Source organism: Colossoma macropomum, unplaced genomic scaffold (assembly GCF_904425465.1).
Source record: "Colossoma macropomum unplaced genomic scaffold, Colossoma_macropomum, whole genome shotgun sequence".
NCBI classification, from domain to species: Eukaryota; Metazoa; Chordata; class Actinopteri; order Characiformes; family Serrasalmidae; genus Colossoma; species Colossoma macropomum.
Window position 1 is genome coordinate 25,236,287 of NW_023494800.1, and position 144,179 is coordinate 25,380,465.

The 144,179-nt window shown below is 40.0% G+C and overlaps 1 protein-coding gene across 1 annotated transcript; it reads left to right on the plus strand.

The window, feature by feature from the left end:
• The first annotated feature begins 4,255 nt into the window (after positions 1-4,255).
• LOC118820605 (gamma-aminobutyric acid receptor subunit alpha-3-like) lies at positions 4,256-118,096 on the plus strand. Its single transcript, XM_036588982.1, has 10 exons — positions 4,256-4,401; positions 24,700-24,806; positions 38,625-38,746; positions 40,733-40,800; positions 55,572-55,792; positions 77,520-77,602; positions 88,828-88,971; positions 99,174-99,326; positions 106,987-107,192; positions 117,752-118,096. The coding sequence occupies exons 2-10, from the start codon at positions 24,721-24,723 to the stop codon at positions 118,094-118,096; spliced, it is 1,428 nt and encodes a 475-aa protein (XP_036444875.1). The 5' UTR covers positions 4,256-4,401; positions 24,700-24,720.
• The last annotated feature ends 26,083 nt before the right edge of the window (positions 118,097-144,179 follow it).

Genomic DNA, 144,179 nt, shown 5'->3' on the forward strand with positions numbered 1-144,179 from the left:
TCTTCTTCTGTGAAGCTGAGATTAATAGACAGACTCTGGCAGGCAAATACATAAGGTCTGTTAAGGAGATGTGAAACATTTGCAGTGACAGAATTTTTCCACCAAGCTTGACGGCTTCTCTAGCAGGCAAAACAACAGATGCCTAGATGAAAATTTCGTTCCAGGTAGGACCGGGCACAGGATGAGCCCATTCTTCATGTTCAACCACAATGACAAATCACTCTCGTTCTGAACAATTACACTGATTTCTTCATGCTTTGCATCCCCTAACCTTTGGCTAATGAACACGTAGATTTATTCCTACTGATTATAGCTTCCAATGAAAGGTTCTCTTCCAGGGAACTAAGCAGAAAACAATTTCAGCTTTGACTACTGTCATTTCTAATATAAGAGCCCTTATGTATCAGACAACATTAAATAATATGTTACTTTCCTTTTATATTACTGGTTATATGTTCTCATAAGATACAGTCTCAATTAAGTGTGACATATCTTTAAGAAAAGCATTTGTTTGGCATCTGGAAGTCAATTTGGCTTGTACTGTAGGCAGTAATGTTGTCACCTTCTGAAATCAACCAGGCTGCCTGCTCAACTCGCAACCTCAATTACAATTCAGGCCACATAGCAATTCAGAGCTGATTCTTTTTCACCAACTTCTTCTCATTATTCAACATTTGCAGTCCAACAGAGTGTATAGTATGACCAGCTTGGCAGAACTGGTCTCATCTTCAGCCAAGCAGCCACTGAATTGTTTAATTTCTCTGTTAGTTTCTAGCTTTCCGAAGCCCATTCTGTTGGGTAGTCTGGTGTGTTGAACACTGGCTTTGCTATATCACGTTTAAACTCACTAACTCACTGCCAGGATCGTTTTGATCCCCTCATGACGTCCCCCTGTCCCCAATCACTCCGTTTTCTTCCTGCATCGTGGGGGGCCCTGCTTGGGAAATCAAAAACGATCTCTCTGAGGCTGTAGTCAAAAGTCTGATTGTGAGTATACATGCAAGCCCAGCTATTTTCATTAAGAACCACCAATCGACAGCAGAAACACAAAATCATTGTAATTAAAACAAGATTCATGATGTCCTTCAGAAAGTTCTACTTCAGACATTTACTTTAAAGAAATCAGCAATGACATATTTGGTGTCCAAACTTTGCTTCTTTAGTTTAGCACTGGAGCTAGAGGCTAATGTTGCTAGCAAACAGTAGACATCAATAGTCATCCATCAACTCGCCCAAAACACAACCAGCTCTTCATTAATCGTTGATGTAGTTTATGACATGGTATGACATACGGTATTACTGCTTGTTTTTATAAGCATGTGTAGTCAGTTCTTCTATCTGCTGTTTTCAGCTACATGGTAAAGTTCTATTCATTTATTATAGTTTACAGTAAGTCATACTGTGCAGTAATCCACATTGACAACTCTGCACAATATTAATAAAGACCTGGATGCAGTTTGAGTGGGCTGAGAGAAGTTTTTGACATGCTTTTGCAGAAACAATTTGGGTGACTATTGACTTCTACTGTTTGTTAGCAACATTAGCCTTATAGCTCTAGTACTAAAGCAAGGAGGCAAATCCTGGACGCCAATCATGTCTTGGCTGATCAACTACATCTAGGATTAGCAGAAAACAGTGTAAGTTTGATTTTTTTGCCAAACTATTCCTTTAAGAACCAGTGAAATGGGCCAAAAGGCACTGTAAGAGTAGCCGCTTCTATCCTTACACCTGCCTTCTTCCTCTGTGAGCACCTGTTCTATTATTCAATAGCTGACAGGCTATGGGCACCTATGCACTTTGTGATGGGAGCAAAAGTGAAGGATGGTTCTTCATGTCTGCTAAGGACATTTCCTTATCATCTGTTGCACAAACAGTGTGCAGGCAAATGCCACGGCATATGAGCTTCCCATGAAGGCAATCTGGCGAGCTAATGGCGTCTTTGCAGATAAATGAGCCCCCATGAACTGACAGATAGAGGTAATACGCCATGAACATATAGCACACATATTCACCCGTCACCATTCATAGCTCTCTCGCCCTATCAGCATACTGCGGACGAGCCAAGGGCATGCAGTTCTTCAGCCTCTGTGAAGCAGATGGCTTTCTTTCTGCCGGACGATTCAAACCTGTCCAGCTCCATCTACTGTGTAACTACTGCGCAACCATGAGTTGACCAGGAGCACAGTGTAGAAATGTGGGTCAAAGGAGAAGCCCCCACTATATCAGGAAAGCCTGGGAGCGATATATCCTTCAAGCTAGCATGGTACAGTAGTACTCAGGCTTTTTTTCCCCCTGTCTTTCCAGAGTAAGCAACACCAGATGTCATAACAAATGTTCATTTTGCAGTTAGGCAACATCTCCGAGGTAATTTCTCACTAATACTAATGGCTAGCTGCTTATAGCCTAGCCTATTCTACAATGGAGTCTTCCAAAAGACTGACACAAGATGCTAGGGGTTGGCGCAAATGCAGTATGCTCAATACATTCTCTCACAAGGGTTCTCCAAGTCAGTCCTGTGCTAGATGAAGGAAAGCAATGTGCAGAGTGTGGGTCCCCAGGACTGGGATTCGTAACCCCTGGTTTACCACATCATGCACAAAAAATTTCCCAAACCCCTCCTGACAAGATATATAAAAGATTCGCCTGGAAATGATTCGCCATGGTAGCCGTGGCCTTCGTTATAACATGGCTATGGACAAAAGATCAAAAAGGCCTTATTAATGCATGAATTTTAGCCCCACTCCATTGAGCACTTTTATCATGTTTTATTCCCTTTGGTTGCACCCTCTACTTGTTGCTGTTGTTGTTTTTGTTTTGTTTTTTTAATATTACATTCCACAATATGAGGTAATACTTCATACGCTCAACTGTAGACTTTAATCATTTTTAAAAGTACAACTATCTACTATATAGTCCCATTTTCAAGATATTACATGTATTGTAGGCTGTTAAAATAATTTTAAAAAGTACAGAGAGCTGCCAATGGGGGAATAAACATTATGCATCCTAAGCCACAATAACCTTAATGAAGCCCTGGATGCGGATTAAATGGGTTCAGAGAAGTTTTGGGATGTATTCATGGAAACTCTTTGGGTGTCTATAGACTTCAAATGTTTGCTGTGTTAGCCTTGTAGCTCCAGTGCTAAACTTAATAAGCAAAATTTGGATGCCAATCATGTCTTGGCTCATAAAGTACATCTGAGGTAAGCGGGAAAAAAAAGTAAATTACATTTTTTGCAATACATTCATTTAAGAAACAATGCAATGAGCTAAGAGACTCCAGAAGAGTAGCCCACTTCTTTATTGGGGGAAGAAAAATTGTGTTGAAGGTGCTCTGTGGAATGGGGTTTAAAATTATGCACAAAATCATAAATTCAATTTAGAAACAGTATCATATCTGATGCATGAGGCCAGTGTTTCCAAATTTGTTTGTTTTCCCTGCTGAAAAAAACAGCACAGACCAGCAAGCATTTCATGCTGGTCTATGCAAGAATATGCTGGTCTAGTGTTGGTGTGGTTTTGGTTTAGCTGGTCACCCCAGCATGGTCACACTGATTGACCAGCAAACCAGCATCAAAACAAAACATGCTAGTTTTGCTGTTTTTTAGCAGGGTTGAATGACTCCTATCACGATAAACAGAACTGTCCTCACTTTTTTGAAATAAAATAGTTCGATGTAACATGTTAGCACTGTTAATGTTTCAAATCGTGTCATTCATGTCCAGGTCCATACAGTCCATATATGCAAATTAAGCTCCAAAAATGTCTGAGTTTTTGTGAACAAATGCCAAAACATTTACATATAACCATCTATTCAGCCTACAACACTTTAGTCCTACACATTCAGACTGAAGTTATAAGGAGTGTTTAAGTCAAGGCTGCGTTTTAGAAAGCCAATCAGAAGACAGGCCATTTACATATAACAAAAACAGCCTGTTTGGATGGAAGGTCATATAAAAACGAACCCTCATAAAGGCTACACCTTTTATTTTTACCTCAGGGGAAAAAAATAAAGGATATGGGACCTTTAAGACTTTGTAAACGACTAGCCTTCGTCCCCCCGGTTTGACTTTAGGGGTTTTAAACCCTCCTCCTCCTCCTCCTCTGAAGGGAAAGGGGGCAGTTTTGCCGCCAACCAGCACCAATCTGCGCGTGCAGGAAGGAGGGGGCGGGAAGGTTAGTTTGTTGAAGAGGGCAGGATTCTCCACGTTAACGGCTCTCCCCCTCACTACCCAGTCCACCGCTTTCCGCCGTCTTTAGCAAAACACTTCCAAAACCCCCTCTGACTGGACGTAAAGAAGATTCGTCCGGGGAAAAACGTGGAGGTGAAAGAAAGAAGTCTCCGAACGACGAGAGGAAAGTCTGAAGGAAACAGGGAGCAGCGGTCTGCTTGTGGTAAAGGTGGGTTTTGCTTCTTCCTTTTTTTTCTGGTCGCGTTCTGGCTCTGTGCTACACAGTATGTTATGATATGTTTTCTGGAAATACCTAGAAACGTCAGGAAAGGGACGCTGACGGGAAATACCGCAGTGTTTCATTCACGGGTAACTGTGTGAGAGTGAGAGGGGCACGTATCTGTGTTGGAAGGTTTAACAGGTCTCCGCTTCTCTCCGCTGAGAAGTGGACGGTGCTGATGTGGAGAGGTGATCACCGCTCAGGCGATGCCGTGCTAACGCGGACGAGGATGTCCGTTTTTAGCCAAGTATTAGAGTACAGAGGTGGTTGTGGAACAGATTAGGAGACTGTTTCTAATTTTTATGCCTTTTTAGTCGCTGGTCATTTACAAAAGAGTCACTTTATCCACTGGTTTTTAACACAACAGATTCTGCTAAAAGGGCAGTGCGACAGAAATCACTCGGACTGTCGTCTACCAAGTTAAAAGTAAACGGAAAACGTCTTTTCTGAGTTGTGGCATAAGAAGGCTAAGAAGGCAGAGTCGTTTCAGAGAATGTGTGAGGAAGAAATCCATGCTCTGACACATTATTACAACGATAACCTTGAGAAACTTATGTTCATTTATATCCCTGTCAAAAAGGAGAACATTGCCTGTCAAATCTTCCAGTTGTCTGCGAAACAGTAACTTTATTGCTGTGTGTTGTCGGTTTTTCGTTCAGACGTGCTAATGTCAATGTTGTCGTATAGATTAAGCCTCAAGCTACTCTACGTGGTGCCAGTGAAATGCACTGTAGTCTGCGTTTCTGCGTTCTGACGATGCTGTCAGTTTCGGTGTCTTTAGATATTTTAAAGAAAAATACAGTAGGTTGTATTTTTCTTACTTTTGCTGTTAATGCTGTGAACTGCGAATGTTGAGTAACTTGAGTTGGCAACAGAATATTTTTATTCGTCGTTAAAGGATAGACGAGAGAGTCTATCTGTGTGCGTACGTGCTGGGGGGGTTGGGGTGGGGGTTCATATTAGATGGATAGAGAGAGAGACAGAGCGAGAGAGAGAGAGAGAGAGAGAGAGAGAGAGAGAGGCTGACTCAGACCACGCTTACGCTGAACATGGTTCCAGTTATCTGTTGCTTTTGTCTGTCACCGTCAGGGATGGGAGATATGCCGAAAATATAATATCATGATTCTCTCAATACATAATATGCATCATGATATTAAGTTTATCTGAGGTTTGAGGTGTCAAAACTGACAAAAATAACCTGTGGTACAGTGTGGCACATTGAAAATATCAACTATCCGTACAATAATTCATATTCAACATTTCACTGTATCCAGTTAAACAGGCTTAATTATGCTGTCCTTGTATTGAAACATGCAGTTGGTCATTATTAAGATCACAACAGCATATTGTGACATAATGTGATGTAATTTATGTAACGATACATGTCATGATCGTGATATTACCCACCCCTAGTTTAATCCACAGTAATCCACTAAGCATCTGTGAATTTACTTCATTCCTCTCAGAGTTTTGCCATTAATACTATGACCGTGCTTATTCAAAGGATGATCTTTTAGCCTCAAAGGCATTGCAAAGGACCTTGAATATGAAAAAAAAACACCCTCTGGAAGAATTCATTTAGCAAAGAAATAAGAGAACATTGTGTCATGTTCTTCCTGGGGACTGTTCTTAACATGGAGCCTATATGAAAGAAGCATGCAGGGGGAAAAAACGCTTGGGAAATGGAGCAGAACATATTGAGAACGTTAAAGATTTGAAGCAACAGTAATGTCTCAGATCTCCAGTCACGGCTGAGGAAATGGAAGCAGTGGCAGGTGAGGAATGAGCCGGGTTAAGTGCTGAAAGTTGGAGGTCTGTAGGCTATGAAAGGGCTGCTCCCTCAGGGGAGGCCAGCCAGCCAGCTCCACTCAGGCCTGTGTTAAAGTGTTACACATAAACCCTCCCTGGGTTTTAGCACCTCCACAAGCGTGTTAGGAGACAGCATCAGTATAGTGAGAGTGAGGAACACACAGCTAGCACAGACCCATTGCCTGAACGGCTTCAGCAGTCTGTTTTGGAAATGCTCAAGGATGGTAACACCGAGGAGACTTTATGAGCTGTCGTCTGCAGCTCAGATCCATTATCAGTACCTTTTTGAAAAAAACTATGTGTCTGAAAAATGTTTATTCTTCCCTATTTGGTGGATTCAAACTCTGAAATCAAGATCTGTTGTATAGTATCTGGCCCTTTAAGTCAAACCTTTCACATTTCCAAACTGGGATATTAAAGATACATTTTGCCATAATGTGATATGATTAGAGATGGCATGATAACACTTTTTCTTTTCTAATACTGATTTTGAAACCTTGAATATCGACCAATATTGCTTCAGATCCGTTTTTTCTTTAAAATAAGAAAAACATATAGCTTTAAAATTTGTTTTTTAATAGTAGGCTATTGTTTTTACTCAAACACTATTACCCCACAAGAAGAAATACACAGCTAACAACATCACATCGCACAGTGTGATGGTGTGCTATTTCACGACAAATTTGTTACAGGATTGGATCAGATTCATTCTTTCTTTTTCTCTTAATTCGATCCAGCATTTTCTGCTGATATCGACTCAATACTGATGCCTTGTATTGGATCATATAATTTCAATATTTTTAGGCAATGATTTGATGTATAGCAATATTTTTAATGATTTTATGATGCTGTGTAATATATTACAGTAATATGCCATCATTATGATTGATCCACTACTAAGTAAATTTTACATTTTGATTTCACAGTAAACTCCACCAACCTTAAGATGATTTCACAGTAAACTCTGCCAACCTTAAGATGAATGCTGCCATCACTTCAAACATGATTTTTGGCTACAGTTTGTAAAGATTTGTACCATAGTTTGTAGTTTGAATCAGTTCACTAATATGTGTTGTTATGGTCCTACTTTTAAGCTGCTAACCTAAAACATAGCTCATAGAAACCTTTGTGCTTGAGTTGAAGTCATAACACTATATTTGATTAATGCTACATTTTATGGAAGGCTGGTGGCTGGTGATTTACTCCAGTAAAAATGGAACCAATTTAGCATCCTTTTAAAATCCGCTTAGTTCCCTCAGCAATCTCTGTGGAGATGAAGTGTCACTGTTGTTCCCCTTTGGCTTTTGCCAGAATTTTGTTCTTGTTTTGTTTTTTGGGTTTGCTACTACAGATAGATTAATTAGTCTTTTGTTTCCCAGCTCTGCCATTGTTGTAGACCTATCATGTGTGGATGTTAACCCTCCTCAGGCTCAAGCAATTGGCTGTGGCAATCTCCAGCCTGAAGAATGGTAACCAAATATATTTGTTTGAACAAATGAAAGATGGCACAACAGTGCTTATCCAATTTTCAGTGAGAAGCATAAAAGCCTTTCATGCCCAAAGCATGCTAAAGGGAATGTAGGACAAAAACGTAATGGCTGTAGCTTTAAACGCTTTGAAATTCAGCTCATCAATCATTTGTGTACCTAAAAGAGGTACGGAACCCATGTTTGGGCTGCATTTTGTACTTGTCTGTGTCGTTCTGGTTCTCTCAATTTGTGCAGTATATGACACAGAGCTCATAACAGGATGACTCCCCCACTGTAACTGTACCTAAATGGACTTTCTGTTGCTATGTCTTCGCACTCAAGGAAGCCAGAGCCTCTTTCACAGTTGACAGGAGTTCCAGACAGAGGTGAAAAATCCAGATTTGCATGTCCGACTGGGATGTGCAAAGGAGAGCCAGGATGTTTTCGGAGGGGGAAAGGTGACGAGAGCTCATTGAAGCTTCGGCAAAAAAAAGCATTCCCAGATGACTCAGCAGTCTTGACACCACTGAATTGGCATAGTTGCCACGTTCCTGGTGGAATTTGCAATCTTTGCTGAGAATGAAGGTGGAACTAACACAGAATAAACTGTCAGTTTGGTAGTTTGACAGTCATGTTTATGCATTTGACTGTGTCAGGTAGGTATTGACCAGGCCATGTCTGGCTCAGAAATGCTAATGTGGACAGAAAAGGCCTCATCATCCTCAGGTTATTTCAGCAGAAAACAAGAAAGAAGACTTCATATCTGTTCCCTGGCAGCAATGCCTTATGAAAGGTTTGGCATACTTGTTTTGACAAGTGTTCCTTTTTTGTTTCACATTTCACAATTATCGAGTGTAACCATTCCCTAGCTTTCATCCTTTGAACATGGAACAGAGACAACTCGTAACCACAGCCATTAGCATACAACAGATAGCTGTCATCTGCGCATTTTCAAGGCAGTCCCTGAGTTGCAGATGTTGTGAACTGCAGTGACTTTTGTCTAAATGAGCATAGCACGTAAGAACATGAACTGGGTGAGCCTTTTCAATGCCAGAAAGCTTCAGTTGGGGTTAGTCAGGAGCTTATCACTCACAAATACAAGTAATGAAAGGACGGGCATATGTGAGAGGGAGAGGGATGAGGCCTCAGGCACTTTTGACTCCCAACCAGAGTGCACTTTGTCCCAATGACCTGTCTTTCAAGGCTGTTCTTTCTCCTGCAACATCACTAGATGTCCTTAGCTGAGCCCTTTCGTGTTTTTGAAAGAAAACCATAAACAAGGTTTTATAGCAGTTTCATAGCAGCGTTCAGAGCTTGCTCTGCTTCTCCCACCCTAGAAATTACAAGTGCCACATTTGGCACAAAAACACACTGTAGCATGCAGCTAATGTTTGTGCATCGTAGCAGCCTTTTTTTCTTCATTTGTTTGTTTCAGCCTGAAGCTGAATTTAGTTTGACACTGCAGAGAACAAAGGAGCTTTATGAATAAAACCTTTTCTAAAATGGTTGTTGATGTGCTTGTTTATACAGTTGATTCATTGCTGTTTGCTCACTACTATAGCTTAACAGTTGCTTTTTGGTGTCCAGACCAAAATGTCCTCTTTCATGCTTTGTAATAAAATTCATGGGTGAACGAACATGGGGTGGGAGGGAAATACAATACGTTCATGAAATCACAGATAAGAATGGCGTTAATTTAAGGTCAAGTAAATTGAGGCCACAGCGTCACGGCTGTCCTGTAGCTTAACTTTATCTTTTTCCAGACTCCTCTGCGGCTGCTAGCTCTCAGGCATTAATGACCTGGATTCGTCCAAGAAAACGCCAGGTCTCTCTCACCCTTTCTGCCACTATCCATGCTGAGCTTAAAGAGCACACCATGTGATGATTAGTCAGATCTCACACATTTCTCCTCTTTTCTGTCTGTTCTGCCCGATGGATGCACCACATCTCATTAGCTTCTGTTGAGTTTTCCATACTCTTTTTCCCCCCGTCAGGGTGAGCTTGTGAGCCAAGTCAAGTTTTTACCTCCCGTTCCTGCTCTATTAATCATCTCCCTACTCATAATTTCAATTAGAGTCAGTTGTGATTGGAGGGGAGCCAGATTGAGAGTGATAATGATCTTATGATTTCAATTGCTGTTAATCAGACTTAGAAATAGGGCCATAAATTGCATTAGTTATTGATCGTTTTTGAAAGAGGGGAGCACATGAAGGTTGTCGATTAAGGGATGGCAGATTATCAAATGGAGACCTCTGGAATTGATGTGGTTGTCACAAGTTTGTCAGCTAGCAGATCATTTACAGATGGAGCGAAGACATCAGAGAACAGGGCTGAGGGCAGAGGGCCGGAAACTACTCGTCACGCTTGTGTCTTAGCATCTGCTGTAATGCACACTGATGCGCCCCGACACTTGATTGATGGTATTGATAAGCCAGAAGTCCCGCCGGAGCCTGAGCACCTTGATGTGTTTTTGTTTACCCTTTTTGGTGACAGTCATCCGTGAGGTGAGATGTAAGAATGGAAAAGCCTTGCTCTCTTCCTCCCTGGCTGCCATACCTGACAGATTCAACTAAGTGTTCCTGTTCTGAGAGGATTTACCAGAAGGAACACTAAAGTCTCTGGATAGAAGGTGGAGAGAGGCAAACTTTTCAGTTACAGGAGTCTTTCAGTCACGTACTTTGCATTTACTGGTCCTGTAATAACATATGATGAGGGCAGTATGTCTTTACCATGTGGGGATTGAAGAAAGTCAACTTTGAAAGCCTTATAAGCAAGTCTATTTTAGGTAAATGTATGCACATGTTTACACTCCTCAATTTCCCACCAAGGCTGCACCACATTGAGGAGATAAATTTCTGCTTTTAGTGTGGGAGATCAGTGTTTGACATGTGTTTGTTTCTTGGCAAAATGCCTGGAATAGATAAATCTCAAGGCATAGAAGAAAAAATGGCTTTGAATGACACATTTACTCTAGATTGTAAGTGAACATGTACAATTTCAGCACATAAAGATGAGGTTGGTTTTTTAAGCACAGAGTACTGACCACCACTTTGTGTAAATATATTATCTTGGAAATGTACAATTCTGGTTTGGCCCTTGATGTCAAACTTCAGTAGCACTAACAAACTACAGGCTTTCATCAGAGATAAAGCTAAAAGCATTGTTCAGGTTTTTTTCAAATCAAATAAGTTTAAAACCCTGTCTGTGCACTACAGTATACATATACAGCATGCAAGGATGAACTTACTGCAGTAATGAGTGCACAGATAGTACCATTTGTCATTGATTCAGATTAGATGCAGAAAGAGCCTATTAATATTGTTTTTCATTTTTTAAACCTGATCTGACTTTTTAACATGCTTGAAGCTCCATTGCTGTTTTGCTTATTAGTGCAGAAATGTTTTTGGAACAAATGCTTATCAGCAGGATAATTGAAGAAGGTTTAATTACATAGGGTTGAATAATAGTAATAAGTGTTCTAGTATGAGTGCATAGTAATTATGCCGTAAAAACATGTTTCAGAGAAGTAGTTGGGATGTATTACATAATTACCTAAGCACTAGCACATAATAGCAAAAAACATCTTAGGCATTAATGTGAAAACACCATTAAAAAGTTTCTAATCACAGCTGGAAGTCTTGGTGTCCACCTTTTGTCACTCAAGAGAAGGTACTGACAGAGGTCACTGCTTTACAGTAAACAACAATTAGCACTCGTAGTACAGCCTGCTTTGTGAATGCTACCCACTAAGGCACTAACATTTTGTGATTGTGATATGCCTTGCAATGACATTGAAGTTAATTTTACTGTAATGGAGGCCTTACCTGGTTGAATCATTACCAGTGACATGCATGAGAGGGCTGGATATCAAGAAAACATACACTCACTAGCTACTTCATTAAGAACACTTTTACTCTTGCTCAGTGATACAAATATCTAACAAATCAGTGTGCCAATATTATTGGCCGATATGAGATAGTTGCAGATAAATTGGTATCAGCGTTTATAACGACTGATAAATGACAGTTTAAAAAGAAACTGCGAGACTTCTATGAGGTTATGAGTGTTGTTGTTGCCTCCTGTTGGCAACCCACATGTTTGGAACACCACAAATCACAACACTCTGACCCAAGCAGACTTGATCAACGTACCCCATGATGGTGATCATGTGTTTATGACGATAATTGTCATGTCAAACACATTACTGAAATAATAAAAAAAAAATCCCCATCAATTCTCCTCTTAGCCTAAATAAGCCTGGCAACATCAATGTCAACCATGCCTGCTTTTGTTGCAGTAACTTGAAAGCTGATAATGTCTGGCAGACATCAAAATTAGCCTACATTTAGTGTTACGGTAGTTGAGTGTTGTAGGCTAAGCTGTTGGCAAACTTGAATATACATTTATTTATGAAACAATGTCTTAATTTTAGCGAGTGAACAAACTGGTCCAACAAAGTGAACAATCTTTTCTCCCTGGATCGTCACTTCTAAACATTCTCTGGCAGCATCGCTTTCAGCATCTTAACACTGTTCACTGCTAAATAAGTTTATCCACAAAGCCAACTTTTGCTGTGTTTATCAGTGGAAAACAAATAATATTAATGAGTGGTTAAACTGTAGTGTTTAACTTATTCTTTCATCTTTCATTCTTCAGTGGACAATATATCTGCAACTTGAATATCTGTAGTTACTGTTGGTGCATTGGAAATTATTAAACCAAAGGAGACATGTAAATAAATGTTCAAAGCACTATTTTTGAGAATAAAACAAGTTTATTTTTAAAGTGCATTATGTCATGTTATCTTTGTGAAGACTCTTAAATAGCTACACATAGCTAATGTTATGACAAATCTTTATGTCATGTATTTCCGAAAAAAAAGAATATTAGCTGATATATCAGATTTTCAAATCCTCAGATATCAAAAATGGTATTGGTCTTAAAATCCTATCCTAAACATCAGTTGGGCTCTAAACACAACATATATAAGCATGCAGACACAGATGAAGAGCTTCAGTTAATGTTTATATAAAGCATCAGAATGGTAAAAAATGTCATATAAGTGACTTTGACTGTGTCATGGCTTTTGGTGCCAGACATGGTAGTTTGAGTATGCAAAACAACCCAGTGAGCAGCAGTAGTGTTCAGAAATGCCTTGTTGATGAGAGATGTCTGAGGAGAATGGCCAGACTTATTTGAGTTGGAATGAAGGTTATCATAGCTCGATTGACCAATCTTTATCAAACAATGATCATCCGAAAAGCATCTCGGAATATGCAACACATTCAACCTTAAGGCGGATGGGCTACAACAGCAGAAGACCATATTAAGTTCCACTCCCGTCAGTGAAGACTATGAGGCTACAGTGGGCAACACACACACATTGGGCCCCCTAATGCCAATCGTGCATTATTTGAGTGTTGTCGCTGACCATGTCCATGACTTGATGGCCACTATTTACAATTTTTTTACAATTTTTTACAATCTTCTTATGGCTAACTCAATAATGATGTACCTTATCACAAAGCACAAGTCTTAAACTGGTTCCATGCAGATGACCCTGAGTTCAGTGTACCTCAGCAGCCTCCCCAGTCATGAGCTCTGAATCTCATAGAGCTCCTTTGGGATGTGGCGGAATGGAAGATTCACAGTGTGAATATGCATGTCAACATGGACCAGAATCAATAAAGAATGTTTCTAGCACCTTATTAAATCCATAACACAAAAAATTCAGGCTGTTCTTAAGGGGGTTCTACCCAGTGTTATAAGGGTATTTCTAAAAAAAAGTGTGAGGTGAGTGTATGTCCAATTAACATTGTAACATTGTTCTCCATGTGCAAGAGATGTAGTCTATGTGCTTGGCACATTTCCTGACCACAGCTGTAGGGCACAATGCAAATTCACATTCGGTTCACTGCAGGGTTCATGCATGGGCAGTGTCTCAGTCAGCTAGAAGAAACTACTAATTGGTGTATGTCTTCAGATGCAGCTCACAGTGCTCTTTTATGCAGGTTCTTAAGACTTGTTAGAATAAACAGACCTCTCATTACTCGTCCAGTTACAATCCTACTGTATTTTCTACAACCCCAATTCCAAAAAAGTTGGGATGCTGTGTAAAATGTAAATAAATGTAAATAAAAACAGAATGCAATGATTTGCAAATCTCATAGACCCATGTTTTATTCACAATAGAACGTAGAACGCATATCAGATGTTGAAAATGAGACATTTTACCATTTCATGAAAAACATTAACTCATTTAGAACTTGATGGCAGCGACGCATCTCAAAAAAGTTGGGACAGGGGCAACAAAAGGCTGGAAAAGTCAGTGGTACTAATAAAAAACAACTAACATGACTGGGCATAAAAAGAATATTTTAGAGAGGCAGAGTCTGTCACAAGCAAAGATGGGCAGAGGTTCACCAACCTGTGAAAAACTGCAAAGACTGTATGTAAAATTATGTAATAAAAATGTATGTAAAAAATGTAAAATTGCAAAGACTTTGGATTCCCACCATTTACAGTACATAATATCATCAAAAGAGTCAGAGAAACTGGAGAAATCCCTGTACGCGAGAGACACAAATGCAAGTGAAAGCTCTATCATGCAAAGACGAAACCACATATAAACAGGATCCAGTTCAATGATGGACAAAGAATCTATTTGGAACATCTGAGGTTGGTCAGGATGATCACAGCACACACACACACACACACACACACACAAAATAGTGTATTACAGCTTTGTGCAGTATCCGCAAAGGCCAGTGTCAACATTGACAACCAATATTCTGGAGTTCTACTATTTAATTCCCAAATTATTCTAAACTTTGCCCCAATATACAAAACTCCTGTCTGTTTCCTATTGAGGCACAAAGGGGTTCATTCGTTGTTTGCAGCCTAAGCTACTTCAACAATAATTGGCACTGTGTCATGCAGAGAAATCAGGAGTCTGAGCTCCTGATTGCCCTTCTGAATGAGTCAATCACCAAAAGGCTTCATTCGTAAAGCGTGTGTAAAAGGAGCGAGCCAATTCTAAACATGCCAGCCAAACCACCAGCTTCCCTTTGAGTTCCACCGGCCTTGTCTGAATGCAGCTACTGCATGGTTCTAGTCCTGGGAGAGGGCTATGATGGAGTGAGTGTTTCATAAATGTGCTTTTTGACATTTGAGGCGCGAAGCCCTAAACCCCCATCCGCCCTCAATCCGTCGGCCTGTCATCTCTCGCAGGCTGCCATGCTTGAAGCTGTGCTGATGCGGCAGTGTTGGCAGGTCGTCTAATGCAGACGCTTTCTATGGGGTGGAAATGTCTTTCTCTCTTTGCAGTGTACATTTGCTTCTGTTTCAGAATTAAAGCGTTGCCCCTTAGAGACCTTTGTCTCTGTTATGTTTTTCCCCCTCTCTTTTTTACGCTCTCTTTATAATGGGATTGCTTTTCTCCCTACTCGCAGCCAGCCTCAGCACATGTGCTCATTGGACTGTCTTTGCCCCCCAGAACAATGATGCGATGTGTGTTTTTAAGACCTTGACATTCAATTACTGAAACTATTCAGTCATAAAAAATGCAAGCAAACAATAAGCAAAGAGGCTCTTGATGTGACTGTAAAACATGGAATTTTGACAGTGAATGTAATGTAGTTTATGTCTGAGATGTTTTAATTCAAGAGGCAGGTCCCCAGTAACAACTATACAGGTTTTAAGAAAAATCTAAATCTATTTGTAGATAGTAAGCGTACATTGATTTTACTATGTTAGGCACATTGGTTTTCACTGTAGGCTCTTAGAATATGTATTTTTTTTTTCTTTTCCATGCTCTGTCCAGCTATCGGAGACTTATGCTGCATTTACATTGCAACGAACCACGAGCAAAACACTTGCCTTACTGACTCTTGGCTGCTTTGTGGGTGTGTTGCCAAAATAGTTTAGCTGTCCAAGCAGAGTTCTAGGCTAGTTGAGCTAATGAAACATAGGTGGGAAAAGGTCTAACATTCTTTTTGAAATATGAACAAATCTCCTGCTGATTTCTCCTCCATCTTCCATCGACACTGACCTCTTCATCTTGTAGTTTGTACGTGGATGTGAGTCATGATGTGATGCACCATAGCACATTTTAAAAATCTGATTGGCCACAGTCAGTGAAACTCTCTTCTTAGTTGAGTCTTCTAAGTTGAGAAAAACTTTTTATCGCTTTCTCCATGTGTTTCACGCTACTACTGCTCCCATAATCCCCCACGGACAACTGCCGCCTGTCTCCATAGAAATTGATGAAATTAATTTATTTATTCACTGTAATGTAAAGGCAGCATTAGTATGTAAACAAAGAGTTTTTTATTTATATTAGCTTAGCATTGGCAAGGTGTGTAACAGCATTATAGCAAACTACAGAGACGCATGTACGACAGAAGTTTAACCAGTTTCCCAAGAGCGCAATGTCTGCTGTCATTAAAGACAGTCGGAAGAATATACCTTGCAAATATACGGGATACATACATCATACAAACTTTCCACTTCTTATAATAAAATTTGTAGTATTCATTACAGATTTTGGACTGTGGACGTTTTAATCACCCAAACGTAAGACTGTGAAATGAAACCAGACTCATCACTTTCACTGATTATGTAAAATGCCGCAACACCTTAATGGTGATACTGTGCCATAATTAATCATATTTAATGAGTTAATGTGCATGTAAAATTTCAATCTCATCCAAGGTAATGACTCATTTCAGAACCTCTCTGTGCCGTCATAAAGCACAGCTCTGGGCTTTGGCATGATGCATGAACCTGAGATTTTTATTAAGTTGTGATATATGTAATGATACATTGATGGAAGTATCATTTGTCTGTGTCAAGAAATATTAATGATGTATGGGCATCATGCTTCATCACATGTAAGATAAAATATCATGCAGACATGGTTTCATCATTCATTATGATTAAAAATTATGGTGGCATGAGAAGAGGCCTAACACAAGCTGACACTTTCAAATATTTGTATTAAAATATGGACCAAAACTACTGAATGTAAAAGTACTTAATGTTGTCTATTAGATTAATACATTCATAATGTAAACTTAATTCACTTAGTATTTTGAATCTTCTCAAAGTTAATCATCCTTAGCAGCTACCTCAAAGAGGCTTTTCTGAAAACCAGCAGGGACGAGACGTCAGTCTTGATCTTTTCTCCGATATGCAATAATGGGCTTCCTCAGCGTCCATTTTCCTAAGCAGTGACAAACCATACCCAATACAATATAACTTCTGAATTTACCAGTGTTATTACTTGTAACATGTCTGAGAGAGTGCTTAGAGTAAACAGCTTTTGCATTAGCTTTGGAGAAAAGCATCATTAGAGAAGAATGAGGCAAGTGGAGAGGATGATGAAGTGTGATTTACTCTGAACCAAAGCACAGACACTACTCACAACAAAATCTTTCCTCTTTTTCCTTGTCTGAAGACAACAAAGATTTCTGTTTTATGATCTGTTCCTCAAGGCGCTTTTTTTGTTATTCCAGTCTCTAGTCACCCCCCCTTCAAGCAAAATGGCTGTTTTCTTCAGAGTGAAGAAGACTGCAGTGTGAACTCTGCATGTAGACATGAGCTATTTGTCTATGTTCTTTCAACTTTTAACCCATGGACACCTTTACATCCTTTTTTAAGTGTTACATGTTAAAACACTGTTGACGTGGGGAAGAAATACATGATGAAAGTTTATTTTTTGTCGCTACAGAATGTGAGCCCTTGGCTTGGTTGTATGGTTCTTTGCAAACATTTAATTATGTGGAGGTTCTTTTAACTTTTTTTAAGGTTTTTCAAACATTTTAATTTAGTTTTTTAATTATTTAGTGGTTCTTCACACTCGCAATTCTCATTTAGAAAATAATTTCTTTGATGATCCATCCATCGAAAGGTGCTTCAGAGAACCAAAAGGGGTTCTTCTAGGTCCTTACAGTTTAAAGCATCTTTGTTTTTAAGAGTGTTAATCTCAGTACCAATGATTTTGTATCTTGACAACCCAACATTATGTAGATTCTAGGGTTGCACGATCATATCAATGTACCAGCAGATGATTGCTTAAACATTGGACAGATATTTAGATTTCATGATATCTCAAACCAGTATTTGATGGTTTATTTATTGTACTTCAGAAGCAGAATGTTTAAGAGATGATGGGCTACTGTGATTAAAATGTCTGCGTTTTATTCATTTTACTACATTTGTAATGTTTGTAGTGCTACATTTCCCTGTAATGCTAATTCAGATGGATTTGGTCTCTTTTTCAACATTTCATAAATGTTTATGAATCTGCATCGGTAGATATGCACATGAAAAATATTGGACAAGATCTCTGGCCCACAATTCCCATGTCAGCGCATCCCTAGCACATACGCTTGCCATATCATTGATCAGCTTTACATTCACCATCCTCAAAACTGCTGTGTACCAGAAATCAGTTCTCTGCATTTATCAGGCCAGTTTGTATCACCACAAACCCCTAACACATATTCTGTGCAAAGGGGGTGACAAATGTGTTGTAATAGAGCATAACATGACATAAGAGGTGCTTAGCATTGAGCACAGGTGTTGGCGGTGTAGTGTAGCATTTTATCTTCAGCACCCAGCCCTAATGTGCTCGGACAGGTTTCACCCATGAGGCACGTTGCCACTATGCAGGCATCTGGTTCGCATTCCAGTGGCCACTGCTTCTGTTTCATTCAGCGCTGTTATTATCTAAGTGTAACCAGCCCCAGCATTATCCTGCAGGTCTTCTGCAATGCTAGCCATACAGCCACACACATTTGCATAATTAATCTCTAAAAGTGTGTTATCTTTCGTCTCCATCTCTGCGTTTATGCCAGTAATGTGATACAAGCAATGAAGATCGTCTCAGCACTGCAAAGCTGTGGTTAGTGTGGTTTCCAAACATGCCATGTTTTCAAAAACACGTATCTCTGGAGGTTTATGTGCTGAGCGTCTGCCAGATACGTTATACGTTGTGCATTTTATCTACAGTACGTTTCCACTTTGCTGCTAAGCCTTGAATTAATTGACAGTGCTGTAGCTTTTCTGTATCACACACCAAATTTGGACTAATTGGGCGTACATCAGCACTAATTACAGATATCTTTGAAAAATCTTTCCACTTCTGTTTATATATATGAAATTATATTAAAGCAGTCCTCTTTGGCAGAGAGCAGGGTGCCCTGTGCAGTGCTAGTTTTTGTTGGACACCTTACAAATTATGATTAATAGATTCCCTGTTTCGGTGTAATGGAATATTTCAGCTTAAACCACCCTGTGGTTCATTTCATAAAAAATCAAATAAAGCTCAAAGTAATAAAGGTTGGAGCTTTTCAGGCTTTTTTGCCTTGTTGGATGCATAGATGGTGTTTAATGTGTGATGTTTAAGGTCCAAAGTACTGCAAACGAATCATGGACAGTGCCTCTCATGATTAATGCAGCCGTCTGACTGGCTAGAGAATTTAGCCATCATTCAATTATGTCACTCTCCACTCTTCTATTCTACTTCAGGTCATCTTTATGTTTGTGCCAGAGGGACTCTGAGGAGCTGCTTTGAAGTGAGCCTAAAGAATGGAGCCAGTAGTTCCCAGAAGCCTTTGAGGCACCAAAATACGCAAACGGCTCATTATGAAAACCAAGGTTGCCCATTCCGTCTGGTTGCATTATTTGTTCTGAAGTGTTCACACCTGGCAGGCCTGAAATGTGTGTGGACTTTGTCACGGCCGCATTAAGTGTTTTATCTTTGTCCTTTGCTGTTCATCTCTGGTGGAAATGTCAACGCAGACAGTGTCAGGTGCTTTGCCTGACCCTATTCCTGTGGGTGTGAATGGGAATGAACACCTCTGCAAAGCTGTCATGGATCAGGAATATCGCTAGTGCTGAGGTGGAGATGGGCCAGTGCCAGTTCAGGAGGTAGAATCTCTACTATTGTAGTGAGCAAATTCAAATTGAGGAATTACTATTTTACTTTTGCACCATACATCCTTGTTACGGATGAAGAAATCTGAATTTAGTGTTGCAAATGCAACTAACGAGCTAGATATTCAGAGCAGTTTATTTTATGGAGTCTGATATACTGTAGTTTTACCGGACTTACTTAATGAGCCAACCGTCTTAATGAGGAATGTATGATAATATCGGGATCATATCTGTATTGCCTGAAATTAGCTTGAAAATTGAAATTGTTGGCATAGGACACATTTGATTGATATTTCAAAATGAAATTTGACAACCCATTTTTTGTATTCTGTAAGAGCAGAATGTAAAGGCAAATAAATGTTTATTTTTCAGTAATTCTTTTACAGGTAGATTTACTCACAATTTCTACCTTTTATAAATATGTAGCGGACATCGGCAGGTGCATGCATGAAAGATATTGGATATTGGTATCAGCACAAAATTCTCATATGGGTTCATTCTTAGTTACAGTTTAACAAAGAACAAAATTTAGACACTTAAATATTAATCCTTTAATATGTGTTTAATTTTGCTCTAAGCTAAGCGAAATCAAAACTATCTTTATTCAAAATTTTGGAAGGTCACTTGTACTTTTATTTGTTTAAGCCTCCATCCCAATATCTTTAACTCAGTAGAAAAGTTATAATACTGTAAGTTTCTGTCTAAATGCTATATTTAACAGTCCTTGGAGTATAAAGTGTTTATTTCGTTTCCCTTGTATTGTGTCTTTTCAGAACTAAAACTGAGTTAACCGTTTTAATGCCAGGCTGTTTCTACTTTTTAATCTTCTCTTCTCCAGTGATGGACAAAGTTCAATACTTCTATGCTTCAGTAAGAGTGGAAAATAAAATATGATAAAAGTAAAATATTACTTGAGTGAATTGACTAATTGAATGATGTACATTATGATTACGAATGCTACCTGCTAGTACAGTCAGACTTATGTGTGTCAGCTGCTGTAAAGAATGTTCTTATGTTTGGCATATCTGACAAGTTTTGATATTTCAGTATACATAATAACTAAAAAAGGGATATTCCATCAACTTCAGGGGAGGAAAAATGGGCTTCGGCTGATATTTATGTATCATAGGTTTTTTTCTCGTAATGCAAAAACAGGGCAAACTGGTGCTGGCAATGTAAATAAGTCATTAGCACAAAGAACAAAATTGTAATCAGAGAAGTACATTTGAAAACATGGTATATTATTTAAAAAATAACAAGAAAAAACTTCTGACCACTGGGGGTTAAACCAGTAGGTTTTTGCATCATATAAGGTGGTGTCATTATCATTATCTTCTACACAAGTCTTTTACTTGTTTTTGGTTCTAGCTAACACCAGCTTTCTCAGTCACGCCGATAACAGTGTATCCTTAGCAACACATCCTAGTCAACACACTGACGGTAAGGCCCTGTTTCATGGTAGCAAAGTATAATGTACTAACTTAGTTGCAAATAGGAGCAAGCTGTGACTTGGTGTAAAACCTCTTTCACTGAATTGATTTCAGGATTCTAGTTTGATCTTAATTACATTTGGAGTGATTCAAGGTAGCATTACATGTTACAACCCAATTAGACTAACTAGCTAAAGAAGAAGCAGATCGGTATGGTCAACATATAGTGTCTGAAATATAGCATGAACTGCAGACCTGATTTTACACACAACATGTATTTTGCCAACTGGAAGATCATGTATGTTTCATCTGCATACTCCTCTGCTTTATGCAGTGCCCTGGAAAAACTGCCAAAGTATCAGAAAATAGGGGCAAAAATGATGAAATGTGTCTTTAAATGTGCCGTTTGCACCTGAGCTTAGATGCAATTTGACCTTTATAGGGAGGATGTCAGGGGCGACCTGACTGGATTCTTAAGTGCTGTTTTTTCATGCTGTGAATTCCATGGTAACTGCATGTTGATATTTAAGACTTGCACATAAAGAGCTGCTTATTTCACATCTGGGCTACTTTCTTCTGGCCTTGACAGTTGCACAGTAATGACAGTTAGAGGTTCAGAAAATGGTTAGTGCAGCCAATAATGTCATAGGTTACATAAAGCTCTTATGACTCATCTATACAGTTAGTGCCCTAGTGAACAGACTCTGCATAATTGTGGCGCAACTCATTTGGTCTGCAAGGGAAGCTATACTCATGACTGTCTTGCTCTTATATCTAATGCATAACTGCCTTTCAGGGCTGTTAGCAAAAGAGAGATTTCATATTACGACTTCCACGCTAGCTGGACAGCTAACTGTGCATTTGGATAGTATGATGTTGGAGATAGCAATTTTCAGCAAGCCATTATAAAGCATGGAAACAGCAGACATCCCACAGCTTTTACTCGTCGCATAAAATCATTAATGCTTAACGATCCAGAATTAGTTTTAATGTAGCATCATTAATATAAAAAGAACATCCTGTGATTAAGCAAAGGTCATTTAAAGATTCACTGGAGTATTCTGGCTTGTGCATTCATGTTTATAGGACAGAGAAAATGATGCACACATGTATTCAGTCTTGCAGCTATAATTCACAAAGTGTTTTGCGCTTATTTTAATGTGAACAGTTTTAAGTTGAAACCCCTGTGTCCTCTCTGCAGTGGGTTCATCATTGATTCCATTGGTTGGTTCCTTATAATTGAGGATATTGAATCCCTTAAAGAGACTCAGTGTTTGATGCCAGATCTCAGAGAGAAATCTCTTCACTGCGCTCTCCCAAGACACAGCTGCTACGCTGAATTAGTGTCACAGTCCACTGATCAGCTAGAAGACCTATCGGGACCAAATTAAGCTTTGCGGATTGGCCTGATGTGGTGGGCTTGCACAAGATAGCATGACTTACAATATATTGCTGAATTGGCGAGGTTGGAAACAAACTCATTTCCAACTCTAATTTGCCTTTCTTTTAGTCTTAAAAAGAAAGCCCTTTCTCTGGAATGGGAATGGGATTAATCTGAATTTGGGTTGCTGGCTTTTTTGATACTGAATTTTAATTGAGGTTTAAAACTCTGTGCGATCAAAAACCCCTGCTTGTTTTTGGCACTGCACATATAGAGGCTTTCAAGTAACAAAGGCAGTGTGTTCTTGTTTCAACAATTCCTGAACGGGATTTTAAATAAATAATAATCATGACAAACATCACTGTTTATCCTGAGATTGTTCTCCCAGAGGTAGGGTAATCAGAGGTTTTAGATAAATGTCGATTATCATTTAGGGACATTACCAGTCAGAATTTGCCATTAAGATGAACTGCTTTTCAATTATTAAATCTCCGCCATGCTGACGTTTCTCCTGGGGCCATGTGTATTTAATGGGCTTCAATTAGCTAGGCGCTCATTGGACTTCCTTCCTTCTCAGTGCCTGTATGTCCAGGACAGTGATGGACAGCCCACCCTGCAGCACTACATTATTGACACACTCTGCTGTAGAGATAAAGTCAGTTGAGGTCTTTGACCTTTCAGATTGATGGTTTGACAGGCCCTGGCGGTGAGCCCCCAGCTCACTTCAATATTGCTGTTTTCACTCATGCTCAGAGCCACTGCATAGGCAAAAAGGAGACAAAGGTTCTTCCTGTGGAAGGAGACCATAAAACCTTTCACATGCATTTTATTGTAAATCTATTTTATGGGAGGCCCATGGCAATATTTGTTTGTTATTTGGTTTTCTCTTTTAATGTACAGTCATGAAAACCTACAACTTGGATGAGAGATGAGGGACTCTTCGGCTGGGTTGTGCATTTGAGAAATATATATAATCTTTTCAGTGAGCCTAACCTTCATGGTACACAAAGCGCTTGCTATGTCCTGGGGATGGGACATGATTTGTAATGGTGCCAAACCCTTAAGGGGAAGAAATTAAAATCCCAGATCAATAGGAGAGATGAAGGACTTATTTACCATGCTTCTCCTGCCTCTACAATCACACAGTATGTTTGGTAGCAGACTGGAAAACAGAGCAAGCCGCTGCAGCACAGCTCACAGACTCCAAGGAGCATAATGTCTTTTCACCTTTTAAATTAAGCTAAGCCACAGAGGCACGCAGACGTAGGCTGCTAGCGTGGGCAATATCTTACTTTTTGTTTGCCTCATTCATGCAGAGTCAGACCTCTTCCTTTTAGTTGTTGACTGAATTTATATTAATTCCATGAGGTATATTATTTGAAAGATAACCACAGGTATTTGTTGCAAGGAGCACTTTACAAACTAGAGCTTTACAAACTAGTGGGAGAAAAATATGGTCATTCCAAAAGCAACTGCCAGCGGCTTGCCTTTTGCTTAAAAATTGCTTCATGTATACAGCCTAAACAGTTTTTCTGCAGCTGGGCCAGGAATGCCTTTTTGATTTGTACTTGTTTGCAATTGGTCCACTTGTTATTGCACAATAGATCTAGAGGGAACAGAGGTCTTTAATACAGTGTGCATATAATGTTCACATTAATTTTGCTTTCCGTTTATTACGATATGCCCTGCAGGAAAGAAAATCTTTTGAGCTGGCCCAGCGAGACGTGTCTGCTGTGAGCGGATGTAGATCCAGATCCATATGTGGCTACTGTAAAAGTAAAAGGGAAAAGAATATGACTGCAGGAGTGGTGCAGTATCAGTCTGAAAATCTGTGGCCATCTTTATCAAATCCTCTCCACTGCTGCACTGCATAGCGATTTCTAACAAACAGATATGATTCACTGGTTGCCCCCCTCTCTGGCACTGTGGTACGTCAATGTGTTCAGTCTCCATCGTAAGTGGTGGAGTAAAAGGGAAATCCATTTGGATGGTGTCTATGGGGCTGATTCGCCTGGGCCTGAGTGCTAGTGCCAGTTTTCTCCATGTGGGAGGGCGTTGCTTCTCGCAGGGCTGCTGAGAGCATGTGTTCCGCAAATGCTAATGTGTCGCTTGCAGCGTGCAGGGTGGTTGTCAACAAAGCAGTCGCCAATTAATCATGAAATGGCGTCTAACGCTTCACTAATTTGCTTGTTCTCACCCTCCTCTCTTCACTCTGCAGGCTTTCTGGGCTCGGAGTGATATGGCTGGCACTCCCAACAAGCTCGCTGCTCTTGTCCCCTGCGTGTGGATACTCGCGATGCTCCTTGACCCCAGCACTCAAAACGGGTAGGATGACTCATCAAACCCTCTCTCCATTCCTTCCCCCATCCTCCTGCACCACATCCCACTTCTCCCCTCATGTTGCCGGCTCCAGGGATGTGTTGCAACTAATGCCTTCATTAATAAGGTTCTATTGTGTAGCAGGGACTTTACGATCTGCAAAATGCCATTTGAGCCAACCACGACTGGGCGTAAATTGCTCGTGCAAACCGCTGCCGAATTGGATTTTCGGCAGCGTAGCAGGCTCTGTTACAAGTGTGACTCAATAAACTTGGAAAGAGATTTCAAGGAAACCTGAGGGATGGCGAGACGGGGACTTAGCCCAGATCACCTTGTGATGGTGCCAGTCAGCTTTTATGGCCTATTAACCCACTTGTTTGTGTCAGAATTATGATGGTACTTCAGGGCCAGGATATTTGGCGAGAGAGATTTGGAGGCCAAGATGCATGAGAAGCTCAGGGGCTTTAGAAATTCAAAAGGGCATGCTATTGTAAGATTCACATCCCATCTTCTACTGAGCCTCATGCTGTGACCTCCTGACTTCAGTCATGTCTTCCTACTCCAAAGGTATGCACTCATGATGCGTGTGTATATGCGCCTCAAGTCTAGTCCTACACAAACTGCTCTCAGCCAGCTTAGACAGCTTGGATAAGTGCATGCATTGGCCGCAGGTTTGGAGAGTCTGTGTTTTTCCCTCCAGTTAGGAGGATGTGCCTGGAATATGTGCTGCTTCTGTAGGTTGGTGTGTATGCTGTATATGCAGCAAGTCTCATCTGAGACCTCAGCAGCTCCATTGGAGTAATTCGTCAAAGAAGTACATCGATCGGAATCTCCCTATTCAGTCTGCCAGCAGGATAAGAGGGAGATTGTGGATGAGAGGAAGAGAGCATGAGAGAGGGTTAGAGGAGAGAAGCAGTGAAGGAATTGGGAGCCATTCTATTCAGTGCTCCACACATAATATTCTAAAGGCTGTTTAAAGAGGGTCCGTGCTTTGGGAGCTGTGATTCATTTTCTACCATGTCAGCAGAGAGAAGAAACGACAAACTGAATTTGATTCAGCGTGACATTAGAGAGCCAGTCTCTGAGCCCACTTCTCTTTTCTCTCCTTGTCCACCTTTCAAGCACACCCCGCCCTAATAACATCAACTTGTTTCAGGTGATGTTTCACAGTCTGAAAAATGCTGGAAGTATACTTGCATGAAATGCGGTGACTGTGGTAATAGACTCGACTTCTCTTTTATGAAGATCCTAGTTTTACTTAAGTTCTTATGTTTGTAAGTTTAGAAGAAACATGTTCAAAAATGCCCTGTGAAGATGTACATGTGCTCAAACCTCAAACAACTCCGTCAAGGATCTTGCATCTTTAAGTGCCTTCTTCCCCTTGAAACATGGGCTCATTATGTACTTGTAAATAATTGATAAGATTTAAAAAAGCAAACAGAATAAACAAAATGATTAAGCAGACAAATCTGAGGCTTGGTATAGCTTGTTTCATGGTACTGTTCACTTTATTGTCCTAAATAAATTTTCGTGTGACTTAAGAGAGGGACTCAAATTCAAATTCAGGGCTGTTTATTCATTCAACTGACCCATTTCTCCGACTATCAGAAGGGTCTCTTTTGGTTGATGTGAAATACTGTATCAAGGCTTTGATAAGGTTTCCTTCTAATCCTGGCCTTTTGTCACTTGGCTTCTTTCGAAGTAAGTTTAATTTCATCCTCCCTGGGCGAGCACAAATAAACCCCAGCATTTATTATTTTCCCTTAATGCGGTTATGTGGAAACGTATCCCGAAAATGAGGGAACGAACACAAACTACAAGGCAGCCATGGAGCACTGGCATTAAGGTTAGTCCTGCTTTGTTGGCGGGGGAGGGAAAAAAAACATGTTCCACCATGTCTTAGAGGAGATTAGATGTGCTTAACATTATTTGGGTGACATTCTGTTTTTCTCTGAAAATTGGATCATATGTTTCCAGATATTAATAAGCATAACAGAGCGTGAGCTCTCTGCAACATTTTGCCCCCATCCCCACCCCCACCACCGCCACCACCACCAATACCACCAGCTGATATTTTCAGAGATGCTTGTGAGAAACAAGGTAATAACACCCTTCGACCCCCCCACTTCATCCTTTTTCCCATGTCCTTGCCATCTCAGGATTCAAAGGTACTGCCATTAACGCCTCAGGAGTCTCACTCAGCTGCAAAATACGTCGTCGAAAACGTATCTAAATGACTACCGACGCTTCCACATCGATTGTGTGGCCTTGAAATGAATCTTTTCTGGGGGCACATCAAACCGCAGACGGCTCATCGTGCATGCTAACAAGGCGATCTCGATCACTCCAAAGGCAAGAGTGCTGATTCGCGTGCACTGACTCCACTGAGCTTTTCTAGGCCACCAAACAGCACTGAGCTTCACCTTCAGCCAGAGCCACTTCATGCAAAGGGTATATTTGCATCCTGAACCCAATGGAAGAGCAGGCCCGTAAGAGCCATGACCAAGTTTGGGAATAATCCCTTTACACTTCAGAGCGGTAGAGTGCTTACACCTCAGGAGTATCTTTCCACATCAGCAAAGCTGTCGCTCCCCAAGTCCTGCCCGCTCCCCGATGCCCACTGATACCATCGCGCAGCTGCAAATCGGCTTTGCTACAGTGCAGGCAGGAGACTTTGCTAATGGATGAAGTTGTCACAGACAAATCCCTTATATTAGCTTCTGTCACTCTGTGCTTCACCACAATCCCTCACTGAACATGCATGAACAAATAGGCAGGGCTTGATTAAACTATTATTCACAACAATCAGTCTTTTACATGTGAATGCACAGCCAGTGGTTTGCTCACATGCTTAGAGTACGGCTTTTTTACAGCACACACACACACTCTTGCTGTTCTCCCCCTCTGCATTGCAATCTTGGGCTAATGAGTGTAGACAGCCTGAGCCTCTTTTGTTGTCTGTTTTGTTTGGGATCAGTTTCAACGCTACTGGCCAAAGTGACACAAAATCAATGGCAATGAAGGGGACAGTGCCACCCTCCACTCCTGCCAACCTGCTGTATAGATTGTATATTGAATATTTTGTTAAACTGTGCTCCCTCTTGCTCTATATACATGCATTATTCACAGGCATCGGGGGAACGGGTGGCACAGTCATATGTGACCCAGCCAACAAATAACATTCTCTTTACGATTGGCGTGACACTGTCAAGGTTAACGTGTGACAGGGCTGTAGGGAGAGGACAATTCTGGAAGCTATGACTGCACCGCTAGCTTAGGGTCTCAATATCCTTCCACTGAGGGGAGCCAAGTATTGTGACCTGCAGAAAGCAATACCCAGGTGTTAGGAGTGTAATCATTAGTTGAACGTGTTCCACCCACTTTGCAGCAGTCCCATTTTTGTCCCTCCATATCTTTGCAGAGACACCTTGGTGTTAGTTAGCGGGAATTCTGAATACGATTAGTCCTCCCCATGCTAATCTTGCTAATGTTGTGCTGTATGCTCCCTCAGCTGAGATTCCTATGTTAATCATCCTGTATTTTTAGTGACGGAACTCACAGCAGCACTGTGTCCACCAGCTGATAAATTGAGTAATAGCACTGTCGGCTCCAGGGCCTCTAATTCGCTAATGGTTCCAGCTGGCAACAGGGGGGATCTGATTATGCTCCTCCTTGGTCCTACAGGAGGTGTTTCTTCAGGACTCTGAGCGAAACTTGGAGAAATCAATATGACTGTCTTCAACTACAGTGCACAGTACTGTAGCTGATCCCCACTACTGCAGTCTCAGTGAGGATGAATCAGACTTGATGGCTCCTTGAGCTATACAAGGATAGGAAGAAGGCATAGGGAAGTTTCTACATAATCTAATTCTGTCAATGACTTGGGTTATATTTATAGCACAAATGACCCATTTTGTGTGCCAAGATGTTTTTTTAAAGCGCATTATTAAAATAGTGTGTTTGATTCATCGTGCATTTTTCTCCCCGGCGCTCTGCAGGACTTTGTAAATGTGCAGTGTAGCTGGGGAAGGCCTGTCAAGATTGGAACGTCAGCCTTGGATGTTTTAATCCTCCCCGCTGATTTGCTTCTTAATTGCATCGAGGGAAAATCACAGGTTTTAATATGGTGCATTTTCATGGAGCACATTTTCATTCTAGTCGCGTCTCACTTCTCCCGTCAACTCCGACAAAAAATCAGCTTTTTTTTTCCTACAGGTTTCCCGGGTGCTTTGAAAGAACAACCATGTCATATGGTCTTGGCTGATGCTGCATCACAGAATAGATCAACAGTCATTTTAGACTCTGTGCAGACATGGTTATTGTACCATCGGTTGGACAGATATGTGCTTATAATCTGTCCACGGTAAATAAAAGATATTTTGTAGGTAATTTCTAAAATGAGAAATAAAAGATACCAACAAATAATGACAAAGTCAGTATGTACTGTTGTATGTAAAGGTTTGGGCACCAAATTACATTACATTGCCAAATTATATGTTGTTTTTTTTCTGAAATCTCTGCAACAAATTGTTCTAAACTTTCTGTCAATGCACAGTTATTTTGCATTTGTTTAAAAAACACTGACAGGTATCACAGCTTGCAAAATCTTGTTGTAGCCAGTTTTTTCTATTCATATTTTAGGAATTTTTTACCTTTTCCCTGCAGAATGTTTGTATTTCTATGTCATTCTTGGGACCTCTTGCGTGCATGCCATGTTTAAGTTCTACTTACAGATTTTCAAAGTCAAAGGACTGTGAGGGCTATTCAGCTTGCACTTCTTGAGTTTTGCTGATTGTGCTTTTGTAGAAGTCAGCTACTGTCTGCTTCAGATTTACTTCTAGAATTTACTGCTATTTAGTGGATTCTAGTCTTTTATCTGCTTGTGCAATGTTCCCTGTGCCACTGGTGCCACACAATCCCAAAGCATAATATATCCACCCTCATGCTTAATGATTGACATGTTTTCTTTTTATCAAATGCTGCTCCTGTTTTTTTCTTCCAAACATACATTTGGTGGTTGTGGCCAAAGAGTTACATTTTTTGCTTCATCAGTCCACAGCACTTGTTTCCCAGATGTCTCTGGCTTATCTAGATATTATTTTGCATATTTCAGGTATTGATTTTGTGATGAAGTTTCAGGTAAACTTTCCTTCTTCCATGCAGATTAGGTTTGTGCAAGCATCGCTGCACAGTAGAACAGTGCACCACCTCTCCTGTGTCAGCTAAATCTTCCTGCATGTCTTTTGCTGTCATATGGGGGTTTTGCTTTGCCTTTCTGGCCAGCATATGAGCTGTTCTGTCTGAGAGTTTTCCAGATCTTGCCTCGACTTTCCCTTAACTGGGAATTAACTAGCTATTTCAGATATTAGACATTGCATGATGGAAGGGCTTTGATATCTTTTTATTGGCTTTTCCTGCTTCATAGGTTTGTCACAATTATTACCTAAGTGCATGATTGCAATTGTTGAGCTGACCACAATTTTTTACATCACAACAAACAGAAAGTTTTCATCAGTTAGGTAGAGATGAAAAACTGAAAAAAAAGGAAACACGTAACACATTTATTGAGACATGTAGGTTTTATAAAAACAAAAGGTTCTTGTAAAGCAGGTGATATAATGTTTAGAGGAATATTGGTTAATTTGTTAGCTATGTAGCAAACACTAAAATTGTGAGTATTTTAGCTTTCAGAGCAAGTAATGAAAATGTGTAAGCTTCACTTGACCAATAAAAAAAAGCTTTATTTGTATCTACACATAATTTTGTGTGACTGTAGACATTTTTAGTGTTCAATGCACGCATAGTCAGTACAAACCAATATTAACTAAAATGTGTCAACCACTAGGAAGCAAGATGGCTACTCAGATGATTGAGAAATGAACAAAAGCTAAACAATTAAATTGTTAATCACAAATGTTTAAATTACAATTAATCATGAGGCATGATCATGACAGGCCTACACACAACAGATCAGGCATAACATTATGACCACCTCCTTGTTTCTTCGATCATTGTCCATTTTTATCAGCTCCACTTACTATATAGGTGCACTTTGTAGTTCTACAATTACAGACTGTAGTCCATCTGTTTCTCTGCATACTTTGTTAGCCCCCTTTTACCCTGTTCTTCAGTGGTCAGGACCCCCATGGACCCTCACAGAGCAGGTATTATTTGGGTGGTGGATCATTCTCAGCATTGCAGTAACACTGATGTGGTGTGTGTTGCGCTGGTGCGAGTGGATCAGACACAGCAGTGCTGCTGGAGTTTTTAAACACCTCAGTGTCACTGCTGGACTGAGAATAGTCCACCAACCAAACATATCCAGCCAACAGCGTCCTGTGGGCAGTGTCCTGTGACCACTGATGAAGGACTAGAGGATGACCAACATAATGCAGCAGCAGATGAGCTATCGTCTCCGACTTTACATCTACAAGGTGGACTGACAAGGTCAGAGTGTCTAATAGAGTGGACAGTGAGTGGACAGTGTTTAAAAACTCCAGCAGCACTGCTGTGTCTGATCCACTCGTACCAGCACAACACACACAAATACACCACCACCACGTCAGTGTTACTGCAGTGCTGAGAATGATACACCACCCAAATAGTACCTGCTCTGTTAAGGTCCATGGCGGTCCTGACCACTGAAGAACAGGGTAAAAGTATGCTAGGGCTAGCAAAGTATGCAGAGAAACAGATGGACTACAGTCTGTAATTGTAGAACTACAAAGTGCACCTATATAGTAAGTGGAGCTGATAAAATGGACAATAAGCATAGAAACAAGGAGGTGGTCATAATGCTATGCCTGATCGGTGTATGTCAGTACAGAAAACTTAATTGCTTATGCCACATTGGAATTTGCGACTTTATGTGAAGTGGCATTGTGTGGCAGATGCGCAGATATGGGCAACCTTCAAATCTGTCATTGTACTTACCATCCAAACACAAATTTTGTCTATTTTCATTACCAGCAGTCATCCTTTTCTCTGAAGATCTCTGTTTCATAAACCTTGTCCTTCTTCTTGAAGTCTCTCCACTGATTTAAAGCACACTGCAGTGAGCCAAGCGCATTGCCAAGCACTGCCTGTTCGCTTATTCACCCCACTTTGCACCCTGCCTAACTGATTTAACTGCAACAGCTCCTCATGGTCATGGGCCTGATTGGGCCAGAAGCTTAGGCTAGTGGAGACCTATTGTTTCTGTCTGTTCGAAATGCCAGAGGGATTTCTCATAACATGCAGCAGAGGACTCTGGGTTCGGACATTGCCGCCGCCCGGGCTGTGGAGTCAGGCTGATAAGAGTCACTCTGTATTATCAGTTGAGCTGAGCAGGCACTGAGTGAGCGGGCGTGAGAGGCTCACTTATCTGGCCCCTAATCATTGTAATTGCCTGCGACTGTGTGTCGGAGCAGGCACACGCCACAGCGAGCTTGTATTGGGGCTGAGAAAGAGCCATCAACCCCCAAGACCTTGTGGAAAAACACTTCACTCTTTCTTTTTTTCAACTTTTTTGTAACGTGTGGTAAGGTTAAATAGGTATTCTGTACTGATACAGTTTGATAAAATGTTTAAGTAGAAGTGTCCACCCAGATTGTTGCACCCACCTACCGGCTATCACAAAATGCATCTCTTGGTTTCAGGTGTTGGTCCATGTGTTATTTTAGGCCTTCTTTCTGAGTATTGTAGCTTATCAGCTTGTAATAATCTAGTATGCATTTATTAGTGCTGCTGTGAATCTATTTCATGATGTACTTGCATCATAGGGCTCGATACAGAGGCGCTGAGCTTATTAGCTCTGAAAAATATGGAACAAAATGACAAAAGACATGAAGATTAGACTGAGAAAATAACTTGAATTTGGGACTTCAATAACATGGCAGTTTGACCTGTTGGAAGTTAGTCAGAAAATCAATGCTCAGTCGTGGCGCCACCAGCTCTTTTATGAAAGGTACAAATCTGCTGCATGATAATTATGCAGCTGAAAGCAGAGAAACTAATACACAGAGAGGCCCTTGGGAGTCACATTTGTGCTGTGCAAAATGCTAGTGATAATCATTAAACCAACATGGAAAAAAACTTTATGTTAAGTCAGTTGGTGGATTTAAAATTTGCTTTTGCCCAGTGCTGAAGCTCCTGCTTCTGAAACAGGGACACTGCACTTTTAATATTTGAGGAACAAAAATAAACTTCATATTTTTCCGACTATATTGGGTGTCTGGTCATAGAATAATTCTGGTCTGAGAAAATGTCTTCTCCAGCAGGCTTGTCTAAATGAAATTTCAAGCGGTACATTCAAGCTTAAATATGTGAAACTCTTAGATGGGTTGCAGTAACATTAGTAACATTTTGTATTTGTGGTGTCTTCACTTAAATATCTCCCAAGGCAAAACAAAAGAAAAAGAAAAAGACAGATCAATGAGGCTTAAAAGGGATTGCCTTTATAATGCCTGTTTAATATTTCCCACACTACATCATAATACCAAGATAAGAGTGCTTGTGTCTAACAGTGCCAGACGCTTAAGTGTGATTTTATTGCATGTTGTGAATATCGTGAAGATCATCTTCACTATGGGGACGTTTAAAAGACATTTAAGAATGGATGTGTGGTTGCAGAAATGCCAGTGGCACTGAGGACGACACTATAGTTAAGCATTCCCCTGACCTCCATCTCTGCTCAGATTTGAATAAAGTAATTAATTTCAGTGCTTCTCTCCTTGCAGGATAGCCACCAAAGTTTCCTGAGGGTGATAGGTTCTAATTCGGTGACTTCTGCCTGTATATTGACAAGAGCCACAACACCTCTTCTGTTATGTACGTGACTAACCATATAAATTGCAAACATTTTTCTCTGAAGTTTAATCTGCATTATTCCTCTGTTTCCAGCATGTTATTTTAGTCTAACACTGAAAGCTATAGTGTGCAGTCACAGAGAGACCAAAAATCCAGCATCTGTGAACAGCTTCATATCACAAGCGTTATCAGAACCACTATCGTGTTACAGCAGCATCAGAAGGGACTCTGACACTGTGAGCTAAATCCCTTGGCCGCCACGATTCGAGGCTTGGCCTGGCAGTTGTGTACTCGGCAGACGCAGGCAGATGCTCCAGCACTGATGGGCCTGATAGAGCTGGGCATAACACCAAGATACAGGAGCTAAGGGATCAGGTTGGGATTTGAGAAGAGTGCTCAACGCACAACACAACACGGCACAGCACAGCAGAGGACAGTGGGCTTAGTTGGGTTTTGGCTGACATACTAATTACATAAATGCCTAGATATGGGCCGACTGATTGCAGATTGAACTTTGGATGGCACCGTACCCATGTTGTACATACGGATCATTTATATGATGAAATACTGTAATTGTCCTTTGCAAAACCACTTTGAAATTCTTTGTTTTAATTAATTGCATTATATTCATAAGTAAGAAATGCTAGCTTCTGTTCAAAGGATACTGCTTCTACTCAACAGAATGTCTTAAATATGTGTGAATGATCCATTTGATGTATAATTAATGACAAAAAATGCCCAATTTTTTTGTTTGGTGAATACATTAAGCAGAAATGACATAACTTTTGCATAATAATGTGATTTTTCATGTGACTTTTAAGTGACATTCTCTTTGCCTCAGACCAGTTATGCAGACACATTACAATATTCAAGAGTTCATTCGATTTCAGCAGAATCTTTTCTTCCCAGCTACACTCTGTTAGACGAGTATGTATATGTATACAATAGGAATGGGGCGGCTCTGCGAAATGAATCACATTTGCTATGTTTTTTTTGCCGTCTGAATACATTTATTCCCCTACACGTCATTGACATAGAGATGAAGAAAAAGGGATGGCAGTAGAGGGCACAGGAAGAGAAAGGAGATGAGAAAAGAGATGGGGTAGAGAGAGAGAGCTTCAAGGATATCGTTAGAGAAACTGTGAGGGGAGGTGTGGAGAGGGTGCGGCTGGGGGGAGAAAGTCAATTTTTATTTGCAGGGGTGATGTGGCGGTAATGAAGAGGGATGAAACAGCTGCCGCCAGGGCCCGCAGTCCCTCAGTGCTCCAGCCCTGTAGCTGAGTGAGAACCCTATGCCCCGACACACCTCACATGAGACCAGATGGGGACACATATGTCTCATGTCTGGCGGTGCGCAGCCGTTATACGTTCCCTGCAGTATCTTGCGTCCCACTGTATCCCCATGGGCATTCAACAGGTCAACTCTAAAGCGGCCTAAATATCGATTGCAGCAGTTTGCCTTTTTTTATTCCCAGTGATGTATTGCCATGCAAGGCAGTGTCAACCAACATATTTCATGTCTCACAATAAGGTTTAAGCAAATCTGACTCTATTTAATTACATTTAGGAATCAAAACTACATTAGGAACTAAAAGAGGGCTATTTTTAAGGTCAAAGGAAATAACTAACTAATACCACGTGGACACAAATTTCAAAATCTCCAAAATGGTGTACTGCACACACATTACATCATATTTTGCTTTTGCTATCTGTTGCGTGCAGACCACATGATTGAGTGAGGAGGAGGCTTATGTATTGCAAGATCCCTGACAAAGACCCTTGATTCTGAAATCCATCGTCTCACAAAAATACGAGAAATGATGTGACTTTGCCAAAATGGAGCCTGACCAAATTGCAGTTGCTTGCTTGCTTGTTGTTTACTTACTTGTGTGGAAAGAACAAAGAAGAAAACAGGGAGAAAAAAGTCTGGCCTCTCTTTCTCACATGACATCACATCATGTCACGTTATACAAGCATTCATCAAACAAGCATTCATACTCTTTCCACAGCTCTACTAGCCTCCTGTCCATTTTCTGGGTCCATGCAGAGCTTGTGGTGTTCACTATTTCTAATCTTACTACTTGTCATACGTTGGTCACGCTGATTTGTGCATGATTTGGTGCTGATAATTTGGCAAATGTTGGAGTATCTAGGACGGCACACTGACAGGGTAAAGAATGTTTGTGATGGGGATGAGTGGTGATTTGTCTCCAGTCTGATCCAAAAAAAATGTCAGAAACAGACAAGTGTGTGCACTTGGCATAAATGTAAGCTGTTCCTGCTCAACTAATGAATGCAAAGTAGAAATTATGGCTACAGGTTTTCATTCTACACAAGCACACCTGATTCTACTTGTTTAATCAATTGCTCAGTCTACAAACAACTGATCATGTGTGCTCCTGCTTTGTTGGAATGAAAACCTGCAGTTATACTGGCCATTTGTGGATAAGATTGGACACCCCTGCCTTAACTGATGTATGAAATGGGTTGCATTACTGAATTTCACCACCAGGGCAACACTTGAAGATGAGCTGCTGAAAGGTTTTATTTTCCCACATGGACTGCACTGCAGAGGTGAGGGGGTGGCAGCATGAATGCAGCACCTTCTTGTTATCCTCCTTTACTTCTCTCTCTTTCTCACCCCCACAAAAGGCACCGTCCCTCACTTTCGCCCTTCAATAGGTTATATATTATTTTTCAAGATTCTGCGTGGTGGTGTTGCATAAATCTGGTGGAAAGCCTGGTGAGTTTCATGAGTCCTGGCTAATAAACGCTTCTTTTGGGTTCACAACACTGCCCACTTCAAAGGACAAGAGTCTCAAACAAGCGCTGGGTACTCATTAGCTTGAAGTCGATAAAAGAGAAAAAACATGGCGTGGAGAAATGTCGCGCTATGTTGAGGTATGGGTTGGTGTCTGCCATGCTAGTCAATCAAAGCAACATTAACTCCCACTGTCAACACTGTTCTGTTTCTTCCCTTCGCCTGGGCATGTTATCTCCACCGCACACAGACAACCACACGAGTGGCTAAAGAGGGAGACAAAGGAAATCAGTCATATTGTGAAAAGCTGAATAAAACCAGCTATGTCCCTGTCAGAGGGAGAGGGCCACATGGGTGGCTGCTTATTAATATCAACGCGCCGCTTTGCAGAGTGGCAGCATTGAGTGACGGCTGGATAGCAAAACGGAGGGAAGAGATGGGGGGTGGCTAATGGCACGTCTGCGTGCAATTTGCGTTGCGGAACAACAAATTGCTGGCTAATTAAGAGTGTATCGATCAACATGGCCCCTGCCTTAGCGGTGCCTCTTACCGCCGGAGAGACAGTTCTCATCTTGTGCTTAATTGTCCCTTCTCTGTAATAAATAAATTTACATCGCCCAGTAGCTGTGATGCCAGGGAAATCATCAGCTTTCGAAATGTCATCTCTCCTAGCAGCGTGGACTGGCCTGGCTAATTCCTCCCATGCCACCCCCTCCAACCCTCTACTGCCCAACTGACATGCACAGATTTCCGGCCTGCTGTCTGCTGGGGGGGTAATTCAAGAAGCAGAGCAGATATCAGCATCCTAATCGGTCAATCAGGGACAAACCTTTTGCTAAGCCTCTTCATCACTCTCTCCAGTGAGATGGAGCATTCATTCTGCAATTGTGGGCATAAAGAGAGCAGGAATGTGGCTGTAAAGGTGTAAATTTGATTAGTAGCAGGCAGAAGGAGGATCAAGACTGGGAGGCTAAAGGAGATTGTTCTGCAGTGTCTACCGCTCAACCTGGCTACGGCCTCCTGAGGTGGTTGGGTCTGAAGATCCTCATGATTCCTTTTTTCCCAGGAGGGAGTAGTGCAAGAAACTCTCTTAGTCGTAAGAAAACGAAAGGGCTTGTCTTGTTTTAGTTTCCATGATTTTCCTGACACTGCAGCTTATGTTTTGCGACACTTTCTGAGCTCCGCGGGTGCAATGGTGTCTCACCAGTGACATTAGGGAGCGACTCACCTGTCTCTTACTCTTCAGTTCTTAGGTACGAGCCAGCTTTGAGCTAAAACAGCTTACATGTATTCATGTCCATGCTTAAACAGCAAAGGACCCTGAGAAGAAGTCTTCATACATAACTAGAACAGAAAGCTCATCAGTATTTAACCATGTTTCTAGAAGCTCAAACATTGAAAGGTCAGCCTCCAAATGGTGCAAGGTCAGTCCTAGCGAAGCACTTGATTTGATTGAGGGGGATGTTCATTATTTCGTCAGCTCTCTGTCATTCACGCCCTGTGCTGCACCGGCACATTGTTCACTGGGGAATCACGGCCCCAGTCAGAGATAATTGTGCTGCATATTTAAGGTAATTAAGGAGCGTGAGGTTGACTGCATATTCAAGACCCCATTTTTAACTCATAGGATATTATGCAGAAAAATCCCACAGTGAGAACTGGGTGATCCAACATTGTAACAGGGCTCACTAATCCGCTTGGACTTCCATTAGTTGTATCATTTTTCTCACTTGCTCCCTCACCCAAGGACTTTGTGCATGTCTAGCAAGTTGCTGGCCTGCACTTAAAATTAAACCCTGACATGTTTGTGTCTCAATCATAGCCGGACCCAGCTTTGTGGAGCATGAATCAGGAGAGACTTCATTTACCCCCTGAGAGCACCTCACAAGCTTAAAACAGCAAAGAAAGTGGTCCCTGATTTTCAAAAAAATTGGACGTTGAGGTTGGAGATGTTGAAGGCAGCTATTTTTTAAAAGTTTTTTTTTCTTACAAAGTTTATTTGAGGTGATTTGCAGTGACTGCCGCTCCCACCTGAAAAGCGGCAACAGCAGAAAACATTCAAAGTATAAAGGATCAAAGATGCTGACCAAAATCATGCTGTCATTCCCTCCCCATCCCTCTCACTTCATTCGTTGTGCCCTATCCACTTTTCTTCCTCTTCCTTCACATATTGCTTCATCTTGACTTATCTTCCCTTAGGTACTGTCTGATGCACTTAACTTGTCTCACCTTCTAACCTTTACTTTCTCTCACAGTCTCCCTCTCCCTCTCGATAGGGCCGTCGCTGGACACCGAGAGCCTCTTCCTGATGACAGCAAAGACAACATTACCATTTTCACCCGGATTCTGGACCGCTTGCTGGATGGCTATGACAACAGGCTGCGCCCCGGCCTCGGAGGTGAGCCACAGATTTGTGTTCTGCTTTCCCTGAATCCACTCTCCAGTGTCCACTTATTGGCCTCACAGTGTGCAGTGATGGATTTGGGTAATGATGCAGCCGTGGATTGGATCCCTGGCACTACGTGACCCCCATAGAGCTCCCTCAGCATAGCCCCATCTCTCATTACTGGCTCTGTTTCACGCACACAGCTCTTTACAATTACTTCTCCTCTCAGATCCGTAACAAATTGCTTTTTGGAACAGCGAAGTTACTCATCTTCTGCCGGCGCGGTGATGTTTATCAATATTGGGGGAAAAGAAAAAAAGTGCCACAAAGCTGCACAGACTGATGCTCTCATGAGATCACTTACAACTCCTAAAGCCTAAGGAGCCCCAGAAGACTGCAGCATTACAGCTCTCTGATAAAGATGGAGAGGAACTCAGCCTCGCCTGTTGTGGAGATAAGTCACCATTCCAGACTCCTTCAGTAGGCACAAAGGAGTTCATCTGGTGTGCCGATTGCTTGAGACGCTGACTTCATTTAGGTACCTGCTGTTTGAGAATTGGAAGTAATTACCTGGTATTGAAGTATTCTTGAAGTGAGTTAAAGTGGAAAAACAGTCCTAGTAATTGCTGTTCTAACTCCTCAAAGACCAGTAATGTAAGACTGAATGGCAGTATTTCTAGCACCGAAATATTATCCATTATTTCTTTCTTCCTCTTAGTCTTGCAGGGCCAGACATGATTTTGTAACGAAAATGCTGGCTTTGGTGCTGGATTGTGGCTAAAACCACCTCTAAGAAAGATAGGCCCCTCTAAAACCCACCTCTAGATTCCTCTTGTCTGTGGTATTTTATCTCCAAAGTCCATCAAAACAAGCAAAACAAGCCAGCTAGCGAAATGCTACTGTTAGCTAATGGCCCTTCTTCAAGAAGATTGTTTCAGGAACACTTGATTTAGTTTTGTCAGAGATGTGCTTGATGCACAACATTGATTCCATTGATTCCAAGCACTACATATACTTTGTTTGAAGATAGTGACTCAGGTAACTGATATCTTTTAAGGCTAAATTGTAGTCTGGTTTATCAGAACCATTTTACCTTTACAAGAGATAATGTTTCATTTTCTCATATCTAATGTATTCTTTGCATGGGACTTTTAAGGCTTGCTAACTTACAGTACATGTATGAGCCCATACTTAGAAATTTCACGCTCTGTTTGTTCCCTATGGTGTTTAACCCAAAAATTCTAATGGTTGTCCCCAGACATTCTCATTACAAGATCACATCTGGCCCCACAAGACTTTCAATTGCTCTGTCTCTCTCTCCATGGAGTATCACCAAGTAGGTCTTAGGTGACTTATAATTGTGCCTACCGAGAGAGAGATGTGTGATAAATGGTGTGTTGGACAGCGTACTCCATTACGGCACACTGGAAGGCTTCTGTCAGCTGAGTTCAACTCCAGACTCTGTACCAGCCAGCCTGGCAGCCACCCACACACTCTGCTCCCCACTCCTCTTTCGAATTATTCCCTTCCCAGCCATTACATCAAAGTTAAACCTTGGGATGCTAATTTGAAACCTTGTACCATAAGTTTTTTTTTTTCTTTTCTTTTGTTGTTCTGCATTCGGGCAGTTTTCGGGAGTGGGTTGTTTTGGGTTTGTTTACGTCCAGTGTTCTCTTAAGCACTGCCTGTGATGCATTGTATAGTAATGATTGTGTCAGATGAGGCATGGTAAAAACATTAGCTGAGATAGACAACCCTATATTTTTCCTGTTTTTTTTTTTTCTTCTTACCATTGTTCATTAACTGTGGAGTAGTCTGCTGCTGTGATAGGAGCCCACTCAGAAATTAGGGACTTTGTTTAGATTTTGGAGTGTGATAAGTTTATTTCATTTTAATTTTAGTTCAAGTGAAATATCTCAGAATTTACAACAGTATGACCTCCTCTGTTATGCTTGGATCTTACATCTACACTTTTCTTTCTCTTTTCTGTCTGACTAGAGAGTGTGACTGAAGTTCGAACTAACATCTACGTGACCAGTTTTGGACCAGTTTCAGACACAGACATGGTAAGTGTTTTGTCTTTGATAAAAGTGTCATTCATAGCTGAGGAAGGTCATTCTCTGGCAGAGTGAGTTCCAGTTGTCACTTACGCTAAAAGCACACTTTAAATACAAAATGTGATCACGTTCTGTGTCTATGATACCAGTGACATGGTGTTACATGGGGACAGTTCACAGTTATGTTGGTTATTTGGTTAACTCTATTAACCTATCTGCATATCAGTTTATGGTGGACATTTCAGTGGGGTATTTGTTCCTTTAACAACATTCCTGTTTTAGCTGAAAAATTTTTGTGTTCCAAAAAAAAAACATGCACCATTACTGGTGTCACTGGGTTATAGCACTGTGTTGACATTTTTCTTTTTTTGATGGATTATCATCTATCTAAATGATGTGTTCCTGTCTCTCTTATGTTTTTTTAAAGTCTGTATTAATCAGTTGTTTTGTACTCTCCCTTCAATGATTCTATAGCTTCATGAAAGAAATCATAAACATACCCTATGAATATATTTTTATTACATGGCTTTTGACTGAACAGTAAAAACTCTTTGCTATACTGCTTTTCATTCAGTGTATTCATATGGAAAAATGTACGTCATTTTTGAGAAAATAACGCCTTTCGATGTGGTGACATCATTAACATAAGTACTGACACAAATGCTACCCTGTTTGAAGAAAGACAATGAATGAATTTTGTAATTTCTTGTTAATTTACGTCTCTCAAAGCTCTAATAATACATGTCTGGCAAGATGTTCTGCATTTCAAACGAGTTTTGTTTGAGACTTGGCTTTCATGGCACTGGAAACAAACAGTTGAATGTGAGAAACTGGAGATGTTTCCATTGCCCTTAAAGTCATGTAGAATCACTTGTCAAATGGGGCACAGAGGAAGATACGGTGCTGAGCTTTTCTTCTGTCTGTCCCAGTGAGCGAATGAGCATGATGTTTCGTTATAGGCTCATTTAAGAGAGAAGGTAATTGGTAGCGAGGCGGCATGGAGGAAATGCATGCGTCTTAATCATACACACAATTGGCTCTGGCACGCAAGATGAATCACCGTAGCCACGTGGCAGCACTTTGTATTCTGTATAAGACCTAATTTCCTAATGGTGAGAAGAAAACAGTACAGTCTGTTGCATTATATGGAGCGTAAAATGATACTTGAATTACAAAGCAATAATTACCTCCGTTAACATTAACATAATCATCCTTTGAGTTTGAAAAAAATAAGAGATTTTGTACAGTAAGTTTGTACATATGATTTATTAATCACACAAAATAAATAAATAAATAAATAAATAAAACAGCAGGGCCATTTTAACAAATGAGAAAGGAAACTAATTAGCATGGTATTATGCAATATTGGTTGCTGTGAGGACAGCCTGCACTCAGGGCATTATAGGAATGTACTTTACTGCTAGCTAGATTACAAATGCATTCGAACAGCTGTGTGGTTTACCCCCAGTGTTCCTGGGTCTCCAGCAGAATCTATCCCACCCTCCAGGCCCAGCATTAGTGCCATTATATCGGGATTGAAAGTACAGCCTTGTGGAGGCATGACATTATGTTGTACTTAAAGATATGAAGAAAAGGCTCTGAGTGGAACAGTCAGAATCAGAATCAGATTTATTGGCCAAATATGTTGACACAAACAATGTACAAATCATTTACAGACAATACACAATGTACAATATGCACAATATACACAGTATACAAGCAATATGCAGACTGTGTACTGACAAGTAAAATACAGACAATGTACCTATCATTTACAGACAATACATAATATACAAGGTTGGAATGGCTGGTAAAGAGTAGGATATTCAAGTGATGAGCTCTGCTGCTGACTACAGTGGACATTTCTAATGTTGAGGAGAGAAATGTTTCTCATTTTATGAGGCCATCAGGGCAGCCGCTGGTTAGTTCTGCAGCACTAGAGACAGCACACTTCTTCACTGTCCATCGTGTCTTTTTGTTTGCCATGTCTTTAAGTCTTTAGTCTATCCTTCACTCACCATCTCTTTGTCTACCTCTGTTCTCACTCATTGCCATATACATGTGGGTCAGTCCCAAATACTTCTTTCAAAGCTCTGATATGATTTGAAAATCTTATAAAAAAAATTCTTATAAAAAATGAGCTGTGCATTTTTGTATCTTCAAGAATGTTTCAAACATTATTATAATAATAACACATTTTCATGGTTTTCTGGGGTCACATTTAATTTGGTAAACTGAACCAGTCTAAGGATGACTCAAAAAAGACAGTTTTTACAATATTTGGGAAAGAGTTGATCTTATTATTGGCATAGTCATTTGTGTCATTTTTATGGTGTCATACCCTGACCACTATTTCTTAAAAGCATGCATTAATAAAAGTCCTTTGTTCTCAGTTGTGCTGTGTGACATTTAAGGAAATCAGAAATATGGACAAAGGTTTTTCAATGAGTTTAAAACTTTTAAAGCAGCTTTTCTGTTCAACAGGTTATGATTTCAAAGCTTTTAAACATTGTCACACCAAACTGTTTTATTTTGCATTTTATATGACTAAATTAACTGTTTAATAGTTTACTTAATCTGCATTTATGGTTGGACCGTTGCACCACCAGACATTTTTAGACTGTGCTTCTTGTGAAGTGCATGGTTTAAAACACAGATTGCGAGCATGTATCATGGCTGTATCAAGGCACATTTTGTGTTTTTCTGCATAAACTGCATGCTCAGGCTTCTCTACTCAGTTTTGTGCACAACATGTGGACATAATGCATCCTATTTGCATCCTGGTTGTCTTAAACGGTCACAAATGGCTTAGTACATCCGGCCCCCTGTTTTTTTCTTCCTCTTTTATTTTCTCTACACCCATATTTTACTTTCTATTTTTTTCTTTTCCATTTCTGTCCTTGTCATCCTCTTCCAATTTTTCAAAATCTCCTGCTTTCCTTGGTCTATCTTCCTTTGTACCCTATTCCTTCATTAGTTTCTTTCTCTGCCGATCTTGAACGATTGCTCCATTTTGTCCCATTTGTTCACTCATCTACGCTATCATTGAAACACCACCCCCACCACCCCTGCACACACACATACACATGAATACTCTCTCCTTGTGGGCTTTGTCTGACGAGCCAGGCATGGTGAAATTGAGGCCAGTCTAATCTGCCCCAGGTGCTGTGTTGAGCCTTGTGCATGCTGAGGATGGCAGCGCCAGTCAGGGGCTCACCCCGAAAGCCAGGGAAGTTCTCTTCTCATTTAAAAAATGCTCTGTCGCGCAAAGATACCACTGACATCAGTAGCTCCAATATGTGCCGGACCAGAACTTGTCTTTTTAAAAGTCTTTTATAGCAACAAAGACTCTGGTTTTCCCCCTTTTCCTTTCCTGAACTTTACTTGATTGTGGTGTACATCTTTGATTTCAGTTGAAAAAGGTTTCTCTCTGCAGCCAGTTCAGCAGAAAACAACCCAAGGCCTTTCTGGTAGGTAACAGGTTGAAACCTAATGATGACAAAGTCCTGTGGTTGTAGCTTTGTGACCAGTGGCCATTTCTTTTTTAATACTGTGAAGATAGGTATTAACCTCCCTTCTTTCAAGGCTGACCATTTTGCCTCTCTCTGCTTCGACTCCCCCTTACTGCCCACTGGCCTGTTTTAGGGACCCAGTTGCATTTTATTTTACCATGTGTGGTGCCATACAGCAAAAACAACTGGAAACCTGTGTTATAAGAGACCTCCCCCGAAACAACCCAGAACACAATGTTTTTTTGTTGTGTTCCATGTTGGTGGTGTAAGCTTTGGCCATTCACATCTATCACCACCATGTCCTTGCTCAAGGGGATGCAAAAGCCAAATTAGTCTTCCTGTAGCAAAAATAAGAAAATAAGGAAGTGTTGGAGAGAGGCTAACTGAGAAATACAGCCACTGTTGCCAAGGCTCTTCCAAAAACATGTGCTTCAGGGGAAACCTGCCTGGCGAGCACTGGATCTATAATTTGCTCTCTTTTTCAAGATGCCGGTTTTAATTTCCCTTTCCTGTCATATTATGACAAACTCACATTCAGGGGTGAATGTAAGTGTTAAAAGCTTAACGGGCAAAGTCTAGTCGAAGACAATTTGCATCCTTAATAGGTGGCATCCACGAGAGGCGACATTGTGTTACCATAGCTACAAGTTGTTATGCCGACTCCCACAAATCCATGCTGTGTAATTGCAAGGCAACTTAAGACCCCGGCTTCCCAAGCCTCCCTTATAAAGGGCATTTTTTTATCTCTCCGTGCTTGTTTACCTCTGTTTCCCAGCCTTCTATCTCTAATGATCTTTAATTTGTGTTGTGGAAGATAAAACATTTATGTTGGGTAGCAAACCAGAGTTTCAATTATGAGTGCACCGTGGTTTGATACACATGCAAACTAAAATCTGTTGTGACTTATGAAGCTTTAAAAAAATAATAATAAAATAAAAACTGCTCTGAGGTGAACCACAAGGCTTTGTCATTTCCTTCAGAATAATTGCCATGAGGCAGGGGAGACATAATAAACTGTGGGGTGCATGCCTTATCATCGTTCAAATGAGATGAGTCTGCTGCAGATCCAAGCCATGCAGTGGACTCAAAGGACTAAATTTGACATGTCACATAATCAATATTAATCATAAGCGAGGAGAAGTCGACAGCTTACAGAAGAGCTAGTTGGCTGCGGAGGGACTTAGATCCCTGTTGAAATCACAGTTATTTAATGCAAGTGCTGCATGAAATATGAATGGCAACTCATCCTTTTGGACGGGCCACACTAAGTATGTATGATCCACAGTGGCAATCTGTGGAAATAATGTCTTTCATTATGGGCCTCTTGTGTGATTCTTATGTCATTTTTCAGGTTATCTGCCTCATGCAAAGCAAATCCTGTTAGCAGCTCATCAGTCAGCATGTGCTGAAACCACAGCAAAGACAAATGTCCACTGTTGTACTGGCAACCTGTGGTCTGCTTAAAATATATAATGCTCATTATTTTTCATAATCAAATAGCACTATTGATCTTAAGGAGGGTCACTGCCTTGGTCGATCAGTGACTAACATGAATGCTTGAGTCAATAAAATATAATGATGAAATGGTAGCTTTGTAAATAGGGGGCCTGTTCCGGTATGGATCCCGGAAAATATGTATACATTAGTGATCAATCTTATCTCATGGCTGCAAATAACTTTTTGAAATACTTATGTATATTACTTAAAAATGGACATGATTTGAATGTTTGAGCTGCCCACTCTAAAATCATAGTCAATTCAGCTGTCTTCATGTTCTGTATGATGTTATTATGGGAGTCCTGTAGCTTTTGACGAGATATTTCTGGAAATACTTCCCAAAGTGTTGGCCTGGAACAAACCTGTTGCCAAATGTGTTTTCGCCTGCCAGGCTAAATGCTGAAAGTGCTGTGGCAGTAAGGGATGATTGACAGCAAATCACACAATGACAAGTCATATTCCCAGCAAAGAGGAAGAAGAGGTTGACACAGAAGTGCTAAAAGGACCGAGAAGGAGACAAAGATAGGAACGACAGAGGAGACTGTGAGGAGAGGACTTGGAGAAACAACAAACAACGTCATTTGTTCCCATTACTCAGTGTTCCATTTTCCTCTCATCTGTGAATAGAAAGATTCGAGATTTCAACGTCTTTCATTCTGCTAATTCTCTTTGTTATGGAGCGCGAGTTTGGCTGGTACACCAGCTGAGGTTCGCTTTTCCTCGAGTAACAGAGGCAGGTAATCTGGATATAATCAGTAATCAGGGTGATGAGGCCCCCTGTTTGAATCCCCGTTGTTTCTTCCTAACCGCCCCATTATCATACCAGCTCAATTAATCAAAATGCCGTGCAGATGTGAAGCTCACCTGTACAGAAAAGAAGACAAAAGGTGTTGTCACTTGTTTTCTCTTATAAGGCTGGCTAGTGCTGTATAATATATTGATCATGCCAGTATACAGATACTTGTCACACAGCAATATACATTTTTATTTTTACTTTAAGTCTTAGATGGGGAGCATTATATCCATAATATTAGCCATGCAACATCCATAGAAATACACTATAAGGCCTTTGAAAACAGAACAAAATTGCTCAGTCGAAACAACCTATGTTTGAAGGACATTTCTGCAGCTTAGAGAAGCAATACTCATGGAGGGATGTGGTGATTAACTTTATTAATTAGTGGTGTAACAGACCGTAGTTGATCCATGATCCATACGGACACCACCCCCCTCCCCCACAGTTCAGCACACATGTGAACCGTGGAATAATTGCTAAAATTGAACCATAATAGTGTGGAATACATCCAAATTGAGTTGCAGTGAAAAAATACAAACAAAGCAGTTGTGTATCACATGAACGAAGTGTGTTCAAAGCAGTTAAAGCAGCACTAAGTTTTTTTCAAAATGTTCTTCTGCATGTTACCAAGGCAAGATGCTACCTCTCTGTGCCTGGCACTTCAGTTCCTAGCAGAGGGTGTCCTCCCCAGGAGGGTACATAGTGACTGCAAAGAGCTCAACCCTCTCCCCCCAACCATGTAGACATCTTCATTTTTTTGAGAGCTTGAAGTTCAGGTCTGCTTTGTTTTATTTCTTTTTGTACAGTTTTGATGATGATGTGGACAATTTTTTTATTCACATTTTTTGTTCAAAGGAAGAAGGTATCATTGTGCCTCATATTGAACCTTAATTTAACAATTGAGTATTGACTATTTTATTTTAATATTTTATTTAAATATTGGACATCTTAAATTTTGTTTTCATTTAAGACCATGACAAAAAGGTCCTTGCTTTAAGTGTTCTTGAAGTTATTTAAGTAATAGTTTGAAAGTAAAGTTATATTTGTTTCCCTTTTTTCTTGCTGATCTGAAAAACGATCCAATCTATGAATCGAAAACTGTGATACAATCAGAACCTTGAGCTTTGTGATCCATTGCACCCCTATTCTTAATACAGTACTATTTTAAATGTCATCAGTGATACTGTCATTTGGGAATATTTGGGAAAATATTGATACCGATAATGATAAAATCTCAGAACTGTGGCTTGTGCAACACTCTCATCATAGTTTGGTTCTCTTGGAAGATGGTGATAACTATGGGATAGGGGCTATAATTTTAATTCCTATACATACCACAGCCACTATTCTTAGCCTCTAGGCTTTTTTTAAGCATTATAGCTTATAAGGGGAAGGAGAGCAGAAATCCAAAAATACTGGATTTGGGCCATAATGTCTTCCCAGTCTCTACAGCACTGTGGGCCATGTTGCACACTGCCACTTCGATATAAAGCTATTTACCAGTGCTCCTGGCATCTTAGCACTGTAGCAATCTCAGGTTGCAGCAGGGAATTGGGAGACACCGATTGCAATCCAGGCCATGGCCTCCTATAACTAATCTCGGAGAGCTATTCTCTTGGAGATTTTCCGCTCTTTCGAACAAGCAGCTCGCTGAATAATCAGCAGCATTTGTTGGTTCATTCGAGAGTCAGAAAGTTCAAGCTGTTGAACAATTTGAGCAAAACCATGTGATGTAGAAATGTTTGCAAACAGAGCAGTGATTCTGCCAGAGCATGTTCAGAATCAGACGATGCACAGCAGGAACAAGACAAGCATTGAATATGTTGATAAACACCACATGATTTCAGTAGATAAACAAGTGCCTTATTTTCACACCATTTTGAGTTCTTGTCCACCCCTGTTGTACCCAAGAATCCTTCTGATTCTTAAGAGACTCTTCAACCAGAGGTAAATTTATCAGATCATTAGATTGATCGCTCTGTCGGCCACTGTACCACTCATAGAAAAGGACTCAAAACATTCTCAGCTGCTTGCCTCTCTGTTTCTTTTCTGAGCAACAGTGTGCTAGTGTGTGTGTGCAGACAACACGCCTTGTGAACATCTAAGTGCATTTTAGGTGAGCGACTTCTTTCCAGCACAATTTGCGCAGTAGTTTGCATCCTATTTGTTGCTGTTGCACCCGGCCTGTGTCAGACAGCCTTGTACAGCCTGTGCCCTGCAGATAAGCACTGTGATGTGGCTGACTTCACAGCTCGGAGAAACGGGCTAGCAAGCTCAGAGCGTGGGGTTCATCCTCTGTCGCTGTGCGGGCAAAAGACATTCAAAAAGCCTTCAATTAGACACGAACCCAAAGTGACCACGCTTAACTGACGCAGCTGTTTTGCTAAGATGTGCCGTGCTGCATTTTTGATCTGTCGCAACACAGATAAAGAAATCAGCAGGGAGGTCAGTCTGTCAGGATTTTGCGATTCCTTAGAAAAAATGCCTTGCACGGCACATTAATCAGACGCCTTGACTGAGCAAATTAACCGGTAGAATGATGATGCTTCTTTTTAATTAATTGTGTAATGCTACAGTGGACCACACTTCAGTTACAGCAGACCACATCAACACCTGGGGGAATCCGTTAATAATTTGTTAGTGGAAGATTCTAGGATGCTTTAATTCCTAGTAGATGCAATTAAGACTGGATACCTCTGCATTATATAAAGTTGAAAACGAAACATGTATTCATAGATTGCATTATATTCTCTGCAACATCAAGCATGCTGTATAATTCATTGTCATGTGCTTCTCGACTATGTTTAGAAGTTCATCTGCATAGCAGAGGAAATCTGGTCTTCATCCTCTGACAGCAGAACCCATTTGGGCGGAAGCTCTGAGCATTTGTGCACACGTCAAATCCTCGCATGGAATTAAACATTAAAATCAAGCCCTGACATACAAACAATATGACATTGATTGAGTCTTAAAAATCTTTCTGGAGATCCTCTGTGTATACTTTTTTAGGAAGTGGAGTGCCTTTTTGCCTTTCACTTTTTTAAAGTTGAGCTCAAGTGACCACATTTAACTCTCAGCACAGCAGGCTTTGACGGAGACATGAGCTAAAACCCCATTCTCGCTTAGCCCTCAACCCGTCTTGATGTGGCTTAGCGTTATCGACCCCCTTTCACCGAGTGGTAGACAAATCCCCTGACTTTGCCCTATATCATTTGCTCAAGAATATCATGCCATGGCTACATGCCAGTTTTTTCCAGTTACGGTCCTGCCCTTCACATTTTACTTTTTCCCCCTTCAACTCAGGAAGATCATATTAATTCCCTGATTTGTTGCATTCAGTGGTTTAGAGCGGGAAATTCTAAAAGGGCTACCCAAGGACCAGGACTGGGAACCACTGCCATATGCCCATTACTGTAATACCCAGGTTTTTCTTTATATACTGTCTTCAGGAGCAGAAGGATGAGGTGGAACTTTGAGTTGGTGCAGTGCACCAAGGCCTTCTCTTCTTCTGTGCCCATGCTGCACACTCTTGTGCAACTAGGTCAAAGCCCAGCGCTCCATGAGGGCAGAGAGTGGGGAAAGCCCCGAGCACTCTTGCCTGATTCCTCAACACTCAAGTTATTTGCATTTTCCTTTTCATATGGGGTTAGCTTTGAGCAAAGCCGCACAAAGCTGTATGTGATAATTAACACAGCAAGAGGGTTGATAGAATCAAGGAGGCATTATAGGACTTGAAGAGCGTCATTAGCATTAGCATCTATTCATTTCAATGGGATTTGCTCAGTGGCACGCGTACACCTGGAAGTATGTATCCTGAAGCCTGCCTTCATTGCTTCATGGGGACTGTCTTCTGTCACCAATATTTGAGCCAATGACATGAGCATTGTTTCAAGTGATATTCGGAGTAGGGATGTGCATTCTGACCAATTCTGATGTTCTAGTATCTGTAAGAGTTCATGCACAGATATCCAGTTAACCATGGCTAAGGAAAAAAATGATGTCCAAAAAAACTAAATTTTCTTTAAAATTTAACTGAGGAAAATTGGTAATAGCTGAGGGAAATCGGTAGATCATTGTATCGCATGAGTGACTTAACAGATGCTGCCCCAGACGAGCTAATGAGTTAAAACTACAGCTAGCCGGTACAGCACTGCATGCTGATGGAGACTCGTCATCTTCTACAGGTGTTTTTTTTCTCTGCAGTGGACAATGTGCCAACATGTTAGTTTGTCAGAGAAATATACACACATCAACCTAAACTGTTTAACCTATTTAGCGATAAAAGCCATGAAGAAACTTAGAGAATAGACATTTTAACAACATTGTCTGACTATTGGCACCATCTTCAACTATGCGGTCATGACAACAGCCAAGCTGTGTTGTTTCCTGCTCGTGATGATTGGTACAAGAAAAGATACCATGAAAAAAGAAGCTGTTTTTTTGGTTTTAAATGATCCCCAAACACAGTCACTGGAAAAGAATGAGTGAAAACAAAATAAATGAAATAAGAATGAAATAAAGACTGAAACATTGTTTGGAAAAAGAATATAATTTAGAATTTTTAATGCTTTTTGGCACCATTGGTACCATTTGGCTGCTAGGACTAGTTCAGTGCACGACATCATCCAAACCCTGTCCGCCCAGATGGAACAGTCAGAAGAATGAAATTTTGTGACACAGCGGTTATGGCACAGGGGCACAGGAGTGGCCGTCCTCAGAATGCCGTTTGCTGCCGCACTTCCTAAGATGCACCAGCTGTGCCCAGGAGCTGCCCACTCCGCTCAGCCACGCATATATCTGCCAAGCTTTTGCGCATTAGTTTTGATCTTTAAATGAATCCCACTTTGGCGGCTACACTCATTTGCCAGCTCCCACTTAATGAGCCATAGCTCATACACTTTCCTATTCAAAGACGTGAAATTCAACCACTGTTTCTTATCTATTCATTTTGGAATTGATTCTCTTGATGGCAGCGTGTGCTTGCAGATAGATGTGATTGTTGCACAGCATATATATGAAAAAATAATATTTTGGTCAAAGAAAGTAGATTAGGTTAAATGTAGAGGCTCTTAGCTTTCAAAGATCAGAGACTGAACTCCACTCTCATTACATTGAAGGCCAGTGAACATTTCACAGGTCCTGACAAACATATGCTCTGTCCGCTGCTGCACTTAACTGTTTTTTTTTTTTCTTTTTTAAGGCGGCGCTTTGGTGTTTCCGCTGAGCCTTCCTCTTCATAATTAACACTTTCTGTGTGCTATAATTAACAAAGATGAATGACTTAAAAGGGATCAACTAAATTCTTAAAAGTGTAGGGCTGTGGGAATAGATGGAACAGTAAAAAGAGAAGTGCAATTAAGCTTGTGGGGGGGGAAGCCCCTTAGAACACCAGGCTTTAAAATTTTACAATTAGCAGAGAAGTGACTGGAACATTCGCGTTAGAACAAAGCCTGCCTATTTCACAGTAGCATGCTCCCATATGTTTACATTCTCTAGGTTTTTCTTTTCTTTTTTAGTGTTTCTGGGTCTTTGAAAGTGAGGAAATGCTAAAGAGATTCAGACACTGAGAGATATCTTATAGAAGGAAATAAAAAAAAACATAGTGCTTCCTGTAGTACTTTACCATGGTCTATTTGCAGATGTACTGACTAGCTCAGAGGACCTGACTGATGCTTTGTTCCATGTTTCCTTTCACATAGGGTTAGCTTTAAACGAAGCCACAGAAAGCTGTATGCGATAATTAACAAGAAAAGAAGGATGATGGAATAGACAGAGGAATGGAATTTTATAGTGATGAAAAGCACAGCACTTATATCTTCATCTTCAGCATATTTCTAAAGGGAGAAATATGCAGGAAATATTTCATTTTTATTAGCCTTCACTTTAGGATTACTCAGAATGCTGCCTTAATTATATTTGAATTAAACATAGAGTGGTGCTACCACAAAACATAAACATAATCCTTAGGGCCTCGTGGACAAGAAGAGACAATTTTACATGAGAGCAGCTATAAACTGCTGCAACTTATTTTTTTAAGGCTGTTTGTTTGTCTTGTTTTCAGATCAGAGATCAGAGATTTACTTCTTTGTAAATATGCTTGGGCCTGCTGCTTACATTAGGGTGTGGATTATGCTGGGATAAAGAAATTTTATCATGTCTTGTAGTTCTGTTTTTCTTCATTCTGTTCTGTACCTAACAAGACATTCTGATAAATATAAGCAAATTTTTAGTGACTCTAAGAACTTTCTCAGTAAATCTAGGCATTTTGTCAGTGATTATAGTCCTCAGTAATTATACTACTCAACTAGGTACCTAAATTGGAGACGGGGATGTAAATAATTAGTCGTTTAACCGCTAACCAACAAATAAACAAATAAACAAATTGTTTGATCAATGCTGTCAGGTAAGAATTGTTAACAACAATTTCTATATGGATCGGTTCCCATTTTATCATTCATGTTGATATTTAATGCTTCAACAAATGGTTAACTTATTATTATTATGGCATGCCCTTTTTATTATGTCATTTTATTATGTATATATATATATACTTTTCTTATATGTGTGTATGTATATATAATGACTGAAAACATGGCATGACAGGGAACAACCAATTTGCAAATTTGGCTTATCAAACCCTGTAAGAAAAGCAGGGAATTGCAAGACTATATGACTTGTGTGAATTCTCTTTGCATGCAGTGGTACAAGGTTTTAGCCTGGCTTTCACATCCAATATTGTAGCAAGCAAACGCCGCTTGATATATATATATGAAAATTCTGAATATATGGAATGAAACTTGAAAATATGAAATAAAGGCACTTCTGCCATCTTGTGTTTTCGATGTGTAAGATTCCGTATGGAGGCAGTCAGCACGAAATCTAGCAGCAGCAATCCTAAATAGCGAGAAGATAATTAACACCCTGGCAAACGCATGTATAGGCCAAAATAATGCTGGTAACCGTATGCCTTCCACCTCACAGGAGCACCCCACAACAATCCCTACCTAAGATCTTTGCCCGTTCAGTCTATGGCATGGCGTAGGACTAGCTAGGGTACATATTACAAATGAAGTTTGGGGCTGAGGGTGCCTCCCCCCACCGTGGACGGTAAAAGGAGCTGAACCTGATCGTTTTTAACAGGGTAATGGTGGATGGCAACCCCCCCCCCAAGATGCGATCGCTTGTAACGGTGACATCCTTCGAAACCCCCCACGCAATTGCGTTTAAACTGGTCCCCCAACACCGTAACCCATCCCCACAACTCCTCCATCCCTGAAACGTGAAATTACAGCATTCTCACTATTCACTATATACTGACGTCAGAATTTGGCTTGGCATTGTCTTACTAAAACAAACAGGGATGTCCTTAAAAAAAACATCATCTAGAGAGCAACACGTTGCTCCACCGTGCATTTGTACCACTCAGCATTAATGGTGCTTTCAGAGATGTGCAAGAAACACACACCTAGACTGGCAAATGCTGGCTTTTATAATTTTCGTTGATAACACTCAGGATGGTCCTTGTCACTATTGGTCAAACCCTCATGATCACGACCCGAGATAAAAAAGCCCTCATCCCCATGGTGCCTTTAGGGCCAGATCAAAGAAACTCCCCAGGGTAAAGTGGCCTGCCTGAAGTTGTATTCTCTGTGTTTAGCTTCACTGGAGACCTGAAAAGCCTCTAACCCAAAGCAGAACAATTGCGTGAACAATATGTAATCTATGCATTTGTGAGACGCTCAGTGAGAATGGAAGTCCTCCATTCAGCACGAAAAATAGGTCAGCGTCAATGTGGGATCCCGGTTTTGTTTGTGTACATTACTGAAGGATGCACAGAAAAGGCATGACAGGGAACAACCAATTTGTAAACAATAAAACATGTACTGGTTGGCTTATCAAACCCTGCACATTGTAAGAAATGCAGGGAATTGCTGAAAGTCTGAATTTCAGCCTGGCTTTCACATCTGATATTGTAGCAAGCAAACGCCGCTTGAACTCCCTCTTAACTCTGTGTTTTGATATTGATAACATCACTTGGCACATCGGCTCTCACTTTCTTCGTCAGTTCCTGGGCATGCTTCATCCAGCTATAGAAGTGCTGTGGAATTTTAATGTAAAACCAACTTCAACTTGAAGTCAGGTCTGAAATATGCACCACACTCAGTCAAACAGAATGCACAGTTTGATGCTGCAAAGCCAAAGCAGAAATTCTTGTTTATATATTAAAAAAAACAGTATATATATTTTTTTTATTTCCAGTAGTTTTGCTGTGTGTTTCCCACCAACCATTTGGACACGAAAGACTGCAAGTCATCTGAATTTGCTTTTTTTCATCTTGCTTGTTTTCTGCCACAACGTCAGAACTTCTTGGCATTTCTGATTGACTGTGCAGCACAGATTTCCTTCTGTTGCTTCCCAAGTATCTTTCCAGCAAATTGAACCTTTTGAAGCGTGACAAAAGCCTCATAACACTCAACTGGTACTCTGGGGGGGCAGGATGCCCAGAGTTTTAGTTTGCTGCCTCATACAGTGAAAGCTACAGCCTTCTCTTAGATTAGTGCAGTTCTGAACAAATACTGTAATGCAGTGCATGGATATTTCTGAGTAAATGCATTTATATAATTATATAATAATAAATATAATAAAACTATGGAAGGTGCCTTAAGGATCAAGGCCGCTCTCTGTACAAAAAGAGCGATGAATTATTGAAGTGGAATGGATCTCAACCAATCAAGGCCGGACATTTTGGAGAATGGGCTTGGTGTGAGGACAGAGCAGTGCTTGAGAGCGCGTCCTGCTCCTGACTCATGTGCTAAGATTGGACATGAGTTTCTCGTGCTGCTGCAGGCGGTCTCACTTAGAAGGCATTAGATCAGGGAAGTGGAGAGAACTCTGAGGTGGAGTTTTTTGTTGTTTTTTTTTTTTTTTAACAGGCTACCAGAGAAGCTCTGACTCATTCTTTCTCTCTTCTCCAGGAGTACACGATTGATGTATTCTTCCGGCAGAGCTGGCGGGACGAGAGGCTGAAGTTTGATGGGCCCATGCAAGTTCTTCCACTCAACAACCTGCTGGCCAGCAAGATCTGGACTCCAGATACGTTCTTCCACAATGGAAAGAAGTCCGTGGCACACAACATGACCACTCCTAATAAACTTCTGCGACTGGTGGATAATGGGACCCTGCTGTACACTATGAGGTGAGAATTCTTAACAGGAATCCTTGTGAATACCTGTGAATCCTTAACAGCAGCCTGCTAAATTTAGTTCCATCTACCTCTAACTTGACTAGCATTTTAAGGGCCTTCTAGTTTTTCGTTTTCTTTTCCCCTCAGTAGACCTATCCGTGCTCCGCCCACAACTTGTTCTTTTGTAGCAACAGTCGTTAGGTGTTGCAAGGTTGGACAAGCTTTACAGAATGTTGCAAAACACGGCAAAACACAGCTCAGTTTTTGTCAAAATACCTAAACTTAGAGTGTGTTATTAATTTCAAGTGACATTTATTTGGTTTGGCTGTGAAAGGTCACACTGTTAGAATACAGCAGCTGTTGTTTTTTATTGTTATGTAATGAAGTTTACACTAACAGTGGCATGCTTGTCATTGGCATTTCCAACTCATTAATTTTAGCAGTGACAGTCTAGCACGGTAGCATGGAATTTGTCTTGAACCTCAATATTACTCAGCGACTCTAGACAAAGTTGGTTACAATATCTCTGAGTTAAATGAGCTTTTTTCATCATTGTTCTGTAGATCTTGTCGAACATCACAGCATTTGCTGTGAAAGATCACATTTGTGTGCAGAGCATGGATAGTTTAACTTGCAGTCATAACCAGATATATATTTTCAATGGAGCAATGACAGAAAATTCAATTTTGCCAACTTTTGCCACTGAATGCAGTAGTGAAATAAATCAAACGTTGATTTTGTTTTTTGGGAGTCATGGATGCCAAATGTCTCCGTGCTGAAGTTCAGTATTATACAACAAAAATAAAAAGTAGAGTCCAGAGAATCCTCCTGCCTTTTTCCACCTTAAGTAAACTGTAACACTGATAAACCTCTCCTGATAACTATCTATTTTTGCTCTTGACCCTAACCATGCCAATTTTAGCATGGTGGCATGCTGCCATTGGTCGTATACCATTACGAGGCACAGGATGATGTGAACACCACTTAAGTCCTGTCTAGTGTTTGATTCACATCAGACACAGATGGCACAAAGCAACACTAGAAAGGTTACATATCTATTTGTTAGTCATTACTCGTATCTGTGCATGATGAATTTCCCACCATACACAAACACATGGATCTTATATGGGCTCTCTCTACCCTTGTAACCACAATCATAAACACTGACTTCTCTTGTTCTTGGGTCTGTTTTCTGCTCTACATTTAGCCAGCTTCAGACCTCAGGTGAAGAAATGAGTATCAGGCCACAGAAATATAGCGTCCCACTTCTGTAACCCCAGTGAAAAAAGTGTACCAAAAGAGCCAGGAATGTCTGGCAGAGGCTGGTCAAGTTCGAGAGTAATGCTTTTTTAACGATGGAGGTTAAGTAGGACTCAGGAGGAGCGGGAAGCCCCTGGCCAGGCCTGTGTGCTGACCCCAAGTGCTTGATGAATGAATTGGGAAATTGAATTGTGACTGGTTTGGCCTGGAGCTGTCCAGAGCAATGTGTCCAGCTGCCAGAGACAGAGCAGGCCAAGTCCGCCAGCCATTTTAGCATAGCCCTTGGGCTGCCCATACATGGTTGTGAGAAAGGGCAGCCTGGGCCCCTGAGCGAGGGAGGGATTCATCTCTCCCGAAATTTCATTTTATCCTGGATTTCATATTTGACCTTCAAGCAGAGAGAGAAACCAAATGCATCATGTATTACTGCTTTTTTTTCCATTTAGCAATTTCGATTTTAGAAAATCACAACCCTCATATGTATGAAACGTGTCCATAGCAGCAGAGAAACAAGAAGGCCGTAGTATTGCATGCTTGAAAAGCCCCAATAATGAATTGTGCCACATGCTTAGATCGTTTCTAGTGCTAAAAGACTCTTATGCTAAAAGTAGCTGGTTGTGGTGAAGTGGAAGTGTCATTGCTGAGTCTGCCGAGTTCTAGGCCTAATGGTAATGTTGGGCTCGCTCTATGCATTAAACATGTGCATTACAGACATACTCTACCCATAATCAGGACCTCTGGATAAAAGCAGGAAGATTGTGTTAGATGACTGAGAAGAAGATGGAGTAACTCCATGCTTATGCGGTGAGGCATATTGCTCATATATATTACTCACATTATCTTAGCACTTCACATTTTTGCACTTTTTAAGTGATTTTTTTTCCTTGGCGAAAAGTAACTTCACTTCTAAGCCTTTGCCCTTTCTGCGATATCCAGTATTGTGCTTGTACCACATGATTTATAGCCCTTAATCAAAACTAAAAATCAAAGTGGAGCTCTCTATTTTATAATAGTGTTTGTCCACAGGGACTTGGCTGGTAATGACGGTAGCACTTGGCATAGTTCATTGTAACTACATATTTAGGAATATTAGGTACAATATTGTTAGGGTGATGGAACTCTATTCTCTTCCAGCCTTATGAGATGACATGGCTACGCTACTCCTCGAGGCTGAGAATAACATTTGAATTTGGACACCCTAATGAAAGCTTGTCACTCTTCCCTTTTCTCACCAGCAAAGATTGTGTGTCACTGCAACGTTGCAAGCCCGTGCACACCAGGGGTGGGGGAGGTTGATGTTCGAGGACAGTTATGTGCTGTGACATGATTGTATTGTTTAAGCCCATGATGTATGTGCCAACTCCTTGCACGTAGTGTACTGGAGTTTCACAGAGCCTGCTTGATTTGCTGTCATGGTAAAATGAGATAGATAGAGTGGGTTGTCTGTTTTGTACCTTCGGGCGGTTAAAAAGTGGTTGACTCGGAGGAACCTGCAAATAGAAGATGTAATGTTTGAATATCAGAAGGTTGACTGTAGCATCCCAAACTCAGAATTTGACACTCACTGGTACTTTTTAAGTTTACATGGCCGGGACATTATCTCCAAGCATAGTTTTGGCAAGATAACACTCTGCACGCTTTGATATATATAAGCTACATTATTCATATATACACTATATTATTCAGAACACTCAGCCTTGCCACCGTGCCTCCCTACCGTGACAAGGACCAAGGCACTAGTACGAACTCCTAAGCATTCTGTCACATCACATCAACAGCTGAGAGTAGTGCCATGACCAAGCCTGGTTCCTTTTTTCAAAAAAATACATAAAATGCATTAATTCTACAGGCTGAAAAAGGAAGCTTTTGTTTGGGCTGCATTAGCTCTTGCATCAACTGCCGTATATGTATAACACCAAACTCAGTTTCTTCTAATTTTTGTCCATATTGTTGCTCCTTTTTACCCATCCATAATTGTTCTGCACCTTTTCCTTCAATTTGTTCCTTTCTCATCCCTCCATTCTTCCATAAACTGGTTTTACTGTTCCATAAATTGATTGAACTTCAAGTCAATTCAATTTCAATTCTGTTTTATTTATTATACAGTATAACAAAACATGTTCGTGTTACTTCTCTGGTGCATAACATTAAAGGCTCTTTTCCACTCCATGGTACCAGCTCAACTCGAATCAACTCAACTAGACTCAGCTCTACTTGCCTTCTTTAGTTTTCCATTAGACAAAAGTTGGTACCTGGTCTCCATCGAGGTTCCAAATGAGCTGAGCCGTTACAAAAAGGTGAAGTAAACGTGCTACAGACCATTGGTCGGAGAGGATCGCTAAACACGTGCTGCTACCAAGTGAGCATACCCACTTGTGTTGCCTTTTTTAAGCAACCAAATTCGTCTCGTCATCTGAACTCTAATGTTTTATTTTCAAAACTCTCTTTTTTTTGTGAGTAGTCTTTTATCTTGCTGCCATTGAGCTCTTTTGAACAAAATTTGTCTCCGTCATGTCTCAGCAGTTTCATTTGGCATCGCTATGATGACCAGCTACACTGAGTAGGTGACATATCTACAGTGAAAAACCAATTAGCTGGTACCAATAGCAGGTCCAAGTCGAGTTGGCACCATGCAGTAGAAAAGCAGCTTAAGACAAGGACACGAGCGCGCATGTACTAGTGGGATAACAGACAATATGTATACACACAATAAGTACAAAATCAATCGCTAATGTGGCCAACTTTGGAGCTTGTACCCTAAACTAAGCAGGTACCTGAACTAGGCTAAAGGCATGCTGACTTTAGTAACGTTACAAGTGGTCCAATTAAAAAAATGAAGTATAATCCGTTAATTACCCTCATACATTTATATCATAGCTATGTTGTATGTTATCCTATAATATCAGCCTCTCATACAGCAATAAACAGAGCAGGCTTTTAAGTCTATGGCCAAATCGCAGCTGTTATGAGGTCTGAGAAGTCGCTGCTGATTAGGTAGTCTCATCAATTTTGCCACACTGAATCTCATAAACCCCTTTTGACACTGGCAAGGACTTCTGTGTCCTCATTCTAGTTATAAACATGACGGGCACTGACAACAAATCGAAGGCTTGAGCCAATGGCGGATAGCCACAATTGCTAAGCAGTGATTGGAGGGCTGTGGAAATAAGTCTGCAGCCTGGCAGATTTTGATTGTGATTGGCCAGAATACAGTGACAGCACTCACAGAAAGCAAATCAAATTTCACTATTTTAAAAAATGCAGATTATTAAATATTCCATCCCCATTTGATTGGGTAGGCCTGAGATATTTGTGGTTCTGCCCCTGAGTATGCTATTGCAGATCAGCTCTGTTTCTAAATTAAATCTCATGAGCAGAGAAACTTAAAAACCATTCTGAATCTACTGAAGTCCAAAGTGCAGCATCCTCATAGCTCGTTACGCCCATGTCCTTATCATTGCATATTTTAGAACCCCATTTATGTTCTTTGTGTAAGAGTGTTGTGTGAAACAAAGGGTGCGAGAAGCTAAATAATTGATGCCAGTTTACTGCCTCCTCACAGTTGAGGGTCTGACCGAGACCAGCTCTTTGTGGGCAACGGCGTTGTTGTGAGTGCAAGGCATTTCTAGCCACCTTTTTACACGGTCTACAGCATGTCTTCATGAATTAATAAGGAGTTTGTCTACAGTTGGGCAGTGGTAAGTGGGACTGATGCCAAAAATGGATTGGCCCTCTGCTGTGCAGCGCATCCTTTCAGCAGATGAACTTTAAGTCTATTGCCTCCTTCTTGTTTTTATCATGAAAAGAATGTCCTTGGCTGTGTTTTTTTTTTTTCTGTGTAGCCAAGGTGAAAAAGGACCATGTCATCAAGAAGACAATAGTGCTATAGCCAGGTAGCCAAGCCTATTTCCTTCTATTATAGCATATAACAATGGAAACTAATCCCACAGCATTCCTAAACGGAGCTGACAGACACTGGAGGAATTGTGGCTGCTGTTATAATCTGTCCTGACAGGCTCAGTCTAGACTAAAATTGTGCTAATGATTGTTTAGCAGTTGATGGAGGTCTACCTAAGTCAGATGGACAGTGAAGCACTGAATTGACACCATAAGGAGTCTGCATGTTGATTACTGTATAAACTGATGGTTTAGAAAATTAAGATACAGCGAAGGATGCTCCGTTTTTTTCTTCAAAGGCCATGTCCTATAGAATGCTGTCTTCCATACCATGACATGGACATTTATGAGCTGAATGTGGTTGCTTATCTCTCTTATCTTTCCCAGCATGCCCAGAATTGAGGCTTATGTTCATAGAGCATGGCAGCAGTTCTAGCACATGCTAGTTCCATATAATAGTGCCATGGAAATCCCATATACTGAGTGTGAGAGTATATCCTGGAGGAATGGTGCATGTTTGTTTGGATTGAGAAGCACTGAAATGCAAGCAGTACACTTTAATCTCATCATTCCATACACGAGTTGTTAATTGAAACATGAGAGATTCACGGCTGTTTTACCCCTGAGCGACACTTTAGTTTCAGTGATTATGAGACACAGCCATGCATGGTGAGTAAGAATTAAATAGATGAGATTTTAAAATGTTAAACTCATTTGAAAATTGGATATAGATTTTTTCTGTTCTCCTCATGGAGTTCTTTGGCCTCGAATGAGATGTAATGCATCCCTAGTCCAAAGTTCTCCAAAATATAAGAAAACGATTGACTCTAATACCTAACGTCTTAATAGAAGCTCTGATAAAAGCAATCATCTCAGGTACCTTCCTAATCAACAGGGTTCTGAAAGTTTATTTTCTTTTTAAACAGCCATAAATTCTTCTACTGTGTCTGGAGAAGAAAATGAGAAGAGAAAAAAAATCAATATGCCTAGACACACAGATGCAAAAGGAAGAATTAGCGAAACGCTGATTGTGGTTTTGTTTTCTGAAACAGATAGCGTGGTGCAATCTCATCAGAGCAAAGTCCAGAGTCCCTTGGCTGATAAGCTGCCGACCTCCCACATGCCATCGACCATCATTTTGCCTTGATTGGATGTGCATGACTAGTCGTTGGCTGAGGAGGCGGGAGCACTTAGGTTGCGAAGTCACTGTCTTTACACAGACAGGCAGTCTTGTACAAATACAGAAAAACATAGGATAAAATGGTGAAATTCTTTGGATTCTCTCTCTCACACACACACACAGTGTGGCTTATCTCATCATACAGGTGTACTTGTACAGTGGGAAAAGCAGGAAGAGCAAAACAGCCTGAGTTTCACAGGCGGGTGAAGATCCTTGTATTTGGATGTTCATGTTCATGAGCTTTTCTGTTTCATTTCCACTGAGCTCAGTGTAAGCTCATGTAATCACACACTCAAGGTTGCTGTTACACTTATTTCTCTTATTCATGTAAAACAGAAAGTCACAAAGAAGCAAAGATGAATGGCTCTGAGCTGCTGCTTCACTACAACATGACAGGGAGTTCTCCATACACGCATAGCGAACATGTCCTTGCAGTCAGCAGATGCAAGGGCCTGTAAGACGTGCTTGAGGTAGGTCCATCCATTACAGGTGCGGGATAAACTGACAAGGTGGGGAAACACAGGTGGTGCCGGCACAGCCCCCCTTGCTTTAGGTTGGCAACACATATGTTCTGCCGCACCTCCTCGTCGGATGAGGTACGATTAATTGAGGACCCCATTTTTAAACAGTCGTACGGGTGAAGAGCGCTCTCCCAGAGTCCGGATAAAGGGAGCCGCTCTTGTCTGAGCTGCAGCGGAAGAAAATTAATGAGGAGCGAGACACACCGCCCAGACATGAGAGAACAGCGCCGACCCACTCTTGCGTCAAGCCTCTTCCGTTTAAGAGACAAATGGACAGTAACAAGCCGAGAACGAGCCAAATGAACTTGTAGCTGAAGGTTCACCCCAGCTTATCAAATTAAGGGCACGTCTAAAATGTCTGGACACGCTCAGCAATCATATTCGGTGCTGGATCTAGGCTTAAAAGAGCTTTTTGATGTTGAGTAAATTAGAGCAATGCTGACGAAGAGTTCACCAGCAGTGCGTTTTTAAAGACAGATTCCTGGGTCTCCGCTTCAATGATTCAGGATGAAAATAAACACTTACCCTTTTCAGGTCACGGTCGAGTATTTCTAATTTTTTTGGTGCAATTGCATCATGCAAATAGCTAGCAACTGTTGTTATATCTAAATATGTCTAGAATTATGAAGCAGAGACAGAACTGTGGTATTTATCAGTTGGCTTAATTAAATTGGCCCAATATGGTTCTGCAGTACAGGTTTGCCTGACAGATCCAAGTAAAAAGGTATTAGGCACATTCTTTTGTGTGACTTGGCACAGACTGAAGCAGAAGAAGATGGCCCTCATCTCCTTTTGGCTGTGTTAAGTTCCCCTGACCTCTTGGCGACATTCACTTCCTGCCTGGGCAGCCAGCCGCGGCAGTGTGTTAGCCTGGGATTTGCTGGCGGTGGGGGAACGCAGAGCAACCTGGCTCTCCTTCACCGCCCAAGTCCCCCCACGAGCTGGCCCTGGCCCAGCACTCAATACCAGGCTGCTCAGGTTAGGATTTAATTGTGCACACAGAACTATAACAGGAGCTCCCTTTGGAGTTATTGGCAAAGTGCCATTGCAAAGCCAATACTAACGGATGTCTAACCTCCTTTCACCAAGAGGACAGCTCCAGCTGCAGGGGGAAAGGACAGGACAGTCAGGGAACACACTGAGGGTGAAGAAGAGCTACAGGAAGGAATGGATCTCCAGTCTTGTTCAGTAAGCTCAGGGGCCTGTAGGCAGTTATTAATCGCCATCATTGAGTAATTGTTGCACATTGTTGTATGAAGGTGAGCTTTCTTGCTTTGCTGTTGAGTGTCTGGTCTCATAGAGGGCATGCTGTTTGTTTTGCTTCTAATGTGCATCACTTGTGGTTGCAAAAGTGTCACACTTGATTTATTTAGCTGCAAGTGACTCTACTCAGGCAAGCCTCCTTTTTTTTTGTTTGTTTTTTTTTGTTTTTTTTGGGGGGTGGGGGTGGTATGGGGTTTTGGAAGACTTTATTCCCCTTTTAATTTCTGTTGAAGATTCTGATAACATTGGGAAATCTCTATCCATATATTTTTGGTGTTCGGTAACTTTAGTATATAGTTATTTGGCCTCAAATGAGATGCAATGTATCCCTAGTCCAACGTTCTCTAAAATATAAGAAAACAGTTGACTATAATACCTAACATCTTAATACAGACTAATAATCCTCTCAGGCACCATCCTAATCAACAGGGCTCTGAGAGTTTATTTTCTGTTTAAACAGCCATAAATGCTTCTACTGTGACTGGAGAAGAAAATGTGAAGAGGGAAAAACCAATATGCCAATGAACCCAAACTGAGAACCTGCAAAAATCCCTGAGAGTTTTGTTATTCATGAATTATTTATCCTTTTTTCTTCTTATGTACAATCAAACTTACATCTGGTGGAAGTGCGCGCAAATTTGAGCGTAATATGTTAGCAACCTGAAAAATGTTGATTTACCGTTATGTGATCAAAGTTATTATCTGTATCATTGAAAATATCAGTAATAACAATAAACACTACAAAAGTTGGTCTACCTTTCACATACAGATATAAAACGCTATCACTACATAAAGTTCCAGTCTTCCATGTAAGGCATATTGCCCTTAGCATTTGCTTTATATTACTGAGATGGTAAAGAACTTCAGCCCAAAAACATACAGAGCTTACCTAGTGCAATAGGAGCAATCTATAAAGCTTAAACTCACATTTGCAAATGTTTGCATATGTACCTATGTACCTAAGTGGCGCTCGCTTGAAGAACAGTAAGGCCAAACATATTTTACTTAGTTAGAGAGGTAGACATTATCCTCTTAGCTAGCTGACATGGAACCAAAAAGACACCACCCAAGAAACATCTTTAAGTACAGTTTATATTATTAATGGTGACCACTGAGAATCATTTTTTAGTCTGTGAATTACTCTAATATTTATTTTGTCACTCATCTGTCTAAAAGGGCTGAACAACAAATTCAGTAACATAAAGGAAGCAGACAGAGTGGTATCATTTTTATATATTTTTCTTTATTAAAAATAAACTACCTTGGTGATTCAATAGTAAAATTCAAAAGGGAAATCTTTTAACCACTGTGGGTTAAGTCAGTGGATCAGCTTACGCTAGAACTAAGGTTGAATGTTAAATGAGGGGCAGTCATCATCTTCTACATGAGGTGAATTATTTTTTGCACAATGGTTGATGTAAAAACGTGTTGACTTGTTGAGGTAACATTTAAGAACAGAGAAATATCTTTCATAGTTTCAGCTATCATGATTAGCCAAGCCGCACTGCTATAGACTTCTCCATCAGATCTGTGGCACGTTGAGGCACACATTTTTAAAGTAGTTCGGTGTCAACTTGTCTCAGCATCACATCATTTTAACGTTACAGTTCTAATGTGAGAATCTGCAAGAATCTCTTGTCCACTTTAGACTATCACATCATTCTACAATCCTAAATAAAGCTAAAACATTTAATTCATTTCACATTTACTTCTTTTTAACTCTTCTGAAGAGGTTAAACATTGGCTCATGAGCCTGCTGAATGCTTCTGTTTTATTGGTTCACGATTGCGGCATGAATGAGGGTGTGATTTATGTAGATTGTTTGTATATTAAAGCAAATTGGGGCATTTCTGTTGCAAATAATAAATAAGGCACCAGTGTGCAGACGCTTGTTTTTATATTTTGTACATTGTATTTCATGTGATTTCTGTGGCTGGGTAATTGCAATATATATGTGTATATATATATAAATAAATAAATATATATATATATATATATATATATATATATATAATGCGACTTTAGAGTCTTTATAAAGTCTGTTTGCAACTGAAAATGACTGCAAGTACCGTGAGTTGATATCGTTGTAGTTTCAACAAAATGCCAGTCAAATCTGTAACATACAGATCACAAGACATTTTTATAGAAGGTTTTTTAAACAGTTTTCTATAACGAGTAGTGTTGAATCACTTATTGTCTCAGCTGAAAAGCCACCAACCCTTGATTTTGAGTGAGTCAGCAGTCTTTAACATTTTTTTATACAATTTTCATTGCTCTTGTACAGGTTCCCTGGAGATAGAGGGCGTTTAATGGATGTTTAAAGTTCTGTTTGACACGGTGGGACTTCATGGCATGCCAGAACTGCATTATTGTAGCAGAGACATTTCAATAGCAATGCAGCCAATATTGGCGCAGGGCAAAGCTAATAACAAAATACTGAGCTGTTAAAATCCAATCCTTTGGCATGGCTCTCACTGCTTCCTTCCTTTTGTTCAGGAGAGCTGTTCTGCATAAAATGTCGCCTTTTATATTTCAGATTAACGGACAGCATATTAATCACACAGGGATTTTCCTCAGGTCTCAAAAAAAAAAAACAAGCTCAACACTGATTTTCACATCCAGCAATGTCCTGCCACTCTTCGTCTCTGAGTGTCTAATGAGGACCCAGGGCTTCATTATTATGATGTTTGTACACCCTCAGCTGAACATCCAGGGCATTTAAATTACATTTCCTAATCACAATTAACAAATCCACAGCTGCTCAGAATGAGCGATGCGCTCCTGCTACCTAAAGCATGTCAGCATGCCAGAAATCATATCTAGGTAACAGCGTTGATTAATTTAATGGGAGAGATAAGAAGAGTCAACCCTAACCTCCCATACTAGACTCTGGACACAATGCATTTTTATATCCACCCCAAGGCAAGTAGGTTCTGCCTAGCATGCCATCTCTTACAGCACAAACCCTGTCTCTTGTTTGGCATGCTCCTAGGTGTCTTCTCTGATGTATGTTGAGCTAATGATGCCTAAGAGTGGGGAGGAGAGCACATCTTGGGAGTATGGGGGGATTCTGAGATTCCACCTCATTGGCTGAATGAATGATCGACACATACTGGAACAAGACATTGTTATGCTCTGTTACATGCCCGAATGCCCCTTACTGAAGGTTATAGATTATTAGGTCTGACTCTGAGAAGAGCTTGGATTCCTCAATGCACCAGACACCCTGAAAAAAATAGACCAAGGCCAAGTTTCTTCTCTGATCTCATTTTGCATCCCAAGCGGAATACAGAGGTTATTTTGACAGAAGAAGGAGTTTGAGAAGATTATAGCTGCATTAAGCACAGAGGCAGGAATGTTATCTCACTGCTTAATTGTGAGAAATAACCTTACCCAATGCCCAATTTTTCCCATGAGCACAGGTGCTCAGTGTACAAGATCTCTCACAAAACCATAAATCATCATATGTACTGCCATTACTCTCCTTTTTTTGTTGATATTTTGGATATCTGCATAATGCATATAATAATCTCATTAGCTCAAATGCATGTATAAAGAGTTCCATAACGGTTCCATAATTGTATAAAAGGTGACTCATCTCTGGTTTTCTCAGTTACATCAGAGAAAAAGAAATGTTCAAATGTTTTTTTTTTTCTTTCTTTGCAAGCATGGATGTAGAATTTTGATTATGATTATAACAGCCCTGGAGCGCTCTCATATTCAGGTTATATTAATGCCTTTTGTATAACGGTAAGTTGTTGATTTGTTAGAAATGTACAGTGACCCAAATCTAACCTTGTACCATTTTCATATGGTCACACCTCTAAGACACTTGACATGATTATGGGAACACTGGCCAATGTCCTCTGAAAATATGAATATGATATGCCTACCAAAGTCATCACATAACTTTCATTAACATTTGCTGACCTGCATTTTTCTTTTGCTTCCTTGCTTGTGTCTCACAAATTTAACATGTAAACCCTCTGGGGTCCACCAACTTGCCCACATGTCAAATTTGATGTTTCTATATATTTCTCTGTCTTTGCGATAATACAGTGCAGAAATATGGTTCAAACATTTCCTGAATCTGCAGGGTCTGCCCTTTCGATTCATTCTGATCAGGAGATCGTACATAACTCACATACGGAATTATGAGGCCATGAAAAGGGGTTGAGTAACATGTGATCTGCCTGATTCGTGTGTATGTCTACATGTGAAACTGACCAATGGACACTCAGGAAATCACAAAACACTTACCCATCATGTTGGAAACCCTTCATTCTTCAGTTGACATTGGAGACACACATAAAATGCCGTGCAAAAACCTTACAGCAGCTAACATTTCTAGAGCGGTTTTGGAAAGTAGCAATGAAGATAACAGAGCATTTTGATATGAAACATATGGATATCGTGTTATATGCCAGTGCCTTTAAAGGAAAGTTTAAGATGATATGCAAAAACCGAGAAAGTGCCCTTAGACCCTTGAGGGTTAACCAGCAGGATATTTGAACAAAAGTACTTCATGTGCTGTGCCTTGAAAAGGACAATGAGCAGGTTCTGTCAATCTAGGCTTGTAATTGTTGTCCTTGCACTCCTTCTTGTGAGTATCTGTCATGGATGCTATAATAAGCCACTCACATGTGCTCCAACCCTTGGAAGGGGTAGGGTGGAGAAACATTTGTTTCCCCAGTGAGAAGATAAGAATTTTTCAAAAATAGATTATTTTGCAATAGACCTCCATTTCAAAAACATTCTCGCTGTCCTAGTGGACTAAAAATACGGCCCTTGCACAGGGTTTCCAAGCAACAGGCTCCTGACGCAGATTAATACAATGGCAGCGACGTTCCTGTACCCCTTTGCCCCTACACTCGCTCCTCACCGTGATTGCCCCACTCTCCTCCTGCTTCTTTAATAAGTAAACGGAGCCAAACAAACACTCCGTTCCTTACCAGCACCACCTCTCCGGCACGCACGGGATAATGAAAGTTTGCCTAATGCAGCAATAAATTAATTGCGTGACACGCGGCTGGGCCGCTCGATTCAAAAGCCTTTCCATGAGTCAGTTCTAATAACGGTAATTACGGAGATCGGCTGGTGCTAATTGCCATGCTGTGTCACAACTGCACAGGGCTCGTTTCCTAGGCACGCCCCTGGCCCAAGCGTCAGCAAGAGGCCCAAGCGCACTTGACTTCTCCATGGCTACTTCACTTGAGGAGTCCCACTGTTAAACAAGAATATCTGTTGAATCTAAATAAAGCTTAATTCAGACGCTGTGATTTGAATGGAAGAACACATAACCCACCCCTTGGACATTCATTAAAGCATGTCCAGTGCACTCTCATTAAACACAGTAGAATTACCATGGCTTAACGTTGACACACCTGAGGTGACATGGCTCATAGTGTCAGTGGGTGGACTGCAGTAAAGCAAGTCTAGCTGAAGATGTGTTGAAACGGAGCCCTCTTTTCCGCACTGATGAGGCGCCTGCATGTAATCACATGGTCTGAGAAGGCAAGCCTGAAAATGAAACTCTCACCAAAGCAACAGCGGAGCACTTGCATCTTTTGACCTTGAGAGCAGTGCAAGAATAAAACGATTAATTTCCCTTCATTTGCTGTTGTTAACCAATTGAGTCCATTGAAGCAGTCTGTCAGCTGTGAAATCAGCAATGAAATCTACACGTTTGCTTATTTTACCGTTTTATTTCTGTCATCCTTACAACAAGGACTTTTCTAAAGGTGACCCATGCTTTTTTAACTCTGTAAACATCCATAATGCTATTATGACTTTTGCCAAAACAATCTAGACTCAAGCCGAACAGGCTAACAGGATGATATCGCCATTCCCCTACCAGTCACAAGCCAGTAATCATAAACTGCAGTTCATGTCCTTTTGAGCCCCACGAATGACTCTACTAGAAAGAAAGGGGTGACCATCCTTGAAATGGAAGGCGTCTCCTGTTTAACTGCTCGAATGCAGCTACAGTATCAACATCAGACTGCCCACAATCCCAAACAAGTACCCAAAGTGACCCCCCTGCCCCCTCCAGATGCTCCTCTATCCATAATATCAGTGTTTTTTACTGTTGAAGCATGTCTAATGAACCTTGCTCTCCATCCGCTGTTTGTCACTTGTCCTCCTTCTCCTGGGTGACAGTCTCCCATGAGCATCGGCTGGCGAGTAGCAAAGTCAGTGCACCATTTCCAGGAACTGTCATCATTACTGCGCAGCAGCACAGCACTGTGGGAATCCTGGCTCTAAGCTCTCATGAGCTCTCATTGATCATCCTCCAAGTCCCCTGATATGACGATAAGTGTGACGAATACCACGGCGCTGGCCTGATTCCAAATTTTTCACACGTCAAAAGCACTCGCCGCCTCTCGTCAGTGGAGCCGGGATCTGGGAGGCAAGGCCACAGGTCAGCATTGATGAAGAGTATATTTGGAGGAGCGGACCTCTGGCGACAACGATCTTGCTGATGGATTGACTGGTGCTCAGGTAGCCTCAAAGGCAGACAGTGAGAGATGGCGCCTTTCAGATCAGTGCGAGTGATAAAGGAGAAGTGAGATTCGGTTGAAGCAGTGGGGGGCCCACTGAGTGATTCATTTCAGTGGACTTGCGGAGCAGCTTTGAAGTCCAGATTCTTCTACAGTCTATGCATGTAATGATGCAAGTTACTTAGACTTTGAGATTTTGATCCTATCGAGTAGCGTAACAAAACTGGATTAAGTCAACCCAAGTCTCTGCAGTACCTTGTTATAGATACTCTGGATGGAGATGTGTTTGTGTATGTGAACGTGCGCACTTTTTCATGTAGGCCCTCCCACAGCTTGAAAGAGACACTTCTTCTAGCTGGGATGTTGGTGGAGAAATCGATGCCAGGGACTAGCAGGTCTTTGGTTTTGTTCTACAGGGGAGGGTGCAACAGTGTGCTCTCAGGGGAGGCTCCTTAGCACAGCAGTTCCTAAGTTACTGCTACACCAGGGGTGTTTCAAGGTGGTAGGAGTATGGAGAGGCTTCAGGAACCTGCTGGATGCTCATTAATTAATGTCAGTGCCTCAAAAGTGCTCCTCTCCCTGCGAGCACAGTTAATTTGCAAGGCCAAGAACATCATCGCCATTATGTCAGCAGATTACCCAGGAGGCACCTAGCTTTATCTCATTAAGCACTTAAAGGTGCTGGGACTGTGCAGTGGAAAAGTTTAAGAAAGAGACTGGAGCGAAGGAAAAAATACAGAAGCTGGGTCTGGTCAGACTCCATGCTGCAGAGGGTATAGTTTATGCACTGAAATGTCTGTGGGGAACCTGCTTGGAATATATAGCTGTGAGCCAGGTCCCCCCTCCTCCCTTAGAAGTCTTCTGCTCTGAATTCTGGTGTTGTGTACCTTGCAGGTCTAACAGAGTTCTAGGTAATCGATTTAAAATAACTTGAGCAATTCTAGGGCACATAGAACTAGTTACCCCAAGGTTATGAATTCATTACTTCCATAAAAGTGCAGTCTTTCCTTCGTGTAGGTAGAGCTGCACACTTGTTTATATCATACACATCATTCTTGATTACACAGCCACAGGGAGCTGTCCAGCTTTTTGATGCTATGCCTTGGTTTTTTTTTGTTCTTCTTTCCAAGACTTTGTGAGGCAGGAGCATTTTTTGCTAGTAAGCCTCAGCCCAGCAAGTTTGACACAAACCTCGTCAGCTCGACAGCACTAGATATTTTCAACACTATCCAGCTCAGCAGGTTTCTGCCTGCCAGAGGAGCTTTATAACTTACTCCACTGCCCCCGGAGGGCAGTTAGATGGAAGTGTGGGTTGGACAGATGGCTTCACTCGTCCACTCAGGCTGCTGAGGCCTCTCACCTGGCCCAGCGTAGCAGAGGAGAGACAGCTGCTGCCTAAAGCTGGGAGGCCATAGATTCGCCATCCACCACATCGAGAATTAAACAGATGGAAGAAGTGGAGGGTCAAAGCATTACAAAATTACAGCAAAGTTAGAGGCTAAGTAATATTATAAGAAGAATTTTTTGAGAAGTTTTCTTGTGATTAGCATGCAAAGTGGAGAAGTAGGTGTATGGAAAGTAGGCAACATGTATTTCAAGTAGGGGTCCTGCTCATGAATATACAAATGAGTTTGCGTGTAGAGTCATGATGTGGTGAAGTCACCTTGTTTATATCAAGGTCAAGTTTCAAGCTACCATTGGTCAAGTCTGAGTCACCAGTGAGATTGATCAAGAGTCATCTCGGCCAAATGTCCATGGATTTTTAGGAAACATGGAATGCACTATCCAGATGTTTTTTTAATTTGTTTGTTTAATTCATGGTTGTTTGAAGCAAACTAAAATATTAATCATAAGAATAATTTCCTATTTTTTTCCCAATGACTTTTTTTAAGGAGAGAAAAAACGTTTTTTTTTACAGTTGTACCTTTCAGGTATGTTTCAACTTAGCATACTTTCATGCTTCAGAAAGAGCAAGTGTTAAGTAAACTGCTCAAACATACATGATTTGGTTTCATTAGGACAAAAAGGTTTTCTTTTGAGAATTTTTCTCTTAAGGCTTTTGAGATTAAATGAGACCTTTTTATTCTCCTTTATGCCTTTGAAAACTGAAAACCATCCACTGCAGCACTGTGCACCTGCTTCTACCTTGTGTGTATGAAAATAGATTATGACTCGTTATAAGCATCATTATATTAATGGGTCAAATTTGCTTTCTCTTTTCCATGTATTAGTCAGATTATTAGTTGTCTACCATAAGGTGTTCAGGTGAGAAACACATTTGCTCTGCTATGACATTGTCAACATATCTGATTTGATTATTAAGTATGAAATGTTTTATCACAACATATAGTAAGCTGAAATAGAGAGTAAACAATTGTAGCATTTCTGCAGTTCAAAAATGCAAATGAAATACATAATGTGACACATCAACATATATTAAGTGTTTGATATTCACCACAAAAAAATACAGTGCTGTGAAAAAGTATTTGTTCTGTTTCTTCTATTTTTGCTAATTTGTCACATTTAAAGGTTTCAGATTATCCAACTAGTTTTAATATAAGATAAAGACAATGTGAGTAAACACAAAATGCAGCTTTTAAATGATCATTCCATTCACTGAAGATAAAGATTTATTGAAAACCTATATCACCCATGTAATAAGTAATTGACCCTAAACCTAATAACTGGTTGTGCCACAATTGTCAGTAACAACTGCAATCAAACATTTGGGATAACTTGCAATAAGTCTTTTACATCTCTGTGGAAGAATTTTGGCTCACTCTTCTTTGCAGAATTGTTTTAATTCAGTTACATTGGAGGGTTTTTGAGCGTGAACTACTCGTTTAAGGTCTTGGCACAGCATCTCAGTGAGGTTCAGTTCAGGGCTTTGACTCGGCCACTCCAAAACCTTAATTTTGTTTCTTTTGAGCCATTCAAAAATGGGCTTGCTTGTGTGATTCGGATCATTGTCCTGCTGCATAACCCAACTGCGCTTGAGCTTTAGGTCACGGACTGACGGGCGGATATTCTCCTTCAGGATTTTCTGATAGAGAGCAGAATTTATGGTTCCATCAATTACGACAAGTCATCCAGGTCCTGCCAAAGCAAAGCAACCCCAGACTATTACACTACCATCACAGTGTTGGTATAATTTTCTTATGGTGGAATGTGATATTAACTTCACACCAGATATGTCTTCCAAAAAGTTCCACCTTTGACTCATCAGTCCACAGAATATTATCCCAAAAGTCTTGGAGTCATCTGGATGTTTTTTGGCAAATGCAAGACGAGCCTTTGTGTTCTTTTTGGTCAGCAGTGGTTTGCACCTTGCAACTCTCCCATGGATGCCATTTTTGCCTGGTGTCTTTCTTATTGTGGAATGGTGTACATTGACTTTAATTGAAGCAAGTGAGGCCTGCAGTTCTTTAGATGTTTGTCTGGGTTCTTTTGTGACCTTCTGTATGAGTCGTCGATGTGCTCTTGGCGAAATTTTTGGTAGGCCAGGCACTCCTGGGAAGGTTCACCACTGTTCCAAGTTTTCTCCATTTGTGGATGATGGCTTACTCTGTGCAGACTGGTAGATTTCAATGACTTTATTTTGCATTTGTATTTGAATCTCTTTAGAACATGGCATCATGTGCTGCTTTTTGAGACCTTCTGTCCTGTTTCACATTGCCAGCAGTTTCTATTAAAGTGATGTATTCATTCAACAGGTCTGGCAGTAATCATGCCTGGGTGTGGCTAGTGAAACTGAACCTATTAGTCAGTTGAATGTGGTAAACTCGTTGATTTTGTAGCCAAGGGGGCACTTACTTCTTCATACATGGCCATGTAGAGCTGAACAGCATTTTTCCTTCAGTAGATGAAATCATCATTTAAAAACAGCATTTTGTGTTTGCTTGGGTTTTATCTGTGTAATATTAAAAGTACTTTGATGATCTGCAGCATTCAAGTGTGACAAATTAGCAAAAAATACTACTTTTTTACAGCACCGTAGTTTGAAAAATACAGTACTAGTCAAATACACCTAATTTGAATATGTACTTTTCATAAACATAACAATAATTTGACCTAAAGGCTTATGCTTATATGCTTCAAATTGGTTTCTAAGAGAAAAATAAATATTGAAATTGCTGTTTGTTATTTCTAAATTATTTCCCCCCAAAAAAATTTAGACATAAAAAATATTTTATGGAATACCCCATCTGACAAGTATATTTGAGGACCAAAGAAATGCTCACGATATATGAGACCATGTTCTGTACTGTTGGTAAAGCATCTCAAGCCCCGGACGAAGCTGCTTGAGAGAATGCCAAAGGGTGTGCAAAGCTGCATCAAGGCTAAGAGGAGCTGCTAGGTGAATCTTGTGCATATAGTACTGTGCAAAAGCTTTAGGCAGCTGAGAAAATTTGATTTATAAAGCTATTTATCTGTTAAGTTTGTTTGTTTTGTTTTATGTTTGTGTTTTGTTTTTTGGTCTCAGCATAAATGTGTATTTGTTGTCTGATAATCTTGATCTTTAAATGTGGGAAAATAGAAGAGCTTTCCTTATTTTTGCTGTGAGTATGTCCAAACGTTTGATGGGAACTGTAGATGGGCAGTGCTAAATAAGCGTAGGTGTGTTTACTGTTTACTGTCACAAATAATGAGTTTCGAGTCTAACTGTAACTCTAATCGCAGTGGATTTGAGTACTACAAAGTGTAGGGCTTTCTACAGTGGCTGTGGGCCATTGGAATTTGATTTGTTGAGCTACTCCATGAACAGGTGTCATGATAAGGTTGATTGGGTCAACAAGCAATCAAGCGGATGATAGGAGGGCAGGGCTCCAGAGACAGAGCTGCATGCTGCTGGGGGTGCTTGAGGGGGGCCCGCCTGCCCCTAGTGAGCAAGAGCAGAGCTTACTGACCGTGAAGCTGACAAATGGCTATCAAGCCCACAACAGCACTGGACATGCGCAGTAAGTCGCTAGCCATATAGTGACATATGTGCACAGCCATACTGCAGGTTAATATACTGGCAGTTACTATATGTGCCAAGCACAGAGGCAGACACAGAACAAACAGTCCACCCGCACAAGCTCACAGAAAATAAATGAATGCTGCTTCATTGCCTTGACTCCTGTGTTCTGTACACATACAAACATACCATATACTAAAACACTTGAGACTCACTGTGGGATACACCTACGCATTTCAGCTTTGATTTTCATGAAAGATCGTTCACATTAACACAATGACCGACTTTTAAACACTCTGATTTTATTTTCACTAGGGCTTAATTCGTGCCAGAACAAGAAAGATCCAGGTCTGGCACCTCTCAGATTGAATCTTGCCACTTTATTGGTGGATCCAGTACCTGCATTACATTTGAAATACATTTGTAATGATCTGTAAAACATAATTCACAAGAAATCATGTAACATTAAAATATATTATACAAACAAGTAGCAGGAATGTCCTTTAAGGCTGTATGCGGACAGCGAAGCATATTGCGCTAAAAATCTGCATCTGAGCCACAACAAATCCGCCTGTGACAACTTTTGCAAAAAAGGAGAGAGAAATGAAGCAGATCTTTTTGGGTAGTGTTATGGCTGAGAAGTTCAGTCTAAAGACTAAAGAAACTACCACTTATTGCACTGCTTTTTGGTGGAGAAAGATGGGGAGAAAAAGTCCTGCAGGTTCTTCTTTCATTCTGCCCATTCAGCTCATGTGAAAATTAGCAACATTAGCCAATAGCTTGCACAGCACAACACACGGTATTTCTAAATTAAATTAAACTACACACCAAGCTACAGTGGTGAGGGGTACTCATCGACTATTTCTTTGTGTCTGTGACAGTACGTGACTGCGGTGCCCTTGAGCAAGGCACCTAACCCCAACTGCTCCCTGGGCCTCTGGGCAAGTGTGCTCACTGCCCCCTAGTGTGTGTCTTCACTAGTGTGTATGTGGTGTTTCACTGCACGGATGGGTTAGATTACGGAGGTGAAATTTCCCCATTGTGGGACTAATAAGGGTCACTTAATCTATAATAATCTAACATATAGAATTGAATAGAATTAACAGTTCACATTCTCCTTCAAGCGCATAGAGCTGACCAGTGATGTTGGAAATGTGCCGGCTCTATGTATCTCAGAGGAAACACATGCTAGTCTTCAGCCTTCGAGCTTTGTAGCATAGTGTGATGAGGAGGCCTAGATAGTGGGTGGAAATGGAGAAGACAATGGAAAGCAAAACAACTGCAAAATCCATTTTTAAAATTAAATACTGGTAATCACACTTGGGCAAATGTCTGATCACACTGCAAATGTGAGCCATAGATTACTGAAGGTTGTACGTGAGCATTGTACCTATCTCATCACTGCTGCAGTCTTGGACGGAGCCAAGGACAGCCAGGGCATATTCGAACAGAGCTGCGTCATTCAAGGAAAGAAAGACCATGCGAATTACCACCTGTAGTCCTCCAGGAAATGAGAAACAAGCCAACATTACCCTGCAGTCATAAAGCAGTGATATGACTTTGATTCACCCCTGGGAATCAAGCCCCGATATTGCTTAATTAACAGCTCAGCGGAGCTATTTATAGTTAGCTTTATATTACCAAGGCTAACGCTGCATTGAAGTGTTAGCTTGCAAGGTATGACTCAGCTGTTCTTCAGCAGCACGTCATATATTGTGCAGTTTTGAGCTTCAGCATGTCAGCCAGTGCATGCTCTTGAAATGTTGGTATTTTTAGCACTTAAATCTATAGGGCACTAGATACTCATCTCAAAAGATATTGTTCTTTTTGTCGGACTCATGTACAAAAGACTTTGAAAAGTGTTGGACTTTCTTAAGCTGAGTTCCGTTCCCTCTTTGTATCACACCCTATCTTAAGATGCAGAGCTGCAAGCTGCCCCAGATACACACACGATTTAAACAAAATAAATGATGACGGCATTTAATTTTGCAGTGCCTCCTCGGTGCCTAATCCGCTTTCTGGACTGTCCCATTAAACAGATATGCTATCTCACTGTTTTTTTTTCTTCTCTGTCTGTCTGTCTCTCTCTCTCTCTCTCTCTCTCTCATTCTCTCCTGTGCTGCTCTCTCTCTCTCTCTCTCTCTCTCTCTCTTGCTTTCAGATTAACCATTCACGCTGAGTGCCCCATGCATCTGGAAGATTTTCCCATGGACGCCCATGCCTGCCCACTCAAGTTCGGAAGCTGTAAGTGTTTTTTAAGTGTTTACGCTCTCCCCCCCCCCTCTCTTTTCTTAGACACAGGCTTAGATTCACTCTGCTGCAGATGGTTCGATACTCCAGAGCGTGCTTTAAAGGATGTAAACATGTTTGCTTCCTATATAATGTATATGCTGTGTACATCCTTAAACTGCAAGTTCCTATGTATAGGCTCACTCTCATAGCTGCTAGACATACATTTTAGTTTCATGGCAGTTACTGCATAACCTATATTAGTTTGTAATATTAAGGCTGAAGATTAGTTACTGATTAATAAACCCACACTTTAAAACATTGACTGATTGAGCTTTAGTATTCTAGCATCAGTATTCTTAAAAGAGCTCGAAAATCAGGCCTTGTGCTACCCATACTAATTTGTCCTTCTGTGTTAAATTGCAAAGATTGATTCAGAAACATCATTACCATCATTATTATTTATATTTGGGGTTTTGCTGTGCAAAACAATAGGAGGAGGATGACTACATTTTTAGGCCTCATCCAAACGCATCTGAATATTTTTGAGAATGTAGTTGTTCTTTAGTTTGAAAAAATAATCTTCATCTGCAACAGAATTTCCGAAAAATCTCTCCACCTACACAAGAAGGCAGAAATGACTGAAAAACACTGACAAGTATGCCAGCCCAGAAGGGGATGATAATACCCTCATAAAATTTGATGTCATATACCTCAAGAAAAACATTGTGAATTATGTATTGCACATTATTGATTTTCTAAATGATGGCAGTGTGTTGCTAACACAATAGGCTTGCTCGACTTAACCCTTATGTGGTGTTGATGTTTTTGTTACTCAGTGGTCTGATGGACCCACCGCATTATTGGTTTTTTAAATCAATACAGCCATACAATTTATGTAAAACTACCAGATGTTTAAAATATCACAAGTGGCAGTGTAGGGTTCTCCTTTAGCAGCTGTAGCCAGTTAGCAGCCTGTCCATGTTGTTCACCCTCACACACACACACACACACAGACACACACACACACACATATACAAACACATACACACACAGACACACACACGCACTCACTAACAGCAGGCGATGTAGGAGGAGAACAGAGTGAGGGACACAGCACCTTCCCCGCGGGTTCACCCCAACACCACGTGTCATATAAATGTCTAGGGGGGGTTACAATGTGAAGTCACTGAAAGTGTGATATTTTATATGTTCTTCACAGAAAATGAGCAAAGGCCAATGAATCTGAGCTTGAAATATTAATAAATCGCATCATTTTTTTTCTTTTGGTAAACGTTGAAAATGGGTCCCACAGACCCGAACACCACTCAAAGGGTTATTGCAAAGCAGTAGACCTGCTAAAGTCAATCTCAAATAAGATTCCAAGTCAAAGTCCGATTTCTGCCAGGAAATTAAAGCTTAAAAAGAGGAAAAAAAATCTTCCACTTGTCTCTTGTGCTGTTGTTTATGTTACCTTGGCTACTGCACTGTCTCTGAAGCATTGACACAGTCCAGCTCAGGCAGAGAAGTTTTTCTAACTTTTCTAACTCCAGCTGAATTAATGAAATAATGATAATGAAAAAGTAGAACTAAATTCTATCAGTTTAGTCAACCCCCAAATTGCTGAGCACAAAGAAACCCAGTCAGTCGTATTAAATAGAGTTCTGCATGCTCAATAAATGAAAACAACAACCAAGTTCAAATTAACTGTGTGATGTCAGCATTTTCGGGAAAGCTGCATTTTGCCCATTCACATGAAAACCCCTTGAAAAACATTTTCTGAGAGCTCAGTTTTTGTGACAGAAAATGCATCCTTTATGTGCAGAGTTTTCAAAAATATCTGGGTACAGGGACCATAACACTGGATAGCATTTTCCAATTTAAGTATATAGCTAATTATACAGAGGTTAAGTCAAGTGGTTGAAGGAACAACTGTTACAGTTGCAGATTTCTGATGCAAAGTGATAGAATCTTGTCTCAGTATTGTATTCAAAATTCACTTTCATAGCCCCGAATTGCATTTCATGTTGTATCACTTCTCTTTAGGTTGCACTAACTGAACTAATGATATAAAAAGGTTAGCATGATGCTTTAGAATATATGAGCTGATAATACAGTCTTGTGTTTAATCTTAGCTCTCAGATCTGAATGACGTTGTGTCTTGCTGAAACCTTTAGAGTGGGCTGAAATGTCATGTCAGATAAGATTGTGAGAGACATCCAGGCCATCTAATTGTGAGCTGGGCCTGCATATCGTTGATAACAGTGGACAAGGTTTAAATGGAACTCTTAGGACTGTTTCAGACCAGGTTTAGGCAAGACATTTACAAAAGGTGAAGGGTTTAGCATAACCTGCATTCATGCTGGAATCATACTGTGTCTGCATGTAGCCATAACTGACCCTTCTGATGCACGTTTTCATGCCTATCACAGTGTACAGAGTTCACTGGCAGTGCTTGGCAGGCTCTGTTATATAAGGCTACACTTCTTTGTTTAGCTAATGGAACAAGAAAGAGATTAGTCTTTTTTTCTTTTAAAATAGCTTACATATATCATAAGTACCAAGGGCAGAAATCATAAGTTCCACGAGTGCAAGGACAAAGTGCTGTGATTTGTGGCGTTCACTGATCATCTGAGGCAAAAATGAAGCATGTGTATTTATGTGAATAACCTCAGACATGTTGCTTGCACAAGAAAAATGGGCACAGCTATAGTATGGATGGAACAGCACACTGCAGACATGAGTATGTGAGTTATAGGGGTGCCAATTAGTTATACAGGTCAGTCTTGGAGCCACAGACTGTAAGACAAGCTGAGCATGATGTATGGAGCGATCAGTTTTTAAAGTGAGCAAACACAAACTTTCTTTTTGCCCTCGTACCTCCAAAATATACAAGTTTAGATTAATACCATATCCACAGACACTCAAGATCGCCGAGGCGGCTCCATGAATAAACCAGAAGCTGTTCAACTGCCCCTTCCCCCCTCCACCTCCACACCGTTAAGCCCAGCACAGGAGCCTGATCTCATCTGATCTCCCTGCCTATCATTGGAAAATAGCATGAAAAGACAGCTAACAATCAGCTCCTTAACACAGGCACCGTACAGTTGGCGAGTAATTAGCAGCTTTTGTTAAAAGCTGCCAATGAGCGCCTCCCTCTCTCCCTCCCTCCACTCTCCTAATCACTCTCTATTCCATTTGTGCTCGCTCTCTGCCTGTCAAAGTGTGCTCAAAATGTGCAATCACATGGTCCTTTTTTTAATGCTTCTCCAACTCCCAACTCGAAAATCAGCGAAGCAAAGCGAAGGACTGGTTTGTTTATTTTTTGCCTCAACTGAATATTGATGGGCAGCAGTTTTCAGTTTTCTTCCACAGGGCTTCAGAAATTCAAATTTTTATGAGGGAAATTCTGAGAGAGAAAAATATGTTTTAGACAGGGTCATTCCTGTCCTCTTCCGTTTGTGTTGCCATTTTTTGTAACTGTCAAACTGATTAGTGAATCAGAAAGCAGTGATTTGTAAATCCACTTTGTAAATCCACTTTTACCTGTACTAAATGAAATCAGTACAAAGACAAGATATTTCGTGTTCTACCTTATCAACTTCATTGTTTTTTGGAAATATATACTCTGAAATTGATGCCTGCAATATGTTCTGAGAGAAGTTGGGAACTGGCAAAACAAATGAAGCAAACGTTTATGAGCACAGAAGAAGCATCCAGGAAAGATCTAGTCTTTTATAAACAAGGATGAGTCAAGGCTCTGCATTGTGACAAAAAATGCACCAGTGAATAATAACCGTTTTAACACTTTTCCTCAAAGAAGTAATTGCAAGGATTTTAGGTGTTTCACCTGCTGTGGTGCATAATATCATCGAAGGATTCAGGGAATCAGGAGAAATCTGTGCGTAAACAGCAAGGCAGAAAACCACAACTGAATTCCTGTGACCTTCGATCCTGCAGAGGGCACTGCCTTACAAATTGGCATGCTTCTGTGATGGATATCACCACATGGGCTCAGGAGTGCTTTGACATAATATTATCAATAAACAACATTCATCACTGCATCCCCAAATGCAAGTCGTCATATGCACAGCAGAAGTCACGTTTTAAAAACACCATTGGGGTATGTCATGGTATGATATATTGATGTGGGTAGATTGGTCATAGTATATTAGTGCCCATGGCATGGGAACACATTTTGGAGCAACATGTACTGCCTTCTAGATGTATTTTAGGGGCGTCCATGTTTACATGACATTCTGCATGTGTAACAACAGCATGACTGCGTAATCAGAGAGTATAAGTGATAGACTAGCCTGCCTGAAGTCCTGACCTGTCTTTTATTGAGGACATATAGTGCTCTATGAAGCGCAAAATACCACAATAAATGCCCAAGATGGTTGAAAAAGAGAATGAAAAAAAAATTCAGTTTTCATAACTGAATCAATTCGTGTCCTCAGTCCCCAAACCATTATTAAGTGTTGTTAAAAGAAAAGGTGGTGTAACACAGTGGTGAACATGCTCTTGTCTTAACTCAAATGCAATTTACTTATCACTGCTTTCTTTTTTTTATTTCACACACTATCCTGCCTTTTTTGGAATTGAGGATTTGAGTAGTGACGCAAATAAAATCTATGAATTTATAGCTTTGTTAGATCATATTTGTTTACATATTAAAAAAAAAGTGACCGCAGCAAAGAGAAATCATGTTACTGAAGTAGAATTAAAAGTAGATTAAAAGGCAGAAATAGCTGTTTTTTGTGTGTTGGTATGATTTGATCTAGATCACTTGTGTTGGGGCATGAAATGCTTTAAACTATCCAAGGCAGTACTGAACCTCTGGCCTAATATATGTTCCATGTGTCAACGTGTCGCTCCACACCAGAGACTTGCTGCAGCAGCAAAAATGTGTAGGAAAAATGTCCTGGAATTAAAAAGCCATGATGGAGGAGAAATGTCCTTCGAACATAATGGTTTCCCAAAGAAAGAGGGAGGAAATAAAACAGCAGTGCTGGTCGAAATCTGCACTGTCGTGTAGTTTCATGTATTTTTATTTTTTATTATGACACAAAAAAGGTAGTCCTGAGGGGATTAACATTCATTTCTTCTACTGCGGTTCAAAAGAGCTTTATACACATGTAAGAAATAAAAGAAAAGCCTGAAATATTGAAGGGATATAAAAATGAATAGACATTTTATTCCTCATATTGGCCCTTTATGACTTGAGAGCACATCAACCAAATAAGAACCTGATTAGATACATGGCAAAGATGTAGTTCCTCAAGGATCAGTCAAAAAATATTGCAGTCTAGTGCTCGGTTGAATTCATAAAGATGATCATTTAAATCTTAATCTGTTGCTCTGTGCCGTGCTTTCCTAGAGATAAATAAAATCTTGATTTTTTTCTTAACCTAAGAAGCCTATTTCCATTTTCTTTTCATTTTTATACACTTTACTTACGTTAACATAACAACAATGTCTCTTTAGCCCTTAGAACAGGCTGTGTTTGTTACTGTGCTTTTAACTGTTATATGTACATGATCTGTTTTAGCTTTCTAGACTGAAACACTCTTAATAACATCTGTGCAAATAGGTGGAGCTAAACTGCTGTGGGTGGAAAAGGCAGGTACATGTAAATGTGTTGCGTTTCATGTTGTCACAGGAACACTGAATTCAAAATGGGCTGTTTTTTGCAACTTAGTTTCTCTGTATGGTCTTATGGGCTGTATGGACTGGGGAGTGAGCGGTATGTTTTGACATTTTGGCACTTTTATACTATATACTATGCTTTATTATATAAATATATATGTATATGTGTGTGTATTTTTTTCTTTCTTTTTTTTTCCAAACTTACAACAACTTTCTGCTTAGACTGAAAGAGCTGATAAAACTGAAACTTGTACTGTTGATTTCTAATAACAACAGTTATTACATACTTCTGAAAATATTCCATGTCAATGTGAATTGGAAATCATCACACATTTTCATATCACATTTTCTTGCTGTATTTCCAAGTGAAACACTGTATCAAGGAGGTTCTCTGAACTAGAGTATTTTCACTTAATGATAGGTGGGGTGATGGGAAGGTGATACATGATAATATTGATTAATATTTTTTTGAGAGTTTGAACCATGCCTCTGATGTATGGTGGTAGCATGATGGGGGACTGATTGAGGGAGGCAAAGAACGATGAGATCTTGGGTTGGACTTCTGGGTGGCTTCTGCTTGGATCTAGAAGGCTGGACCCCCTTTTCTGAACTATGGTAGGACAGACATAGGACTGAGAAACAGGGAGGAGATGGGGTGGTGGTGCATGGTGATGGAATCAGAATCAGAAGACATTTTTATGGTGGGCAAAAGTCACTACATTTCCATTCAAGATTACAGAAAATTTAGATTTTTGTCTTTTAAATGCTATGTGCTTAATGCTCACATCACACAATAAACTTTTAACGATTAGTTAGAGACAGTATCAATATTGTGAATGTGATACCAATATTTTGCATGAGCCTTTAAAACGTTCTTGTTAATTTTTTTTTTTAGTAATCTTTTGTTATTTTTCTCTTTGTAAAGCTTTTGTGAATCCAGCCCCTAATCCCTCTGTTGCAGTCTTCAGTACACTCAGTCAGATAGTGGTGTTTTTTTACTGCATATTGGCCAGAAGAGTACATAAACAACTCACATCTTATGCCTACTTTCCCCTTTCATCTCAGTTTGTGGTTGCCTTTTTCAATGAAACATTCAAACTGGAATCTTTTATGCCTTTTTACCCCTAACCCTACCCGTTTATGCTATACGCATTCACTGGGATCCTGTTTTGTGTTCAAGTCAAAGAGTAATGACCACACCTGATCACACAACACATACTTCCTGTTAAGCCATTTAATAGGCAACTATTAAAGGTCATAATAAACAGTGTAACACTATTTACCATCAAACACATGAGTGACTTTTAAAGGGTCCATATTCTGCATCTTATTTTTCCCCTGAAGTCCACTTATAGTGCTTGAATGCTTTTATGTGCCAAAAATGTATTTCTATGTTTATTTTTATGCAACACCTTTCCAACCTCTATTTTAGAATTAAAAGAGCTGTTTTCCGTACTGTACCTTTATAGAATGATTTATGTAAATGATGTACTCAGTGGATACCTTGTATTTTGGCTTGTTTAGAAAAGGTTCCAAACCCTTCCCAAATGGCACTTTGTGCCTTTGAGGACCACAAGGCCATAGGGTGTCCCATAGGGTGACCCAAAATTCCTGGAGATACTGTATCAACATAACGGAGAAGATGATTCAGATGTGACTTAAGCCTGTTCAAGCTGGATTAGTTGTGTCTGGGAAGGTGCTGTAATTTGAATGATTACCAATGAGATCCATGCTTTTAGTTTAATACGAATCTGACACATCCTTAGCTTTTACAAGTCTGCTAAGTAATAATTCTGGAGCAAAGCTGCTTCAGTAATACTAGTCCTGTTCGAATCAACCTCACGATAATGTTAATACAAATCCTGATAATAGACATCGGCCCCTCTGGCTTTTTTAGACAAGGCTAACCTCTAAAATGCACTACTGTAATCTAAAAGACTATTTGGCGATAGGCTTATGAGAAGGTGAATGAAATTAAATATCTTATTGCAGTTATATTGCTACATATCTTCCGAAATATTCTGTGTCAGTTTGAATTGGAAACCATAACACATTTTCTTTCTGTACCCTGTCGTATTTCCGAGTGTAACACTGTATAAAGGTTCTCTGAACAAGCTGACTATTTTCACTCAATGATAGCTGGGGGAAGTGGGAGGAGGTTTAAACCATGCCTTCAGTGTATGGTGGTAGTATGAAGGGAGACTTATTAATGGAGGGCAGAGAACTCTGAGAGTTGTGGGTGGTTTCTGCTTGGATCTAGAAGGCTGGATTCCTTGAACTGTAGTAGGACTGAGATATGACTGAGAAACAGGGAGGAGGTGGGGTGTACATCGCATTAGTTTTAACCAAATGCACATGTTTAAACCTAGAGACCCAAGGTATCTTGCCTGTAACATCCACATATTTATGACGATCCATTTGCAGTCTCTGAGGCAGACGACAGGGCTTAGTGCACAATTTGGGGCAGGGCTATAGTCTGAAATGTCTGATTCATGAACAAAGTGTTCTTTAGAGCCAGTTTTTCTGTCTGCAGTAACAATACTCTTTGTAACTTCAGTGTCAACAGGCTAAATCGCTATAGGTGTTCTGTGATATGGCCCTTTAAATAGGGACGAGTGCAGTCTGTCACCTGATGTTTCATAGGGACAGGATAAACAAGCAATGATTTTACAGGAACTGTGCATCACATTTGTCAGAATCTGCTATCTTACAATCTCTCTCCCTATCTGTTTCTCCCCTGCTTGTAAGATTTTGGTATTAATTGAGTTTTAGCTCAGTCACTAAATTTACAGGCTCTTCTCATTCTGTTTGTTGAAAGCCAGTGACACTGTTGACCTTTTCACTCTGAGTAGTTCCCCATCAGCACGCTGGCTGTAAATAAACCTCCGTGCAAACACTAGCAGCAGCTGCCCACCACAAACTATGCATTTGAAGTCAGAATAATGCACTTCATAACCAATTACAATTCATTATAGATGAACTGGCATTAAAGTCGATGCATTTAGCCTTTGATTAATGGTCTTCCAACAGAATAAAACAATAACTTTTCTCTCTGGCCATCAAAATTTAATTAGCAAACCACAGCCTGGTGTGTGAATCATATTCCTGGTGCAGAGCCTAGCTATTATTTTCCCCCTTTCTTTGCCCCTTTCTTCTCATGGTGTGTATACAGGTGTATGTTTCTGCATCTGGCCAAATAACAATTCTTTCATGCTCTTTTGCAAAGCTTCTTCTCATTTATGCAAAGATGATGACCCCCTACCTTAGTAGCATTTTTCTGATTATACCTCGGGTTCAGTGTAGCATAACCGTAAACTAATCACAAAACCACAAGAGCAACCCACAGGCAGCCCATATTAAAGTTTCATTCGGATTGCACTCATTGAGATACATTTATTCATATTGATTGTTCCCCTTTTTTCATAAGCTTTGTTTTGTGTTACCATATGAATGCGCTATTGGTATTCTCTGGCCCTATTAGGGATTCGTAATGAAAGACGATGCTTTCTCTCTCAGGCTACGTTAAAAAGCATTTAGATCTGTGTAACTATTTGTTTTAGCACAGTAGAACAAGTAGGTGCCCAGCACTTTATCATATTTTCTAAATCATCATTAGCATATGCTAGTTTGTATCATTTTCAAGTCCATAATAGTTACAGTGGGCAGAAAGAATTAGTCGAAATTGCAGCCATTTATAATACCTTTTATAATATGCTTCTGTTCACAAAACACTGTAAACGTGGTTAGGTAAAGACACACTGTCGTGTTGACAGTGTCAGCCTGCTAAAACTATTATGAAAGTATTTGCACTTAGGCATAGTTGCATATCACTGCAGTCATAAATAAACCTTGCTGCTCTGGCATGATAACTTTACTGGAGGAGGAAGAAACTTTAATCCATTTTTTTCATCTTTAGTACATTAATGTAACTTTATATCAAGTAATTGGGCCATTTCTGTTAATCCATTTGACACAATATGCCATTTTAGAATAGTTGTGATACAGGGCTAGGCTTTATACATCATTTTAGCAAGCTAATGCACGGTAAAGTGAAACATGGGAATTTTATATAGCTAAACATGTTCAGTTAAAACATGCTTTTGGTCAGTTTCTCATATTCCCCATAACCACCTCAGTTGTCTATTCTGACAGTAGTTGGGCAGATATTACTCAAGAATCACCCGGTGACCCTTTTTTGTATACAAGTAACTTTTTTCATTGTGTTTTTTTGTGTGTAGTCACAGAATTCACACCTATATTATTTTGATCACTCTCTTGGTGCCTACAATGTAGCACCAATTTGAAGCATATTCAGTGTGTTCTAACGAGGCTGAAGTACAGCCTCCACATGGTGGAGTTAGTTTTAAAATGCTGTTACACCTGTGCCCCCAAAATAAACAGTCATAGAAGTATTTTGTTGTTTGTATCTTTCTGTAGAAATTTGAAATTTCATCAAAAATGTGCTGCAAATGTCATAGAAATAAAATAGATTTCAGTTTTCTTGAGCTGATATTTGCTGTTCTGCTTTGTGGTCAAAAATAAATTTGCCACATCCTCTTTTCAGTGATCATGATTATTCTGAGACATATTTTTTTTAGGCATGTATTTTGGTTGAAAAGCTTGTTTGGTTCAAACAGCATAGACTTGTATTAAATTGTGTATTGCATGAATGTACTGGACTTTTATAACTAATCACTCAGTCTGTTATATTAACCCCACCTACGAGGTAACATTTGCACTTGTGCCACTTTCGGCTGAATTGTTCATAAATAGTAGGTCCTCAAAACAGTTTCATTTTAAATGTTTTCAGAATTATTTTGCAAAAATCAAAATGTGTGAGGTTACTGATATTGATTCACATAAATGTGTGTGTTTACGAATATTTTTCTGTGACATATTGACACAAGCTTAATATCAACATCTTCATAACCCCTTGTCAAAAAAGTGACAACTGCACTGTACAGTGCAAAGGTTTTGCGCTCAGGTTTGCGGTTGATAAAATATTATTAATGCACTTACATGCACTCCATCATTTGCATTGATATCACAGAGTACTGTTGAAAGACCTTAGAAGACGACTCCCTCTCACTAATATGTTAGCCCTGGTGTCTATATCTTCTCAGTTGTCAGACGTATGTCTGTGCTGAAAAATGTATTTTTGGATAATAAAACATGTTCTCAGATATAAGCAGAACATAATATGCAGGCTGTGCAAATGAGGTGTCGGTGCAAGCTGTACAAACATGGTGAAACCCAAGCAATCTGTTGGCTTAATAACTTGCGATATAAACAACAAAAAAAAACTGTAAGATGAGAAAATCAAAGCAGGAGGCATGAAAGTTCCTTTTTTCCATTTCATTGTAAACTTACATGCTTGGTTTTTGTACCTTAGTCATATTTACAGGTTCCATAGGTTGTTTCATTGTTTCCCGAAGTTCAGCTTCATAAATGTGTCTGATATGTTGGCAAAGACAAAATCTTTGATAATTTCAGGACACCTTCTTATAAACCTATTACCAGAATTCATTATTTCTGTGAGAATCTTCTGTACATCCGTTAAAGGAATTTTCACTGTGCTCTGTCTCTCTCAGATGCCTACACAAACAACGAGGTAGTCTACATCTGGACGGCGGACGATGAAAAGTCAGTGTCTGTGGCTCCAGACGGCTCTCGCCTCAACCAGTATGACTTACTGGGTCACGTCATAGGCAAGGAAACCATCAAGTCCAGCACAGGTATTCTGTTGCAGCAGGCTTACACTAATCTGGGTTAGAGTGGTTTAAGGTGCTCTTAGATACGTTCAAAAGAGCGGTTTGTGTCCAGGGCTCTGCAGTCATGGTCAAGATGTATTCCCTTAGACTGATGTAGCTCTTTTTGTCAGCGTAAAATAAATGGCAGTGAGTGGGTGGGTGGGGCATTTATCATGGTTCAGCAGTTTTTTTAACCATATCTTTGTTGTCATATACACACGTATGGACAGAAATAACAAGAAGTAGTCTAGACATTTAGAGGTAGCAATAGCAACAGCAAAAACAAAAACAAACAACAACAAAAGGTCAGTCCTACATAAATATAATACAAGCGAAGTACTATACATTTATCCATTTCACTTTTCAGTGTCAGTTACATACAAATATGTGAGTCAGTCACTGTTTTTGTTTTTGTTATCAGGTTTATTCTTTTGAAATATTGTACTGTGCAAAAGTCAGAGACCACCCTACATTTATTTCATACCAAGTGAAAAGGAAGTGCAAGGTCTTCATTTTTCAGCATCAGGGAAAAAGCAGAAAATGAACAGAAAATTACACAAAAGCCTCAACAACTAGATATAATATCACATTTTCAGTTTTTAATATGTCCAACCTTTGTCTTTATTACAGCTTCAGTACCTTTCATAAGATTTTTCAGTTTTTCAAAGAAATCTGCAGGATATTTTTTCAGTTCAGTCTTAGAAGCTGGTTGCATTTTCTGTTTCTTACAGTCCAAGTAATCCCAATTACAAATTTTAGATTCGTTGTTCATCCATTATCCATGAAACCTTAGTCCATATGTCAGATGTTAAATTTCAGTGTTTTAATGCAAACTTTCTACTTTTCTCAGTAAGGGCTTCTTGACAGCTGCACATCCTTTCAGACCCATAGTTTTGAGTTGTCCTCTCAGAGTGGAAGGATGGACAGAAACACCAGTGCATTTTTTTCAGATCTGAACCAAGAGTGTAACTTTCAAAGATGAAAGCTTTAGGTACTGTTTATCTACGGTCTACTAGGTCTTGCACAGTTGTTGGAATCACATTTTCTCTATACCTTTACATATATTTTTTACATTTTTCTTTTCTTTGACTTTACCATTTCTAATTGGATGATCTTATATCTAATCTCGTCAGAAATACCTCATGAAAAATGAATAACTTACACTTAATGGCTGTTTTGACTGGAAATTATATGAATGTAGGGTGGTCTCTGACTTTTGACTGTTACTCATCCTTTCATCTTTTTCATAAATCAAGCCCCCAGTTTGCGTGAATAACCGGCATTTAAGTGTATGAAGAATGCTAGACGTCGATGATGTGGAAAAGGCTGACTGCTTTTCAGTGTACAGTAGAAGTATTCTCTACCCAGGAGCCCACTGAAAACGTCCTGTAAATTATACTCTAAAACCCTCAAATTAGGTGGTAACACCATGAATCTTACAGTCATTTGTCATCTGTTGAAGGTTGATTCACCTTACTTTAACATAGATCTTGACCTTTAAGCATATCTATTAACCTGTATCGATCCTACGCACCCTCTCGTTCTTCTGCAGCCCTGTTAGAATTTTCTTTTTACGAAAGCTCAGTTTTTGCTTCATAAGCAGCCAGACAACCTGGATGAATTAATTTTCCCTCCCCTCCCTTTTCTTATTTCTTTCTGTTCGTGCAGGCTGGTGTATGCTTACAAATTCCATTTGTGTCCGTTTGTAAAGTAATTTATCTGGCCTGCTTTGCAAGCGGCAAGCTCATCGATTGCTTTCTGCTGCAGTTATTGGGGCCACTGCGGCCCTGGTGCTGAGGGAAGAGCTTGTTGATTACATGTGTGTGTGTGGGCACTTTTATGGAGGAACAGTGTGTTTGTTGGTAGGTCATAGCATAGTGTGACCACCTCTTAGCCTCCTGCTCAACAGGGTGGACGTGTTAAAAATTAAAAAGGAAAGAAAAAAGGAACAAAAAGATTAATGCCCACAAAACCATTTTCCCTACCTAATCTTTTAGAATAGACTTACAACTGTTTATCAGAGGCAACCATACATTTCTGGAACTTAGCTTAAGCATACCTTATATATATATATATATATATATATATATATATATATATATATATCAAGCCCGTTACTTGTGATCTAATTTTCTCCCTCTCTACCTTGTCCAATTTTTCAAATATGTGACAAACAAAATATCAAAATATATTATGTATTTATTTTATTATTTTTTTATATCTAAAGTATTGTGCAGATTCGCACAAAGTCAGAGACCACTAGATTTACCACCCTTTGTATAAATTCCAGTCAAACCGCCAAGTACAAGTTATTACTTTTTTAGGAGATATTTCTGTGGAGATTAGATACAAGATAATCCACTTGCATAAGGAAGGGGAAAGTCAAAGGATAATAAGTGAGAAAATAGGATTTTCCAAAACTGGAGTTCAAAAAATTATTATAAGTTATAAACGAGACCTGGTAGACTACCAGAACTGTCACCAGATAAAAAGTACTTAAAGCTTTCATCTTTGAGGGAGAAGAGATCAAGCTCCACTTTAGCTTGAGATCTGAAAAAATCCACAGATGTTGAGTTGCATTGATACCGTATCGGTATCAGCACTGATACTGGCACTTAAATGCAGTATCGGTATCAGCAATGGGAATAACAAAATCTATGACTGATACCACAAAATTTCTGACGTATGCATGCATGCTAAAAGATGGAACTTAACAACACATTGGTGGTGTAGTTTGGCAAGCAGCAGCAAAAATTCTCATGGCAAAATCTGTAATGCCTGTATTTCGTGGAAATGCCGTAGTAGTGGGTAATATGCCGTTTGGAATTCTTCCTAAGCTGTTGGTTTCACCAGTATGTCACAAATACACCAGATAATGCAACAAACAAACATTGTAAAACATGCTAACAGTAGCATCCTACCTCAATGGCTGAGTCTGGCTTCTTTCAGTAATTCTTCATCTCCCGCTATATAGTCAGTTGCAGTCTGAGTTAATATTAGTCCAGGTTGTTATTGAGGGAGCGAACATTAGAAAGGCAGTATGAAAGGAACTGCAAGTCTCTTGGGGTAGTGAAAGCCTTTAGACTTCATTTAGCCTTTGGCACATCAACCCACTAGCTGGGCCTCTGTGTCCACTGTCTTTGCCTGCGGTGCACGTCGGTGAGATGCATCATGCAGCAGCTGGGTCTCACGGGCTTTTGATTTAACAAAGGCAAGGAATCTGCAACTCAACCGCTACTACTGACAGCGTGAATGGCTAATATTTACTGAACTCCAGCAGAAACTGACTTTCAGAGATGTAAGCACAAGTATACGAGACGCATGTAATAAAATAATAGTAAACACTAGTTATATATAGTAAATTAAATGTAAGTTTGTCTGAAGTATCTTAAGACACACACACACACACATATATATATATATATACATATATAAATATATGTGAGTGTGTGTGTGTGTGTGTGTGTGTATTCCAACAAATTCAATTAAGCAATTACAAGGAACATAGCTTTTATCAATATTAAATTATTTAATAGGTGCAATTGTATAAATATCAGGACTTATAAGCTAATTACGCTGAACAGCGTTAGTGTCTGTATCAGTATTCAGTATCAGCCGATACTCTATGATCAGGTATTGGTATTGTAAGGGAAAAAGTGGTATTGGTGCATCCCTAGTTTCTGCCTGTCCATCTTTCAACTGTTAGAAGACTCAACGCTATGTCTGAAATGATATGCAGCTGTCAAGAAGCCTTAACTGAGAAAAGGAAATAGACAAAAAAAATTAGCAAATCAAACGAAGAAGCTGCTGATGTTCTCAGCATAATAGACTAGTCACCCCAGAGCCCAGATCTCAATATCATTTAATGTGTTTGGGATTATGTGAATAGTGAGAAGCAGAAAATGCAACTAACGTTTAAGACTAAACTTTGGAGGTGTGGAAAAATATCCCTGCAGATTTCATTGAAAAACTGAAAGCAAGCCTCCTGAAAAGAATGTAAGCTGCGATAAAAGAAAAATGTGGACACCCTGTAAATGAATATTGTAGACACCCTATAAATTAATAAAAGTGGACACCATACATTGATATTGTGTTTGTGTGATTTTATGTTTAAAATACGGTACTTTGCAAAAGTGTACTGTGTACCTAATTAGATTTAAAAAGCTATTTATCTGGGCACTAAGCATTTATTAAATACAAATAACGTTCATATGGTAAGTAGTGATTTAATGCATGCCAGTTTGTTTGCTTAATCATTTCCAAACCTCTGCTCATGGTGGCCCAGTATTATTTGTAGTTATCATCCAACACCTGGTTTGACTAATCAGTACTTCATTATGTTAAATCAAGTGTGCTGGTAATGGATTTTATCAAAATCCATGTGATGGCTGGAGGCGTTTTAGGAGAAATCTGGAACCAGACTTTGTTCCTTGAACTAACTTGTAAGATATGAACTACTTTTTTAAAGCAAGACATTCTTGTTATTTCTAACTGTTAATGTTTATTTATGGTGATGATGATATATGGTGTTTTTACAAGCAAAAACACATGCATTGCCAAGATAAATGGTTTTAAGCAACATGCTTAGGCGCCTGAGACTTTTGCACATTACTCTGTTTTTTCTTGACACTGAAAATAAATACCTTAACGGTGTTTTGACTGGAAAGTAAAATAATTGAAGGGTGGTCTGTTGCACAGTACTGTATTCATACAGTGTTGGCAGTTCACAGACCAGCTTGCTTTAAATTTGCTCAGTTGCCAGTTTATTAGCCAGGTGTACCTTGTACCTACCCTCATTGGCCAATTTATCAGTTAAACCTATTATATAAATAGACTTTACATTTACACTGTTGGTAATTTGTACATATACAGTTACATCAGTGGAAAGGAAACAGCAGTGATAGTGATGTGTTTACAAATCTTAGAAATGCTGCTGTGCAGGTTGTACTCATGCTAGTGCCATGAAAACTGCTATTTCAGGATCATTGCTGTGCTGTAAATGATCGGCCACTAGAAAAATATCTCGTCAGTGAAGGTTTTTGTGCCAAAAGTTTCAAATAAAATAATAAAATCCACAAGCAAAATATTAAGCATCAAAATGTCCAAAATATGTTGCAAATACAGATAATGAGAATTAAATCAAACATAACTTTTCAAAAAGATTATAACTCATTTTCTCTAATTCTGATATTAATTAATTACTCATTTTGGCAGTTTTTGCTCTTTTTTCTATGTGCTGATTTAGAGTGACAGGTCTTCTGAACACATAGCAGCACCCACTGAGTGTTTTGCTAGCGCTACCTAGCATAGCGGTATCTGCTAAAGAGCTAACTAGGCGAGCTTTGCAGCTGTTTAAATCAGTGTTTATTAGCCTTCCTTCTGGAGACCTACAGCTCAGCACGGTTTTAACTATTCCTTACATTAAAACACATGATCCAGCTCATCAGCTGATTATCGAGCCCTTCATGAGCGTAATCAGGTGTGTTGTGTCAGGGAATTGTTAAATCATCAGTGCTGTGGGGTCGAGGGAAATAATGCAGTACTTACCAAACGTAAACACGGTAATAAATGGAAAATACCTCTGATTACTGCCAGCTACGAGTTACAGCTGCCATGAGATAATTGATAGACAGTGATGTTTAATCACTACAAAAGGAATCAAGTCAACTTGTCATGGTTGGTCGTATGTTCTGGGTGTTATGAAGGCTGTTCTTTCAGTTTTTGTTTAGATATTTAAGCAATTTAGCTCTATTTTCAGCATGACTAGCCTAGTTAGCCCTGGAGGACACTGCTAGGCTAGTTAGTGCTAGTAGCTGCGAAGCTAGATGGGGCAGCTCCATTCATTCATAACCAACTAAGTTTGTTCTTCAACGCCCATATGAAGTTATATTGTTTTGCCCACGTCGACCACAGGGCCCAAAAACTTGTGTATCATTAATAATTTAAAAGGAATGTGATAAACATTGCACATAGTGTCAGATATGCCAGTAAAACGCTGCATTCATAGTAGCACTCAGTACGACATGTTCCACCATGCTGGGGGGTTTCGCACTGAGTGGGAACGTGTTCAGAAGACCTGTCACCTCAAAGCAGTTGGCCAATAGAGAGTGCAGATGAATGCCCTCTTCTAAGACCCGCCCCCTTTTAAAAAGAGCTAAAAAAGTGATTCCAGAAGCAAAAAAATATATCAAAAAGCAAAATTAGCAAATAGACAAAAATTAAGGCAAAAACTAGCAAAATGAGTAATAAATTTATATCAGCATGAGAGAAAATGAGTAGAAATCTTTTTGTTTGATGAAGTTATGTTTGATTTAACTCCCATTATTTGTATTTGCAACATATTTTTGACATTTTGATACTTAGTATTTTGCTTGTGGATTTTATTATTTTATTTGAAACATTTGGCACAAAATTAAATCCATAGGTGTCCCCTTTCTGTTGATGGAAAGAATAGAGGGTGACTGACAAATTCTGCCACAGCAAGTGGACTGCAGTCAGTAAATGTAGTAATATCCACAAAGTGCATCTATAGGCTAGGTGTGCTTAGTAAATTAGCAGCTCTGCTTGAAGCGTTGAAGTGTTGCAACATCCTGAGGTATGTGTAAATAGTTGGGGATACACCCATTTAAGGGTTATGAGAAGGACAGTGAGCAAAATATCCTCTCAAACCTCCAACAGCAGCAGCTACCCTCTGCCGTTTTATCTAAGAGCACACACTTTGACTTAAGATTGAGCCGCGCATGAATTTTTAAAAAGCACAAGGCGAAAAATCTCCCAACTTTCTGGCTCTCTTATATGGAAATGCTTTCCACTTCTGTACAGATAAGAACCCTTGGATGTGGACAGAAGAGGGGGGAGTCTATCACCCTACAGATTGAAACCAGGCCTAGGGTTCATTTGAATTGGCAACAAATTACAGTCCATTTTTGTTGCCAGCACGGTTGATCAGTCAGTCATTTGATGTTAAATTCTGATTGCGGTGGAGGCCTCTAAGCCCTTTTCTTACAGACACCCACTAGTCTTCCTGCAGTTCTTTCTCCTACAGTTCCTGTTCTAGTCTTATTTCCGTTAATGAAGATAATGATGGGAATAACATGAAGTTGTCTATTGCTGTGCAAAGGAATTGGGTGTCATCATGCTAGTGGATGCTATTGTAATCATCCTGCTTTTGGCAGTGTAATAGATTTAAGCGATACTTTGGAAAAAAAAATACAATTTGCACAATTTCTCCCTTACCCCAAATGTGGTCAGTCAGACAATACAGGTTTGATGTCTGTAGCTTCTTTTGTACACTAGGGCTATAAGGCTAAAGTAGGTAAGATATAATGAAGGCTATGCACCAGTTTGCATTGTTCATATATCAATTTGATACATGCCTGAAGTTATGTAGTCTCAAATAAACTTTCTTATCTGCTTTCTTACTCTATATGAAACACTGTTATCTATACAAATGGACAATACAATGCCCTCCACAAATACTGCCCCCCCCCCAGGGCAAAGATAAAACATTATTTTGGTTGCGTATTCTTTTTTATCTTTCCTTTCATGTGCAACAAAAGGTTGTTGAGCTACACAAATCAGAAAATAGATACAAGAAAATAGCTAATAACAGTTGATGTGCAATACAACTGGAGATTCTGCTGTGGCGAAAGAATCTTCAAGGATCATAGCTGGGGAATTTGCTGGCATTAGTTAGGTCTTGGGGTTAGAACGTCTAACAAACTACATCCAGATGCCACATACATAACCATAAGTTGTTTTAGAGGATTGTCAGAAGAAAGCCTCTGCTGTTGAGGACCAACAGCTCATGGACTCCAAGTACAAGCAGATATTAAATCAAAACCTGACTGATTCAGCCAGAAGCTTAAACTGGACTGTTGTTGGACCTTCCAGCAGGACAGTGATCCAAAGTATATCTCAAAAGCAACACAAAAATAGTTCACTGACCACAGAATTAAGGTTTTGCCATGGCCATCCCAGTCCCCTGACCTAAACCTCACAGAGAAACCTGTGAGATGAGCTGAAGAGAAGAGTCCACAAACATGGACCTTGGAATCTGATGGATCTGGAGAGATTTTTTTCTGGAGGAATGGTCTCAGATCCCTTGCCATGTGTTCTCCAGTTTCACCAGGCATATAGGAGAAGATTTGAGAAAAATATTTATTTCATAACAAGTTTAAGTTTTTTCTTTCAATCATTGTACATGAAATGACAGTTAGATTTTTGTTAAGATTTTGAATGAAAGTAACACTTTCTACGAATATCGTGTGTATAAGAATCTGTGAACACAGTCATTACAGGTTCACATTCAAAAGGCATGATAAACATGGCTATAAGCAATTATAAAAATGCATTACACTTTTTAGCCATGTTTATTATATACATGGATTGTTAATGCGTTATAAATAGCTTTTATAAGCATTATGTTGTATCAAAGTATAATTCTAAAGCCTCCTCCAATATTATGAGTGAGGCTTCAAGTTGCACTATTTACTGATGGATTCAATAAAACACTGCAACATACAAAGTTAAGTCTGTCTTACAAACTTGAAATGTCAGAGTTTAAACTAGTGGTGCCATAGATGGCATTTAACCCAACGTGGGAAAGTCAGTCTACAGCACTGTTGTCTTGGTGCTAACTTAACACTGCTAGTGGAAATAAGCATTACTGTAGTAATGATCATCAGACAAATAAAGCCTCCTTGCAAAGTTAAGGTTTGTAGTACTCAATTTTAGAACCTGTGAGGAAGCACATAACAATATTGGTTCTCTACTCACTTGCCTCTCACCCTCCATGTCTTCACTCCACAGTCACTTCATACTGTCAAATACAACTTACAAGGTCTTATAATGTGGTTATAACATCATGCCTTCAAAAACAATCTGTACTCATAGTGGCTAATAAGCCATTAAGTGGCTTATTAATTAACCTGTTCAGCTCATGTTTACCAGGGGTGCCAGTATTTGTGGCACTATATGGTCAATAATCAGATGGCTGGTACTAAGGAAAAAATGAGGAAATATGATTTTACGCTGTGGAATTTTCTTGTTTTGCTTCGCTGGCCTGATTTTTTTTTGTACAGGTAGCCTTAGCAATAGCCACATGACAAGGTTGCATTCTGAATTGGAAGCACTTTGCAACAGAGACAGTGGTTTCTGGGGCTCATTCAAACAGCCCCTGGTGTAAATTGACTGTGGCACGATGGTGGTACTGTGAATCGACTCGCCTCTGCACAAAGCAGCCGTCTTTCCGCTTTTACAGTCTTTCTCAGCACAGCTGAAAGAGATAAATGCTCCCCTTCGGTTTGTTGTTAAGAACCAGGAGCATCTGTGTGTTCTCTTTTTTTTGCCAGTTTAATTGTCTCTTGCCTTCCAGTGGCAAAAGATGCAAGAACATGTTCTCTCTCTGACAGAGCTCTGAATTGCCACCTCTGGTCATGTTCAAAACCTAAAAGGGCCGAGATATAGTTATTAAAGAGAGTAGTGGAGGCATTTCTGAAACCGAGTTTATTGAGAGCGAGGCACGTCATCTGTCTTGCTCATGTGTGTTTTTTTTTTTATGCAGAAAAATATTTATATGGGTGAGGTAGTCTTTCACGAGTGATGTTTAATGAGTAAGTGACTGATTTCCTTGCATTGTGTTCTCTACCTGTTTAGATTTACCCAAAGCATAACTAAATGAAAACCATAGATCATGCTCTGTGCTCCGCAGCACTGCATCACTCAACTGATTCCAAATGCACCTATCAAACAGCGCATTACAATTTAATGAGATTACCCCTACCCAGCACGTTCCACCTGAGGTTTAGAAAGAGCTGAGGAGGGAGAGGCCCCACAGCTATTGTCTGTCAGCAAGTCCTTGCTGCTGGTGTCGGAGCGTCTAATGTGTTCCAGCAGTGCCACTAAAACAATCACAGTCCGTAACAAGTCAGCTCCGTGAAATACAAGCAATCGGTTAACCTCCCAGCTCATCTGCGCCGCTTCCCTGTGGACCCTGCTGTGTATTATTCTCCATTCTCTCCGTATTAACTTTCATAAATAAAGTTGTGAATATTTCAGCAATGTGCCTGCCTTGTCTGGACATGACATGAGCCTCTTTAATAATGCATTTCCTCCCTCTTTCTCTCTCTCTCTCTCTCTCTCATTTGTCTCTCTTTCCCCCTTTTCTCCTCTTTTTCCTCCTACAGGAGAATATGTAGTGATGACAACATATTTCCATCTAAAGAGGAAAATTGGCTATTTTGTGATCCAGACGTATTTGCCCTGCATCATGACGGTAATCCTCTCCCAGGTGTCCTTTTGGCTCAACCGTGAGTCTGTGCCAGCGCGCACCGTTTTTGGTGAGTGTTGCTATTCATGTATAATCTCCTTAAGCCAAAATGAAGTCTTCTCCTTTATAAATGTGATTCTTGCTGTTGTTACTTTTATTACAAAATTTGAGCTGGCAAACATAATAATAATCTGCTTCACACTTCAGTTGTCTTTCATTGTTACTCTGATGGAATTAATACAGTGCATACAACAATAAAGGCAGCATTGAGCTTCTTTTACAGAATACTAGAAAACATGGTAGCACACAGAAAGCTCCAGTTTCACATGCTTATACATTTTACTATGAAGAATGTGGACATGCATGCATCCATACTATTCTTAGGGCAGATTTTAATGAGTTAAAAGGAATAAAGCCCAGTGTATTGCCAATGCCCTTCTCCTGAAATTCGCAAACTATCAAGCCTCTTCTCAGAAGCAGTGAGGCTCCTGACTGCTGATCCACTGTCAAAATTATGAAAGTACATCAAAACAAGCTCCACATTTGGGAGAACACTTCTATTTTTTTCCCATCATTCTTTTCTGTCCCACTGCAAGACGCTTTCGACAAACGAGCGCACTAGGGATGGTATTAAAAAGTTGTGCTCGGAGCAAAAGAAAAGTTTTGAGTTTACTGAAGCGCATGGCAGGGAAATCGCTGAGCGGCCGGCACGCGTAGGCCTGGACAGTGATGGATTCGGTTTTGAAAGTGTGCAGGGATCAGTGGACTGACCTGTAATTACTGCAACCGCCGCAGAGGCACCTAATTAATTACAGATTAGCTGGACCCAAACTAGGAGTGAGATGAAGTTGGAGAAGGCGAGGCTGATGGGCCCCTCTGGGGGGGAGCGGAGTGGGGAAGATAAAACCCGAAAGCGGCAGGATATTGGCGCAGGCCGGCAGGATGTTTAAGCCGGCTGGAGTTAAGAGATTATTGCTTATTGAGCTCGAGCTAACTTTGGCAAGGTGTCTGCCTTTGTCAACACTTTTTTTCCTACAGCTGGAGCATCAAGTGCAAAGCGGAGTTCATCCTGCCAGCTGCACTGTGGAAACATTATTTCCCTCTGCAATGAGCAACTTTCTGCAGACCGCTACAAAAAAGGAATCCATACACTTGCCAATTGCTATTGATGGAGGGGTTCTAGCCAAGTTGGGCTGAAAGGAAGCAGTTGTGGTTCAAGATCAAAAAAGTTTCTAATTTGCTGTTGGATGTCTTAAATCATTGCGAAAGCCAGCAGTTTTTTTTTTTTCAGTGGAGTTAGGAGTCAAAAGCTTTACATGCCAACTGAAAGTCATAAGAAATCTACAGTGCAAATAAAAAGTTCCTACAGACTCCCGTTGACCTGGGCTCTGCTAAAGCTGACCCTGTCACCAGTCCAGACGGCCCACACTCCAGACGAGTTATTTTAAGCCTTGTCTCCCGCTCTCTCTGTCTGCAGAGTATCAGAATCGCGTCCTTAAGCCTTTTATTTTTCATCTCGCAGATCAAAATGCATCTTTGAAATGTCAGACGCTATGTAAGATCGTTATAGCAGAGAAATGAGTGAAGAAATGTGAATAATTTATAACAAGGCAGCATAGACAAAGGTAACCTAGGACAAACTGTGTTTGTATCGAACCACCTGGTTCTTGCAGTAAACAAATACAAATGCTACAGAAAGGTCGAGCAATAAATGGAATTATAAAAGTATATGCTGGGAGCACAGCAGTCATTGGTGCTATATTTATTAGGGCTGTCACGATTCCTTGACTAAATTGATCATCGATTAAAATTTACATTCTCAATGACTCCGTAATTAGTTAGTAATTTGCATGTTTGTGATGATTAAATTACACTGGTCTCTCTTACCGTGAAAATCAAAAACGGACACACCCATTTATTGCTATTCTACAACTACAGGCACTTGCAAGCAAAAGATTTTTGAATATATGTATATGTTCACATCTTAGCATAATGAATAGAAAATCATTTACTGGTATCAAAACACATTTTCACATATTAAATTGTTGCAACATGTAATGTGTTAATGTATTTTCTGAAGCATGTTTTGGGTCAAATTACCAGTTTTATTCAGGTCCCACACTTGCGATATCAGTATTCAAATAGAAAAAGTTACTGAATTAAAAAAATACTTTTTAATTGAAATTACGATCAGAACCATACCATAACCATACCGCTTATAACTCATGTGTTTTGAATTAGACTAAAAAATCATAGTCATATTCAATTTAAATGTATTAGAAGTTGTCTACCAAGCCTAACGTAACAGACCACGTTGTTTGTCATTTATACTCAAAATAGAGAAAAAGTCTGTCCTTAACACAACTCACAAGACATTTAGATTACTTGATTACTAGTATAATCAACAGAGATAGCACTAGTACCATATAAAGCATTACTTACTATGTTATGATGATGAGGCAGAAGTCATATGTTTTAATTCTAGTCTCCAGAGGCTCAAATGTGACTAATAATGAGATTGCACTCTGGGTAAGAATCTCATCATTAACTGGCCGCTGGGTTTCACATGAAAAAGCCCCACAAAGCTGGCTCTTCACCTCCCCCCACTAGTCTCTACTGTTTTTTCTATCATGTGTTTCTCTGCTTTTATCTTTGTATCTCTCTCTCTCTTTTCTTTTTCTTGCTCCTGTTAGTCCTTGCCTGAGAAGCAGCACTTGAGAGTATGTCATGGCAACCCAAGTGCTTTATGATATGTGTGTGTGTGTGTGTACAGTTTAATCAGCGTTCCAGAGCCCAGCATTGTGTAAAGTGCAAACACACAGCCAGGCCTTACAAATGCTCGAGCTGATATGAAATGTGGCAGGAGGGTTTCCTTCGGGTTTCGCCCATGGTAATGCCACAGTCTTTCCTGAAACAGGCCGCAGAAAGGTCCATGCTTGCCTACATTGTTTGCGTTTTTTATGTAGTGATGGCCAGATAACTACAGTCAGTAGGAAGTGTTCCTTCCTAAACATAATATGCTTCATCCTAGACCCAGAGAAAAACTGCAATTAGAAACTACTAAAAACCTTGGAGACCAGCCAGGAGGACTTGGTTGAGGGAGCATCCATTCTTAGGTGGGCTAGAATCCAGTCTTATAATAGCAATTATGCCACTCAGGAGACCTTGCTGTACTTCAAGGGCATAATCAAAATGAACTGCTAACAGCTTGCTTAAAGTTAATGAATAATACATGACTTAAGAGTTTCATAAGCTTTATTAATAATTGCCAATTAGCATTTTTTTGTTCTTAAATTCCCAAAAAGTCCCTGACAAACATGCCTTGGGGAACTGCTCATGTATTCAATACTCTGGCCAATAAAGGAGTGATAGTTCAATGGTGGCAAGTAAGGGTAGGCAATAAAAATTTATATTACATAAGCTACTTTATGTATATGTAGTAAAGCAGGAAATGGCAAGGCTGCTTGCAGTCCCAGACTTAATCCTTACAGCAGAAATGTTAATCATAGCAGGACCAGGCAAAGTCCATCATTGAGTATCCCCAGGTCTTCAGATGTGCCTCAGCAAGCCAACAGCCAGTATAGATGGGCTGCTAGGCTCCAATCTGGAGGTCCTAATGAGGTGCAGAGCACAACCTTATTAGTATTCCACAGGGCTCGCGCCGCCGATGTCTGCAGACGTGATGAAGCAGCGTGTCAACTACAAGCCGCAGGCTGGCCACTGTGGGTAATAGAGCGGCCGGCAAGGTAGGGGGGGTGGGTGTTAAACAGAGTGTTCTTTCAGCTGCCCGGAGGTCGTGTACATCACATTTCTTAAACCTGGCTCGACTGAGCACTAACTCTGGGGATTTTTTCCTTCCCGACACTTCGTCCTCCTCTTCCCTGGGTGTCAGTCCCGACAGCAACCGCATGATGGCTGAGATAGCTCTCTCATGGGGAAAAACGTCTGCTTCTTCCTGCCTCCTCTTTTTCAGATCCTGGCCTCTTTGAAATTGTCAAAATATTGATGAGGAGAAACTACTCATTTGCTCCTTTTGAAGGCAACAAGCAAATCTCAGGCTTACATTTATAGGCCCATGCAGCAGCTCCCAAATGCCACTTGGACGTTGATATTTAATTAATCACTCATGCCCTGGATGGCTGCCAGCATTTTGAATCCTCCTCTGATGAGCATAACCCTGTATTTCATGTGGATAATCCTGTTTTATCATTTTCTCAGCAGCCCAAGTGTAATGTGTGATTTATGATTTGGCCACACATCCCAAACAATAGCCCACTGTCTTTGTGGACACAATAGCATCTCGAGTGACATTCTTTACTGCTGTCCCCCATATTTTTCTCCCCCATTGCCTGATGGAGATAACACTTGATGAAAAGTTTACTGAGAAGCTTCACCACTGTTCCTTGCTTAGGAACTTTGTCTCTTTGTCACCCGTAAAACAAAATGTAATTGTTTACAGCTTGATTTTATGGTAACAGACAAGGCATAATGAACGTCCTTCCTGATATTCTCAACACTGCAGTGTTTCCCCCCAATATAACTAAGTTGTTTTATTTATTCACCTATTGTACCATATTTGTTTGATCTCAAGAGCGCATGAACATGGAACAGACAGATCTCATCACATTAATTCAGATGTCTTACTTCAGAGACAGCAAGGTGGATGAAGCCTGCTCCCTGGCAGGCAGCACAATCCTGTCTGTGGTTTAGTCTTCTGCCAACGAGGCAGGTGGTAGCAGACCAAGTGGAATGATTACTTATATCTGCTTTAATGGGCACCTATTCCAGACCGTTCTTTCATTTCACTCCTGAAACTCTTTTCTCGGAATGGAAAACATCAAGCTACTGCACAATGACCTATGAAAAAAGCGTTCACACCAGAATTGATTTATGTCCTTCTTTTATTGAAATTCAAATATACGTTGTCGCCAAAACCCCGTAAGAGAAGTGTGGAGCTTTATTCAGAAGTGATAGACGATGGAGCCAAGTGGTCAAGCGTCTCGAGTTCTTATTCAGTAACTTTGCTCACAGGGTAATGCCAGGACTCTCAGTTTATGAGACCACAGTTCTGAAAAAAAATGTCTTCAAAGCTCATAGGGCCAGAGGTGTGTACGTAAGAAGGCACATGCTTGCAATGCGTCTGAAATTAGCATTTAATATACTAAGGCTGTTGCTAACCATGTAAACTGCTTACAGGAACACGCCCAGGAAAAAAGTGAAAAATCATGTTTAGTGATGAAGAGGTAGTGCTATCTCAACATTCTGCAGGGATGTAGGTCTACACAGGGTTTGTGTAACAACAATATTGATGCTATTGGAGTCACCAGGTGAACTCTTCCAAGTATTTTTTTCAGCCCATCTTCAAGCTTGTGCCCTCGTCTAGCCACTATGATTGCTGCCATTGTTAAAAGAAGTCTCTCAGCAGTATGCCTTAGAGACACTGCTGCCAATTCACTCCTGGTTTTTACTTAAAACTTAAACAAACAAAACATGCAATCAGCCACACTTCCAATATCTCCACCTATTTTTAGGTAAACCTTCCACATTGTTTACAGCCCTCCCTCAAACACATACAGTGAAGTCCAAAAGTGTGAGACCACACTTAAAGTCAGGTATTTTTATTCCATTGAAACCTGCAAATAAACAGCAGAAAGTTTAGAATCTTGGAAAGTTTAAAGCAAAGAGAAATTATGACAATTAAAATAAAGAAGACATTCAAAATACGGCACTATATCTCTGTTCTACTCAAATTAAAGCAAATTTGTGAAACTGACAATGTAAAAGCCTTTGTACAAAAAGGTCAGGTTATTTTTAAGTCTTACTTCTTTCACTGAAACACATGACTCTCAGGTAGATTTATTCTACTGATCAGAGGCTTTTTTGCACAATGTCCATACGAGCTTGAGCATTTGCTGTCATTGAAGCAAAACAGAGATGTTCCAAATGCTAAGAAATTCTGAATTTCATGTAAACATTTAAATATTGTACTTTTCACTCAAATTGTTATACTGATAATATCATTTGTAATCAAAAAGGAATGCAAAACAAAAGCATTTTAAGTGGTTTCAGATTTTGGACCCTCTTGTATGAATGAGGTACAGTATGTGGTGCTTAAGCTGCACATATAGTTGTGTATGCCAGCTTTGTACATAAATACATGCATTTTTGGCCTGAACGCAAATTATTTGCACCTGGAAAGACTTGGAAAGTACATCTGACGCTCAGTCTGCTGATGGGTCCTCATGCCAAAGAAATGTGGTCAGTGTGGATCTCAGTCCAGTGAAAAAATATGAGAGGGTCTGAAGACTCTGTATCTCCTGGTCTTATGATACTGAGATCCCCTAAAGAAGCATTCATCCAATTTGCTTTTTAAATCTCTCTACACTTGCAGTTCATCTGTGCTCAGCCACATTTAAGAAGCAGTTCCACTAATCTAAAGCTGTACTAAACTGGACATGCACCCCCTGAATCCCCTACTCTTTTTTCTCTTAGTGCCTGTCAAAATTATGTAACACTTCCGTAGCATATCTGCAGTGGTATTTCACCCCCCCCCAAAAAGCCCCTTCTTTCTATACTGTCATCACAGTTGTCTTGACAGATGGCGAGGGACCGGCATGCACCAATGCAGCACCAGCACTTTATCAATACTCGGATTATCATGTATTACTTTCTCAAGGTCCCATATGGGCGGAAGGGTACTGCTGCATCCAGTGGTGCACCCAAACCTCCAAACAACAACAGAACAAATATCGGCATGACAGCGGAGACTCCTGAGGTTACGCTACGCTGCCAAGGCTGGCTCACACATGATGTGTCATCTGAAATAAGTCCAAAATTGCTGAGTCAGAGCACATGGGCACCATGGTCTGAGTCAGTGGGCATCAGTCTATGTTACAGAGGACCCAAAGACATAATGCAATGATTTAGAGGTCATTTGAAGAAGACGCAGCACCCTCATCTAATCAGATACCATTAATATCTAGTATACTGACACACATACTGGTCCTTGCTGTCACCTCAACAGAGGTCAGTAGGGAGTTGACAATGCAATCTATTATGCAAAGTAAAATTAAGTAAGTAATTTCAGAGTTTAACATGATTACTTTGAATGTTTTTAGGCAGTCAAGTGTGGTAATTAGGTTTCAGTTTAAAAAGCCAAAGAGTGATGGCTCATCTCATATGTAAACATGCAGTATTACTGTCATATTAAAACCCTGTAACATATCATGATGAATGGAACAGTAGGATGGTGTAAAATTACATGGAATACAATCGTGTTGCATTTTTTTCTTGCTTCTCTTTGCTTCTCCTGTAAAAAAGATGGTTCTTCAAGGGTTCTTTAGCAAATAGTTCAGTTTATAACCATGAATTCAATATAGAACCATTTCAGATTGATGGAGAATGTGTTGTGTATATGATTCCATATAGAACCTTTTTTAAAAATAGCATCAAAAGAGTTCTTTTGTTATGATGTCAACCCTTTTTGGTGTTATATATAGTACCCTTTTCAAAAAGGTTGTATATAGAACCATATACAACACATTCTCCATCAGTCTGAAGAATCATTTCACCATGCAAAGAACCATTTATGAATGAAATGGTCCTATATAGAACTGATGGCTCTAAATAGAACCATTGCTTTTACTAAAGAACCCTTAAAGAAGAGGAGTATACAATTTCAGAGATGTTATACATTTGTTTTACTAGTGTAAACCCTCTTTTGTTTCCAGGCGTCACCACTGTTCTGACTATGACCACGCTAAGTATCAGTGCCAGGAATTCCCTACCCAAGGTGGCCTACGCTACAGCCATGGACTGGTTCATGGCAGTGTGCTATGCCTTTGTATTCTCAGCACTCATTGAGTTTGCTACGGTCAACTACTTCACCAAGCGCAGCTGGGCCTGGGATGGCCAGAAGGAGGGACAGGATATGCGGGTAAGCAGAGTCATGACGTTTTCTTTTCCTAATCAGCTTTGTCTCATGTCACAAGAAGAACAACCTGTGATGTATAGTCAACTAAGATTTTCAGACATTGCATTCTCAAAGCTTATTCTGATTCTCCTCAGGGAGTCTTTTGTTGTGTGATTATTCTCTGCAGGATATGAATCATAACTGAGAATATTTTCTGCCCATCGGAAAGATACAGATACTAGCAATCTAGCCAAGGACATCCACAGTTATCCTACGGTCTCGCATCTTACAGGACTTTATCTTCAGAACTTACCCAGACAGTTCTCAATAAACACCTGCAGTTCTCATTAAACAATGGTATTATGAACAGTATTTTAAAGCTACGGTCCCTTGGAATGCTGTGCTGTCTCTATTCTCACTAAAATACCCTGTAGATGCACCAGAAATCCCTAACACACTGAGAAATCTCAGAGTCATTCAGGATCATTTTATGTTATCTGTATGTTCTTTTTTCAATGGATTATAGACTGCTGCCTTTGACAGCTCACTTGCCGAATTACATTTCATTGCTTAGTCTCTTAGAGAATGTACAGTATTTATTCAGGCAAAGAGCTGTAGGTGGGCAGATTTTGACAGCCTCAGGACACTGTGGCTTCAGCACTGCCACAACACACAATTCTCCTTGGCCTGTGTGGGCTTCCTTGTAAAAAGCTTGTCAACATTGTCATTTTTCAGCGAGATTGCTCCTGCTCAACGAGTCCAATGCGCATCCTCATTCTCTCGCAGCTCTCTTTGCTCACTCCTGCTTATTGCCTCTTTCTGTCCTGGTCCTGATAACCTCTGAAAAATGAAGCACTCTGAGCTAATGGCTGGGAAACACTCTAAAAAAAGCTTAGCAAGAAGCCATGTTGTTCTCAGGATGAGGGGATATTGTACCTGCAAAATGCTGATATAAATATTCCAGTTCATCCTACTGTAGTCAGCCTTGTATAATCTGTTAAGGAGCGCTTTATTTATTCATTAGTCGTTCGATGGAACAGCAATTTCAGCCTCAGCAGAAAATGCTGAAAATGGATGAAAACTTCTTTTATATACAAACTACAAAAAGCTCTAGATAGCACATCACATAGCTGATAGCACCGATACACTTGGACAATGATAATTAAGGTTGGCACTTACATAAGGACCCAGTTCTGCGAAGTGTTGAAGCCATAAAATGCCTCATAGACATTGCTCAGTAGGTGCTGAATTTGTGCTAAAAGTTTTAATACAGGCAGAGATCTCTTTTATGTGGGTTCTTTGCGAGGCATGCATCAGTGGAGGAGAAAAAGGTGAATTTTTTTTTAACATTTCTGAATGCCAAGCTCTTCTTTGATACAGGCTTACTTAGCTTGAGCTTTGTTTTGGCACTTGTACCCTTCAATCTGCTCTCATCATGAAACCTTGTGTCTCCATATTCACCAAAGCACTTCACATTAACATAATACAAAAAAAAAGAGCATAGAAAAATGCAAATGCACCAAATACACCTAAGAGACCTTGAAACTTCTTTGTTTTACCTTATTTGAGGTGTCAAGTTGTGATATTCTGTCACAGCACATATCCATCGCAGTGACTGGCACTATACATGCCTGAATAAACATGCCTGTGGCTTATGTGAAAGCTGAACATGTACAGGACCGTAGCTGATAAGAAAGCTGAATATGTATGACTGTAGCCGACATAAAAGTCCCGCCCATCCGCTGATTTTTTCTGCTGAATTATCATAAAGACCAGCCTCTTTTTGGTCAAACCCTGTTCTGCCTGGTGCCTGGTTTGTCTTGTGTGCATTCAGGCTCTGCTGAGCAAGCAGATGTAGCAATAATTGGATATGTGAGACAGGCTTCACTACACTGCTCCGATGATAGGGCTTGGGCCTCTGGTGCCACAGGTGAGCCCCCACTCACAACTCCATCTGAGACTGCTTTCTAACTAGCTGGGCTTTTTGAGCTTGAAAAGAATGGAACGGCTATTTGTAAAGAGAAAATAGAGCAGCCGAAAGCGCCTAGATGACGAGGAGGGGCAAAAATTGAAAACTGAATCACCTGGCTCGAACGCGTATAGATGAAGCCAGAACTGATTTTCTATAGATAGAAATAAAAAGAGGAGAGGTGACAAGAAAGAGACCAGATGAGGCAGGCAAGAAGAAAGAGAATGAGTTTCGAGGGCAGGGAAGGGAAGAGCTAAAGAAAGAATAGGATGTTTGTCTCTGTAATGACTAACCGAATTGCTACCAGTCATCAGGTAGATTCTTGACTGTGGTTCTTGAAGAGGCACGTCACAACCAAAGTGGATCTTCTCCTTATCTCTGTGTGTGAGTGGTGCCTAACTGCAAACATTAGACAACAGACATAACTCGCAGTCTGGAGTTACTCTGCTCACCTCTAACTGCAGTTCTACTGGACTTCTGTATCAGTTACATGATGAGCCTGATGCCTCCCTGGTCTCATTTGTGTTAGGAACATCAGACAAGGTTACAGACTGATGTGATTTGGCTCAGAGGACACCATGTCCTCCGTGGCCTGTCCTCACCAGGACAGAATACCAGAAATTCTGTCACAAGTGCCAGTTCTTTACTTCAATGTCATGTTTGTGTTAATAATTAGAAGATTAGATGTTTGATTATGATTTGAATTTGATGAAAAGTTGTTGTGAATACAGTCTTGTTTTTACGGAAAGAAAAAACTTCAATACATTTAGATAAAAGACAGATATTCAGACTCAAAGGTGTCAATATACAATGTAAATTTAATGCATATGTAATTCATTTTGTAACTTACTATGTAATTAAACCTAAAATTATGTAATTACTTTTAAATAATACAGCAAAACATAATAACTATTAGTAATAACTCAGCTTCTAAGGGTTAATAAAGACATTACAGCATCATAACCCAGTACATTATACTAATGAAGTCATGTTTTCCATCTGATTTCAAAGACACAGGCATCAGTAATCTATCCAAGGACATCTTACTCTCAGCTTCAGAATCAAGTGAGGCAGTACTCAATAAACACAGGACTGCGGTTCTCAATAAACCATGTATTATGAGCAATATTTTAGAGCTGCCACTCTTTGGAATGTTTTCCTCTCTATTTTCTCAATAAAAAAGCCCTCTAGATGGAACAGCAATCCATAACTCCCTGAGAAATCTCAAAGTCGTTCAGGGTGATATTATGTTATCTGCAATATTTTTATTTTTTCCAACGGCTTATAGACTGCTGTCCTTGACAGTTCACCCACCAAATTATGTTTCAGTTGTTAGTCCCTTAGAGAATGTGCAGTATAAATTCAGGCAAAGAGCTGTAGGTGGGCAGATTTGACAGCCTCAGGACACCCTGGCTATGTGACCTAGGCTGGCCAGTGCTTGTCTCAGCTACTCTCACTTAATGACAACAAAGAAAGTAAGGACTGTTTGTATGTGGTATCTCTTGGATTTCAGAGTGGTCATCTGTGACTGTGGAGTTAACTTCTGAGTACTTTTTAGGGAACCAAAAAATGGCTCTTCTATGGGATCACGCCATAGTATTCTTTCTGACACCTTTTTTTTTTAGATAAAAATCAGAGACTCCAATTTTTCAGTGTTTCGTGTGTCCGCTCTTAGATTAGAGCCTATATTAGAGCTTCCATTCTATTCTAGATACTTGCTTTCAGTTTGCAGGGATATTTTCCTGTACTTCTTGTAAACACCTCCAAAGCTCAGTCTTAGAAGTTGGCTGTATTTGCAGGCTACTCACGATCCAAGTAATCCCAACACCTTCAATGGTGTTGACTCTGGGGTAGCTAATTCATTGTTCTTCTGTGAACACCAGCATCTTCTCAGCAATGTGCTTATGATTGTTATCTTGCTTTAAAATGAAGTTTCTTTCCAATTACAGGTTTTCCAGAGGGTATTACATTGATGTATTGACATTTGTTTGTACTTATGAGCGTTCATGATGCCTTTAATGAAAACCAGATCACTTGCTCCAGAAGCAGTTATACATCCCCAGACATGCACTGATCCATGCCTGACTAATGGTTGTAGACATGGTCCAAAGACTCTTTCATTGCCTCAGCAGCTTACATATCGCTGCTGTTGGAAAAAACCTTGTATCTCCATCTTCGTTTTCCAGTTTTTGCCACAATTGGAAAATGCCTGATGCCCTTTACATTGTTTGTACATTTCATTATGAATGAGCCAAAAGAAATGGTCCCAAATTACTTAGGAAAAAGTCTGGTTCCATTAAACTACATTAAAAGTGAAGTATGTTTTTACCTTCTCCTGTAAAGTTCTTAGTTTGAAGATGCAAGGTTTTGTTCTGACAGCAGCGATACTGTGTTATTTTCTTCCAAAGATTTTTGAACTCCATTTTTGGAGACTCTTGTTTGCTTATTTTCCTTTGCTTTCCTTATGCAGGTAGATTGTCTTATATCTAATCACCTCCAAAATATTACCTGAAAAAAGCATAACATAGTTAATGGCCATTTTGACTAGAAACACAACAAACAACAGGGTGGAAAGGGGAGAGCAGGTGCACTAGTTTATGATTAACCTTGCATACCAGAAGCGGAAGATTTCCATTTTGTGTTTGCAGTGTTGAGGAGTTGAGAATAGGAAATAGGAAATAGAGACGCATTATCACAAGGGAAGAGCTCATTTTAATTCTTGCATCTATGCTAATTTTTAACCTATTTTCAGCATGTGTAGGTCTTTGCATGTGTATGTCAGAGTGTGTGAGACAAAGGGAGAGCTGAGCAGAGCATTAGCGCTGGAGAAAGGCAGCATTTACCTTGATGAGGGATTTAGAACATGTTTAATTCATGCTGCCTGACAGTTAGTGCGTTACACACTGGGCCGTAATGGGGCTGCACTGCATTCTGGTCCCAGTGGCATTACACATCCTCTGTAGCTGTCAGCATAGCCACCATGCCCTGCAGAATAACACCTCCACACACACTCAGGGTCTAACATAGCAGTTTAAATATCCATGTAAAGTGGGTGATTTATTCCCCTTGCGGACAGAGAAACCTATACATTGCATTTACTGTAAAAGCTTTGGGCAAGAAACTGGACACAAAACTTTAATCTTTGAGTCACTGAGCAGTTCTGTTATTTTCCACCAAAGCGATTCTTATTGTGATTGATGGAGTGTGACAGTCCAGTAACATACCCTCTCAGCCTATTACACCTGCAGTGTTTTGGTAGAAAGCGTTTTTAAAATGTAACTCATAAACAAGCACATATTTCAAATTAGCGATTAACAGCTAATCGGCCCATCACACATGTAATTAAACCGTTAACCAAGCTCATAATATACCTGTTTAACTGTTGTAACTTTGTTTTAATGAGCTTGGCTTCCCCGCCATGTTGGCAGAGCTGTCCCCTGTGCTAAAACTCAATGAACCCTTTTGGCAAACGTTGCTGAATTGATTCACATAGTCAGTAGCCCATTACAGAAGTTTTAGTACCTGCATATGCCGACTGCCAGCATCTGTCCTTTCTGAAATGGTAGATATTATTAATGGTTCACTTTCTTATTTCTATGATCAAGTAGTCTGCCATCAGATTATTTCAAAAGGTTTCCAGACAGATCTCTTAAATTAACTCTAATAGAACAGCAGTAAAATCTTGTCGGTTGAATTTTGTCATATTTTGTTTTCTGTTTTTGTTTTCCGCTGAAGGGAACACAGCCCATAACTCTGCAGTCAGGCATGTAGAACTGGTTATATTATACTTCAGACAAGACAAACTGCAGACCCTGAGGCAGTTTCTAATTCATTTTTAATTTGCCCAACATTGTGTCATAGGCTTGAGTCAACAAACTTTTTCAGCACACTAATTACATTTCAAATGCCAATTTACTGCCTAGTATTGACACTGACATGAGGATATGTTGAGAGACGAGGTCAAGAGGGCAAGGATACTTTCTTCATTCCCTCACTTGGAAGGAGCGTTCACAGAATTGACTATAAAGAAATCAAGGCTGTACCAAAGTCTCTTTGAAAAGTTGAAGCAATGCCTTCTATGATGCAGATATATTATTGTAGCACATCAAATTTGAAGTGGCTCAGGTTTGTCACAGTTTGAATTAATTAACTAAAGAACAAAATATCAACTTGCTGAATATATTTCAAAATAGTATTGTTTTCTGAACTTAATATTGTTCAGTACTGCTGTAGTCACTTCCTTTTTGTGCTGCAGTAGACATCAAAACCACATCATTGTCAGCTTAGACTTACTGTGAGCTTTGTCCATTCTTTAACTTCTGATGTAGTTCCGTCGACATTCTACAGCGAAGACGGATTAAATCTAATTCAGATGGTCTGGCCTTTTCCCAAAGCATTGTAAAAAAGAATCTGCAGTCGAAATGTGAGACCAGCATTTGCTGCATCTGACATGTACAAATCCTTACCAGAGTATTTTCACAAGCTGGTCTGGTTGGGGAGCTCATGTTGCCAATACCTGATTCAAAAGAAGCCTAATCCAAATGGGCCAGGTCACGTGGAGCTTGTTGCAGTGATCCCTCCCTAATGCTGACATAAGCTCACAGTGTGATTTAGAGACCCAGGCTGGTTGCCGGTGCGGGAGGGATCGATGCCCTGTGATGGAAGAACGGGGGGCTGTAAGCTTTTTCTCCACAGATATCAGCATTAGATAACGGGGCAAAGCACTAGAATGCCCCCCCCCCCCCCCCACCCCCGCCCCTTTCAATTCAAGAGAAAGTTGAGCTCAGCACTTTCTTTCCAAGTGCTCTTTTGTGCTGGAGTCATTACTACTTCTTTCAATCTGCCCAAATGAATTCTGGGGCCTTGTAGCATTGTTTTGCGGATTTGTTATTTTTCTCGTCAGCTGCTTGCTTTTTTTATGTCAGGAGCACAATGCGGAGCTAAGAATCTCTTCAGGGCACCGTGTCAGCATTCACTACAGATAATAGAGGCATAAGGATCAAATAGTTGCACAAGTACACACACACACACACCAGATTCATTTTTGCGCACATAAATGACAGCGCACCTAGATTTAGTAACCTACTTTGTCATCACAAGTTACTGCCTTCAGATGCAGAGTTCTTCTGCATATTAAATCATGGCCAATGTCGCCTGTTTACTCTTTTACAGTAAATATAACTTCATCCATTTTTCATATTGTCCATTATTCTGCCGCCTGTTCAGTTTACACATCGTGACCAACTTCTCAACCCCTCCTTCACCCTGCACACTTTGGATGGATGAAATCCATTACCTATTGCAGCTGCCTTGCAATGCCCTGTAGGCATCCTGCCCTGGTCCTGTCAGCCTATCATATCTCCTACTGATATGTTTTTGTTCCCCATTGTCCTGTTGTAAGGAAGGCCTGCTTATTTACTGGAATGTGCTGCTTCCTGCCTTGTCATCCAGGTAGGTTGTTCTTTTGGTTTTGACAGCCGCTTGATATTGCCTAACAAATGTTTTTTCGTGGCAAGAGGATGGGCATCTTGACAGGTGAAATCCTTCTCACACAGAGCTAGACTTCAGACTAAGGTTGTAACAATACATTGCAGCACAATATATTACAATGCAAAAATGTACAATGGAGATTAGTATTATTATCTGTACTAATTATAACGTAATGCAATTGAGCTGCTCATGCTTAACTGAGTTGAGATGTAACAAGTACAAGAATTCTGCATACATATTCAGAATACAGAAATTAAGTATCTGGATTCAGTCCTAGTCACATTTTGTGGAGGTAGTACTCAGAATACAGTTAGCTTTTAAATTATGAGTATACTTTTTTAATACCCACTAAATTGTTTTTTCTTTAAAAGAAACACCATCAGTGCATTCATTTGTTAACTATTTTAAAATCAGCACACAAGTTCCTGCTAAAGCCTGAGTAGACTGATAAATCAATGTGATGATCAGTTATTAATCTAATTGTTGACTAACTGAACTTTTGTAACCTCATTTAAATAAGTGAATTTTTAAAAAATACTGAGAAAATACTGAGTTATTCAGCACAATTTTTCATTAGGTCAAATGGAGGTTTTGCCAGTGTTCTGTAAAGCATATCCAACTACTGAGCAACACCTGCAGAAGAGCACATTTGTGAACGGATAATGTAGATGTCAGTTGTGTTGTTTGAACATCATCATCTTAACCCACACCAGCAAATTCAACATCGTACGTCACACTCCCAGCTTTAGTCTCTGTAACACTTTACTGAAGGGCAGCATTCGTAAGGCTACATGATGCCAAAAGCCTTTCATGACTGACCTAAACTGACATAAACTTACGTACACTTTTATAAAGGCTTATTTCAGTTGACATGAAGGCTTTTCTATTTTGATGTCATTTAACCTGAGCAGGTGTTATGACAACATACGTTTGTTGGAATAAGTCTTTGTAAATGTCTGTATGGGTTTAGGCCTGTTGTCTCATGAATGCTGCCCTTCAGTAAAGTGTTACTCCAGTCTCCTTAGTAAGTGAGCAGTGATATTGACACAGCCATAATTTTACTTTAATCACATTTTGTTCAAAATATTGTGAGAATATGAAATCTTGAACCCAGTATTGAGAATTGAATCGTGAGCGTATTGTTACGCCCTTACTACAGACCGAACGCTAGGGATTTCCCTGGCCTACTTGTATTTGTGTCTGAGTCTCAGATCGTGTCCTCATTCCCAGGCTTATGTTGCTCATCGTCGAGACTGCAGACGTGCACTCATTTGGTGCACTGTGGCCACCAGCTCATGCTCTTGCCTCCCATGACTCTTAGCCAGCTCATCTGCCCTATCGCACCACAGAGGACTGAAGCAGATATATCATAGCACTGGAAAATAACAAGCCCTCCAACTGCATGTGAACCACAGTCTCTTTTAGCTTGTGGTGGTCGTCCTCTCTCTCTGTCTCTCTCTCTTTCTCACTGCGTGTAAACTTTTGACCTGCTCACATGTAATGAGTCTCCATGCTGCCCTCAGGAACCTCTTTGGCTCGCTTTGATATATGTATATTTTGTTGGAGGGAGGGAAGAAGGCTCAATGCAATTTGCCACTTACTGGAGCGGAGACGAACAAACCCTGGCCTTTTGTCTTGGCTCCAAGGGAGACTCCAATCTCGATGGGAAAGCGTTTCCCGGCAGAGCCTCAGCCAATGAGTCAGAACGCTTTGTCAGACAGGCCATACTGTAAAGAGGCTGTGTTATCAGCCTGCAGTCGTGAGAGTACTAAGGTATTCGCCTGATTGGAGTGCCAAGCCGTTTGTTGCTTATGGGACTTAAAAGTGTTAGATAAAGCAGGTTAGGCAGCAAGTGCACTTTAGAAAAAAATGTTGGCAGAGATTGAGGAGAGATTAGCCGTGAGTCAGGCCATGTGAAGGAAAGATATATGAGAAAGAGCCAGGACAAAAGGAAAAGCAAAATGAAAACAAATTATTAAATAATTATTAAAGTAGGGAAGTTAATAAGAGTTTATGTGGTATATATATATGTAGTACTGTGCAAACGTTTTAGGCACCTCAGAAAATTATATTTAAAAAGACATTTATCTGAACAGGAAGTGTTTATTTGTTCAGCATAATGGTTTTATCAGAATAATTACAAATAATTTTTATACAATTATGAGACTCCGCACATTACAGTGATTTTATCACGGATTAAGGCCTTTATTAGGAAATTCTAAAATGGAATGCCTGAAATCCCTTGATAAAATTACTGTAACGTACATCCTTACTTATTGCTTTTATAAAATGTCAGACAACATAAAATATAATGAAATACATGATTTTTCAATAAGTATAATAATATCACAAAATGCATATTGACATGTAGTGCATACATGCACTGAAGTGCGTAATATGTCTAACAAATATCCATTTGGGATTCAGCCACATGTACACAATTCCATACTAGACCAATAGTGCACTGTGTGGGTGTAGAAGCCAGGATTTCATAACTTATATTGGGCACTATGTGGGAAGGTTTGAGTTTCAGCCTGGGTGTGATACTTTGGCTCAATTAGTCCTTATTAAATTCAATCAGGTGTGCTACTGATGGAAGTTAACAGATCTATGCAATGACAGGGGGATACTAGAGCTTCTCATAACCAGATCACAAGATATCAGCTGCTTTTTTGAAAATGAGAAATTCTTGTTACATTTTTACTGCATTAATGTTTTACATTCATTCTAATGTTTTATGGTTTTTTACCGGCAAAAGCAAACTCGCTGTGAAGATAAATGTTTCTGTAAATCAGTATATCATTTTTCTCTTGTGTTTTGCCCATTAAAATGAAGCCATTTTTCTCATGTTTACCACTCTCATAAATTTAGATTGAGTACTTTATTTTAATATTGTCTTGTATTTATATTATTTTCGAGCACTTTCTGTCCAGTAAGTAAAAAGCAGAGCTGATGAAATGTACCATTAGTGAGATGAATTGTGATTCACTTGTCCTCTAGGAAATATTGAACTTTATTTTTGCAGTTGCTGTAAAACTGTTAAGAGCTTACAAAGCAGATTTGTGTTATTCCTCATTCATAACAGTCCCACTCATTTGTTACCATTGATTTCCTTCTGCCGCAGACACGTGATTCAACCGCCTTCTCCAAAAAGGCCAACAACACTTTCAACATTGTGGGAACTACGTACCCGATGAGCGTGGGAAAAGACCCCGGGCTGACGACCATCGCCAAGAGTGCCACCACCCAAACTCCTGCTCAGCCCCAGCCGGTGCGAGAAGTGCGCCTTTCCAGGATGGATGGCGAGTACATCGTGGAAGGAGCAAAGAAGTCATACAATCGTGTCAGCAAAGTGGACAAGATCTCACGCATCATCTTCCCAGTGCTCTTCTTCATCTTCAACCTGGCCTACTGGGCCACTTACGTCAACAGGAAGCCATCCATTACAAGGTCCAACGGCCAGAAATGAACCTGAGACAGACGAAACCGACCACAGAAACGACAAAAAATAAAAGAACTGCCAGTCAAGTCTGGAGTAGCCATACAATGCTACCGCGTTCAGTTTGCTTTTATTTATTTATTATACTTGTGATCTTGTTGGTTTACTTTGGTTTTATACCCTCATGTAGATATCAGCGGCCCATAGAAACTTTTAGATTTGTTGTTTATAGGAGGATTGTTGTATGCTAAAGTCTGAGTAAGCCATGTCATTATTCGTCACTGAGAGTGATGGTGGAATATGAACAGTTTGCTTGGTGCCACTCCATTCAGGATGATCACAAAGCCATCTAGTAGGCTGCACGCTCTTACCACACACTGTACATCATCAGACAGAAAACTCTGAGCCATCATCGGTCGTCAGTTGCCATGGCGAATGCCTGTAGCCTTCAGCAGCCAGCAGCAATGTCCGTAGGTGCATCATTAATAATCGTCAGTGTCTGCTCTTGGAGACTCAGCTGACCTAGAGCAATATCATCTAGAATTGCTTTCTCGTCCCTGTGGGTTCTGTCTCTGTGTTTTCCAGTCCGGTGACTCTTATTGTTTTAACAGCCCAAGTAGGCTTAAAGGTAAAGAAACTGTGTGCCTTTCTCAATCCCTTTCCTGTTGAGATGAATCGTTTGTCACACATTGACATCGTCTTCAAGCTTACCCTTTCCCAGGAAAAAAAAAAGAAACAAAAAAAAACAGTCCACGTTAAATGAAATCCAGTAGGCTCGTCGTAAACTCTGCTGAGAGCGTTTCTGTGCAAGTTGATTTAATGCAGGCAACTCAGTGTAAGGCACTGTGCCAGCCTACTTTACATGCCTATTTTAGTCACCACCTGTGGCGTATGTTTAAAGTCAGAAAAACACAAGGCGCATCATGCAAATGATAGCAGTATGCTGTGATGCACTTGCGTAGTGATTTTTTATTGTTTTGTTTTTTTTTTTTTTTTTCAGGTTTGGACCAGTACCAAATATACAGTAAACTAATGCCATTGCTTCACAGTGAAGTTCAGATTGTTTATTTTAATTTAAATATAACATTAGATATTTTCAGTTAATTACACATTTGTGATTAGTGTTTGTGTTTACGTTTTGTTTTGCTGCTACTTTCAACTCTGCATGAATTCACCTTGTATTGTGTACATGTATTTTGTGGCATATTGTTGATTTTACTTTTGCAATGACAAATCACAACATTGCTTAACTGTTTCACGAAACATTAGACACAACCTAGAAGTATTACGACAAAAGGCAGATTACTGTGCAATGTCATCATAAAGGGCCAAACTGTACCGCAACTAGAAATTGGGTTTAACGTGATGTATGTGATTAGGTTTTGCATAATGTCTGTAGTTTCCCAGTAACTACTGTGACTATTTCAGTTTTACTATACATTAATGTTAATTTCACTAAATGTTAATGTTAATAAGGAAATGTGCCAAACCATAATGAACTTTTTGTGTTCAATACTTAGAAAGTGCCAGGTTTACATGTGAATTTTAAATGAAGACATTTTTTTAGATGAATAAAAAAAAAGTTGCGTAACGTATGAACGTATGTGACAGCAAGCTATATTAAGCAAAAAAACATTAACTTGACCATTTCATTGTTTCCATGAACCTCATTATGCCAGCTATTGATCGATAGCTTCAAATCTGTTCACTTGTCATTAACACATGAGAGAATTTAATTGGACGATTGAAAGATATTTTTTTAGGTTGTATGGAATGCGAAAGGAAGACGAGCGTCGTCCATATACGCCTCACGTGCTGTATTAATAGTAGAGTAATGCATGACAATCTCTTCATTATTGTCCGTCACCTTCAGTTACGCTATAGTGTCATATTTTAGTATGAGGCCTAAAGTCTTTGTATGTCATAGTGATCCTCCAAATAGCTTTCTTTGGAGTCTGTAGGTTCCCTACTGTCTCTCATGGGCTTTGGTAGGGTTAGTTCAAATGATCTTGGTATTGTTTGTTGACACAAATAGTGTAAATCATAAATGAAATATCATATCTGAGGAGTATATTTATATAGGAATATAAACATCTATTTATGCTAATCACATAAACAAGATCATACATGATATACGTTTTATACAGTATAAGATATAGCCTCTATAGCATCAGTGCAAATGTACAAAATCAACAATGGGTAGAGCAATGTAGTGCAATGAATAGACCAATTAAAACTATATTCAGATCTAAGGCCAAGTAAAAAAATAAATAAATAAATAAATAAAAGTTGTGATATTTTGTAGATATTGTGAATCCAGTTTAAATAGGGTACTTGGAAACTGTAGTCTGTTGAAATCTTGTAAACAGCTCTATAACTTTACTGTCTAACAAATGCACACAAAAAGTGCTGGGGAATATTTACAGTACTCTAGCTCTGTACTTTTATGAACGAAACGAATGGGTTGACTGAGTGCAGGGGGAGTGATGCTGTGTTGACATTTACTGTAATACATGGATAATTCAATTTCTGACCAAGCCTTTGAAAGATATTAGCATAAGTTTGTCACTGCTGATCTCTTAGTGTAATACTGCCAGTGATGTTATTGTTGCTAGACTAGCCCGAGGTAACTAAGCGTATTACAGTACATCTTCAACTTGGCATTGCTTTGAAACTCCCTTGTTTTGTTGCTTCGTATGGTGTTTTTCATGGTTCTGGCTCTAGCTTGTTAGCTGCTCTCTTCTGTGTTGGCTAATATGGCTAGCCAGACTCTTGCTCTGCCAGTCGTACTGCCTTTGTGTGCACTTTTGTCCCTAATTTTTACTGTGAAGATGCAGACGTTCTGTCTGCAAGGCTTTCCTGTACATACTGTATGAAAGAAGAAAAAAAAAAGTACTCTTTCAATTTTACTGCATGTCCCAAAGCATCAAAGAATCAGTACAGCTTATGTTTGAACAGGCGAACTCTGGTAGATCTTATATTAGCCAGCTTGCCAGTTTTCCACATGATTTTTTTTTCAAGCTTGGGCTAGATCTGTTGAAAAAGGCCCCACTATTCACAATATATAATAGACCACTGCAGGGAAAGCCAAGGACATTGTATGTTCAGTGCTTTCAAGCTTATATATAGAGGGTTGAGTACAAAGCTACTCCTAGTAGATGAAAAATGTCTGCCAGAGTTGTTTGGTCTGTTTTAAAAAAGCTGGCTCGTTGAAGTATGAATCTCGTGCCTCTTGGTGGTTAGTCGTGTCATGTGAGCTGTGCTCTGGCGCATGCAAGTCTTTGTGGTGTTACACTGTGATTATATACTACAAGGTGAAAAAGGACGAGGAGCCGTCCTATGCGGAAGACAGAGTGAAATCTGCACAGACCTTGACAGAGTTCTTTATTAGTGGCATTCTAAAAAATAAAGGTGCCATAATGGTGTTCTTTGGAGCAATGTCATAGAGGAACTGCTTTTGGTTCCCTAAAACCTTAACAGCAAGAGACACGAGTGACAACAAAAAAAAAAAAATGCTCACATTATAATCAAGGATAGCTGTCTGTGCTAGTTGCAGCAGAGCGTGATGCCGTTTTTAATGGTAGAGATGCATTCCACGTCAAGATTGATGAGGGCATACTCATCCATAAAGTGGAGAAATAGAGCAAACAAAGACCAAATAAACGGATTATTTTCACAGGTGGCTTTTAATAAAAAAACAGAATATTGTTACAAATAATACGTTTTATTTAGTTTACAGGATTGGAACATATGTACCCAAAATATCCTTACAAAATGGGTTTATACACTGACAAGAAAATAACATAGTTGGGATACTAACCCATTTTAGTTGAAGTCCTGTGCTACTTTCTGGTAGGGCTGTGGTTTGTTTATGTTGCCCTTGACGTTTCCACTGTAGACATCTACTGAAGGCTTTGCACTGAACGCTTGCACTAATTCAGAAGCTAACACTGGAGCTAGTCAGTGCAACGTTATAGGATAAGGAAGGTTTGTTGTCTTTTAGACAAGGTATTTCAGCAATGTTTAGTGAAACAATACAAAGAATGGCCTGATTACGGGTGCATTAATGTCTTGTTTTATTAATGTTGTGTTGTACACTGTACAGTTCTGTTTAATCTGGCTGATTTATCAAGCTATCAGCAGTTATATAAAAAACTTTTTAGTTTAAAAAAATAACATTGATGTTATTTATCGTTAGACATCATTTACAATTATTTTTAGCAAGTACAGCAAACTTAATTTAGCTTAGTTTAGAGCCAGCATAAGTCTGCCTCTTAGTAATTTTGACATTGATACATTCTACATAGTTTCTAATCCATCCTACAGATGATCAGGAGAGTGTGTGTCAGGCATATTCCTCAAAAACATCTTCCCACCATTTCTTAGTCTAATAATTCAGACTAATTTGCTGCCACCACCGTTCTCACTGCGTGTTTGTTTTGAGAATTGTTCCTTCACTTGACAGCAGAGAAACATTTAGACATGATTGTGACTGACTGAGAGGTGTATCAGTCAAAAATGAATTGAGTGGTTTCAACTGAGTTGAATTGATTGGCTCCTTGGGGAACCATAAGAGGTTCGTCTGTGCTTCCACTGCAAAAAAAAAACCTTTTCTCACCTTTATTTTTAAGAATACACCTTGCATAAGGACAACTTGTCAAACTACACAAAGGCCCAGCAGATGCAACCCATTCCTCTGTGTATAAATCAGATTTTGTGGACGAGGGTGAACAGTTTGTCTGAAAGGTAGTCACGAAGATGCATCTGTCGTATATTGCAGCGCCATAATAGTCAGAAAACAGAAATGAGAATGGTGCGCTAGAATAAAACGTCAATTGATAAAGCTGCCTGCCTCAAAAACAAACTGTTATGTTTACGACTTGCTGCCTCAGCCATACATCATGATTATTGCCAAATTATCTGCCGTGCCAAATGACCTTTCGAGACAAGTGCAGGGGGAACTGATTTGCCCGTGGATATTGCATAGTTGTGTGGGTGTGCGTGTGTATCTGTGTGTGCCTCATGCTTCAATCGCGTTTGCGTTGAAATGTCACAAGGGCGTTTGTGACAGGGTAGTTTGAAAAATGCTAGCGACAGAGATTCCATTTGCATAGCTCATGATTTGCCAGCTAGTTACGGCGTCGCCACGGTGATTGAGACTTTACCCCCGGTAGTAAAGGAACTGACATATCCGACTGCATTAGCCATTCAACCCCTCAGCCAAAAAGCTAGCTAATTCTTACCCAGCTCGGATCTTCAGTCAAGCTCAATACTGTTGAGTAAAAGACATTTTGGTGAATTGGGGCCAAATGTTCTCTCTTTTTTCCCAGCAGTAACAAGGACAAAAGAAGGAATAATACAGCCACAAGTCCAAATGAATATTTGAAACATACCTGGAGCTTTTTTAGTTCAAAAAATGCACGCTGGCTACATAACTCTTGCCTGCACGGGCTTCTTTATACTGAAAGGCCTTTGTGCTATTAATTATAAATCGATGAGGGTTTCTTGCGGTTGTGGATTGTGTTTTCTCCAGCTGTGCCCAGCGCCTGTGCTGCTTCCATGACCCTCCACCTCTTCTTGTCTTTGCACAGCCAAGCACAGTCGACAGCCTCCCCTGGCAACGGCCCAGAGTTGGAGCGCTTGCATTTTTAACCTGGGCCAGGCCACGGATCGGCCGGAGTCACAGCGTGTTGTACTATGGTGTCTGTGCAGAGAGGCAATACAGAGCAAGGAAAGACATGTTTTTTTAAACTTTATAATGCCCCTGTTCATGTATAATTACAACATTATAGGCATTTTAGTACAAACTTTATACCACTATTGCTTCTTCACCCCTAGAAGTCAAGTTATCATTGTTTTGCTATGCTACTTAAATGCAATTGCATTACTAATGCATAGTATTGACTAAACTGTATTCAGTACATTTTTGTTCCTGTTCATTTCATTGGTTTCCATGTAAAGGATGTTCTTTAAAGCAAAACAGCACTGTATGCATAACAAATTCAAATCATTAAAAAATATCCTCTACTTACAAACACTAATGTTGAAATGATTCACACGGAAGTTTTGAATCCACACATCACAGAACTTCTTTTCGTTATCGATGAGGATAACTATGACTTCTAAGGGTTAATGTGGGGTGCCTGAGGAAGGAACCCCGAAATGAATAAAATGAATGGGGATGTTTTTAAAAAAAAAAAAAGTGCAGGGCCGAATAAATACAGAAGGTTTGATTTGAGCACAGCAACAGATTGCAAATGTTCCATTGCATTGAAGCCAGAAAACAGTGCTTGTATTGATCTATTGCCAGCATTTCAGAAAAGAACTGGAGCAGCGTTCTCGTCGAAGGTAAAGAGTCTCCGAGCGGCCATTTTAGCGATGGCCCCTCCCTGCCACTGTGTCGCTGTATCAGAAACCTGTAAAAGTCAGTTGTTATGGCTTTACTGTCAGAAATGACGTTGCTTTTTTGTAGAGAAACTTGACTTTGAGGTGTTTTTGCTATTCTTTCTGTTGTGATCTGTTCATGGGACTAATGACAGTATTCTGATGTTGTTTTAACCCTTTATGTGTCTGGGTTAGCTGTTCTTTACGTTGAATAAAGATGCAGTACTTTCACTCGCCGCGTCTCACTGGTGTCCTTCTGCGTTTCTTTTTTTTTTTAGTTTGTTGTTTGTTTTTCTGTTTGTTTGCCAGGTACATTCTGGGGATTTGGAGACCTCACTGGTGGAAATGTGTAATTGCACGCAATGTGCAGAAGAACATTTTGTAACGTTGGTTGTGCTGCAGACCCCTTCCCTAAATGGATGAATCTGAAGAGTATTCAAAGAGAACTCAGTCATTACTTGGTGAAGGACAAGTCCTCCGAGGATGCAAGTGAATGATCTACTACTGTCATCATATTTTCATCAGTATAATGTTGATTTTGCATTCAAGACCCAAACATTGAGTCAGATCTTCTTTTTGAGCCTGTGCGTGTGACATTACTGTTTAAAGACGTATGTTGTGATCTGAAAAAACTAATGCAAAATCCAACCCAACGTCTCTGACTTTTAAATGATTATTTCTGGCTTCACAGAGAGAGTGCTGGTATTTTTCTCCTTACTCAGTAATACTGCTTCTTTCAGTTTTAACAAAAAAAACTTCAAGTAGTGCAGCTTTAATGTCAGGGTGTTCTTAAGGGTGTGTGTGTGTGTGTGTGTGTGTGTGTGTGTGTGTGTGTGTGGGCGCTGTAACCTTGGCCCTCCTCTTTACACACCTTCCATCTGGCCACTCAACAAATATCACGCATACATTAACATTTCTTTTTGTGACTCTCTCAAAGTGAGCAAATGGAAAATTGAATTGACTTCACAGACTATTACTCACTCATGTTTGGCACAATGCCCCCCGCTGGAGCCAAGACCAGAACCAGCAGTCTTATGAAGATTACACAGGCAAAAAAAACCAGCAGGAAGATAATTGATTACAGTTTCACTGCTGTTATGCCACGTTTTGCCAGGCCGTTGAATATTTTTGCTAAACTCTTTCTTGACATAATCAAATAATCAGTGGCCTACACCTTCAGTTTTGTGCAAAAGTTAGAGACCACCCTTTCTTTTCATTTCCAATGAAAATGGCCATTAAGTACAAGTAAGTAGAGTCTTAGCTGCTACACATCCTTTCAGACTCATAGTGTTGAGTTATCCTCTTACAGTGGAAGAATGGAAAACACCTGTGGATCTGAAGTAAGAGTGGAGCTTGATTTTCTCCTCTCTCAAAGATGAAAACTTACAATACTGTTTATCTGATGGTGACAATTTGGTGGTCTACCATGTCTTGGACGGTTGTAAGGAGTCCCATTTTCTCTGTATCTTCATTTGACTTTTCCTTATGCAAGTGCATTATTTTATATCAAATTTCATCAGAAAAATGAATAACTTGTACTTTATGGCTGTTTTATATTAAATTTGAGTTCATTTAAATAGAAGAAATGGTGGTTTTTGACTTTTGCACAGTACTGTTGACATACGAGTTCAAGAAAAGCAATAGTCCACATGATATTTTTACTATGTACATGACCTCACATTTGTCCTCAGCTGGCAGGCGAAGGGCTGTTCATCATTAAATGGTATTTTACTTAATAAAGTGTGATTTCTTTTGTCCAACAGCGCATTTTGCATGTGGACTTCCACAAGTGTTTGCCAGCCGTTTTTACACATTGAACACCGCGTTATTACAAGCTTTGTAAATTGCTACATTGCTAACATGAGTACTTGCCATCATTCGTTAGTTAAAGCTACCATATCTGAGCTAACTTAGCTGTGACTCAACTTTTGAACATGAAGACTACATACTAAAGTGCAATTAGCAAATCATCAATACTACAAATATAATAAAGTTGAATGATTAACACTGATTAGCTCGTACTACTGTCAGGTTTCAGCTGAATCTCAGCATCTTAATGCTAAGATTAAGGGGATAAAATGAAAGTTTCTCACTCAGTTCTTCTCTTAGCTCAGCATTTGTTCTCTTTCTTTAGGTGGAGAGGAATAGACACTGTGGTTTTCACCAGTGCTGCAGAGCTTAAACATTTGTTCCTGTTCTGAAAGAAAGGAATAAATGCTGAGATAAGGGAAGAATCGAATATGAAAACTCTATGTTTTATTCACTGGAGGTATTCTGGGAGACGCACTTACAGTAGTTGTGTGCTCAGCGGATTTTACAGTTTCGGCGATGATCTCCCTGCTTCTGCTGAGTACAACAGCGCTCCCCTGCTACGCTTGAACCCACAACCTCCTGCTGTTGTCAGTATGGCCTCACCTCTCTTATCTGTTCAGCCCCTTCAATCCCCAACAAACGTCACCACTCCTTTTGCCGCCCCCAAGACCTGCCCGAAGGTCATTCAGCAAAACGTGAAACTGAAGTGCACCACTCGGTTTTTGTCAAGACCTCTAAATTTTGAATGCATGGTTGATGTAAAATTATGTGGGCCTATGCGTCAAAGTTTGTAGGGTTTTTCTGCCATGTAATCAAACTAACAGTGAGTAGATAATAGGGTGGCAAATTCATTACTACCTCCTATATTTTATGAAATGAAATGTTTTGATGCTTCAAAAAGTCGATGGAGAAAGAAAATTGTTGGTAATTTTATAAATGTTGACAACTTTTTTCATTTGGCAGATGTTTTTCAGTACCTTAAACACGGCACAAAGTTTGGAAAACTGGAAACATTTTTCCGGCAAAGTAACATCTGTGCATAAATTTAGTGTCAGGTGACAGATTTCCCTCACATTCCTCTTACAACAAACATAAACACAAACACCAAGGCAGAGGTCTAGCCAGACTTGGGACACGAGAGCATTTTTAGCTGCAGCTATTTAGCTGTCATAGAGAGAGATGTCCAGGTAAATCTGTAGCCTTTCTAAATAGAAAGTGTGCAAACAGCTCTACAGTCATGTGAAGAAGTAAGTACACCCATGAAACATTTAGACTTTTTTAAACACATTTGAAGATTCAGATATCAAGTCATTTTATTTAAACAAGGTTAATAGATAAAGACGATATAATTTAACAAGAGACAAGTTAAAATGACCATTTTTATCATCCCTTATGCAACTGAAATAAACATTTTTTATGTGGAAAAAGTAAATACACCCCTACATATATCACTGCTTCAAACATGTCAAACTGAAATCAGGTCCACCTGATCAGGTGCTAATGATTAGAATATTATTAGAGAACATCTTGGAGCAACCTGTAGGATATCTATTCTCATTTGCTCTTTGTAATTGGAGTGTGTGGTATCATTATGCCTAAATCAAAAGAGCTCTCTGAGGCCTTCACAAAAAAAGTTGCAGATGTCTATGAATCTGGGACGTGTCATATGACACTAAATTTATGCATAGATGTGCTATTTTTCCTGAAAAGTGTTTCCAGTGTTCCAAACTTTTTGCAATATTTCAGGTACTGAAAAAAACAATTTATCTGCTAAATTTCACAAGTGCCAGTTCCACCTGGAAACCTTAAGGTTTGAGCTGTTAGCAAGTCAGCAATTCCTTGTCGAGCAAATGACACATACTACAGGCTGTAAAGTTACTTCAGGGTAACTGTACAACACTATGTGGAACAAACTGTAACTTGCACTACTCTCTGTTCAGAATAAATCAAAAGAAATCTAACTTTATGCATTTGGGGGGTTTTGTTGTTTTTTCAATTGTACCAAACTCATACTAGACTGTGTTCTGTGCAGTGTTACACCCCTACTATGGGGGTATTTGAAACAGGCTGGAAGAATTCTACACAGAGAAGTGGGCACAAATTTCTCCTAGAAGATGTCAGAAACTGGTAGACAGTTATAGGAAATGCTTACATAAAGTTGTTACTGCAAACGGAGCAGTACCAGTTTCTAAAGCCAGAAGTGTATATATATACACATGTTCTTACAAAAATGTCACCACATAAAGCATTTTTTACTTTTTATGGCTAAATGTGAATTTGATGTAAACAAGCTGTGGGGCAACAAAGTTGATGAAAACATAGTTATTGTTGTTTCCAACCTGCTGAACATTGATTAGCTACTACAACACAGTCCAGCTTGGTAGCTTAGCATTTTATACTGGAAATGCAACATTATGCAAAGAATCTGAGCAAAGTGTGCTGCAGTTTTTCATTCAAATTTTTGCCGACATTCTTTAAAGTCTGTCCTCACAGAAAGAATACGTTTGTGGGCAGAGCATAGCTTAGCAATTAAAGGGTCATTTCCTTAACTTTCAATCAATACCATGTAAGTAGTAAGTAGTTCAGAAGTAGAAGAAAGTTATTGTGATTTGAATTTAATGCAACATTACGTATAGACATACTGTATAAAATTAGAAAAACTTTTTTGCTGTATTTATCATTCATTAACAACAAAACAAATTGTCAGAAATGTTAAAAAGTGAGAAATGCAAAATGTAAAATTTACATAATTACATTTAAATGGTATAACAAAATGATACATTTGTGTCAACTAGGCTTAAAAGGGTCAAGGAGGAATAATGGTATAAAGCATGCATATAATATAATGTGTATTATAGAACCCTGTTTCCAAAAAAGTTGGGATGCTGTGCAAAAGGTAAATAAAAACAAAATGCAATGATGTGCAAATTATTTAAACCTTATATTTAGTTAAAAATAGTGCAAAGACAACATATCAAATGTTGAAACTGAGAAATCTTATTGTTTTTTGAAAAATATATGCCCATTTTGAATTTAATGCCAACAGCACGTTCCAGAAAAGTTGGGACGGGGGCAACAAAAGGCTGGTAAAGTTGTGTAATGCTAAAAACACACCTGGTGGATGATTGACAATAGGTCAGTAACATGATTTGGTATAAGACAGCATCCCAGAGAGGCTGAGTCTTTCTGAAGTAAAGATGAGGAGGAGTTCACCACTCTGTGAAAGACTGCATGATCATTTAAAATGGACTGAGGGGTGGTGGAAAAGTGTCCTGTGGTCTGACGAATCAACATTTGACATTCTTTTTGGGAATCATGGACACAGTGCCCTCCAGGCTAAAGACCACTCAGTTTGTTATCAGTGAACAGTTCACTGGGGTGCATTAGAGCACATGGCATGGGTGACGTGCACATCTGTGAAGGCATCATTAATGCTGAACGATATATACATGTTTTGGCAACATATGCTGCCATACAGATGACGTTTTTTTCAGGGAAGGCCTTGATTATTTCAGCAAGACAAGGTCAAACTACATTCTGCATATATTACAGCACAATGGCACCATATTAAAAGAGTCTGGGTGCTAAACTGACCTGCCTGCAGTCCAGATCTGTCACCCACTGATAACATTTGCCGCATTATGAAATGAAAAATATGATAAAGGAGACCCCGACCTGAAGAGCAGCTGAAATCCTGTATCAAACAAGAACATGAAAACATTTCACTTTCAAAACTACAGCAGTTGGTGTTCTCAGTTCCCAAACGCTTACAGAGTGCTGTTAAAAGAAGAGGTGTTGAAACACAGTGGTAAACAGGCCCCCGTCCCAACTTTTTTAGAACAAGTTGTTGGTACCAAATTCAAAATGGGCATATATTTTTCAAAAAAACAATACCATTTCTCAGTTTTAACATTTGATATGTTGTCTTTGTACTATTTTCCTTTAAAAACATGGTTTATATGGTTTGCATATCATTGCATTCTATTTATATTTATATTCTGTACAGCGTCCCAACTTTTTTGGAAATGGGGTTGTACATGTAAATGTAGTATTATCTAATTTAACAGTGTAATTGCATAATTACAGGCCACGGAGGTCTCTTTATTTTTATGTTGCGGCCCGACCTAGACCGGGTCGTAACAGACATGTTAAAGCAAAACGACAGGTATAACTTTAGACTTCTTAGTGCTGGCAGACCCAGATGAAGGCTAAACCTAGACTTTTCAGTGAACATTCACCATCGCCACTGCAATTTAGTCCAAGACTAGGCTTAACCAATATCCAGGAAACTGGCCCTTAGTATTAAATGCTGATCATGGCTTGAAGTTCAGTCTCCAGACTTGGCCTCCTGCTATCTGCTTGGCCCAGTCACTGCATTGTTGTCTGCTGCCTGCCTTCTCCATTCATGCTGGAGCCCGACCTGTTTATGAAATATGGATAGTTGTGATGTGCTATTCTTTTTGAGCATCGGCACGCTGTCAGGGAGAAATCGGAGTGGAGGAGGGCAGGCCGTTCGCAAGGCTGTATCCATCATTCAGCAGTCTTCGGCCCCTTCCGGCCCCCTCCTCCTCCTCCACTTCAAAGCGGCGCCGGTGCACATGAAAGGCAGCCGGCCCGAGCTACTCCACGCCGCTGCAATATTTACCAGAACGCTGCCGGTCAGATGCGTGAGCTGATGTCGGAAAAATCAACACGCAGCCCACAGCAAAGTAAGACTCTCTCACTGATTGAACTGCTGAGTCTCTCTGGATGTTACAAATGGAGTGAAGTAATGGAATTTTTTTTAGTTTTTTTTAATCCCTTTTCTTTAATTTACAGACTATGGATTATGTATATCTGAAGGTTTTTCTGCCAAGTTCTCTAGCTATTCTGATCTTATTAACCCCTTAAACTCTTCTAGCCGCCCCCTCTCCTAGCTACACATCCACTCTATAAAAAAGCTGCCCTTCAGTGGATTGTTCTTTTGTAAATGAGAGATTTTTAAGTTTAAAGAAACTCCACAGAATGTTCTACTCTAACAACAACAATAATGTTCCTGGAATCATGCATACAAGCCAAGAACCATTAGGGACTTTTACTTTTTATAGTATTTACTAGATAATGATCCTTAAGATGAGTAACTGAGTAAGGGGCCTGTGGATTAAGGAGTTAATATACTTTAAAAAAAGTCTTTAAATGTACAGTGACATACTGACTGTGCGTTATCAGGTAGTTACTATACCTAATATTTATAGATGTCTTGCTGTAATGTTTGTTTACAGTAATGACTTTGTACTATATTTTAAAGTGCAGTACAAAACTGTATTTTTACCAAACGTGTTACTGTAATCAACAATATCCTCCTTTCTGAATATACATACATACATATATATATATATATATATATATATATATATATATATATATATATATATATATATTGGGAAATAAAAGAGTTAAAACAGTTTTGATTTTGCAACTTGCATCTTAAATACATTTTAGAGTTAAAATTCTAAAAATAGCATCAATTGTTTCACTTCAGGTTTTTAAAAATGCAAACAGTGGTTCTTTCTCTAAGAAAACTCATAGTTACGCTTTAAGTTGAAATGTTTACCAACTTATTCACTAAAAACTGCTCTAAACAAGCTCTAAAAGTCAATGTTTATGCTGTTTTATATCCAGAGTGGGTAAAAGTAAATGTACACCACTGTTAGCTTGGCACTAACATGACGTGTTATGCACGTCCCATAGAGACTGACGCTGTGTTCGATTAAAACTCATAACTCAGAATTTCCCATCTCTGACTAGGACAAATCTAAGAAAATGTTCCCCTCAGCTAGGAAATCCTGTTTCAATCAACATGGCTGTTCACACCATCAATAGTATAAAAGAACCATTTCCCTACTTTAAAATTATATTTGTAGCGAACAGCCCAGCCAGCATACAGACCCAGTAATGAAAGTTAAAGTTATCGCTTATGTCACTAACATTAGCAGGCTAGCTTGTTGCTAATACTACTTGCTTTCTGTGAGGCATCTCTGTTTTTCCCACACCGTAGCTTAAATGTACTGAAGTCAAGAAAATGATACAATTCTGAACTCAGACTTCCCGTTTCTGAATCAAGCCGAATGCAGCATAAATCCCTTAGCTAGCTGAAATTAGCTTTAATCTGATACTTTCACTCACATCCTTGTTTCTACACTCTTTGTCAATGTTTTCAGCTTTACTTACAATATAGGTGCACTTTGTAGTTCTACAGTTACAGACTGTAGTCCATCTGTTTCTCTGCATACTTTGTTAGACCCTTTTACCCTGTTCTTCAGTGGTCAGGACCCCCAGGTATCGTTTGGATGGTGAATAATTCTCAGCACTGCAGTGACACTGATGTGGTGGTGGTGTGTTAGTGTGTGTTGTGATGGTACAAGTGGATCAGACAAAGCAGTGCTGCTGGAGTTTTTAAACACCTCAATGTCACTGCTGGACTGAGAATAGTCACAAACTGTGCAGCAAAAGATGAGCTACTGTCTCTGACTTTACATCTACAAAGTGTACTAACAAGGTAGTTGTGTTTAATAGAGTGGACAGTAAGTGGACACAGTGTTTAAAAACTCCAGCAGCACTGCTGTGTCTGATCTACTTGTATGAGCAACACTCAAAGTAGGTAGGTTGACTTCGCTACCTCAACTAATTTCTTAGCTTACCTTCAATATTAACTAAATTAGCTACACACAACACTCACAACACCGACAACTCTTTAAAATCCCAGGCCTATTATATAGTAACTACATGAACTACAAAGCAAAGTGACTTCTTCAGTGAGTGAGTGAGTCTTCAGTTACAGAAGTGCATAATAAAAGTTGGCCATTTAAGGTGCGTCTTTCTAAAATGACAAGAAAATAGTAAAAGAAAAATATTTAGCAATTAGCAAAATTAGTTAGCCAGCCAGCTAAATAATTCAGTTTGAAAGTTGACTCATTGAAGTGCATGAATTATAAATTAAATCTGAATAAAATGTGTATAATTTTTTGTTGATGAAATTACATAATTGATAGAAATATAAAAAAAATGGGGGAGTACTAAGCATTTTGTTGCAATATGGCCACAGTTTGTGTCATTAGAACCACAGTTTGCAGTGTGTACAATGACAGTAAAAGAATACACACAGCCACATTCATCATCCTGGCATCAAAAAAATGTGTGCAGAACAGCCATGTATGCATAAATATTTTAAGAACAGTATGAAAACAATCATTTTGATAAAATTGATCAGTTTGGAATGTAAAAGGTTGTGGCAAGTGTGTTAATTAACTATATGCATTTCAGAAAGCTAAATGGCAAAAACTGTATTTTATGATTTATATAAAACCCACAGCATCTAAAGTGGTTTCATTTCTGAAGACAAAATTGTAAGTTCCCAAATACGACGTTTCGATTTCTTTCTTGAAGATGTGTGTATAAATACTGAATTATACATACACATTGATAGACCTTCAGCGGTCGAGCCTCGCAATGTGAGCTCAGACAGTGAGGAGGGCATGAGATCAGAAAAAAAGTATGCTAAAGCCTTCAGTTTTGCAAAGTAAAGCAAAAGAAATGAAGTTTTATATTGTAGTTAGGCAAAAAATTAACAGAAAATACTTGTTGCCATATGGCAGCACAATTTAGTAAAGGATTATGAGTAATAAACTCAAGTAAAAGTAAAATTGCTGTGCTCAATGCTCAGAAAGTACCATTACGGGGAACTGTACTGTACTGAAAATGTTAGTATTGTAATGAAAGTAGCTGTGGTTACCTTGCACCTTATCTTGTAAGATGTAAAATCAAATATTCACATCTTGGCATCTTTCTCCGGTTTTAGTTGCAAAGTAGATCGAGGCCCATTGAATTATGCAACGTATGCAAAATGCAACATCATACACATCTCACATACAATACCCTGCTTCCATCTGTTCACTGCAACATTCCATTAATAGTTAATTACATTGTTGTTTTATCTTACTTTCCAAGATCTGACTTTCTACAGTAAATATTAGAAATTTGTAGGCAGTTTTCTGATATGAATATGGAGAATGTATGCATTTGTGTGATGGTTTATTGCAGCACATGTGTGCAGATGAAACTGAGCATTGAGTGCATGTGTTAATGTGTTCCTCCCTCAGGCAGCTTGCATACGCTGGAGAACAGTCCGCTGCTGCTGCAGGGTCTACTGGCTCAGCTCAGAGGAACCCAGCATTACATAAACACTCGGAGGAGGTCACAGAACTGGGAATTCCTCTCAGATTGCATTCATGTGGTCAGTTTAAAGGGTAAAAAGTGCATTCAGGACTTTTAACCTTAGAATTCACAGTTATCGCTGCGGCCAACAAAAGCATGATGTCAGTTTATTCATCTTTTCTTTTCAGCTCATTGAAACAGAGAAATTCTATCAAAAATTCTAAACTTTCAATCAATACCACATATTTTACTACGATTTGAATTTGATAAAAGGTTATTGTTGCTGTGTACAGTCTTGTCAGAAAGAAAAGCCATGTTTTTTATTATTGCCTCCTTTATATTTTTATAATTGAAACAGAAAATATGTATGTTATTTTCATATTAACCCTCTATTTCATGGTGTTTCCAAATGGCAACAATTACCTTATCTTAGGTTTACTAAAGAGCAGTAATATAAAATCTGTGTTTAATTGTGGAAAAAGGGTCCTGTACTTTGAAAGGACACATACTTTATGATATCACATGACCAGGAATTCTTATTATGATGTTGTTATTACCATACATTCCGAATACCAATTGAAATAGTATTAATTTTCAATATACATTTCAAGTGTAAGTTGGATTTGTTTGGTCTTGTTTTCAATAAAAGGATGTTTTGGTGCTGTGCTACGATGGTGCATTGCCATATGGCAACAATTTACCAAATGCCCCACTAATATATATATATATATACCCTTTATTTGGATGGTCTCCTACAGCTGTTGAAGTTGTTAGCTGATCAGCCATGTTTGGGTTTAGAGTTTGGAAAAAAAATAAAGTGAACTTACTGTTTAGTTAAATATTAGTTAAATGCAAGCATTTACAAAGCATCTACAGTGGACCATCAAATACAGTGTGTTCCCTAGACTACTAAGAGTTAAAACAGAGAATATTAGCCTGGACACCTTCATTGCTAATATGACTGGCCTCTACTAGAGGCTGAAGTTTGCTTTGCAGATATTGGCGTTACTGAGGCTAATAATAATAAGGCTGTGACCTCCAGAGTCTCTAGAGGAGGCAGGTAAAGGTCAAATTGTAATGAGACATCACTCCCTGTAGCTGCATTGTGCAGGGAATAGAAGCTGTGTTCTTTTAGATCAGTGACGGGGTCAAAGCTCTGTCAAAGGATGTGAACTTTCAATGGCCTTTAACTCTCTGAAATGAGAAAAAACATCTAGGATTTTTTCTCTTGAGACCGGATGAGTGGCAGCCATGGAGCTGTCCACTCTTACCCCCACCCCTCCATCTCTCTCTCTCCCTCTCTCTCTCTCCCTCTCTCTGTCTTTGTCAGATTTAATGCGTAAACACTCCCTCCTGGCGTAGCACAGTAAATACGGATGTTTTATTGGACAGGCGGTCTACACACTTGAAAAGATTGGTGGAAAAGGAGCCTGGGAGGCCTTGGTGGTTTTTATCACCCCGCAAGCGCTGGGCTCTACAGTGATGCAGAGGCAAAGAACAATGGCCACTGTTGTGTTATCCAGTGAATTAATGGCAGCTGTGATTAAGTGGCTGAGCTGTGGAGACGGAGGGAAATCTATAGGTACTGAAACACCTCCAGCAGCTGAGAGAGAGAGAGAGAACATTGAGAGTGCAACCGAGACCATGAAGGAATGAAGCATCCCCTCCAATCCTGATGGAAACACTGCTTAACACTTAGTAGTCCACACTCTCAAAAAATACAGGTGCCAGTGTTCACTGGGCAATGCCATATAATGATCGTGTAAAACGTTCCCTACGCTATCACACGAATAATAGGTTAAAGCTTGTGGAGCGTTTACATTTTTGTTATGAAAACCTTTAGAACAAGTCAATTTTGTAAATGAATTGACCTTTTTACAACAACTAGTAGATAAAAGTCAGATAAAATGTCTTTTTTTTAAAACAAAAATATGAAATTGGCATAGACACTCCATTGAATGTCAAGGAATAAAATATTCTTATGGACAAAACTGACAACAAAGAAAAGCCACATTGGGAAATGCATGGGGGTGATTTTAACCCCGATTACAAAGACTTGGGGTAGTACAAAGAAATATGACCAAGAAATATGGACAGGACATTTCTGAGGCTCACAAACACAATTTTTGAGGAATATGTAGAATATCAAAAAAAATGAATAAGAAATATTTCAAAATCATAACATCCTTCTTGATGGATTCTAGGGAAGCTTTGAAAAGGCTATTCTTTTAAATATAATCTTGAAGGAACCAAAAGTTGTTCTTCTATGGCAAAGTTCAAAGAAGGCAGTGCTACAGTTGAGCCCAGCAGCCCTTGGCCCTCCCACTTTTATCACAGGCCCACTCAAAATGATTACTTTCAGTATTAAACTCTTCAGAATAAATACATCCAAAACACGAATGAGAACTCACTTTCTAAATATGGGACATTTGGAATTCTATATTTGACATCGACCAATCTAAATCCCAGTTTAGCCAACAGGCATAACTCAAGTGTTTGCTTAGCATCCTTCCCCCCTGAGCCACCAACTCAGAAAGCTACAGTTTACAGAAGTCTAGGAGCTTCTCATCATTCTGCTTTGAGACTATACGTTTACTGAGTCCTGCATTAGCAGTGATAATGTCAGTATTTTGGAGATAAAGCAGGACAGGACTGTTACGTGGGTTTAAGGATTGGAAGTGAATGGACAAGGTTTGTTTTAAGCATACTGTCACGAATCAAGGATCCTAGCAAGGATTCGGACTCGATCTCCCCGAATCCTCTGGGGATCACATGACTTCTACACTTCCTTCGAACTCAGAAACTCACACGGACTCCATCTCCCAGAATCTTCTGGGAGATCAGTTGACTCCTGAAGTCTCCTCATGCACCTATCGGCACTCTAGATCACCGGAGTACTGATATGTGTCACCTAGTTTATCTTATAAGCCCGGGCTTAAGTCATGGAAAGTTGCGAGGTATTGTTTCCGTTTGCGAACTACTGAGCGTTATATCTGTTGTGTATTTCTGTGAATGACCTGTACTTGTCGTTTCTTTGACTCTGCCTTTTGCTGTCCCCTCTGGATTGTTTGCCCTGGATCTCTAATTACTGTGTTTGACCTTTGGCTTGTTTTTTGACTATGCCTTCTGCCTACTCGCTTTTGGATTATCGCAAGAGTGCTATGTTTGTTTGCGAGCGTCTGAATTCTGTTGAAACATTACACATGAAGGTAGCTGAGCTCTCACTATAGCATTAAATTAACAATACCTTTGAACAGTTATCTAATTAACTATAAACACAGCACAGTTATCAACCAGCCTATTAACACAGCAGTGTATTGCAAGCAAGGTAAGATATATAAGTTCATCATCTGCAAATTTGCCACACCCCTCTAAAATGGCAGCCTTGGCTCCATTACTGGTCAAGAGTTCTTAATATTGTTTGTTTGGGATTATTGCTCAGTTTTCTGCCTAATTTAGTCATGGACAGTTACACCCTCTAGCTAGGTCTCCCCCAGTGAGAAGGTGGGAAGGTGAAAGCTAGCACATGCTTCTACGAGTCTGTGTAGCTACCCCATCTATCGAAGTGCCACTAATGCAATGTCATTGGATAGCACAACACACTTGGAAAAGAACAATAACTGCACTTGTATTGGCTATGACTTTGTGCTGAGTGAGGGATTGAGCTGTTCCACACCCAGAGACAGCGAGGCCAGCTATGCTGTCTTGTTCCCCGTGCTGCGGATGGCTGTAGCATTGCTAGGGATTGAACTATTACCATTGTTTTGCTATACAATTTACATATAATTGCATAGTTATATAAATTAATCACATAGTTACATAATGAATTTACATTAGATTTACATTCTGTATTGACAGTTTCAAGTCTGCACTTCTGATGTTTTTTGGTTTGCCTCACAGTCAATGGTAAAAGCAAAAATCTGAAAGTTTTACCAGCAAAACTCTAAAGGACATACCAGCAGTCCAAGCAGGGAAATTGCACTGAGGTGTGTGGTGTTGGGGCCCATGGTGAAGGGGCCCTTCTAATGTCTTTGTTGAAACCTTATATTAGAAATTCAATTGCACTTATGCAAATGTATACCCATAACTTAGGGGATGCTGTGTCTGATCCACTTGTACCAGCACAACACACACTAACACACCACCACCATGTCAGTGTTACTGCAGTGCTGAGAATGATCCACCACCCAAATAATACCTGCTCTGTGAGGGTCCATGGGGGTCCTGACCACTGAAGAACAGGGTAAAAGGGGGCTAACAAAGTATGCAGAGAAACAGATGGACTACAGTCTGTAACTGTAGAACTACAAAGTGCACCTATATAGTAAGTGGAGCTGATAAAATGGACAATGAGTGTAGAAACAAGGAGGTGGTCATAATGTTATGTCTGATTGATGTATTATGTAATAGAATAAAAAACTCTGCAATGACTGACAATCATTTATCTAAAAAAATAAATAAATAACTGAGATGTCATTTTTGACTGTTGAAAAAGTAAGTACACCCCTTGCTTCAGTAACTGCCTACAACTTTGTGTAGGCATTTTCTTTAACTGTCTACCAGTTTCTGACATCTACTGGGAGCCCATTCCTACATGCAGAATTCTTTCAACTGTCCAACGTTTGAAAGTTTTCTTGCATGTTCAAATACCCCCACAGAATTTTAATGAGATTCAGATCTGCGCATTGACTAGGCCGTTCCATAACCCTCCATTTCTTCCTTTCAGCCATTCCTTGGTGGATTTACTTGTATGTTTGCGATCATTGTCCTGTTGGAAGGTCCTCTTCTTCAGCTTCAACATTTTTACATATGGTCTCATATTTTCCTCACGCACTCTCTAGTATGAAAGAGAATTCATAGTTGATTCTGTGATTGCAAGTTGGCCAGGTCCTGAGACAGCAAAGCAGCTCGAAATCATAACATTTCCACTGCCATGCTTTACAGTTGGTATGAGGTTCATCTGATGAAATGCTGTCTTTGGTTTTCACCAAACATGGCTTCTGGTACTGTGTTTGACTCGTCTGTCCTGGTCTTTGCCTAGATATTCATTAGCAAACTTTCGTTAAGCCTGACGTTCTTTCTTCTTGAAGACCAAAGTCTTCCTCCTTCCTCACTTTTCACTTAAGTAAAATTTGTGCAGTCTTTTTCTAATGGTATTCGCATGCACTTTTACATCAACAGTGGCCAAGAGCTACCTGCAGATCCTGTAATGAAATTTTGAGGTTCTTAGAAACTTCTTTTAGTATTTTAAAATCTGCTCTTGAGTTAAATTTGCTGGGGCAGCCTGGTCTGGACATGTTGGAAGTGGTTTTGAATTTTCTCCACTTGTAGATGATATTCCGGACAGTGGATGATTGATTTCCAATATATTGTAAATCTTCTTAAAGCACTTCCCAGACTCATAGGCATCTGCAACTTTCTTTCTGAAGACCTCAGAGAGCTCCTTTGATCTAGGCATGAAGATACCACATACTGCAGCAACAAAGAGCAAACCATTCATAAAATAACAAAGAACAAAAACACTTGTTAAATTATTTCACCTTTATCCATCAGCACTGTTTGAATGAACACTTGATGTCTGTATCTTCAAATATATTGATACAGTCTAAACTTTTCATGGGGTTTACTTGCATTTTCACACGACTGTATATTGGCCCTGAGGGAGGATGTCCGATGCAGTGGATTAACAAGCAAGCAGGGAAAGACGCATTTAAGGTGCTGGAGCTTCACTGACTCAGATGTAATAAGATACGCTCCTACTTCGGTGAGAGCAGCCTGCGCAGAATGAGAATGATTCAGTGGGGCCAGGGGATGCACACACACACACACACACACATATGCACAAACAAGCTAGCTCGCTAGCTTTCAAAATACATCAAAATGAAGCCTCCAAATTGCATCCAACAGGACCCAGAAAGTAAGAGCTTTATAATTCTGTTTTCCTTGAAATGGAATTCGGCCAGCATGTGTTGTGCAGAAGCCTTCAAGAATTTTCTCCCTCCACCTTATTTTCAGCACTATGCTCACTTCAACTGTGAGCTGGCAAAGGGCAGTAAATGTCTGCTAAATCTGTCTGTAGTAAACTGTCCTTACCTGCTGTTAATGGCTGTCTTGTAACTACAGGTCTATTTTCATCTTAGAGAAAGCAAAGAGTAAGTAAATTTGAGTGGTAATAACCAGTTAAACAAGCACAGTGGAAAAAGCCCACAGTGTCCAGAGTTGTTGCTTCTCTGCTGCAATAAGAAGCTTTTCTCACTGGCCACATTGTTAGAAACACCAGTCATGTGCAAAAATTCAGTGACCAGCCTTTCATTTATTTAATTTTCTGTCAAAATGGTCAATAAGCACAAGTGATTCACTTTTCAGCATTCAGCATTGAGTGCAGTTTTAGGCTACTCTGTCTACATCGGTCTTCTTGATTCATGAGTGCTCAGTTTCTGACCACAGAGCCCTTTTTGGCTGGATATTTTTGAGTGGTGGTCCACTCTCAACCTAGCAGTGACTCTGTTCAGCAACACTGCTGTGTCTGATACACTCATACCAGCACCACACATACTACAATGTTATTACAATTTCAGTGTCACTGTTGTGTTGAGAATAGTCCCTCAACCAAATAATATCTGGACAACAGTGCTCCTGTGGTTACAAACTGACCAAATGTGAATGGGTGTCCATTTTTGTAGCACATTATGTGTGACAACAGATGAGCTACAGTCTACAACTGCACACCTTTATACTTGATCTTTAAGGTACTTGTTTCTAATAAAGTGGCCAGTAAGTGGACGGAGAGGATTGTTTTTTTCCAATAAAGTGGCCAGTGAGATGAAGTAGAAGGTATTGTAATAATGAAGTGGCCAGCGAGTGGAAGATGAGGATTGGTGTTTCTTTTAAGGTGGCCAATGAGTAGAAGTACAAAGTAGGGCTTTCTAGTGGATGGTTGAATGCGTGTGCTTTTGCTCATACATTTGTACATATGCTTTACACATTAACCTCAAACATTTCTTTGTAACGTATTCCTACCATAGCAGTGGACCTCTGGGCCCCAGCCATATGGAGAGAGTGTGTGTGTGATTGTAGGGACAGTCTCTGGTCGATCGTTGGCTGTGTGTATTCCTCAGCGCTCTGATCCTCAGCGCATTACCATTTTATGGCCTGGCAATTTCAACCTAGCCAAGCATTCATGATGGCCCCTGACACAACGCCTGATTTAAGGACCATGGCTTCGGCGCCCATTGGCATGATTGCAGATGCTCTTGTCGAGAAAAATGGCCACACTCATACATAAACATCCTTGCACGAATGCACACACTGACATTCTTCTCTAGTCTAGTAATAAATGAATGACAGTCACCCTCTTTGTAGTTGGGTGCTCTGAATAAAATAAAACCTGATCAATCTGGAGTTACTGAAGACAGAAAAAAGGGGGAGAGAAAGGGCATAATTTGTTTTTATGTCTGTGGGACCTAATCGTGTTAATCTATCAATAAAGAGTGCCATTAATCCAGGTTAACCGAGAACAGTCTGAGTCTGTGTTATAGCTTTGTCAATAGAGCAGTAAAGATGGCATGGTTTCAAGGAGGCATTCAAAGAAGGATTTTTCTTGTTTGTTCTGGCAAACGTAGAATCAGAAAATGGAAAAATGCCAAAGAGCAGAAAGGAGGAATGCTGAGGAGATGATGAGGAGAAAAGGGAGGGAGAGAAAGAGAGAGAGGGGGTTGGCTGAGAGAGAGAAAAGAGAACGAGAGAGTTGTTATTGGACTCCTGATTCACCACGTAGGTGCAGATGACTGCGGCTCCTGTGCCGTCCTTGACTCTCAGAAGGACTCTGGCTGTCATTTGGAAATTACAGCCCCGGTGTAGAGGATGCACCCACTGTCTTGTCCTGCCGCTTTGCCTGGCACGCTCACCTAGGCTTGACTTTGTAGAAGCCGGCTCCAGAGTCCCTTTAAAAGAGGCGCAGGAGGACTATGGCCGTGTAAATTATTAAATGTTTGACAAGAACATGGCCCCCAGCGTCTCGTGAAAACACTTGTTTTGCCTCGCCTCTGTTCTCACCGCTCTCTCCCTCGCATCACTTCTCTTTCCTAGGGGGGCTGCAGCAAAAAGGTCACCAAAATTCATTCACTTTGTCATTCCTGCGCAGCTTCCCTTCGATATCTTGACAGGATGTCAAACTTCAAAAAGTCTCTCCTACCGTTATGAGGAGAGAGAGAGACAGACCTTGTCACCTAATTACTACTGCAGTTGCAATGTCTAATCAAGGCTCGTTTTGTTGGCAGAGGAGACGGCCGCGATTAAGGCTCACTGCCCCATCAAGGCTTCCAGAAAAAACACTCCTCCCACTCTGCACAGGCGCTGGGCCGACTGTCAAGAATGTTTCTGTACGACTGTGTATGCTGTCACCTAGCCAGCAAGGGAATTAAAGTGACGGCAGCGTGTCTCCGCCACCAGCCCGAACTAACACGGGTGAACACTTGTGTCCTTTGGCACTTTTGAACGAAGTCCTGTAAATTCATGTTTCTACAGTAATTAAGTGTGGTTATACATTTTCACAAGCAAGGTCAAATGGTCTTAAATGATGTTAGTGAAATGGCATAAATGCGATTTAAAACATTAAAGTCTCCTAGGAATGCATTAGCTCACAGCTTTAAATCCAGCTCATTGCGGTGACTGCAATGGTTGCCTTTAAAAAGTCTTGATGGAAATTTTTGTGTGAACATTTTAGAAGCCGACCGATGCACTCTATGGCCAAAAGTATGTGGATACCTGACCAGCACACCTATATGAGCTTGTATGATGTCCCATTCCAAAACCATGGGCATTGATGTGGAGTTGCCCCCTCATTGTGGCTATAACAGCTTCTACTCTTCTGGGAAGGCTTTCCACAATATGTTGAAGTGTGTCTGTGAATTCAGACAAAAGAGCATTTGTGAGGTCAGGTACGGACGTTGAATGAGAAGACCTGGCTCACATTTGATGCTCCAATTTATTCCAGCAGTGTTCAGGGCTTTGTGCAGGCCACTGAAGTTGTTCAACACCAAACTCATCAAACCATGTTTTTATGGATCTCATGCTGGAACTCATGCTGGGACAGGAAAGGGCTTTCCCTACACTGTTGCCACAAAGTTGGAAGCAGGTAATTGTTTAAAATGTCTTTGTATGCTGTAACATTAACATTGCCCTTCACAGGAGCTAAGGGGCCCAAACCCTTAAAAACTGCCCCAGACCATTATCCCTTGACTGCTCGAGAGACCAATGGTGGCGTGCTTTACACCACTCCAGCTGACGTTTGGCATTGTACATAGTGATGCTTTGTGTGCAGATGCTTGGCCAAGAAAACACATTTAATGAGGCTCCTGATGCACAGTTCTTATGTTGATGTTGTTTCCAGAGGTAGTTTACAACTCTGTAGTGAGTGATGCCACAGAGGATGGGTGATTTTTACACAGTACACTCTTTAGCACTCAGTGACTTATCAGCACTCATTGTGAGTTTGTGTGGTCCACCACTTTGTGGATGAACTGTTGTTACTCCTAGATTCTTCTTTTTCACAATAATAGCACCTGCAGTTGACCCGGGCAGATCTAACAGGGCAGAAATTTCACAAACTGACTTGTGGCAGAGGTGGTATTCTACGCTCTTATAACTGCTAAGCTGTTTTTTCTACCTAAAGGCTAGGTTGAGGCTGTTGGGTTGGGTTTTGATGGTTTATTTTTGCAGTGCT

Bases quoted from the DNA above. Each gene is read 5' to 3' on its own strand.
- LOC118820605 (XM_036588982.1), top strand. From the start codon at position 24,721: ATGGCTGGCACTCCCAACAAGCTCGCTGCTCTTGTCCCCTGCGTGTGG. The intron at 55,793-77,519 runs GTGAGAATTCTT...TCTTGCTTTCAG, and splicing joins ACCCTGCTGTACACTATGAG to ATTAACCATTCACGCTGAGT. The intron at 99,327-106,986 runs GTGAGTGTTGCT...TTTTGTTTCCAG, and splicing joins GCCAGCGCGCACCGTTTTTG to GCGTCACCACTGTTCTGACT.